Here is a 118,033-nt window from a genome sequence, read left to right as displayed (position 1 = left end):
GTAAAAGTCCATTCCTAAAAGCAAAGCTGGAATGGAGGGGAATTCTTCTTAAAATTAATCTAACTTCTTGTCAAGCCAGTGTGTGAGCTCCAGCAGCTCTATATAGTCTATATATAGGACTGGCTCCAGGCATCTCTGATCCCATCTCATTTCTCCCGTAAGCACGCAGCAAAGAATGCACAGATTGTTCCCTCCTTTGTGCTGTGGTTTGGGCCACTCCTAGTGAAAACTCAGTGCCCCCGTTGCCTTAAATTACCAGGTTTTCAGGAGTGTTAGCCTAAAGCTGAGTGGAATAAACCCGCTCAGCCAAAGAGGGATGTCGCTGATCGGGTATTTGAAACTCATCTTTGGAAGCATTTATTTAATGTAATTTCTGCCTCTCCTAAAGTTTGGGAGTGAGAGTTCTGGGGACTGAAGGGGTTGTTTGGCTCCTTCCTTCTGTGCAGTGGGTGGTCAGCTAGTGAACAGTGACATGTAGGAAATGAAGTCTGCAGCGAGGGCTCATTCCTCTTAATGTTTTAACATGAACGCAACGCTTTCCATGCTCGCTGTCAGAGTTGTGGACCCAGGACTGTTACAGGCTGGGCTGTTGGTTCAGCACCCCAGAAGCTCCTTGGGATATGGGTCCTCAATGTGTAACTGAGAAACTACCTGTAAAGTCATCTGTCCTCAACACACATGGCTGGCTGCAGCTAGCTTGAGGACAACTGTTTTCACCATGAGCAGGGGCTGCATCTTCTTTCCCTGGGGTCAGAGTCAGTGAAGTACCATAGGAGGTATGCATGTGGCTTCCCATTTGGTACCATACCCACCCTGGAGAAGGCTTTAGAATTAGCAAATGCTGTGATACGTCATTGATGCTGTGATATCAGGTTGCTAGTGCAGAGCTTACCGTAGGGGAGTGTGGTAAGATTGTTTGTCTAAAGGTGATGGAAACACGTGAAAGTTTATTCTTTAAATGAATAATGGGTCGTCTCTTCTGCAGAAGTGAGTCAGTGAAGCCATTGAATCACTGCAGGTGAGTGAACCAGTCCTGGACTCTCGTCTTCAAATCTCATTCCTAGGAAAATCACTCTTCTAGGCAAATTAGTTTGCAAAATACTGCTGTGTCCTGAGCTCAGTAACCTGCTACTGATCCTGCGTCACCTCCTTCCCGTCTGACTTTTTGATTACTCCAGATAAAAGGTTCCTTTCAAGTGATACCTGAGGATGAGACAGTTCAAGATTCTGTGCCTCCCAGGTGCCTTTTGGCTTCTTGCTGAGCTGGGGTGTGGAGGAAAGGACAGCGTGAGCTTTGAACTGCTGCCGCCTTTGCTTTGTGTCACAGCCTTAAAACTCTGGTCATGTTTGTCATTTAATGTGGTGATGTTGCAACGTCGAGGCTGTTGCTGTGGGTCCGATTTTCAGCTTCCACTCTGGTGTAAAGGAGGCTTCCTCCTTCCCTCCCCATCTGGAGTATGGGCATCGCGTATTTCAGGCTGAGGATCCCTCCGTGCTCACTGTGTGTGTGTTGTAAATGCTTTCCTAGTTTTTCCCCTGTGCTCCCTTGTGGATCGTCGTCGTGGCATGGCCCCCAGCTTGAGATCGCTCGTCATCCCCCCGCGCGATGCTTGCTCACGAGGTAGTAGCATCCCTGCACGTAGGAGTCCTTCCAAATAATCTGCGGACGGTTTTGTCGTTCTGAGTAACTGCATCCATGGAACTCGGTGTTTGTCAGTTGCATTTACAATGAGAGTTCAAACTTAAGCTCGGAAAGGGTTCAAAATCCCTGGTTTGTTTTCCCTTCTACTTTCAACTCTGCAGAATAGGAGCTGAGGCTCCGCGGTGCTGCTCAGTGGAGTCCCTGTGTGTTGTGCCCCTGTGCAAGGAAACTTGGAGCGTTTTGTTGTCTTCCCCAGCACTTCTTGCATTTACGAGGAAAAGCAAACAGGTTACACATGTGCTACCCCTGCCTGACCTTGCTGAAGAGGCGAAAGAAAAGCCTTTTCCCTGCTCTCTCTTTGGAGGCCAGACCCAACATCTTTGTACCCACTGGTGGCTCCATCAGTTCATCAAATGATGCTCTGGTTCGGAACATTCGTGCCATGTTTATAAATCAGTTTTTGTATATTTTTGTACTGAAAGCAATTGGAGCACTTTAGGAAAGTTCAGTTCAAATCCCATTTCTCTCTGTACCTGGAAGGGAATCGCTCATGTAAGCAGATCCTGTCGGCGTAACTGCATCTCACTCGGAGCTGTGAACTCTTGATGCTCTTTCGTCTTAGGTCTGGTTTCTAGGCCCACCTTGCACTGTAGAGATGTACTAACTGATCATGGTCCGTGGTTAAATTGACCCTTTTGTTGGGGAAGCGTTTGGTTTTGGGTTTTTTGGTAGGGTGTAAACAGTGTAAATTCCTTTCCTGTTGATACTGCAGCAGCCCCATCTTTGTAGTCTTTATTTCATTTGTAAAGTCGATGGTTCAGTGTTACCGTTCTGTTGAATTGTGCACTCCTGATGAATTGTTAACTTGATCTTAGCACACCAAATGATGATTTTTACAACGATCGCAATGTTTCTCCACTGAAGGATTTCAGAGCTGCAATAGGACTGAAACCAACTTCTAGCAATAAAAAAAGAACATTGAAAACTGACTGCCTCTCTCTGTCTATATTTGTCATCATTCCCTTTGGACCGAAGATCAGAGCAGCAGCCACCTCTCACGTGCTTCTCATTTCCTGCCCTGCACAGAAATAAGGTGCCAGATGAACAGAGCTCCTGATGCTTTTCCAGAGGAGAGGAGGGAGCGCAGGAGGTGCTAAGGGGAGGATATGAATAGCTGTGGCCCTTGCCAGCGAAGTAAGCTCCCTTGGGAAAAATCAGCTGGTCCCAGAATGCCTGAACTCAGCATAAGAGTGAATGAACCCAACACGCTGCTTATATTAGCATGTAGGTGCTTTGCATGGTGCCAGGCTGAGACGTGCCTGGCTCTGTCCCAGCCGCTATCGGCTCCCGTTTGGAGCAAGGCAAACAGAAATAGAAACTTTCTCCCTCGTGCTCGTGCCAGTTTGGCAGCGCTGGCTCCCAGCCCCATCCCATCGCCTCCGGCTGGCGCAGCGCTTCCCAGCCCCACAGTCGGCAAGTTCTGTTTCCTGCTCCGATCCCCACGCAGGAACCTCAGCCTAGAGCTTGACCAGAGGCAACCCTGGGGGGGGGAGATGGGGAGAGCTGCGACTTGGAGCAGTGCTCTCCAAGGAAGAGGTGGGATTCTGATCAGCAGAATCCTGCTCCATAGCACTAGGGAAAACCCTGAGCTGGTTTTGGTGCCAGTGGTGCAGCGTGCCAGGCTCTTGGCACGGCGCTGCATCTTTGTGTCTATCCGAGCATCCTTGGGGGCCCTGTGTTCTTTGTGTGCCGGAGGCAGTTGGATGCAGCCTGCGTTTTCAGTCTCCAGAGTATGGGTGACATCTGGGCTGCAGCATAAACCGGAGCTCACTTGGGAAGACACGAGTTTTTCCCACTTTTCCCACTTACAGGAAGTAACAGGCTGATGTGAGCGCAGGTTTGATGTGTTTGTGTCAGCTTTTGCTTGCAATTCCTTTAAGAGTGGATTTCTTCCACCTGGTTCTGCCCTGCTCCATTCCGCAGGAGCAGAGCAGCCACTGGAGGTCCCCATCTCTGTGCCTTGGCAATCTGCGAGGCGAGCAGCTTCGTGTCCTCATCTAAACGTTTGTCAGCAGCCAGCAATGGAATCCAAGTGACTCCCTTTGGGACAGCTGAGAGGGACAGTCCGGGACTGAAGCTCTCCCAGAGCAGTGAGTTCGATATTCTAATTGCACTGGGTCCTCCTGCAGCCCTTATCGTGTGTCAAAGCAGTAGGAATCATCTCCAGAAAGTCACAAGAGCCAGGATCTGGGAGATCCCTGAGACCTCCGGTATGAAGACGGGCTGAGAAAGTTGGGGCTGTTCAGCCTGGAGAAGAGAAGCTGCATGGAGACCTCATAGCAGCTTCCAGTGTCTGAAGGGGGCCTATAGGGATGCTGGAGAGGGGCTCTTCATTAGGGACTGCAGTGACAGGACAAGGGGTGATGGGTTAAAACTGAAACAGGGGAAGTTTAGACTGGATATAAGGAAGAAATTCTTTACTGTGAGGGTGATGAGGCACTGGAATGGGTTGCCCAGGGAGGTTGTGAATGCTCCATCCCTGGTGGTGTTCAAGGGCAGGTTGGACAGAGCCTTGGGTGCCATGGTTTAGTGTGAGGTGTCCCTGCCCATGGCAGGGGTTGGAACTGGATGATCTTGAGGTCCTTTCCAACCCAAACCGTTCCGTGATTCTATGCTCCAGGGTTAATGTGGCCACAGGGCATCCCTGCAGCACAGATTCCCAACGGGAGCTGCCCAGAGCTCAGCAGGGGCAAGTTGAAACCTCGGGGGCAGGATTTGCATCTCTTAGCGGTTGGGTGCTGCTGCAGCCGCGGGTGTTCAAAGGCCTGTGGGTGTTCCTGTGTTAGCTTTGGGTTCCTTGGGTGCCTGCAAACGCCTCCCCTGTCACTGATAACGCTGTTGCTGCCTGAGAGACGCGTTCTTTGGTGTTCACAAGCAGGGCGTGCGAACAGGACGGTGCCTTCAGAGCCCCTGACTTGCTCCTACCGGTATCCCCGCAGCTCCGCCCTGCCTTGTCTGGCTTTAGGATCTGGAGCTAATTAACCTGAAACCCAAAGCACTTTCTTTCTACGTGGCTGACTCATTCTGAGGCCATGGGCAATGCCCAGCTTTCTGCTAAACCTCCCTCTTTCATGTGGGTGAGACGAGGCTGATGGTTCCCATCCGTGCAGCTGAGATTCATTGGCAAGGCAGATGCTGGAGGACAACCGTGCACAAAGGATATCGGCTCTGGAGCGCGCTCTGACAGTGGGAATGTGCTGGTTTCTGCCTTTCCCTTTCCTCAGCCCTCTGATTCAAATCCGGTTTGTGTCATCCCAGCGATGGGGCCAGCCCAAGGCTCAATAGATGAGGGATGTGGGGCCTGTCGTTGTGCGGTGCCTTCATTGTTCGCTGCTTTTGGGGCCCTGGGATCTGGCAGGGGATAAAAGCCAGGGTCTGGCTCAGAGCTGGCAGCGTGTGACACACGGTCCCTGGTGCTGGGCCACTGCTGCACACAGAGGAGGCTCAAACAGGGCAGGGATTGCTTTGTTCTGGGGCCCCACGTACACAGGAGCAGCACAACGTGGACGTGCCTCTTCCCCTGCCCGAGCGGTGGCTGGTGCCTCTCCGCTGCGTGGGGCACAGCACGGTGCTCAACCTGGAGCTCTCCCGGACGGCTGCACGTCACACACAGACCTTTCAGGGGGGTTCGGGCAGGTGGATGTGTAATGTCCCTTTTACCCCCGCCACAGCATCCACAGTCATGGCCAAAGGCACACCGTGTGTAGTTTGTGCTTTGCTTTTCCTTGTGCTTCGCCATGGGTTGTCATTGCAGCAGCAGCACATCCTCCGGTGCCTTGCTAGCTGCGTTGGTGGGTGCAGTGCAGAACGTCGGAATGACCCACACCAACGTGAGCCAGAAAAGGGAATTTCTCAGTTATTCCTGTGCTGGTTTGGGGGTTAACATCCCTGTGTATCCACAGTGGAGAAGGGAGAAAGGCTCTGTGATGCCTTGGCACTCCGGCAGCAGGGGATGCTCAGCAGAGAGCACCCACCAATGCAAGAAGCAGTATAGCTCTCTCCAAGTCAATGCATACATGAGACGTTGTGGCCAGGAGGGAGGTGGGTCAGCCTGATGGTCTATTTCCCTGGCTTTGGGGGCCTGTAGGCTTTGTGTGAGGAGAGGAATATCCCATGGGACAGCAATGTCACGCTTGGAGCCTCCCAGTGCCCACGTGTGTTGCCTCTCCCAGCTGTGGTTGTGGGCTGGGGTCTAGCTCCTGCAGCTGGAGGGATGAGGCCACAAAGTGGGGTTCTGGGCTAGGAGGAGAGGCCTGTGTTGAGGCTCTAAAGGAATTCTATTCATTCTGCCCCAGTAACCAAAGGAACCCCCTACACCAAACTCACCTGCACCCCCCTTGGCCTAAACCCTCCGGCCCCAGCGCCGAAGCAGCGAGCGGCTCAATGCAGGGAAACATCGAACTGGGGAAACAGGTCTGTTGGGATGACTTCAAGCACGCAGAAGGTGTCGAGATTGCCCCAGGGGTGCTCCCTGCTGTGCCGAGAGCTGGTTCCTGCAGGAGGAGCTGGGGCTGGAGGGACACCATGGGGGCTCTCTGCCAGATGAAGGAGGATGAAAGGGATGAAAAGCAGCTCTGCCTTTGTTGCCAAGCAGTTGGGAGCCACTGTGGAGCAGCCCAGCCCAGGTGTGCTTGAAGTGCTGGTTTTCCAGGGCTTGAAGTGAGGAAACAAACCAGAGACGCTCCCAAAGGCCCAGGACTCAGCTCACAGGGCTGCAGATGCCAGGAGGGTGGCAACAGGAGGCAGATGGACCTAGAAGCGCCTTTGTCCCTGGTGCAAAAGGTGGACGTGGCTGGGAGCCAGCGTTTATTGCTTGGCAGCACAACTGAACCAGCTGCTGCTCAAACGGCTGCGGATGAAACCTCCGCTCCCCTGCCTTGCCCAGCAGTGTTGGACTTTGCCCAATGCTCAGGATTAGCTGTAGGGATAACAAAGGTGAAGCAGCTCCAGGCTCTCCAGCAGTGATGGAGATGCTGCCCTGCTGGCTTCTAGTCCTGCGCTGTGACTTTCCTCTGGGCTGCAAGCTTGCTTGTGTACGAGGCATGGCCAAGCTGGGAGCTGCCTCATGCTCCAACTGCTGGGTCATAGAATCCCAGCCTGGTTTGGGTTGGAAGGGACCTTAAAGCTCCTCCACCTCCAACCCCTGCCATGGCAGGGACCCCTTCCACTGGAGCAGCTTGCTCCAACCTGGCCTTGAACACTGCCAGGGATGGGGCAGCCACAGCTTCTCTGGGCACCCTGTGCCAGCGCCTCAGCACCCTCCCAGGGAAGAGCTTCTGCCTAAGAGCTCATCTCAGACTACCCTCGGGCAGGTTCAACCATCCCCCTTGGCCTGGCCCTACAGGCCCTTGTCAAAAAGTCTCTCTCCACATCTAAGAGGTCTTTTCCAACCTAAATGATTCCATTCTGCTGCCTGCGGTGCTCCAGGCTGGGTCTGCAGGGCAGGCTGTGGGCTCCTCTCCCCTGCAGCCTCCCGTTGGCCTCTGCACTGATGGCGAGGTGATGCAGTGAGGGCAGATGAAAAAGGCCCAGCCTGGGGCTGAAAGTGCCTGGGGCATCAGGAACCAGCACGGAGATGAAGTCAGTGCCTCCGCTTCAGCTGCCCGCAGCAGGGCAGCTCTTCCTGCCTTTCCCCAGTGCCACTGATGTATTGAGCTCTGGAAGCAAAGAATGGATCGCACCCAACCCCTGCTGCTGCGGTGAGGCAGTCGCACCTTCCCTCTGACCATGCTCATTCTTGTCTCCTGCCTCCCACCCCTAACAGAGCCTTCCCATCCCAGCCACTGCTGCCATTGCCCGGAGCACACAGCCCTCGGGGCGGGAGCAGCAGCGCTTCCCCGCATTCCTTTTGGCAGCGAGGAAACCCAGCTCTGCAGAGGATGCTGCCCGGTAAGGGCAGAGAACAGCTCAATCTTTGGAGCTTTAAAGAGACCTGTGTGCCCTTCAGAGCTAGAAGGCAGCACTGGAGCCTTCCCAAGTCCCATACGACAAAGATAAGAGGAAGATCTGAGCCTGTGATGGCTGATGGAGATTCGGACTCAAGCAGGGAATACTTTGCACTCTTTCCCTCGAGTGTGGCTGGGAAACCTTGCTGCTGAAGTAGAAAGACAAGGGACACCGTGGGGTTTAGTCACGTTTAATTGAAGCAGCTCCAGGCTGAGCAATGAACACACACAACTGCTCTAGATTCACACAGAAAGCACAGAACCAGCCCATGGGCAAAGCACTGTCACGTGTTAAGGCATCTGCAGGCAGCAGCGCAGTCCAGAGCCTGCTGCCAGTGACTTAGGAGCTTCCCGAGTCCGTCCCAGTACCACTTAACCCAGACCATTCCTCTGGTTCCTCCTCTGAGCTCACGCGGGTGAGGAGAAAGCTTGGAAACCTTTTGCTGTTCCCCTTCCCCACTGGGAACGAAGGGCATTTACAGAAGCAGCTCAAGCCAAAGCCCTGAGCCCTGCTGATGCCAAGGGGATCCACGCAAGGGTCAGACTCACTGGGTACGAGGAGGCTCCTGCTGCCTGGGTCCTCAGGCAAAATGAGCTGTGAAGCCTGTAGTGCAGAAGGGAGGATGGGGAGAGCAGTGTGTCAAAGAGAACGCTACTGCAGCGGTGTGATGGCTGCTTACTGCCCTCCGCACCCCGGACTTTTCTATAGCTATCACGGGGTATTTGGGCACGTTAAGGAAGCTCATTTGGGTAACACACCTCTTGCAAGGGGGAAAGAAAAGCCCTGTGATTCTCTGGCACCTTTTCTGCCTTTAGAAAGGCTTCATTCCAGCTGCAAACTTTTAAAGAGTTAATGGCTGTGTTGCAGGAAAGCGATGGCATGAAAGGGACACCGGGGAATAATTAGAAGCAGAGAAACCCTGTGTTTATATGCAGACAGGGCTTGTCTTACAAACGCAATTACCGACCCTTCTGGGACCAAACCCCAGCTATAATCTTGTCCTGGCACCAGCTCACAGCCCTCACGACCCGCAAGACATTTGGGTGCCACCAGCAGCTTAACCATGGCACCAGGAGGAGGAGGAGGCTGTGCTAAAAGCAGCCTCCCATGGCACCACTGGGTCTCCTGCAGGCAGCTCGCCTCTCGCCCAGCGACTGAGGAGCTTCCTGCACCCAGTGACACCCAATCCTCCTCACAGACAGCATTCCCCAGAAGCTTTGCATAGGCCAAGACCCAGTGGAAGGGCTGGGATGCCAGGTTAAGTGTCTGTTATTAATACTAATCTTCTCCCCGCAGCGTTTCAGCACCTAAAGAGACGTTTGGTCTCGCTCCTGCAGAGCTTTACATCAAACCACCAGCCCGGAAGCACCTTTCTGGTGCTGATGCTCCGTTCCCTGCAACGACTCCAGTCCCAGTCCGGTTCCACACGCACCTGCCCCTCAGGGTTCACCCCTTGCGCAGCACAGATTGGAGCTCTGGGTTGATGCACACCTATTTACCCCCCAGGTCCTTCGCCACGCCGCGCCTCAGGCGGACAGGTACTTCCAGGTGCTGATGAAGGCGGTGGGGATGAGGGAGTAAGGCACCGTCGTGACGCTGCTCCACGTGTCGGAGGCTGGGTCGTAACAGTCCAGCGTCTTGCAGCGCTGAGCCCCGCAGTACCCCCCCACCACGTACAGCCTGTTCCCCGAGGCCACGGCGCGGCAGCTGATGCGCTTCGCGGTGACGTCCCCAAACTTGGACCACTGGAAGGTGTCGCTGTGGAAGCGGTACGCGGAGCTGGCCGAGAACTCCGTGTCGCCGCCGATGACGATGACGTGGCTGCCCACCACGGCGGCGGCCGTGTACCGCCAGGGCTGCGGGCAGCTGGCGGGCACCGACCAGCGGTTCTGGCAGGGGTCGAAGCACTGCACCTTGGGCAGCTTCTCCTGGTTGGCGCTGGTGCCACCGAAGACAAACAGCTTCATCTTGGCTCCCACCACGGCGGCGTTGCTGACGCCTTCGCGCAGAGGAGCCACCAAGGACCACTTGTCCAGCTGCGGGTCGTAGTGTTCCACTTGCTTGAGGGAGACGGAGGGGGAGGCCGGGAAGGCGCCGCTGCCTGCTGTGTGCCCCCCCACCACGTACAGGCAGTGGTCCAGCTCCGCGGAGCCGTGGCCAAACCGCGCCACCAGCATGGGAGCAGCTTTTGCCCACTCGTCGTGGAGGGTGTCGTAAACCCAGACGTCTTTGGAAGCGCCGTTCTCGGAGCCTTTGCCGCCGGTGATGTACACCTTGCAGCCGATAGCGCAGGCGCTGCACTCCTTCCGAGGGCTCGGGATGTCCGCACGGGGAATGATCTCGCTGGTTTTGTGATCCAGCACGTAAATCTTGTCGCACATGAAGGTCTGGCCCCCCAGCAGCAGCAGGGCCTGGCTGACCTTGCGGGGTCGGGCACAGCAGCCCGTCACCAGGCCGTCGTTTTGCAGGATCTTCATCTTGCACCGGACGGCGTCAGCCACGATCTCCTCTCCCAGCTTGTGGCTGGTCACCAGCTTCTCGCAGGCCACTTGCTTGCGCAGGTAGGACTCGGGCAGCAGGGCCAGGCGGACAGAGCGCAGCAGCTCGGGCAGAACTTCGTGACGCCGGGGCAAGTCGTAGCGGATCCAGCCTATAACAGCTTCATAGACCAACGTCTCGTCCTCTACCTCCAGCTCTTCGCTCTCCACCAGCTCCAGCAGCTTGTCCTTGGGCAGTCGCAGGAAGTCTTCAGTCTTGCAGAGCGAGGTGAAGTTGGCCAACGCCATCCTCCAGGAGAGCTCCAGCAGCCGCTCGCAGCAGTGGGCATCGGACAGCAGCAGCATGTTCAGGCAATTCCCGGGGTAGAGATTCTTCTCCAGAAAGTCAGCCGAAGCCTCCCGAATATCCTGGAACTGCAGCATGTCCCCGGCTTCCAGCAAGGACTCGGCGTTCTCCTCGTTAATCAGCACCCGCGCCGAGTAGGCATAGTCCAGCAGCAGCTCCAGCACCTCGGGGTGGAGGGAGTCGTGGAAGTTCACTTCAGCGTCTCTGCTCTCCTTCAGGCCGCCGCTGAACATAGCCTCGAAGTAGCGGCTGCAGGAGGCCAGGACAGCCCGGTGGCAGTGGAAGGTCTGGTTCCCCGCACGCAGCACCACGTCGGTGAAGAGGTGCCGCTTGCGGAGCAGGTTGAGGTGCGTGAGGAGGCTGTCGGCGTGGCCCGGTTTGTGGAAGAGGTGGATGTTCATGGAGCCGGAGCTCGAGCGGGATTTCCGGTTCTCGTGGCTGCTCACGGACATGGTGCCGAGGCCGCCCCGCCAAGGGAAAACCGGAGTCAGCGCAGGAAGCACCGGGACCGGCGCGGGTGTAGCCGGGACCGCGGTAAGCGCACACCGGAGGGGAGGGGGGGGGGGGGGGGGGGCTCGCACCGCGCAGCCAGAAGCGGGCACCGGGCGGTCCCGGACCAAAGGCGGTTGCAGGGCACGGCACCGGCGGGACCCGGCAGTGCCCGCTCCCGGTGCCGCCCGTCCCGCACCTCGCTCCGCTCCCGCCGCTCAGCTCCGCCGCCGCCGCACCCCGCCGCGTGGCCGCCCCGCCGCAGGCCCCGCCCCCGGACGATGGAACAGCCAATCAGCGGCCGCAAGCGCTCAGCGCTCGCTCATTTATGAATGGGAGCCGGGGACTGGCGTGCGCATGCGCCGCCCCTTAACCCCTGCGTGCCCGGCGGCAGCGTGTCCGGATGTGCCACCCCCCCCGAGCCCCGTTGTCCGCCCCGCAGCAGCGGCGGGGGCCGGGACCCTCCTCAAGCCTTCTGCAGCCCCGGTGATGCCGTAACTGACCCCCAGCTCTGCTGCCAACGGCCCTCGGATCTCGGCTGCTTGCTTGGTCCCTCCCAGACCCCACCATCATCCATCCATCCATCCATGCATCCATCCATCCATCCATCCATCTATCCATCCACCCACCCATCCATCCACCATCCATCCATCCCATCCATCCATCCCATCCATCCACCCACCCATCCACCCAATCCACCCATCCATCCATCCATCATCCACCCACCCATCCAAACCATCCATCCAATTCATCCATTCATCCATCCATCCATCCACCTATCCATCCATCCATCCATCCACCATCCATCCATCCACCCATCCATACCATCCATCCTTCCATCCATCCACCATCCATCCATCCCATCCATCCACCCACCCATCCATACCATCCATCCTTCCATCCATCCACCCATCCAATCCATCCATCCACCCATCCAATCCATCCATCCACCCATCCAATCCATCCATCCACCCATCCAATCCATCCATCCACCCATCCATCCACCCATCCACCCATCCAATCCATCCATCCACCCATCCATCCACCCATCCACCCACCCATCCAATCCACCCATCCACCATCCATCCATCCCCCCACCCATCCACCATCCATCCATCCATCCATCCATCCAATCCACCCATCCATTCACCCACCCACCCATCCACACTTAGGAAGTGTTTTCCTGAGTGCAGCAAAGCAGGAGCCGGGTTGGGCTGATGGCTGCAGCAGAAAAGAGGAAAAATCACCCAAAAAAAGCAGTTTTGGGGAGGATGGGGTCCGTGTGTGCAAGCGCTGCCAGCGCTGCCCTGGGGAGGTGGCTGCAGACACCACAGGGGCTTGAGTGCTGTGTGCCAGTGCTGCTGCTCCACAGAAACACACAGCTTTTGGAATGACCACGTTTTGCTTTACCTTTGCTTTCTCCTGCACTTCCGAATGGCTCAACATGGAAGCGGGTGAACCAAATGCACTCGGAGCAGTGGAGAGGGGCCCTTCTCTGTGGTAAAATTGAAAGCGTGGTATAGAGTTTTATCATTTTGGTATCAGAGATGTATTTGGGGTCTTTTCAATCTCTGTAGATCCCACACTGAGCGGGAGAGGGTATCCAGGAGGAGTAGCTTCATGAGGTTAAGGATCTGAAAAGAGAGAATCTGATTTCTTATTAAACCCCATGAAACTGCAGCAGGAGCCACTGCAGGGTGACAGGAGCAGGCATCAGCTGCAGCTGTCCCTGAGCAGGACCCAGGCACAAGATCTGTAAGAAAAAAAAACAAGTTTCTTCCTGTTTGTTCTGCCTCCCCCAGCCCCAAAAGCTGGGGATCTGACAGCAAACCGGGAGCAGAGTCAGGCAGGCATCCTTGGGGTGCACTGCAGGGCGAAAGTGCAGATAAAGAGCAAGGACAGGGCGAAGGATAAGGAGTATCGAGTCCTCACTCTGCCCTTTGGACACAGGCAGGAGATAGTTTCACATGTCTGTTCCAAAAGCAACACCACAAAAGAGGAGGTCAGAGCTCCTGGCTGCAGGAGCACGAGCTCCACACACACTCAAGCACAACCTTTTTCCAAGGCTGCATTTTCCTGCTGCTCCCTCAGGTGCTCCCAATTCTTTTGGTAAGCTCCCACAGCGCAAACGTTTCCTGACGCCCAGGCACCACTTGGAGCTTTCTAGAACCAGGTAAAAGCACATTTGCCGGGTTATCAGGAAGGAAGGTTCACTCAAGGCCGACTTTGAAGCATTCATCTCGTTTATTATTGGCACCACCTAGAAATGTAACTGTAAACCTCATCTTTGCACGGGTTTGATTGGTTCTTTGAACGGGAATTAATACATTCGCTGCTACCGCAGCCTGGTGGAAGAGCTCCACCCGGCGGCAGCCCAGCAAGGCACGGCTGGAGGCTCGGCGCAGCTTCTCCTTCAGGAGCAACACGGACTCGAAGAAAGCCCCAACACGGCTCCCAGTGGTTATTTCCTTCCCCTCTGGCCTCCACAGAAACACAACCAACACAAAATAACAGCTGGCTCCTGTTTCTGCTGGGGGCAGCACTTCTGGGCTCAAACACTGGAACATCCGATGGAGAAACTCCCATGATCCAGGTCGCCTCCCAAGGCACCAGGCTCAGGCTCACAGGATCCAGCTCTCGGAAGTTTTGTGTTACAGAACCGTGGCTGGTTTCCCTCCTAATGGTGACTTTGTGCGCTTTTAAGTGACAGCGAAGACTGGAGGGTTGTGTTTGTCTTTTGAGGATGGAAGGATGGAAGTTGTTTTCCCTGTTTTCCCTATCCCTATTTTATCAATCATAGATTTTTTGATTTGTCAGAGGATTCACCTGAAAGATTTCTCAATAGAGCAGTAACAATCATTAGCTGCAAACAACCCCCTCTGTAATAGACATCTTGATTACAGTCCCACTTACAGGATGGATGAAATCAATCACTGCCTCCCAGGAGAGTTAAAGTGCACCCTGCCTCACTAAAGGCATCTTCACCAGGTAAAAATTGGGCTCCTGAAGCTTAATGATGGTTTAGGCAGCTTCAGAATTCCCTCCTCTAGAGGCTTGGTAGATACCTATCAGGGAAGATACAGTCCCCAGGAGACCAACTAACCATGGAGGAAACCTTCCAGCCCACAGAAATCCTGGAGGCAGCCAATGGATTGCGTTGGAGAGATCTGCCCCTTGTGCAAGGATGCTCAGAACTTCAGCCTTCACTTGGGCTTTCGCTTCCTTCCGACTCTGAGGCGAAGGTGTCCTGCTGGAAGCAAAAGTAACATGAGGATCGATAGCTCATCATGTATTAACAATTAGCGACAGCTCACAAATGAGAACAGGCAGAGCTGTGTTAAATGAGCTGGATGTCCAAGAAGGGCAATCTTACCCCTTGTGCTGCCTCAGCTTTCTTAACTGGCACAAGATTCTGAGGGATCTGAAAACAAGAGAAGAGAGTTATCTCCCCTATAGCAAAGGGGGGGGGGTTGTTCTCAACATGAACTGTATCTGTGAGGAAGAGCACCCTTCTACTGCTTGGAGGGCCATTCATTTTATCCTGATTAATCAGAGAATCATAGAACAGCAGCTTGGAAGGGAATTCAGGGATCATCTGGTCCAACCTGTCTAGGCAAAGCATGACCCCAACTAGATGGCCCATCACCAAGCCAAATCTTAACAGTGCCCAGCACTGGTCAATCCCCCACTTCTGGGGGAGATCACTCCAATGGCCGATTGCTCTCATGATAAAAATCTTTCCTCTTGTGTCCAGCCAGGGTCTTCCTAAGAGTAACTCGTACCTGTTACCCCTTTTGCTTTCCATGTGACTCCTTGTAAAAAGGGAGTCTCCATTGTCTTTGTAGGCACTCTAACTACAGGAACACAGTGATAAGGTCTTCCCTGATCCTTCTTTTCCCAGGGCTAAACAGACTCACCTCTCTCAGTCTTTCAGCACACGGCTGCCCTGTCCTTGGATCATCGCTGTGGCCCTTCTCCAGCCCATCCACATCTTTCTCTGGTATAGCAGGGACCAAACCTGAGCCCAGTATTCCAGGAGCAGCCTGACATGCGTTGAGTAGAGCGGGACACGCTCCATACCCTGCCCATCTCCTTCCCCCCCCCCCCGCATCCCACCTTACCGCAGGATACCAAGGAGCAGGGACAATGCCCAGAGCCCCATGCTCAGGGTCCACCACTTCTGAGCATGGGCACGGATGATGCCGGCGTTGGCGGCCCACGCGACGTGCTCGCAGGGGTAGTACAGCTGGTTGGCCACGTTGCAGAGCACCGACAGCGCCCGCACCAGCCCGTCCTCGTCCTGTGGGGAGCACGGGGGGGCGGGGGGGACACGCACTGGTTCCTGCGGTGGGGCCTGGGGGGAAAGGGAGCTGCCGGTCCCCCCCGCGCTCACCTTGGGGCCCAGCCCGTAGCCGCAGCTGTAGCGGAGCATGGCGAGGTCATCGAAGAGGCGCAGCACCGTGCGGCAGGCGCTCAGCTCGGCGGACACGGCCAACAGGCTCCCGGGCAGGCCGGACGGGGAGGCCTGCGGCCCGGCCAGCGCCCCGCCCGCCAGCTGACAGCCATAGCAGAGAGCACGGACCTGCGGCGAAGTCGGGGGGGGAGCAGAACCCGGTGAGGGGCGGAGAACCCGGTGAGGGGCGGAGAACCCGGTGAGGGCCCAGCCGCTCCCGGCTCTCCCTCACTCACCGCCCGGTCGCGGCCCCGGTGGGTCTCCAACGCAGCGACCAGGCCGCTGAGGGCGCTGGGCGCCATAGCAACGCTTCCGGAATGTGACGTCACGGCGCGCTGGTGCACGCCGGGAAGCCGTCGCTATGGAGACGCGGCCTAGCCTCCGGAGCGAGGCATTGGCGCCATGGCGGCCTGCGCGGTGCCGCTGATCCCCGCGCCCCTCACGGGCCCTGCCTTCCTGAAGGCGACCCATGCCCGGCTGGGGGATGAGCGCTGGGCGTTGGGCAGCGCCTGGAAGTCGCTGTCTCACACCCACTTCCCCCCGCGCTGGGGGGTTCACAGGAGGTCTCCGGTCCCGCTGCCCCCCAGCGGGCGGGTGCTGAGCTCGGCCTGGGGCGGCGGGGACCCCCGCTCGGAGACTCAGCGGGCGTTTCCCGAGCGGCCCCTGCGGGCCGCGGCCCCGGTCGTGCCCCCGGAGCCGATGATTCGCATGCACACGGACCCCCGCGTCTGCGTCCGCACCTCGGAGACCAGGGAGCGCTTCTGTCCCCAGCCCGCCGCGAGGAGAGCCGCCGTGCCCACGGGCAGGGCGCGGGAGGACAACGTTCCCTGCGGAGACAGGGAGAAAATCGGGCTCCTTCCGTCCATCTACACCACCTCGTACCCAGCGCATGAGGTCCAGCCTGCTGCCAGGCCGTGGCACTCGCACAGGAGTAAGCTGCTGTACCCCGGTGCTGCATAGGCTTCCTGGGGGTCTGGTGCCTTGGTTCAGGGCTACACCATATTGGGCTGCTTTGCTTTCTCTTTTAATGGATGAGTAAATCACTCTGATGCTCGTAGCACAGGGTGGCAGCACTCACTAGAGCCCCTCGCCAGCCAAGCTTTGGCTTCAGAGCCCTTCTTCTATGCTCGCTGCATCCTCTCATGCTGCAGGATTCACACCAGAGCTGCATCACTTCTGAGGTTCCACATCCATGTGCTGCAGTGTTGTGGCTCACCTTATTGCAGCCTGGCGTCAGTTACTTTGCCGTTTCGTTATAAGAAATAAATTCAGTAGTACTAAAATGCCGTAAGAGCAGCTGCCTCAAGGCTGCAGTTTCAATAGCATTAATACTTCCCATATAAAATAACACCATTTCCCCTTCTGTCTGTTTGGCAGGATGTGATCCCATTAAAGGGGATGGACAGTCCTATTACCACACTTCTTATCAAGCACAGTTTAAGGGTGAATGGAGTCCACCTGCAAAGCCAAGTGAAAAGGTAACAGCACGATTTTGGGGAGGACCAAGACATAGTTAAAGGACAGCAAGTTCTCACATTGAATTCTGTCCTGAAAGGGGTGGGATCTGTGCAAGTGGAAACCAGATGGATGGAAAGACAGGAAGGAAGGGGAAGGGGAAGTTCAACAAGGCCAAGTGCAAAGTTCTGTATCTCTCTTGGGTTCCCTTCAGCGCACGTCTATTAAATTTGGGGATCCCAGAATCAGTGGATCTATGAGTGAGCAGAAACATGCCTACAGTGCCCCAGACAAAAGGACGCACAGGTATCAGATGGAGAACCTAGTGGGCATCCTCAGGAACTGGTCCTTCTGGTGGACACTGCGGTTTAAGCACCTCCTATCTGATCTCTTGCAGAGCCTACGACAAGGAACATGCTGCCTCCCAGATCCAGCACGTAAACGTGCAGCTGGGGGATGGTTGTACCAGATTCTCCACCTCAACATCCGAGCAGTTCCCAGCATACAACGTAGGTAAGGCAGGTCTGTGACACAGAGTCAGCTGTCAGTTGTTCAGAGCCTGGATTGCTCCGACACCCTTCACTCTTGCTTTTACCAGAGCCTGTAACTACGGTCCACCCAAACCGGTATGCCTCATCCATCCCCAGAGGTGATGAAGACCCTGAAAGAAACCGAGCATTGGCAAGCACTACTACTACACGGCTCTCCTACCCAGAGGTCTGTTCCCAGCTTTGCTGTGAGGGTGTTTCTCTGTTGAAGACCCTCTCTTCTTTTATGTACACTACTCTGGCACCTAAAGCCAATGCTGTTGTTCCTTCTCCCTTCCCTGCACAGCCTGTTTCTGTTAAAGCAGCTCTTGTGTTCCCAGACTGCCTGCCGGAACCTCCCCGCCAAGCCTGACCTGCTGCTTCACAAGCACCCAACCAAGCTCTGCCTGGGAGATGAGCATCCAAGCCCCCATTTGTTCAGCACAACGCAGCAGTCGGACTATCAGCCACCCCAGCAGAGCGAGAGAGTGATGGCAGACAGCAGGAGCCACCGAGAGAGCCACATCCCCTTCAACTACCACGGTAAGGCTACATTGCTCAGGCTGTTGTGGTGCCAGGTGAAGCTTGCTGAGGTTCTCCTCGCTCTGTGCAAGGGATGGCAATGCTCTGGGAAGGGAGGCAGCTCAGATATCTTGAATTGGAGGCGGCAGGAAGGCACTGGTGCAGCAACATGCCTTTAGTAAAACGAGAGTGTTACCCCCACACCAGGCAGACCCTTTCTACACGTGTTTTTAGAAGTTGTTTTGTGTTCGTATGTGGGAGGAAGGAGGGGGTTTCTGTGTTTATGCAACCTCAGGAGGGGAGGTGGGTAGAGCTCGTCATGGTCATTATGAAAATCCTCTGACTTTGCCTCCTCTTTCTCACGGCCAGTACTCTGCAGCAGAGAGGTCCCTTCATGCCAGCTATCTGGGTTTAAGTCCTTTGTTTTACTAAATGTGGAATGGATCACAGTTGAATTGATCTTTTCCTTGGCCCCAAGCTTCTGGAGCAGCTCCACAACTAGTGTGGAGTGCTATGGAATGATATTCCTGTAACTGCCATCTGAATTTCTTCACTTACCTCCTCACCTTGAGGATTGTTTTCTGCCTGGCCAAAGGTTTTCAGCCAAGTGCTGAGAGCAGAGCCTGTTTTTTCCTCTCATTAATGAGATATATGCAGGTCTGTGACTGCAAGTCAAACTGCAAAGCTTTTCTGATACTGCCTCCTAACTTACTGGCCTGAACTTAATTTTCAATTCAATTCCATCTGTTAGCAGATGAATGTTCTGTCACAACCATGAAGGCCACACTGGTTCCACACAGACAGCAGAAACAACGACCCTCTGAAGAGATGCTACAGCAGGTACAGCCTTAATAGCCTTGGATTTACCATGGGGTGGCTTGGGGAAGCAGGTCTAGACCAAGCAAAGCTATTGCCTCCCCACTAACATAGAATCATAGAATAGTTAGGGTTGGAAAGGAACTTAAGATCATCGAGTTCCAACCCCCCTGCCATGCACGGGCAGGGACACCTCACACTAAACCATGTCACCAGTTTCTATGTGTGCTCTTGAGCTACTTGAGCTAGGACAGCCATGCATCGAATCCTGTCTGCCTCCAGCCTCAAGTAAAAGCTCTGTGGGGAGCAGAGTTGCAGATAAGTCTCTGAAGGGAGAGGAAGGACAGGCAGCCAAACTCCTAAGCCAGGGCATGTTGGAGGAAGGGGAAGGTGATTCTGGTCCCCCACAGAGGATCAGAGGAGGAAAATTGGCGTAGCTAGAGGTGTCCAACCAGGGTAAATATCTCTTTGCACTACTAGCAGAGAACACTGTGCCTCTGCAGAGAGAGGATGCAGGTAGGCCCAGACTGCAGCTGCCCAGGGGAGTGACCCTTCAGGTACCAATATGGGGCTCAGATGTTGGGGCTGCCAAGTTCTGTGTGACCACCTGCCTCTTCCCCAACCCCATCCCCCCTGTGCTGAAAGCTCTTTCCTCTCCTCAGATCAAATACTCACACCTGGGGCTACCCTGGAGGGCACAGGACCTCTTCAGGACTGAGCAGAAAGATCAGTTCACACCCAAGTTCAGACGTCCAGCAGACATCCAAAAGGCAAACTTCCAAGTGAGCTGCGTCCCCCTGGGGACCCTGAAAAGATACTGTCCCCAGAGAAAAGTGCACTTCGCTCTGTGATGTTCTCCCTTCTTCAGTGACCACCCAGAACATGCTGCTCTGTGGACTGCCTACACATCGTGTAATCTCTTAGCCATCCTGGTACTCCTCTCTTGGCCCATCTGTGTGTTCTTACAAGGAGCTTTTATTTCTCAAACTGAATGAGGACACAAGAAGGTGTTGTGACAGCAAGAATAAACACTTGGAGATTAGCCCAAAGACATGCGTGACATCTCTCTGCATTGCAAGACCCACCAAATGCCTCTAGGTAGGTGGGGTGATGGGAAGCTCAGAGAAAGGGCAAGAGATCAGCAGCAGAGTAAGAGGCACTGTCAGGGCTGTGTGTGTGCTGGAATATTCCCTTAGGAGCTGTTTGGATTTTGGTGTCAAGGCTGAAACCAAAGGTCAGTGAACAGCAGGGCAGAGAGACAGCTCTCCCCAGCTTATGATGAGCTGTTTTTCTGCAGGCGAGCCATGTATTTTTGATGACTTACTAACTCATGTAGGTTTCTTGAATGCTGAGCTTGCACTAACTCTGTCTGGGACACGGTATTATAAAAAGGGATGTGTGTGGGGTGGCCAGCCCCATCCCTTGGGGGGCCAAGGAGCAGGGTCAGCTGCCGCCTTGTCACAGCTGCCACTTCTCAAGCTCTCCTCAGCTTTTTAGTGCAGGTGGGATTGATTCGCACACGCTGTGAGCCAGCACCAAAGCCTTTGAGCACGGGTGTCCAAACCATTTCCAGTTGCTGCAGTTTGTGTGTGAGCAGTGGCTGGGCACAACAGCCCGCATGCTTTCCTCTTGGGATTTGACTCTGTCTCTCATGAAAAGGATAGGCTTTGCTCCACGTACTCAAATCTTGCAAACGCACACAGGCACCTCGCTCAGGATCTTGTGCCCCGTGCATTGCAAACACCTTGCTTCAAACACCTAGGCTGGATGCTTGGTGTAGTAACAGGGACTGGCATCTGCTACAAGCCTGCCCTGTTACTTCTATGTGACCCTGAGATGTCGTTGCCACCTGTGCTACTGCAGAAACAGCCACGGTTCACAGGACATAGATAGTGAACACCACCCCTTGGTGGAACCCGCTGGCTGGGAGGGCCCTGTGGTTATTCACTTCCTTGTTCACACTGATTCTGATAGACCTTCAGAGACAGAAAGTAAACCTGGCTTTTGGGGGAAGGGCTGTTTGCTTTCTCCCACCCTTTCCAGCAACTTCCCAGGAATGCCTGAACTGGGAAGGCCAAACATTTCTTGATCTCCAGTCTTTGATTCCTCCAGCTGCATGAAACCTGCCAGCATGGCTGGTAGTGCTTGACCCTCCTCCCTGCTGACGGAGCCACCAGCACGTTCCAGTTGCACGTCGGCAGTGTCTGTGACTCAGAGATAAGATGAAGTCACGTCACTTCTCCATCAGTTTAAAACCACATCACTTGTCTCTGCAGCCCCATCCTCAGCACAGCACCAGCCTCAAGGCACACGAGGTCACCGCTAAAGCATCACAGCAAAACAGGGGCTCAGTCCCACCCTGGTGAAGATTAGGCCTGCACGGTGGAGGCCAGTTAGGGGCAGGATAAATTAGGGGGTCTCAGTGCAGCCTGTGCTCTTTCCTCCCTTCCCTAGGGAGCTGCACAGCTGCCTGTCCCAGGCAGGGCCCGGCCTCCTGGAGCTGCCAGCTAAGCGTGGCCAGCAGCGATGCAGCCCCTGGGGTGCTTGCAGAGCCTGGTGCTGGAGCTGGAAGATGGACGAGCATGGGGAGCCCACAGCAGCGGGGATCTGCTGCACGGGCGGGTGCAGCTGCGGCTCCGCCACACACTGCGGCTGCGGGCGCTCGAGGTGTTCGCCCGTGGCCGAGCCTTAACGCACTGGTTCGAGAGCCGCAGCGTGGGGCTCAACGTTGTCTACCGTGACTACACAGCCTGCCAGACCTTCCTGCACCGCCGCTGCCAGCTCATCCCCGGTAAGGCTGCACTACCGGGGTGCTTCTCTGCACCAGGGCGTTGGGTTAGGGCATCACGCTTGGGCTGCAGGCATCACCCCTGCTAGGTGCTTCCCAACCCAAGCATGGTTGCCCGTCTTGGACACCCTCTTCTCACCTTTGCTAAGGGTTTTTTCGCTGCTGCTGGTTTCTAGGAGGCTGCCTGCAAACTTGGGGCTGGGGAGCACCAAAGAGCTGTGGCTTTTGTTCTGTTTGCACAGGGAAGTGCAAATAGAAGGGTCTGTTCACAAGTGTGGAAAGAGCACTTAGGAGTTCAATAAATATTTGTTTGCAGTTTTCTGAGGCTGGGACTGGATGCCCAGCTAGCACGTTGCTTAGATCTACTGCAGCTTGAATTCTTTGTGTGGTTGGGATGAAATGATCCAGAACTAAGGGATATGGGGCATCTCAGCTGGCCATACGCTCATTAACTCTGTCTTTTCTTGGGGAAGTGCATGCCTTTCATCCTCCCCTCCAATGACAGTGTTAGTCATGGCTCTGTGGCTTTTTCTCCCCCTTTTCCTGCTTCTGCTGGCCTCATGATTGCCTGTGGCACAGTGCTGTGTGCCGTAGGACTTAACTCATGCTGAAGGCATTTAATTGTGTCAGTGGCCGTGGTGCAAGCCAGAAAGCGGTGCCAGCTCTAGCTGGCAAATGTGGAGTTGCAAGAAGAGACTGGAGTGATGGAAGGAGGACATGAGCTGTCTTCCTGGAGCTGTTCTTCTCTCTGGACTGCCCTGGGGGGTCATATTCTCTATTTCTGGATGACTGTACCTTGCCATCTGCTCCAATACCTGCATTACTCTGGAGTTTCTGCCTTTTGGCAGTGGTTTTTCCATGCTGTGCCTAAGGATGGCCCCTTTGCTAAGTGTTCCAATTGCAGTTAAGGACATGGGAGAGGCCCTTGTCCTGAACTCCAGCAGGAAAGGTCTGAGCATGTGGTTGCTGCAGTGCTTGGAAGGTGTCTGCTTTAGCTGTAGGGTTACAGAGTAAGTTTTATTCGCCATTATCCCTGCAGTGAATGTCTGTAGGGAAGCCACAAGCTGCTGTGAGCACGTTTAGGTTTATGCTGCTGGGACTGTGTGTGGTAGAAGCCCCTGGAGCCATGCGAAGAAGGGCACTTGGCCAGGGGCTGGAGGAGCTGCATGAGCTGCTCTGCCTCACCAGCACTCTGCACTCCTGTAGCTTGGAGCTGATGTTTTCTGGCCCTTGCTTCCTGCCTGGGGAGAGCTGAACTGGGCTGTGTGGGGAGCAGGGAGCCTCGCCACAACTCGTGGGCTAGGATTTTATTGTCTCTGTCCACCCACAGGTTCCTTCTCTGCTTTGTGAGAGGGACACGGGCATGTGATCACAGGAATGTGTTTTAAGGCAGCAAAGGCTGTGGGCTCTGGAGAAGTGTCATTCTACAGCCAAAATCACTTCCTTTGGCTCCTGCTGGGCTCTGCCAGCTGCCCAGTGGCAGCGTGAGGACCTTCCTGATGTCAGCCGGCACAAAGCTGCTGCAAGCGTGCCATGATCCACAAGTCCCTGTGACTGCTCCTTCTTGCTTCTCGATGAGCTCAACTGTGTGTGCGTGGTGTTTCAAAACTGCAGTTTTGTCATGGTAACAAGGCAGTGCAGAGGAGGGAAGCCAGGTGGAGATGAGCCCTCCCTTCTGCTCGCCCCGGAGCTCTGAGTTTATCTGCAGTTTCTTGGCAGAGTGGTGAGCGCTGGCACTGGGGTGCTGTGACATTAAGACAAGAAAAAGGGTGGAAGAAGGATGTTCAGGCTGTGGGCAGGGCCATTAAATGTCTATTGTGTAATCAGCTTAGGGAGCAGGAAGAGAGGAAAAACTAGGGGTTTAAGGGGCAAGGGCAACACAAGGAAAGCCCTGGACCCTTCTGCACGAGGTGATGCGAGGGAGCCCATCAGTGGTACTCATGCAGTGATCTTTTCTGTCTGACAACCCTGCAGCACTTCCCAGAGCTGAGCTCCTGCTCCGGTGAGAGACAAGCATCCAGAAGCCATTTTCTTTTCATGGAGACATCCGGGACAGTTACAGCACGTGAGCTAAGAGCGCATCAGGGCTCTTGCTCTGTTGTGGGGTGGCCTTGATCGGCACCTTAATCCTTGCAACACCCGGAGCAGGAGCTTACTCTTCAAGCTGGGAGTGGGAGTTTGTGCAAGGCTCTGCGTTGCCCTGTCTTGTCCCGATGCTGGGTCAGGGTAGAGCTGCTGACTCGACTTTTTACCTCCTGCATTCCCTAATCTGTGGCTCTCCAGGGTCCCTTGTGCGGCTCCAGGGTCAATGGGGAAAAGCCACCAGGTCCCAGCAGCCGGTCGGGGAAGGAAGAAGCCGCTTCAGAGCCGGGTGCTAGCTCCTGTTTAAACCAGCTTAAGCCTGGCCAGACTCTAGATGGGGCTCAAGAGTTTGCGATCTTTCCTGCACGGATCCTGGCCTGGGTTTCAGTTGGGTTGGGGCACTCCGGAGCATTGTTGAATGGAAAGGCCATGGCTGTGCTCCCACAGTCCCTGCAACTGGTGCTCCCTGGGGAGACAAGAGACCCTCTCCCAGCACCGGGGTGTCAAAGGGGTCAGAGAGGGGCTTCCCACCACCCGTGGGGGCAGCGAGGGGAGGCTGTGGTGCAGGGAGGATGCTTGCAGGGCTGAGTCATGGGCTGCAGGGTGTGTGTTGGCAGGGAGAGGAGGAAGGTGCCGAGCGCAGGACGGAGCTCCAGCCCCTCTCAAGAGCCCCATCACCTCGAATGTCACCATGCATCCCCCCAGGAGCCTTCCCAGAGCTGCTGTCACCAGTTGTGCCTTCCTTCCTTCTTTCCCTGTCCCTTTACTGTGTGTTTGCTACGATTCATGTTTGCTCGTGGCAGCAACCGGTTGTGCACATAACGCAAAACACGGTCTCTTCCCCTGGGGAGGGAGACAGACATTCCAGGCAGACTTTGGAGACAGTTAAAGCTTTGCAAGGCTTGAGCCCCACTCGTTTTCAGTGTGTTCAGCACAGCAGGTCCTGCCCAGCATGGCTGGGAGCAACTCAAAAAATCCTCCCAACTTTGGTGGCCAAAAGCCCAGTAACATTTTTAATGCCTGTTTTGCCTTAGCCCCAGCCTGTGCCCGGGGTGGGGAGCTCTGGCACTCTGCAAATGTGACAAGCACGGTTAAAGCAGAAGTTTCTGAAGCTGCATTAACCCCTTGGGGAAGGCACAGACCCCTTTCTCCTTTCTTTTACAACATCTCATGGTGAGGTCACCCTTTGAGCACCGGCAGCAGCAGATGCTGTTGCTAGAGCGAGTCCCCCTGCCGTGCCTGGCCATGCCGGTGTGTTTTGTCGCTGGGTTTTGGAGCAGCACCACCCAAAGCCCAGCACGAGCTGGTAGGAAAGCAGCACTCGCCTGGTTAACAGGCGCAGGGAGGATGTGCTTGCTGCTCGCTGCAATTGCACAAGCTGAACCCCAGCCAGTTCTTCAGTTCTGAGAAGAAAAACAAAGCCATGTCCCAGACCAGTTTTCCCTTCATCGCCAGTTGGCCAGAAGGAGCCCAGATCCAGTTGCAGCCTGTTCTGACCCCTGGGAATGGTTCTTGGGAAAGGAAGGACGTGGATCTGTGTGCGGCGGACCCCTAGCTGGTGGGAAGTGGAATGCAAGGGGCTGCTGCCTGGGAACGCAGATTCCGGCTGGTGGAAGAAAGGATGAGGATGGAGTGGGAACGTGGGGTGGGAGCTGGAGGGAGGCTTGCGAGGCACACAGGACGTTATCCCAGGCAGCGTTGAGCGCCGTGAACCATCCTGCTCCGGGACACGTTCCCGTGGGCTGCTGCGGTCCAAGCATCCATCGGGATGCCTCGGTCCGATGCCAGGACGCGCCGGAACGGGGTCACCCGGCCCCATAGGAGCCCCACGGCTCCCAGCAGCGCGGGGCCAGGCCCGCACATGCTCCCTGCCTTGTTTTGCAGGGCTCGGCGAGGCCGCCCCGTCCCGCCCCACCGGGGCCGCCCCCGGGCCGCGCCGGGCTCTTAAGGCGGCGGAGGCGGTGCCGGGGCCGGGCTGCGCCGAGGGACGGGTTCTCGCCATGCTCTTCGATCGCCTCAAGCGCTTCTCGGTCGTGCTGGAGGGCGCGGAGGGGGACGCCGCGGTCGCGTTCAGCCCCGGGCAGGCGGTGTCGGGCCGCGTGGTGCTGGAGCTGGCGGCGGCGGCGCGGCTCGGCGCCCTGCGGCTACGGGCGATGGGCGCTGCCCGCGTTCACTGGACCGAGTCCCGCAGCGCCGGCTCCAGCACCGCCTACACGCAGAGCTACAGCGATCAGGTGGAGTTCCTCAGCCACCGCGACACGCTGCTGGCACCCCCAGGTACGGCACCCACCACCCAACCCCTGCAGTGCTCCATCACCTAGAAGCAGGGTGTGGGTGTACCGGGGACCCCAGGGGCCGGAATAATGGGTGCATGGGGCAGGCTGGGACGTGCTGCAGACACCCCAGTCAGCTGAAATACGGGTGCATGGGGTGCGATAGGGTCTTGGTGCTCGGGGGACTGGGTGCGTAGGTCCCCTGAAGACACCTCAAATGCTGAGAGCACCCTGGGATGCTGAGGTGTGTGGTTGGACCCTGCTGTTGGACCCCAGTTAGGGGCTGGCCCCACACAAGACTCCCCCTTTCCTTGGTAGGGAAGCGGTGCTGGAAGACTCCTGCAGAGGTTCTGGAGCTTGCTTTGATAGCGAATTGGACTGGGTGATCCCAAGAGGGATCCAACCCCAGCTTCTCTGTGTGGTGCACGCAGGACAGGGCTGTCACCCCTGGGGGACATGGAGGGGTGGCTGACCCCCCCAGTCCCAGAGCTGTTTCTGCCTTGGCCAGGTACCCCTGGGCTCTCACTCCCAAGCTACAGAGCAGGGTGGGTGCAGGATGAAGCAGAGCCCCCCCAGTGCTCTCCAAGAAGGTGCCCCTGGGTTGTGCATGCCTGACACGCGTGTGCGGAGCAGACAGTGCCCATCGCCCATGGGACGTGCTCCGTGCTCCTGTCGCCGCTGCTGCCCTTGAACCCTGGCAGAAATGTCCCTGTGCCATCGTGCTGCTCCTCTGCTGCGTCCTGCACATCTCTGCCTCTGCTTTGGCCAGGGAGGAAGTTCTGCAGGAGGGAGATAATCATCTTCAATCTGTTTTGCCCACAGACAATGGTGAAGCCACCGTCCTGCAGGCAGGAAGGCACGAGTTTCCCTTCACCTTCCAGCTCCCCGAGTAAGTCCACTTGGTTTTTGTTGCCTTCATGCGAAGGGGGAGAGAAATCTCTTGATGCAGGACACAGGTCCTGGGAGGGGGCACAGGGCACCTCAGAAAGGAGGTTCTTTTAGCAGAGCCCTTCTAAAAGGCTCCTTGCTTGTCCGCAGGACCCTGGCTACCTCCTTCGAGGGGAAGCACGGCAGCGTGCGCTACTGGGTGAAAGCCAAGCTGCACAGACCCTGGTCAACAGTGAAGAAGGTGAAGAAGGAGTTCACTGTGATTGAACCCATCGACATCAACACTCCCGTGCTGCTGGTGAGCTCCCCCTGCGCCTCTTTGGGGCAGCAGCATCTCTGGGAAGCCCATGGGGAAGGTGGCTGCTTCCCCTCCAAAATGGACAATCCAGGCCTGATTTCCAAAGGGAATGTGTTTCCCCCCCTTGTAACTCATGCCCTCCAGTGTTACCTGGGCTGGGCTGTGTCTCAGGTTTTGGAAGCTTTAATGGGTTGCAATAGCATCTTGCATCAGATACCCAAGAGGCTGCTGGTGCTCTCTGACAGGTTCTCAGTGCCGGGGAGGTGCTTGCTTTGAGTTTCATCCTGTCTTACTAAATAGCTTCCGCAATCCCCATTTCTCCAGGCTCCCCAGGCAGGTGCTAAGGAGAAACTTGCTCGTGCCTGGTACTGCAATCGTGGCCAGGTTTCTGTGACTGCCAAGATTGACCGCAAAGGCTACACCCCAGGTGAGATGATGTGCTGGGGCCTTTGAACCTCTGTGGGCCCTGCTGGGGGGGGATTTGGGGGCAGTGTGAGCTGGGCATGGGATTTGGTGAGAGAGCTTTAGAGTGTGCTCCTGATGTGGGCATCCTCCTCAGGACACGCTCCTGCTGGATTAAACCTTGTGCCTGCAGTGCTGGATTGCGTGTCCAGCCCTTGGTGATCCTGTACAGGAATCCCTTGAGGCAGGGACCGGGCTCTGTCTCCCTCCTTCCAACATGCGTGTCTGGTTTGGTAGGTGAGGTCATCCCTATCTTTGCTGAGATTGACAACTGCACAAACCGGGTGGTGGTGCCCAAGGCGGCCATCATCCAGACTCAGACCTTCATCGCCCGGGGCACCAAGAAGCAGAAGAAGTCGGTGGTGACCAGCATCGTCGGGGACTCCATTGCAGCGGGGAAGCGGGAAGTCTGGCACGGGCGGGCACTGAAGATCCCACCGGTGGGGCCGTCCATCCTCCAGTGCCGCATCATCCAGGTGGAATACTCCCTGAAGGTGAGGAGCACTGTGGGAGGCTCAGCTCGGTGCTGAGTGTTCTCCTTCTCGCCAGAGCTGGGCTCCTGGTGTCCAGTTTGGGCTGCTGTAGAGGTTTTGGGGCTGGTGATTTGTGTGAGCTCTTGGGTTCTCCCTGTTGGCCCACGGGCTCGTGCAGGAGCAATCGCATCTCCCTTTGCATCCCACTGCAAGAATTCCCTCCTAGCCAGCTCAAGCCAGTGCTCTGGGGAGATACCTGCCCCTTCAGGCTGGGAGAACCCCAGCAGCTGAGCTTCCCTGCTGCCTCCTGTCTCTGCAGGTTTGTGTGGATATTCCTGGGACGTCCAAGCTGCTCCTTGAGCTGCCACTTGTCATCGGAACCATCCCACTGCATCCATTTGGGAGCCGCACGTCCAGTGTCAGCAGCCAGTACAGCGTCAGCCTGGACTGGCTGAGCACCATCCCGGAGCAGCCGGAGGGTGAGCATCTCCCCCTGCCCAGGATCTGCCTGGGTGCTGTCAAACCGCTCTGGATGGTGAGATCAGAGCAAGTTCTCAGCGTGGCTCTTGCTCCAGGACCAGCTTTTGCAGGTTTTGGTTGTGCTGCTGCATCTTCTGGGTTCCTTCCCCAGGGAACTGGGAGGTTTTGGGAAGCAGGGGATTTGAAGGCCTTTTACCTGTGTGTTTCCTGTTTAATGGAGAGCGGTTCCTGTTCCCTGATGTTCTTTTCTCTCTCCAGCTCCTCCCGAATACTCGGCAGTGGTGTCCAGCCCCGAGGCCGAGCAGAGCCTGGCTCCCCCGTGCCGCAGTGAGCTTGGTGGCATGCTGGAAGGTCCCTTCTTTGCCTACATCCAGGAGTTCCGCTTCCGACCACCTCCACTGTATTCAGAGGTAACGAATCCCTCTGGGCTGGGAGGGCTGGTGGAGACAGCCACAGTGTGCCCACTGCTGAGGTTTTTGACTCTACGCTTGGCTTTGCAGATTGATCCAAACCCCTCCTCAGACAACATCCGCCCGCGCTGCATGACCTGTTGAGAGAAGCGCATCGGATGCAGTTGACAGCGTAGTGATCCCTTGGGATGAAAGCTTCCACCCTCACAGCACTTGGGTCTGGAAATGGAGACACGGTGGCTGTGAGCCCAGAGCTCCTGCAGTGCCAGGAGACCCCGGCTCCACTGCTGCCCTCAACTCTCTTGTTGGGACTGTCCTGCAGACCAACACCAAGCGTGGTGGCGTGGGCTCGTGCCTGGTAGGAGAACACGGGAGACTCCGGTGTGGAGCAGGGGCCTGTTTCCTTGGGCAGGACACGGAGGGTTAATGACTGCCCCAGGATTTGGGGGCTAAAATGGGATGTTCAGCATGAGCCAGGATTGCTCTCCCCTTGCCTGCAGTGGCCATGCTCTGGCAACTCCTGTCATGGAACGCAGGAGCTTGGAGGTGTTTCTCAGGATCACTAGAGAATGTTTTACTGGGGCTTGGGTTTGTCCCGTGCTGGTGCAGGTGAAGCCCCGCTCCTGCAGTAGCTCACCAGGACTGCAGTTCCCTAAGGAAGTAGAAGGCCTCTTTCTGGCCAAATGAAGCATCATCTGCTGCTGCTGATCTTTGCCATGAGCCTGGTGGTGCCTGCGGGGGGATTGGTTTTGGAGAACCCCCTGAAATTGGAAAGGCTTCCACGGGCTGTTACCAGCGCAGAGGACTTGAGGGACACATTTATGATCTATGGCAGCGTTTTGGTTCTGTTTGCCAAGAACAGGAAAGCTGGTTCCTGTGTGTCAGCACCAAACCTGCACGACGAACGTGCTGAGGCCTGCTCTGTGATGGGGCTGAAACCAAGCAAGCCCCAAATTGCGGTACCACCACGGGGGTGGCATCTCCCTGGTGGCCAGAGAGAAGGAAGCCAGGTCTGAGGCTGGTGGCAGCCACAGATGCTGATGGAGATGTGGAGTTGAAACGAGTCCTTCAGGACCAGGAGTCCTTCTCAGGATGGGCTTGATCCTGCACCCAGAGAGGGGGTCAATGGCCCCGGTGCGGTGATGCCACAGCAGCACCCAGCGCTCGCTGGTGTGGGAACCAGGGAGCTGGGTGTTGTAACAGCAGGACCTGAGCAGAGTTTTGGGTGCTGAGGACCTTTGCATTCCCTCACTGAGCCAATCCTGCCCGCGGGGCCGCTCGTTTCCTGCACACAACCAAAGCCCCGTGCTGGGGCCGTGCTCTGCGCCCCGGGATTGCTCAGCTCTTTTCTACCTGTGAACACTTTTGTAATGAGCACTCTCATCTCCTTTTTGTACCACTTTTTGTCGGGGGGGGGGGGTGTCTCTTGGTAATAATAAATCCTTTACACCCAGATGGGGCCTGCAGAACTTTGTCTCTTGCTCTCTCCATGCTTCCCATTGCGCTGGCAGCGCTCCTGCTCCCATGTCCCTCCCTGGAGTTCATTGTCCTGTGGGTACCCAGCTCCACCCTGTAAGTGCCACTCTGCACTGGGATTAACTGGGTTGTTTGACCAATGCTGCTCCCCATCAGGATTGGTCCCTTGTGCTCAGAGCCCTCCTGCTCTGTCTGGATAGCAGAGGATAGATGCTCTCCTCCATCCCAAGAGCTTGGCACAGAGCCATTGGGTCCAGCTGGGACACAGCTGCACTGTCTCTGCCATTCCCAAGGAGGGTTGGGGCCAGCCCCATGTTGTGCCAGCTGGGAATGGCTGCGGCCATGCAGGAAGAGCAGGGAGGCATCATGGAGTTGGGATTTGGTTTTTAACAGCATTTCTGTGCTCCACGTCTCTATTGAGCACAGCAGCCCCTGGTCCATGCAGAGCCGGGCTTGAGCCAAGGCTTTGGTTCTATCCTCCACAGCCTGTGCTGCTTAAACCTATTGCCACTGGAATGTGATTTCCCTTCCCTTGATCCTTCTTTCCTGGTGCTGGTGTTCACTGAGCGGTGCTGGAGCGCGAGCTCCCGCAGTGGGCAAGGCACTCAGCCCCGGGTTTGCCCGCAGGAGCCTGGTGCTCATGCAGCCTTCATTCAAACCTGGGCTTTACTTGGCGTTCCCAGCTCCGCACCGAGTTATCTTCCTTGGGAGAGGATGAAGCGGCCTCGCAGGGCGTTCGCCTGCATCCCTGTCTGTGGTCCATGCGATGCTGCGCCGCCTCGTGCCTCTTCTGCAGGACATCAAAGAGGGACAGGAACCGCAGCGCTGCAGCCCCCCCAGGGGGAGAAACGGCCTCCAAGGGGCCCCTGTGACCGGCTCCCAGCTCCAACCTGCGCCCGGCACAACGGAGCCTTTCTGTGCCGAGCCGCAGCAGTGCCAGGGGCTGTGTCAGACCCTGATCACCCGCCCCGGCCGCACAAGGGGATCCTTAATCCCAAGGGCTGGAGCGGGAGCACCTTTCTGGGCAACGCGCGTCATGCCAGGGCCGGCCCAGGGAACCCAATGCCAATGGGCACCGCTCCCGGGCCCCAGGGCAGTGGAATCTTCCCAGCAGGACCGCTTGCAAATGCTTGCAGGGTTTTCTGGTCAGGGCAGGCAGCAGGCGGGGGGGCACAGACTGTCTGGGTCCCCTGCCAGCAAAGGGCCGTGTTCCTGAATCCCAGAGGGACTAAAAATACCTCGTCTGGATGCTGGGAGGTGGGATAAGGCACAGACCCCCCTGGGCCATGCTTTCCCAACCAGTGCCACCGGAGCTCCCTCCAACCTCTGCTGTTTGTCTTCCCCGGCTCCAAAGTCCCTATTGATCAGCGCCGCTTTTATTCCTGTTCACTGGCACAGGGTTTGGGGCTCGCCGGGGTTTGCTGAGCCGGGACGGCCCCGTGCCATGGGCAGCGCTGCTGGGCAGGAGCTGCATTAAGCAAGTACAGTGCAGGAGTATTTATAGCTCTTGGCCTCGAGCATCGGAAAATGCTTCCCAGACCACCCAGCAAAACCTGCTCCTAGCGAGGGGCATGGAAACATCATCCCCCCCCCCCCCCGCTCCTCCCTCTTTTCCTCTTTGCCCTTGGGTAAGTGGGACCCCTCCGCTGTGGGAACTGGGGTGCTGGGACACCTCTTGTTGCCCCCCATGGCTCTGCAGGGTGCTGGGAGCTTCACCCCACCGGGCACTGGGAGCTTCACCCCACAGCTCCCGGCTCTGCAGCCCCTTCCTGCAGCATCCTGGGGGGGGGGGGGGGGGGGGGGGGTTGCTCCTTCCCCCCTCAGCTCTCCCCATCCTGGAGGATGCTTGGTCCCCACACGGTGGCCACGGCCTCTGCTCAAGGCTCTTGTCCCCCGGTGCGGGGTCAGGGCCGGGGGCCAGCAGCGGGGAGGGTGACACGTGAAGCTGGGAAGCTCGTGGCCGGCGCGGCAGGGACAGAATGTGCCGGCGCCAGCGCAGCCTTGCAAGGACCGGGGATTAGGTGTGAGGCTGCTGCCTCCTGGCCCAGGCACCCATCCAGCTCCCAAAACAAGCTCTGCCTTCCCCCATCCCAGCTGGGACGAGCGCTGCAGGGTGCAGCACACCCCAAAACCTGCCTGGGGACCAGCAGGGGCTGGTCTGTTTGCAGGGGGGGTGCTTGGTGATGAATCCCCTTGGATTTTGACACAAGGAGATGCCCCAGTGCTGGGGATGTGGTCGATGCAGTGCCCAAATTCATCACCTCTGCAGCCGGTGGGACGCTGGGTTCACACTGCTGGCACCCCAGGGAGCAGCAGGTTGGTGCTGGTGGGTGCTCAGGAGCATGGAGACCTCCTCGTCCCCTCATTATGGGTCTCTGAGCACCATAAGGGGACACACACAGAGCCCTGGCAGCACCAGGCCTTGCTTTGGGTTTGGTTCAACCTCCAGAAGCCCCGGGGTTGTGACCAGCACATCCTGGCCCTGGCAGCATCTCCGGGGGCTCTCTTCACGTGGCAGCAGCAGAGCTGTGCCGGGCGCCAGCAGCAGCCGCGCACCCCGACGTGCCGGGGTGGCACCGCAGCATCCTCCTCCCGTGACTCAGCTCTGAGCGTGCCGGGGCTGCTCCCACCCATGGAAACCGCAGGCAAAGGCCTGCATCCCTGCGCCAGCTCCACAGGAATCACGGCTTCCCCCGGAGTGTTGGCCAGGCCGAGAGCCCGTCCGGATGCAGGGAAAACCACAGAGAAAGCGGGGTGGGTTTATGGCAAAAGCGAGATCCGGAGCAGCCGGATGGGTACCGCCTGGGCCACATGTCCCCTACCTGGAAAGCATCGTGTCAGTGCGAGCGGGATCGTGGTGCTCACCAAGACACCCCACAAGCCGCACTGGTGACACCAGTGCCAGGTTTGCTGCAGGCTGCCGGGAGCAAACCACCCCTTTTATTCCTTATTCTTTATTCGTTCACCAAAGAAGTAGCAAATGCCCCATCCCTGGCAGTGTTCAAGGCCAGGTTGGACACAGGGGCCTGGAGCAAGCTGCTCTAGTGGAAGGGGTCCCTGCCCGTGGCAGGGGTTGGAACTGGGTGAGCTTTAAGGTCCTTTCCAACCCGAACCAGGCCGGGATTCTGGGATTCCCCGAACCAAACCCAAGCCCTTGTTTTTCTGGGGCTGATGTCCCCATTCCTGCTCCGTCACCGCTCCCTCTGGCAATGGAAAATTTTGATGGCTTTCCGACTTTGTTTGGGAGCAAGGAAGGGGCCCAGCGCCAGGCACAAACATGTCTATGGATAAGCAGCAAGGACTGGGGTGGGGATGGACCCACCGGCGCCGGGGGCCAGCAGTGACCCTGCCCATGGAGCTGGGTGCCGGGACCCCAGCGCAGTGGGGACACAAATATTTTGGCTTTGTATGAAAACAATAACACTAAAAGGAAAATCCCAGCCCCCGTCCGGAATCAGCTGCCGGCAGCACGTGATGTGTTGGCACAAACAGCCCATGGGATGGATGGCCCTTGTCCAGCCGGGGTCCCGGCACGGCTCCCACACCAACACACAGCCACAGGCTGGGATGTGCCGGTGACACGGCCGTGCCTGGGATGTGGCACTGCAAGGACTTTGCTCCCAGCGCCATTCCCCACCCAGGCTGGGTTTGCCGTCACTCCCTGCTTCACAAGTCCTGTGGAAACCCCCGGTTGGAGCAGCGTCTCCTCTCGAGGGATGCACCCCATATCCTGGCCCCCACATCTCCCTGCAGCTGGAACCTTGCTGCTCCGGGTGCCGCTGGAGATGCAGCAGTCCCCTGTGAGAGGTTTGGAGCAGGGGGCATCACCCCGCTGCTCCCCGTCCCCTTGGGCAGCTCCTGCGATGGGGTGAACCCCATGGCTCTGCTCCCCGCTCCCATTCCCCAGTCTCCCAGGCTAACTGCGCTGCTCCCTGTCCCCTTGGGCAGCTCCCGCGATGGGGTGAACCCCATGGCTCTGGTCCCTGCTCCCATTCCCCAGTCTCCCAGGCTAACTGCGCTGCTCCCTTTTCCTTTCCCTTCCCCACACCCTGCCCTGGAAGAAGCAGAACGTTTGAGCTGCTTGCAACAAAAAACCCTCAGGCCAGTTTGGGGAGAAGGTGGCTCCGAGCCAGCCTGCAGGGATGGCGATTATCCCCTCTCCCCATTTACCATCCCCATTAGCCCGCCTGCACCCAACCACAGGTTTATGTGGAGCAGGGAGAAGGCTTTTCCTGCTGAGCAGCTGTGTAAATGCCACCATATCCCGACCCAGCGATGAAGGCAGCGATAGCGCAGCTGGTTGGAGGTGGCTGCGGCGCAGCCGGATGATCCGAGGGGAGCCTGAGCTGGTTTGCTCCACTTCCCAACCGTTTCGCGTGTGAGGGAAGAGTCAATGTGCCTGCAGAAGGCTGGTAAACACGGGAAGAGCGGAGCTGGGAGCGGAGGGGGGGGGGATTGCTCTTGGTCCGGCATTTATTGCTCCAAAGCTCAGCTGAGCGCTTGCTCCAGGCTCAGCCCTTTCCCTGCACGCACAGATGCGGCTTTGCTGGGAACAGTGGGAGTTGTTTTGGGGCTATCCTCAGCTCAACTCGGAGCTTGAGCAAAATATGTTTACGCTGCAAACCCCTGGCTGGCTCCGCTGCCAAGTGTGTGCCGATAAGGGCGCTGCGTCCTTCCCGTCCCCATCACCCGATAGCCAGGGAAGCGCAGGGAGGTGGAGCCCGGCCCCCCGCGCTTGTCGTTGCTTGTATTGTTGTTATTATCATGATCGTTCTTCTTATTTTTATTAATTTATTGGGGCTGTTGTTAAGCTTCACTTGGAAACCAAATCCACGGAACGGCTGCAGCTCTGCTGCCCCAGGCTGCTGCCAAAGCCTGGAAAGCATCAGCCGTGCCAGGGGCTGCGCTGCCCCGGGAGCAGCCACCCGCTAGCGCTGAAGCTGCAGAAAGGAAACGTTTCCTGCTGCCACACGGGCGTTTCTTGCGTGGCAGAACGAGAAGGGGGCTTCCCACGCAGTGTCCCGGTGGGGTTTCGCATCCAGGGCGGCTCTGCAGGGGATGGGGCAGCTCCGAGCCCCTCTCAATGCGGGCAGAAAGCCCATTAAGTCCTCCGAGTTGACGCTGCTCGGAGTCATTTTCCGTGCCTGGGTTTGGAACCGGGTGAAGCTGTCGCAAGCAGCCGACAGGAGCAGGAAGGAGCCGGGGTGAGGGGCGGCCGCGGGCTGTTTGTGAAGTCAAACCGCGGTTGTTGTTGTTGTTGTGACACCGCAGGGTTGCAAAACCGGCGCTGAAATACCCGTGACTCACAAGGCAAGACGAGCCCGGCCGTGGCCGGTGGCCGCCTGTCCCCCCACGGTCCCTGCAGCCCCTTCCCCACGGCATGGGCACCACGGGGATGCCGGTGCCGGCGATGCTTGGGGGTCTTTTGGAGGGGGAAGCACCCCAAAAAGCTTTTCTTAGGGAGGAAAAGCAAAGCTTCCCCATCTGCACAGGGTTTTCTACCGTGAGGATCTGCCCCTGCGTGAGATGCAGACCTTGAATGCCACATAAAGAATTTAGTGTGTATATATGTATATATCCTAGGGATAGTTTGCTTTCTTAGGGGTTTAAGGTTTATTTGCTTAGAGATCAAATCAAAGCAGCTCCTGAATCGTGCCCCCCACCCCCTGGGAGCAGGTGGCATTGTGTGGATGGTGGCAGTGGTGGCTTTTTGCCCTGTGTCCCTGCCATGGATGGGCAGGGTTCAAACACCTCCCTGGCATTAGCTCTCCTCCAGGATAGGGCTCGGAGTGGGAGGAAGGGGCTGTGATAAGGATGGATGGATGAGGGAAGGGGTTGAGGTTGCAATCTCCATCATTGCCTATGCCCAAACCAGGCTGCTGCTCTGCAGGGCTGGTTCCCCAGGCTGGGAAACAGGTTAAACTCCTCCATCTGGGAGCAAATATCGGCCCAGACCTGCATGGACAGACCTCACCTTCCCTGGGGGCTCAGCCCCCAAAGGAGCTGATGTTTCTGGGGCTGGAGCAAACCCCTCTGGCTGTTTTATGCTTTACTTCTGGTGCTCTCCGAGCTCGCATCTGCCAAAATCAGGGAGCCCCAGGCAAATCCCCAGGCTCCCAGCATCTTCCTGCCTGCCCCATGTGCTTTCTTAGCAGCATGGGATAAATCCACCCGTGTTGTGTCGGCAGTGCCCTTTGCTTTTGAGGATGTGGCACCGGGCCCCTGTGGGAACAGGGAACGAATAGGGGGAGGTTTTTCCCCTTTAGGGCAGGGATGCTCAGCACTCTTCTTGGCAACCAGCACCTTCCCCCGTGGTGTTCAGGCAGCGCTGGCACAGGCAGGTGTAAACAGCCATACAGAAATAGTCGGGGTATCAGGCAATATCAAGAGGTGTTGCTGGGCATCATCAGATGTCCTCCTCTAAAAATAAAAGGCAGTGGGTATTAAATCAGCTGCTTGTAAAGGTGTCAGGGTGGGGATGGCTGGGGCTGCTCAGCTCTGCTCACCCAGGAAGAGCCCCAAGCTTGGGGGGACCCCAAAGCTTGGGGTCCCTTTGGGATTGGTGCTGATCCAGCTGCATTCCTGCCATCCCTCCATGCTGGGTTGAGCTTTATTTTCCTCATTGCAATGGCTTTTTGCTGCTTACATCACAGCTGTCTTAGGAGTCACCCACTGGGTGTAAGAGTTGCCCATTCTCAGGCTGTGGGTGGTAGCAGCTCCCACCAGGCAAAACCAATGCCCTGCAGGGTCGGATCCGGATGGAGGAGCAGGGAAGGTCACATCCTGGCTGTGAAAGCTGGCCCCGTGGCTGTCAAAGCTGGCCCGGTGGCTGTCCTCTGATCATTGGAGTCAGAGCAGCTCCCGGGGACTCATTTAACCTAATGAGAGAGTCCTGAGCCACTCGTTGGCACTAATTGCCAAGGCTGCGTTAATTCGGCTTCCCCAGCACCGGCCAACTCGGGACCCGTGTGGGAAAGGATGCAGGGAGCTGTCGATGGGGATGGGGCTGTCCCCGACGGCATCAGGGGGGATGAGAGTGGCACCATGGGTGGGATGGATCCCCGGAGGGTGACCCCATGGAGGGAATGGGGGGGTTCTCCAGCCCCCCCTCCCTCCCTGGGGTGTTTTCAATGCAGCAGTCGGGACTGGCTGTCCTGGCATGGGTTCATTCCATCACAGCAATGATTAACTGATGGTGGCGCTGGCCCAGAGCTGGGCAATGTATTTACTGCTGCCACCCAACTGTGACCTCGGTGCCACTTCCTTCACCTCTTTGCCTCCCAAAAATGGGCTGTAAACAGGGGCCACAGCTGAAACCCAAGTACGTGCTCAGACCAAGCTGGCACCTGAATACTTCCTCCACGTGGCTGGCCTGATGGAGAGCCTGGCATTGCCCAAATCCCAGTAAAATCCCCAAGTCTGATCTCTCCCATCGGGGTTTTGGGGCCGGGGGGGATGCTGGATCCCCGGCCCCCAGCCAGTTCCCAGGGCTTTGGAGTGCTGTGGAACAGGGATAGAAGCTGCCAGCCATAGGGGCCCATGGGGTGCTGCGTGGTGGGAAGGGAAAGGGAAAGGGAAAGGAAAGGGAAAGGGAAAGGGAAAGGAAAGGGAAAGGGAAAGGAAAGGGAAAGGGAAAGGGAGAGGGAAAGGGAAAGGGAAAGGGAAAGGGAAAGGGAAAGGAAAGGGGAAAGGAAAGGGGAAAGGAAAGGGTAAAGGAAAGGGGAAAGGGGAAAGGAGAAAGGAAGGGAAAGGGGAAAGGAGAAAGGAAGGGAAAGGGGAAAGGAGAAAGGAAGGGAAAGGGAAAGGGAAAGGGAAAGGGAAAGGGAAAGGGAATGGGAAAGGGAAAGGGAAAGGGAAAGGAAAGGAAAGGAAAGGAAAGGAAAGGAAAGGAAAGGAAAGGAAAGGAAAGGAAAGGAAAGGAAAGGAAAGGAAAGGAAAGGAAAGGAAAGGAAAGGAAAGGAAAGGAAAGGAAAGGGGATTTGCTCTGCTCTGCCGGGACGCGGGGCTGGTGCCACCTCGTGGCTCCACCAGCAGCTGAGAGACCCTGGCCGCGTGGTGGGAATCCCACGCGGCTGCAGCTGCTCAGCCCCGCAGCCGCAGGAGCGATGCCCTAAATCCCAGCCCGCCCCGGCAGCAAGGCGGACCGCAGCCGGGTGCCGCCTGCCCCTGCTGCCTCCTGCGTTAGCTCCCGTGTGCCGGGGCTGGGAGCGTGATGGGGGGAACCCCTCTCCAAACCCGCCTGCAGCAGCGAGGCTGCGGCGGGCACCGGCGCTGCCTGGTCCCGGACTTCCCCCTGCTAACCCCATTGCGTTCTTCTCGTCAGGTTTTTGCACTCTCAGCAGGTAAAGAGACGCCTCCAGCCCTTGTGGCAGGGCAGATACAACCACAAACCGCTCTTCACCTTCAGCAGCATCTCCTGTTCGGTTCCACATGAGGCCCACGGCAGCAGCGTGGCCCCATATGAGGGTATAAGAGGTCCTGCCTGTCCCCAGTCACTCCTAGTCTCATCCTGGCTGCATCCTTGCAGCTCTGTGGACTGCTCTTGACTAAATGCATGCTGTAAACTTCGTGGGTCAGGCCAGGGGAGCCACAGGAGCCCTGCTGCTTTGTGCATATCTTTTATTTATGTTATTTTCCCATTTCTTTCTTACAGGTTTTAGTTCTTGCAAGTCTAGAGTCATAGAACAGAAGTAGATGGTGTTCAGTGCTGGGGCTGTTTGAGCCCCATTCTGCTGCGGTGATGCTGGTCCTGGCTGTGGCAGGAGGGCAGGAGGAAGTTCTGCCTCTTCTCCTGATCCTGACAAAGAAACACCCTCATCCCAGGCTGGGCTTTGCATCCACTTCCCTCCTTTATCACCAATGACAGGTTGAGGCTGGGAGGTGCATGGCCAGACCCTGGCCCCATGCAGTGCTGCATCTGGAGGCGTCACCTTCATGTCCTGAAAACCAGACCCCCCCCGCCCAAAAGTGATGCTGTGACCATGAACCCATGGGGTGGGTGCTAAGCATCCCATGGGAAACCCCTCTGCCATCCATCCCTGGTGATGGTTATGGCACCGCCTTCGCCGGTGATGGGTCCCTGACGATGATGGGTTTGTCGGAGATGAGCAGGGCAATGGGGACCAGAGCCCGGCCGAGCTCCCCACTTCCCTCCTCTTCCTTCTCCTCCTCCTCCTCGGATGGGTGGCCGGTGTAGCTGGTGCTGCCGGGCGCTGGGAATCCTGCCGGGCTCAGCACCTCCCGCCTGCGGTAGGCAGAGGGCAGCTCCTTCTCGCAGCCCAGCGGGCACACGACCACCGGTTCCTCGGCCACGGGGCCAGGCTGTGGCTCACTGGGCTCTGTGCTGCCATCAGGGCCCTCCTTGCTGGGGTTCAGCTCTGTCAGCAGCAGCTCAGCCGGGCTGAACCTCTCCGAGGGCTCCACAAAGCCTGGCCAGGGCTGGCCCTAAGGGTGGGATATGTTTGGAGTGGGAACGTGGCACACCAGGAGCCTGCTGGGGTGCAGGATCCGGGCTCTCCTGCACCTTGCATCTCACCTGGCTTGTTTCACTGGTGCAGAACTGGATGGCTTTGCTGCCCGCAGGCTTGGGCAGGGGTGGGAAGAGGAGGCGCCGAGCCCTGGGGAGGGGAGGGTGGGTGATGGGGTGGGTAATGGGGGAGATGGGCAGGCGGGTGACCTGAGCGGGGTGGGGGTGAGGGTGCCGCTGTCACCTCTTCTTGTTCAGCTGGTAGATGGCAGCCACGGCGGGGACACTGAGCGAGATGCCCAAGTACTTCAGGTTGGATTTCCACGCTGCTCTCTGGGGACCTGGAGGTGAGGACAGCGGGGTGGTGGCATTTCTGTCCCCATCACCCTGCATGGGACACGGGAGCTGTTTCAGGATGAGGGTGAGCACCCCACAGGGACTGGGGAGGGGAAAGGGCCTCCAGTCATTACCCAGTGCCTTGGTCTGGAAGTGCCACCAAACACCACAGGTCCCTTTGCTCTCTGCTGTCACCTCCTGAACGCTCACCCTGTAGGCTGTGCCGGGCTGTAGGTGCCGGAGGGTGTAGTGTGATGCTGTGACGTCTGCTTCGCCGTCTGAATGAGCGATGGTGAGCGGGGAGTAAGTGTGCAGGGTGCAAGCAGAGCCCCCTCCAGCCCCATGGGTCTGGGGGGGGGGGGTCCCACTCACAGGTCACGTTGTCCCCCTCAGCCGCATGGCAGATGAGGTACTTGGCCAACACCCCAGGACACATGGCACGGGGGGACGGGCTCCAGCGGAGGGTGATGGCAGCATCCTCGGCGCTGGCGTTGATGCGGATGGGCACGGCCAGCGAGGCTGCACACAATGGTGGGAAGGGGGGGTGCAAATAAATGGGGGAGCACTTTGGGACCCCCCATCGTTACGGATGCTCTGTGTTCCCATACGTACTGTTGCTGGGATAGTGGTGCTGCAGGGCGAAGGTGGCCCAGCCCCGTGCCGGGGCCCAGCCATGCACAGCGAGGCGGTGACAGGTCTGCACTTCCAGTGCTCCTGGGGCAGGAATCGGGAATGCCGGTTAAACCCTCACCAGGATCCAGCCCCGGGCAGTGGGGATGGGTGTGGGGGGGCGCTTGGGGCACTCCCTTGCCTCTCTCCACGTGGATGCTTTTGGCAGGAAAATCCCGTTTGATGCAGATGCCCGGTTTGGGGGCTCCTGGCAGCGGCTGCTGCTCGAAGCAGTAGAAAGAGCCGGGGCTCGGTGCTTCCCACCGCGCGGTCATGGTGCCACCGGTCACGCTGACATCCTTGAAGCCAAGATCTGGGATGCAACGCAGGGTGTGAGGGAAAATCACTCCCTGGATGCTGCCGGGAGCTGGGTCCCTGTGTGGGGCCGGTACCTGGCCGCTGCTCTGCGGGCACACAGAGCTGCCGTGCTGGCCCTGGCCCGGCTGCGTTGGCTGCGGTCAGCAGGATTTCATACTCAGCCCCGGACAGGGTGAGGTTGTGCCTTGTCACATCCCTCCCAAGGACCACAGCATCCTCCTCGGGCAGCCTGGCGCAGCGGCACGCCAGCATGTGGGCACGCACAGTGTAGGTGACGTCCCCTTGCTCCTCTGGGGCTCGCTGCGGGAAGGAGAAGTGATGAAACGGTGTGGGGACAGGCAGGGGGGACCGCAGGGGACGTCACCGTACCTGCCAGCTCAGCCTCAGCACCCGCTGCCCGTCTCTTCCCAGGTTTCCCAGCTGGTAGCTCAGCACCGGGCTCTCCAGGATTTCTGCAAGAGGAACCAGCCTGGTTGGGTTTGGGAGCCATCGGGATCCCACCTGCCTCCTCTGCCCTTCCTCACCTGCGGGAACGAAGATGGAGCTGCTCCAGTCGCTCCAGTAGCTGCTCCAGTGGGGGAGCTTGTGCCGGAGCTGGACCTCGAAGGCGCCGTCCCCCCCAAGGGTGCAGGTCACTGGAGTGGGATAACAGGGTCAAGGTGGGGGTGACCCCCTTCTCCTACCCGCCCCCCCCCCCCACCCCCCAGTTTGGCCATTGTGGGGTGCTGGGGGGCTGCAGGCAGAGCACAGGGCAGGTGCTTGTCTCTGCTAAACCGACCTGAGTCATCCTCGTCTGTCCCTGTCTCACACATCACCTGCAGAGAGAGCCAGGAATGGAGGCACCCAGCAAAACCAGGATGGTTCTGGGATGTGAAATCAGGGCTGCCCTGTGTCCCCTGAACATCCCAGGGGCTGGGAGAGCCAAACGGGATGCAGAGGATGTGGTGATCAAGGAGGGTCCCCTCAGCCAGGGCACCAGGCCTTCATCCCTATGACCCTCCCAACAGCAATCAACAAGGGCAGGGGATCCTCAGAGGGGGTTCCCTGGGGACAAGTGTCCAGATTTCATCTGTCGTCATCATTGCTATAATCTGGGGTTTTGCTGTGTAATCCCCCACGGATCGCAGCCTGATCCTGTTACAGCAGCAGGATCCTGTGGCCGGGAGGATGGGGCAGAGCTGATAACGCAGCGAAACAGATGGGACATGGCCAGGTTTCGGGGAGGGGGGGGACGACACAACACAACAGTGGCGTGACCAAGCCCCCACGCTCCCTGGGCTGCCTGAGCTGCTGCAATGCTCTGGTTGTCCCATCGGTCACCACCGGCTCTGGCAATCACAGTTTTACCTGCGTCCAGCCACGGGCTCCCACCCTCCGGAATCGAGCCTCGCGCTGCGGCGGCCGGCTCCCGCTGTGGCACAGTGGCCGCGGCACCCGCAGCCGGAGCCGGTTGCTGGTTTTGGTGAAGGGCATCCCAGTGGAGGGCGGATCTGGTTTGACTGCAAAGATGAGGTGGGCTCGTGGGCACCGGCACTGGCACCGGCCACCCAGCCCAGCCCCGCGGGTGCTTACCAGCCTCGTTGAAGTACAGCGTGCGGTTGGGGGTCCTGTGGATGTGGTCCCCCCAGTGCGCCTCCACCCAGGCTGTGGTGTTGGTGAGGACGTAGACGTGGTGATGCTTCAGGGTGTGCGTTGTCTTTGTGCCAGCCTGGAACCGCTGGCACCGCCGGGGCATTGTGTAGCTGGCGATGGAGTGGGCGCAAGGTTGAGTGTGGATGGGTTTGGGACGTGGATGGCACACGTCCCCACGTGTCACTGTCAGGACACATCCTGTGGGCCCCCCAGCATGCGGTGGCCGCTCACCAGAGTGTCAGGACATAGGAGGTGTTGCCGGCAGGGCCGAGGGGTGGCCAGGAGCAGAGGAACCAGCGGAAGCCACATCGCTTCCAGCAGGAGAGGCCGGGGACCGCAGTGGTGCCTGCGGGAGAGGGCAGAGGCTGGAGGCTCCTGGATGCCAGCGGGTCGGGCAAGGCTGGGATGGAGCAGCAGTGTGGTCATTGCCTGAGCACCACATTGCTCACCCAGCGATGATTCCCACCCCCAAAACCCCATTTCCACCCTCCCGCGGCCCTTATCACCCCTGAATCATTCATTGAAAGTCTTCTGCAGTTATCTCCCATCTCCCACCTCCCACAGCAGCACTTACCGCCCGCCACCAGTGCCACCAGCAGCCACCCTAGCATCGGCCACCTCAGTATCAGCCGCCTGGGCTGTCCCACGCCGGATCCGGGGCTCTGAAGCCCTTCCTGGCTCCCTGCTCCCCTGGCACCCAGTGGGTGCTCCCCACGGCTCAGCGCGCACCCGGTGTTTCCTCTTCTGGTAGCGGCTTTGCCAGAGGGCTGCTGTTCGCATGCAGGGCAGAGCGCGAGGCACGGCTGCAGGTCTCACTTTGACCAAAAGCAAAAGAGAAAGCACCCGAAATATCCCCCTTTTCTGCCGGCAGGACTCAGCCCAACCCTGCCCCGGCTGCACCGCGTGCCCTCGGCACGCCACGTGCCCCAGCCTGTGAGAACCGCAAGGTAAGCAAAGATGTCTTGGGGTTTTGGGGGGGGTGTGCTTTATTCTTTGCCATGTTTTTGATCCCCTGCCCGAGTGGGTCTCGAGTGGCTGCTCCAAGGTTGGGGTGTGGGGTTCGCAGCAGTGTGAGTGCGCACCCACGCCAGCACCGGGCTCCTGTGCCCATCCCCGGCACAACTTGTCCCCTGCAGGCACAAACAAAAGCCCCAGTGAGGAACGTGTTGTCACTGGGACAGCGCTGGCAGCCGCGTGATGGGACGGGTGACCCCGCGATGCTGGAGCCGGGTGGCACCGAGGGCCGCGCACAGAGTCCCCTTGTTCCCACAGAGAGTGTCCCCTTGTGTGGCTTTCGCTCGGGGCAGCCACGGCCGGAACATCCCTGCACCGGGACAGTGCTGCTGGGACCCCTCCATCGCACTGCACGGCCGGGGTGAGGGTACAGGAGGTCCCCTGGCACCTCCTGTGTGCCCAGGTGGGGGTACAGCCAAGCTGTGCCATGCCAAACCAAGCCATGCCAGCCTGTGCCATGCTGCAACACACAGCAGGGCTGGGCTGGGCTGGCTGGGCCATAGCACGCTGTATGTAGCATGCCGTGCCAGGCTGGGCCATGCAGGACCATGCCATGCCAAGCAGGGCTGCGCTGGGCACTGCTAGGCTGTAAGGACTGCGCTGTGCCATACCAGCCATAGCACAGACCAGGGCTGGACCGCACCGAGCCAGGGTGGCTCTTCTTGTGTCAGTCCCAGGCAGTGCCATGCCGCACTGAGCCAGGCAGCCTGCGCCAGCCCCGTGCTGTGCCACGCTGTGCCGTGCCAGCCCCGTGCTGGGCTGGACCCATCCAACAGGGCTGTGCCAGCCCCATCCGCGCTGTCCTGCGCGGGGCCACGGCAGCCTCCGCCGCGCTGTGCCAGCCCCGGGCTCGGTGCTGATGCGCGTCCGGTGACGCGGCGGGGCCGCTGGGCGGCGCCCCGGGCGGAGCGGGCGCTGCGGGAGGCGGCGGCGGCGGGATGGACGAGCCCAGCATCCTGCGGCGCCGGGGCCTCCAGGTGAGCACCGGGGAGCGGGGAGGAGCCTCCCGGCAGCGGGCACGGGCAGCGGGTCCGGGGGGAGCGCAGCTGCGGTGAGGTGGGTGCCGCGGGTGCGAGGTGGGTGCCGCGGGTGCGTGTGAGAAGGGTGCTGCGGGTGCAAGAGGTGGGTGCTGGGGGTGAGGGATGGGTGCTCCGCTTGTGTGTGAGAAGTGGGTGATGCGAGTGGGAGTTGGGTGCCCTGCGGGTGTGCGTGTGCTAGAATTGGGTGCTGTGTGTAGGAGTGGGGTGCTCTGGGTTGGGTGCCCCTGAGAGGTGGGTGCCGTGTGTGAGCAGCGTGTGATGGGGGCACAGGAGCTGAGCACCCAGTGGCAAGAGCAGGGCAGGGTATGAGCCCCAGCCACACTCTGTGGGGTGCTGGAGTGGCTGCACCCACTTGTGCAGGGGCTGGGGGCTCCCATGAGCGCACCATGGTCCCTCCAGCCCAGCGCACGATGCTGGTCTGTGCCAAACTGCTGTGCCAGCACTGATTTACCCCTCCAAAGAGCTTCCCCTTCCATCACCCCGTGTTCTGGCAGGCCAAGGGTATCGTCTTCGCCTACCCTGTGCTTAGAGGGGTGACAACCACAGCCCCCCCCCCCCAGCACACAGAGCCCAATTTTCTGGGTGGCCTCACGCCTCCAGCCCCATCTGCGGAGCAGAGCCGCAGTAACGGGGGCCTGGCCTGAGCTGCCTGGGCGGTTGGAGGATGCACGGTGCTGCCTTCATCCAAGCTGGCAGTTCCACGGGGCAGGCGCGCTCCGCTGCACGCTCAGCCCGGGAAGGAGCTGCGTGGGAGCTGTGGATGCAGGCATGACCATGGGCTCCGGGGCTCTTGGCTGTGGGTGTTGTTCCTGGCATTCCCCATTGAGAACAGAGCCGTGGGCCCCAGCCGCATGCCCACATCCCCATGAGGGCTGACAAGGGGCTCCCACCAGGGAGCTGATCCCAAAGCACTGAGCAGTGACACCGTCCCCAGTGCTATCCCCGCAGGGATCAGCTGATGCTTAATCCTGGCTCCCTCCGGGACGTGCTGATGGGAGCTGTGCTGTGCTGGATGAGCACATCAGGCACATCGTGGGTGCTGGCCCTGTGGTGCTGCCCCTCAAGGATCCTTCCCAGGGCTCTCGGGTGATGCTCTGCCTGTCCCTGAGCATGCAGCATGGCCAGAGAGCCCACGGCAGTGATGGGTGTTGGGTGCCACAGGACCACTCTGCACTCCTGCACCCATAGATGAATGGGGAGGCAGTGTTGTGGAGTGTGGGGGACAAGGGTGTCTGTCCTCAGTGCCACTGTCCCATCTGCACATGGCTGAGCAGTAAATACCTCAGTGGGACCCTTCTCTGCCCCGGGTCTGGTGGCCCCGGGTGTGGGTGAGGATCAGGGTGGGTGACAGCAGAGCTGGGTGAGGGTGCTGGGGTGGGGGGGGGCTTGCTCCATGCAGGGACCCTGCACCCCCTTCCCCAGCCCAGCTCTGGGGTCACCCAGTGCTGCTGGGTGCACTGAGACGCAGGCACCCACTTCCTGCACTCACCCCTGCCTCCAGCACCCGCCCCCAGCACCTACCCCCAGCACCCACCCTCGCCATCCCGGGGCACACAGACACCCGTGGGCTCGGGGAATGCGGAGTCCCTGTGCACCCAGGCATGATGTCACCGGTTGCCATGGCGATGCTGCTGCATCACTGCGTTGCAGCGCTCCCCAATCCCGGGATTTCCGCAGGGGCTGCGTGGCGTGGGCACTGGGATGGGGCACGGGTGCTCAGGGGCAGTGTGGGTGCTGCCGTCTGTCCCCATATGAGGAGCTCTTGCCCGTGTCAGGAATGTGTCTAAGCTGCTTAGGGGTGCCGGGCAGGTGGGCACCGGCGGTGGGTGCGGGATCAGGGTGATGATGGGGTATTAACCACCACATGCACCCACCCCATGTGCCAGCATCCTGCGGCATGCCAGGGCACAACCGGCCCCTCACACTGTGCCCGTGGGGTCTGTGCCACTCTGTATGGCACACAGGTGGGCACTGGGTCTGTGCCACAGCCAGCCAGTGTCTGCCACACCGAGAGGATGCTGTGGGATGGAATTCCTGCTTGCACAGCTGCCCTTTGCCCTGTGCCTGCAAGCAAACAGCCCTTGCAAGAAATATTCCCAGTGGCTGGAAAAATAAACAGCGTGGGGACACCCAGCTGCTCCCCACACCCAGGGCTGGGGGGACAGGGTGGGGGACAGGGCACAGCCATCACGCCGATACCACAATGCAGCCACGCAGTTGGGTGCTGCAGCCTCTCCACCACCCTTGTGCCCTCAGTCCCAGGCCTGGCTATGGGACCACCAGCCCCGGGGCCTTTGGAAGGAGGTTTCCCCTTGTGTTAATGCTGGGCAGAGTGGTTTGTAACCCTCACCCAGCACAGCAGAGCTGGGGCACAGGGAATGGGGCCCGATCCTGCAGTGCCAGGCAGTGGGGATGCTGCCAGGGGGTTGGCAGGAGGTGGGGGTCCCAGGTGTGGGCACCATGGGGCCATGCTCTCACCCTGCTTCTCCCTGTTCTCGTTGCAGAAGGAGCTGAGCCTGCCGCGCCGAGGAAGAGCGTAAGTCCCCGAGCTCAGCTGCCCGGGATGGGGGTCACTTGAGGGGGGGGGGGGGGCATGGAACAAGGCACCAGCACCATGAGGGGCAGCGGGGATGGGTCTCACATGCTTCTTGTGCCCAAATCCGGGGTGGCATCACCGTGTTCTCTGATACTGGATGGGCCCAGCTGTGTGTGCGCTGCGGTGCACTGGGATGTACTGGTGCTCCGCTGCAGGGGTGCTGGGCTGTGGTAGGAGGCAGTTGTGAAGCTGTACTGGGGTGGGCTGTTGGCGTGTGTTTGGGGGTACTGGGGCTGTTCCAGGGTGGTTTTGGGGTGTTGCGGAGGAAAGGCAGGAGGGGTTCTTGGCACTGGGCTGGTGTTGTCAGGGGTTACAGGGCTGCGTGCTGGGGGACATGCTTGGGAGGGCGCCAGAGGGATGCTAGGGACATGCTGGGGCTGCATTAGGGGTTCACTGGAGCCATACTGGGGCAATACTGGAAACTGTGCTGGGGCTGCACTAGGGGATCACTGGAGCAATACTGGGGCTCTGTGGGATGCACTGGGGCTGCATTAGGGGTTCACTGAAACCATACTGGGGCTCTGTGGGATGCACTGGGGCTGCATTAGGGGTTCACTGGAGCCATACTGGGGCCCTGTGGGATGCACTGGGGCTGCATTAGGGGCTCACTGAAGCTATACTGGGGCTCTGTGGGATGCACTGGGGCTGCATTAGGGGTTCACTGGAGCAATACTGGGGCTCTGTGGGATGCACTGGGGCTGCATTAGGGGTTCACTGGAGCCATACTGGGGCTCTGTGGGATGCACTGGGGCTGCATTAGGGGTTCACTGGAGCCATACTGGGGCCCTGTGGGATGCACTGGGGCTGCATTAGGGGCTCACTGAAGCTATACTGGGGCTCTGTGGGATGCACTGGGGCTGCATTAGGGGTTCACTGGAGCCATACTGGGGCCCTGTGGGATGCACTGGGGCTGCATTAGGGGCTCACTGGAGCCATGCTGGGGCCCTGTGGGATGCACTGGGGCTGCATTAGGGGTTCACTGGAGCCATGCTGGGGCCCTGTGGGATGCACTGGGGCTGCATTAGGGGTTCACTGGAGCCATACTGGGGCCCTATGGGATGCACTGGGGCTGCACTAGGGGTTCTCTGAAGCCGTACTGGGGCCCTGTGGGATGCACTGGGGCTGCATTAGGGGTTCACTGGAGCCATACTGGGGCTCTGTGGGATGCACTGGGGCTGCATTAGGGGTTCACTGGAGCCATACTGGGGCCCTGTGGGATGCACTGGGGCTGCATTAGGGGTTCACTGGAGCCATACTGGGGCCCTATGGGATGCACTGGGGCTGCACTAGGGGTTCACTGAAGCCGTACTGGGGCTCTGTGGGATGCACTGGGGCTGCATTAGGGGTTCACTGAAGCCGTACTGGGGCTCTGTGGGATGCACTGGGGCTGCATTAGGGGTTCACTGGAGCCATGCTGGGGCCCTGTGGGATGCACTGGGGCTGTACTGGAAGCTGTGCTGAGGATGCGGTGTCTGAGCACCAGCAGCGCATCCCGGGCACGGTACGGACCTGATCGTGTGCGCCGCGGGTGTGGGGGCTGCCGAGCCGAGCCGAGCCGCAGGGGCGGGCCCGGGCCCGTCGGGCCGAGCAGGGATCCCCGCCGGGGCCGCCGCCGCCGCCGCCCGCCCTCGGGAGCCGCCCAGCGCGGGGGCAGCCGGGGCGGCGGGAGCGGAGCGGGGCGGCGGCGGCGGCGTCATGAAGTCGCGGCGGGACAGGTTGAAGATCCCCTCGCTGACCTTGGAGTGAGTCGGAGCCGGGGCGGGGCTCGCCGGTACCGGGAGCGGGCTACGGGCGGCAGCGCCCCGGGGCATCCCCGTCCTGTTGCATCCCCCGACCCGGAGCACCCCCATCTCGGAGCATCCTCATCCCGGTCCATCCCGCTGTACCCGCACCCCCGCGCCGCTGGGCCCAGCCCTTCCTCCTGCATCCACAGCCCCGGACCCCACCGGGAGCATCCTCCGTGCCCCGGCAGGACCAGACCACCCGCTGTCTCTCCAGCAGCCTTAGATCCCGCAGCGTCCACGCAGTCCCCTGTGCTCCCCGCCCTCCTCCCCACCCTGCCTGGGCCCCCCAGCCCTGGTCCCCCCCTCCAGCCCTTGTCCCCTCTACTCTTTGCCCCTGGCCCCATCGTCCCCCACCCCAGCCCTCCCGAGGGGGCTCTGACTGTGCCACCGGGGTGCCCACGGCACCCGCTGACACCGCACCGGCACGTCTTGCCTTGCAGCTTGTCACCGAGCAGCCAGAGCCCGACGCTGCTGAGCCCCTGCAGCCCCTGCAGCCCCTGCAGCCCCTTATTAACCCTGCACCCCTGGAGGTAAGACCCCCCCCAAACCCTCCCTGGACACCGCAGCTGCCAGCTCTGGGGAACAGAGTAGGTAGAGGTGGAGTTGGGGGCTGCAAGGTGGGTCCCCCCCCCACCTGCCGTGCCCTGAGGGTCCTCAGAAGTGGTGCTGTCTTCTGCAGGGCACTTGGGGCAACATGGCTATGGTCTGTCCCCAGCCCTGTGCACCCCAAAAGTGTTCTGGCCATGCTGGTGGGCCCCATCTCTGCAGCCAGCTCCCGCTTTGGGGAACCCCACTGGGAACACCATCACTGTAGCACAAGCTTTGGCACTGAGCATCCTTGTTTTGAGGAGGGATCACCTCGAAATAGGATCAGGGATGGGCACTGTGATGGGAGCAGGGTGAGAGCGGGGGATTGTACCTTCACCCCTGGGAAACCTCCATCGCCACCTTTTCTGCTCCCCCATGGGGGAAGAGGAGGGGGGGCTGTTCTGTGGGATGGGTGTTCTCCCCCCCAAATGGCACCAGCCCCTTGCAGTGCCCTGATGGGTGCTGCTGTCACAGAGGCGGGTGGCTGGACCCTGCTGCGTGTGCTGGCTGTGCTATGCCTTGGGGACAAGGTGCAGCGGGTGTGCTGGCACCCCACAGTCACACCCTGGCCCTGTGCTCCGTGGCACCTGTGGGGCAGAGCTGTGGCCTGCCCAGCACCCATGGGTGCTGCTGGGTGCCTCCATCCATCTGCTGGGCGATGGGGCACCATCGGGGAGCTCTGCTGCTGCTCAGCAACAGGCAGAGCCATTGGCTGCGGGCAGACAAGAGGCAGGGTGCTGCCTGCACCCTGCCTGCACATGGGGGTCCATCCCTGCCACCACTAGCCCTGACTGGCCACCCCTTGCCCACAGTGGCTGTGGCATGTGCGGAAACATGTGTGGCCATGCGGTTGCTCAGCTGAGGCCTCGGGAGAGGGGGCGTTTTGGGGATGCTTGGGGTGGGGACATGATGGGAACGAGGATGAGGATGAGGATAATGGCAGACATTCTGGCAGCATCCCTGGCTGCCTCCACGTGCTGGCATCTCGAAGCTGCCCGGCACAAGGCAAAGGGAAGCGTGGTGCTGCCGTGTTCGGTGCTGTCCTTTTGCCTTGCTGAAACCCTGCCCAAGCCCATGAGCATCAGGGTTCCTGGCTGTGGCACTGGCCGGTGAGCATGGCAGTGCCACCCTATGTGGCTCGGGATGGGGACAGTGCTGCCACACAGGGTGTTGTCACTGGCACTAAGGAGGATGGATGGCTCTGGGTCTTTGCTCAGGATATCCCCCGTTAAATGCAAAAGCTGGAGTGGGACAGTGACTGCGGGATGCTGCTGGGTCTGAGCATGGTGTCCCATGGGTGGCAGGGTGCTGTTAGGGGGGTACTCCCCCCTGCCGAGGGAGCCCCAGGCTTTGGGCCACCTCTGATGACTTGGAGGGGGGGGATTCATGCCCCTTGAATGCATCAGCATCGGATGCTGTATCTCCATGGTAACCTGACCCCATTTGGGGATGCTGCCCTGTCTCTATGGTAACCTCAAGCCTCATTTTGGGGTGATGCCCCATCTCCGTAGTAATTCTGACCTTATTTTGGGGTGCTGCCCCACCCTCTGAACCCCTTTTTGGGTGATGCCTTGTCTCCATGTTAACCCTGCCCCCATTTTGGGGTGCTGCCCCTCCTATGTGGCAACCCTGAGCTCATTTTGGGGTGATGCTCCATCTCTGCGTTAGCCCCGACCCCAATTTTGGGGTGATGCCCCACATCTGTGGCAACCCTGAGCCCATTTTTGGGGTGGTGCTCCATCTCCATGGTAACCCCGACCCCATTTCGGGGTGCAGCCACGTCTCTACACTAACCCCGACCCCATACTGGGGCGCTGCCTCGTTTCCATGGAAACCCCCCCTTCCATTTCCCCTCCTTTTGGGGGTGCTACCCCTGTCTCCATGGAAATCCCGGCCCCGTTTGGGGGCGCTGCCCGTCTCCATGGTAACGGGAAGGGGCGGGCGGCAGCGGGCGGTGGCGACGGCGGGAGCCCGGCCCCGGTCGCGGTCCCAGCCCCGGTCCCAGCCCCAGGCGCGGTCCCGGCCCCGCGCGTCCCCGGCGGCGCCGCTCGGCCCTGCCGGTGGATGCGGCCGGGCCCCGGCGGGACCGAGCCACCCGCGATGTCGGACCCGAGCTGCTGGGGAGCGGCTCGGCCCGGTTACCGGAGCCAGCGGGCGGCCGGAGCCCTGCTCCAGCGCTCCAAGAGGTACCGGGCGGCGGTGGGGCCCTGCACCGGGGGTGCACCGGGTTTTGGGGGGGGGGCCCGACACCGTGCATGGGCGGGTGGGTACCGGAGTGAATGGGGGGGGGAGGCTGTGTACTGGGGTGTGGGGGTTGTGGGGGGTCTTTGCATTGTGGGGTGCACACTGCAGTGTGTGGTTTGGGGGGCTGTGCACTGGTGTGTATTGGCTGGGGGGGGTCTTTGCATTGTGGGGTGCACACTGCAGTGTGTGGTTTGGGGGGCTGTGCACTGGTGTGTATTGGTTGGGGGGCTCTTTGCACTGGGGGGTGCACATTAAGGTGTGTGGTGGGGGAGCTGTGCACTGGTGTGTGTGGGTTTGGGGGGGGTCTTTGCATTGTGGGGTGCACATTAAGGTGAGGGGGGCTGTGCACTGGTGTGTGTGGGTTGGGGGGGGTCTTTGCATTGTGGGGTGCACATTAAGGTGAGGGGGGCTGTGCACTGGTGTGTGTGGGTTTGGGGGGGTCTTTGCATTGTGGGGTGCACATTAAGGTAAGGGGGGCTGTGCACTGGTGTGTGTGGGTTGGGGGGGGTCTTTGCACTGTGGGGTGCACATTAAGGTAAGGGGGGCTGTGCACCGATGTGTGTGGGTTGGGGGGGGGTCTTTGCATTGTGGGGTGCACACTAAGGTGTGCAGTGGGGGCTGTGCACTGGTGTGTGTGGGTTGTGGGGGTCCTTTTACTAGGGGGGGTGCACAGTAAGGTGTGTGGTTGGGGGGGGGCTGTGCACCTTTTTTTGGGGGGGTGCAGTGCACTGTGGATGTATCAGAGGGTGCTTTGGTTGGGAGCCCAGTGCTGTGGGGGTGCAGAGTTGAGGGTCCCAGGGCATCGGGTGACACACGTTTTGGGGTGCTATGTGCCAGACCTAAGGCTGGGGGGGGGGGTCGGTTGGGGTTCGTTGCATGTCTGGGGAGGGCATTGCATGCACAAGGGGGGAAATACCCCTGTGAGCCCCTGTGCTGAAGTGGGCACTGCACTGATTGCACATGTCCCATGCCAGGGTGGGGGTCCCCGGGGTGCCCAGGGGTGGGAATAGGCCAGTCCCTTGCAGCCAGCCATGGGCAGGGCTGGGGGGGGGCAAAGGTCTCACATACCCTTCATCAGTGGGGCTGGGGTAGTGTCAGGGGCTGCTGCCTAAATAGGGTGCTTGAGGGGCTCCCCCAGCTCTCCAGCTGCAACACAAGGCTTGACCTAAGCGCGTAGATGGGATTTGTCCCCAAGGAAGGGGGCAGGCAGCGCTGCCAGCCCTGGCAAAGGTGCAAGGAGCACCCCCAGAGCCCCAGGGGTGCGGGTTGGGAAAGCTGGCACCTCCATCCAGCAGGTTTGGGGTGCTGGAGCCAGCCCAGGCATAAAACCCTCTCCCAGCTCCACAGAAATCAGGTGTTTAAGACAGCGCGGAGGCAGAGGGGAGAGATTCCCATTGTGAATGTCTTTTAATATGACTGTGGGCTGCACAAAGCACCGTGGTTGCTTAGCAAATGGATCCAGGCAGCGCCGCTCCCAGCCCGGCTTCACCTGAGCTCTAGGAATTGCTGCTGCCAACGGGTGAAGATGGGCCTGGGGACCCTTAATGAATAAGAAAAGGCCTTGGATGAGGCTTTCCAAGCTGGGGTGGGGGGGTCTGGGAGGGATGTGTAATGGGAGAGATGATCTAGGCAGTCATCTGTGTCCAGCTGAGCATGATGAGGTTGTAATTCTCATAAAGGGCAGAGGATTTGCTCGTCTTTGGTATTCCTAGAATCCACAGCGAGAAGCAGCCTGGCCTATTTTACAGTGGGCAGGAAACGTATGATGTGATTTAGTGGGATTAAGAGGTCTGAGGGATCCTAATTTCCCCACGGAGGGATGCAGGGATGGCCAGTGCGGGGCAGGACAAACAGTGCTTCGACGGCTGATGGGGCTCTTCTGCATGGATGCTGCCCCCACCATAGAAAACCATGCCAGGGGAAGTGATAGGTACCATTTCCCATCCGCTAACAGGGACCTGTGCCACAGGGACGTGCAGGGATGCACCCCGGCCTGCAGGGCAGTTTCTTTAGGTTGTTTTCCTGCAATGCAAAGAAATAAAGGCTCTTCCCAACTTGTCACCCCGCGATTCCCTGCGGGCCTTTGGGATTTGGCTCTTGGAAGGTGCCTGGCGCGGTGCTCTGGGGGGGGGTTCATCAGTGTAACCGCAGTGCCAGGCTGGGGGGGGGGGGGGTGAGGGAGCAGAGCAGCTCTGCAGAGCGATGCCGGGTGCTCGGGGGGAGCTCGTGCCAACGCAGCGTGTTGCATTTCACCATGCAGAGCCTGGATCCCAGCATCCCCCATCCCAGCCTCCATCCCTGGAGGCAGCCGAGTTCATCGCCGTGTCACAAGCCACAGAGCAGAAATGTCATGGAGAAACTGAGGATGTAGTGCTGGGTTCGATGGGTTTCGATGTTAAACTTCTCCCAGTGGGAACCGACTTTTCCAGGACGTGGTGATCCATGGCACTTCCCCAAATCTGCCGGTGTGTGAGCGCCAGGCAGCCAGTTTTAGGGGGGAGAAGTTGTCTACAGCCATGTACAGAGGGAGCTGGGAATGCCAGCTCGTGCTCCTGATCACGCAGCCGGGAGTGGATGCCCTTTGAGACTGCGCCTGCTCCCTTATCAGCCTGACCCTGCCCATGCTGCTCCCACCACCGTGCACCAACTTCACCCCAAACACCCGGATTCTGCCTGGGGTTCACCCGTGCTGGCATCTGCCACACGGTGCTCTGGGAGGTTGCAGGGGTTCGGATCCTGCGGGATGCTGCACTCCCTCCGTGCACCTCCCAGAGCTGACTCCCAGCTGGATCCTGGCAGAGCCATTTGCCAGTTAGAGACAGCAGCGCTGTGCTGTGCAGCCGGATCCTGCCCTTCCCACAGCTCCGAGGAGGCAGCCTGCAGGAAGCTGCCGCGTTTTCCCCTGTCTCCTGCCTGTGGACACGTGCAGTGCCGAGGCTGGGTGCTGCTGTGGGTGCTGGCAGGGTGGTGGGAGATGCCGGTTGCTCCTCGCAGGCAGGTGCCGCGGCTGCTCTGCTCCAGGCTTCGGGGTTGTGCCGGCTGCCACACGCTTCCCACATCCTTTGACATCAGTGCAGGGTGGCAACGGCAGCGCCGAGGCCGAGGCAGCCTCAGCGTTGAGCAGGAGATGCTGACAGCGATTTTCCACTCCATGTTTGGTACCAAAAACGCAAGTAGGTGATGGAGGCAGAGGGCAGCAGCCCAGGCTCCTGCCTCCGGGGCTCAGCAGCTCTCCTCCGGCCCCGAGGCTTGTTTCTAGCCCGTGGTTGCTGCGTGCTGAGGGATGGGAACCAGCTGGAGCTGCTGCATCAGGCAGAGGGGGGGTTAAAGTGGCGCAAGCCGGTTGTGGAGCCGAGGGTGGAGCGCACGGAAACAGGAAACGTCGCCTCGCTCCGTGTCACCATTACTGCCCCTTGCTCCGGTCAAGGTTTGTTTTCGCTCCCAAAATGAAAGCAAGCGAGGAGGAGCAAGCCCCTCATCCCTCGGGATGCTCCCGCACACACGCACGGGTACCTACCCCCTGCTCCCTGCAGCAGGGGCATGGGGAAGCGGAGCCAAAGCTGGGTGCTCGCGGTGCACAGAGCTCTGCTGGGGCGGTGGAGCGGGTTCTCTTGCCGTGCCTCGATTTCCCACCCAGCACAGCAGAGGCTGTGGTTTGCTCTTGCTCCGTGCTGGGCTGTGGGTTTGCAGCTGTAGGAGCCTGCGTTGAAGCAAGAAAAGCAAACGGAGGGGGCCGGGCAGGGGTGGGATGGGGTGGATGGGTGGCGGAGGAAGGGTTCTGCCAGCCTGTGCCCAGGCAGCCAGGAAGCCACCAGCATCCTGGCCTGTACCAGCACCAGTGCAGCAGCAGGGCCAGTGCACTGAGCACTGGTGAGGCTGCACCTCGAATCCTGTGTTCAGCTCTGGTCCCCTCACTGCAAGAGAGACCTTGAGGTGCTGGAGCGGGGCCAGAGAAGGGCGATGGAGCTGGTGCAGGGCCTGGAGCACAAGGGTGATGGGGAAGGGCTGAGGGACCTGGGGGGGATCAGTCTGGAGAAGAGAAGGCTCAGGGGGGACCTGATTGCTCCCTACAACTGCTTGACAGGAGGGGCTGGGCTCTGTCCCCAAAGAACAACGGATAGGACAAGAGGGAGGTGAAGGGGTGCTGTGTGTCATGTGTGGCTGTGCATCCGTTCCATGTGCATCCATCTGGAGGGGCAATGGGTTGCAAAGCACTGTCCTTTGCACCCCAGATACCACATCTGGGTTTGGGATATGAGGAGAATCCCTTTACTCCGGGTTCATCCTCTTGATTTTGTGGGTATGTCTCCTGTGGTGTGAAGTTAAACCATGTCCTCCAATGAGCAGCATCCACCTGTGTTCGCATTCCCAGCCTGGGGAGGAAATTCAGCCCTGTCTTTGCAGTCTCATGGGGTTGGGGACCAACTGACCTCTCTGCTATGACATGGGGACCACCGAGTGTAAAGGGGTTATAGGAACTGCGGGGGGGGGTATGTGCATTTTCCACATGATGGAGCAGGTCAGGCTGTGGCCTCTTGGCATTTCCATCACTTCCTCCTTTTACATCCCTTTTTCTGTTCCTGCACACGGGGCTGCCAGCCTCTGAACCTCCCCACAAGCCCAAAGCACACGTGGCACCTCCACAACACGCTCTGTTGTTAAAAATAACCCCTTAGCCCATCCCTGGGGATGGATCTTCCCTGCGGCAGGAGATCCATAATCGACAGGGTGATGGCAGCCGTGTCCCTTGGCACAAGCATCACGTACAAGCTCCTACATGTCCGAGCCCATCCAGTCCTGCCCGTCCTTTCCTTCCCCAGATTAATCCCCTGTTTCTTCCCTAGTTGCCGAAGCAGCAATAGGAAAAGCCTGGTGGTGGGCACCCCCTCTCCGACCCTCTCACGGCCCCTCTCCCCGCTCTCTGTGCCAACAGGTAAGGAATGTCCCAGGGGATGGGTTGAGCATCTCCTAAACTTACCTGACTCTTTTGGAGGATAACACTGCTGCTTCTGCAGCACCTTGGCAGCAGCAGCAGGAGTTACCAGCTCCTGCCCATGGGTGCCTTTGCCAGGAGGGAATAACATGGGAAGCGACTTACCCACTCATTCCTCTGACGGGGCACCCTTGGCATGCTGGGCATCACATCGGGGGGGGACCGGGGTGACTTTTCCCCCTTTCTCCCCATAGCTGGGAGCAGCCCCTTGGACAGTCCACGCAACTTCTCTGCCAGCACCTCCATCAACTTCCCCTTCGCTCGCAGGTGAGCTCCTGCCCCGCTCCCAGACCTCTATTCTTCACTGTTAATGATAACCCCCCAGCTGAGGCTGTTCTGCTCATCTCAAGTGATTTGGTCTGATTCTTTGTCCCCTTTTTCCTCCCTGGTTTTTGGTCTGCTGCTGTTTGCTCTGCCCTGACACCGGTGCCTCCGACCACTCCAGCCATGCTCCTCGGACTGACAGGTACCAGGGATAGGCTGGAGCTCCATTCCGGGGTTGTATCTGCCCCACATCGCACAGCCCTTCTTTGTGTGCATCCCTGGGCAGGATATTTTGCTCTGAGACCAGGCTCCCTGCAGCTCTGGGAGCAGAAATATCCCTGCTCCCACCATAGTGACCCCAGCCATGAGCTCAGACCTGCTTTGAGCACTCCCAATGGATGCTCATCCGTGCTCCCATGGATGCTCAGGTTCCCTTAGAGGCAAATCTTCCTGTGTCCCCTCCCCACCCTGCACTGCTGCAGAGGCAGATGCCGAAATCCTGTTTAACTAATGAATTAATTGCACCATGGGAGGGGGGGAACAGCTGACTTAACCCATCGATCCTCACATGGAAAAAGGCCGGAGGCTCCCAGATGGTTTTCACACCAAATACATGGTGGTGCCAGTGCTGGACCCAGCACCCTGCCTGCTCCCGCTGTCCTTGGCCCCACACGGGAAGCAGCAGCAGGAGGTGAAGGGCCTCATCTTGACCTGGCCATTACCCCGTCCATTAGAACCATCTCCAAGAGGAAGCATTCGCCTGCGTAGGAGCAGTTCCCTTCCTGTTTATAACCGGGCTCCGCTCCACGGTGCCTGTTGTCTCAGGATGGGTCCTGAGGAATGCTGATGTCTCATAGAACAATGTCCCACAGGGTGGATTTTGCTCTAAATCAGATCCTTGCCGCTTGTTGGAGTCTTTTTCTCCATCTGAAACAGCCACCCCAGCACTGTCCCTCCACGAGAACCCTGCTCACTCTCACTGCTGGGGTTGCAGAGCATCCCCCCTTACCTCCAAACCCCTCTAATTTCACCCTATTTCAGGCCATTCCGAAAAGAGGTTTCGGGGCTTTATTATTCAAGCCAAACCTGCACCCTCTTCCCCATCCTTATCACTCTGACATTGTTTATTTGCATTTAGAGGTTGTTGGTTTTTCCTGTATGTGACTGGCACGTTTGCACTCACAGGGCTGATGGCAGAAGGTGGTCACTGGCTTCGCTACCCTCCTCTGGCTATGGGACCAACACCCCCAGCTCCACTGTCTCGGTAACATTTGCTTTCTCATGGTAGAGGCAAGAAGAACCCAAAACTCTTGATTTTTGGTGAAATGCCTCTCAAGCCTGTTGGTTCCTAGGCAGCCCCTGTGTTTTCTAGAGGACCATGTGCTTTAGCTGCAGCTTGCTTCCCAAATCGGCTTTAAAGAAAGCTGTAGAGCTTGGCTAACAGCTTACAGCATCCCTAAGCACTAGAGCATCCCTGGGCTTTACAGCATCCCTGGACATTGTAGCATCCCTGGGTGTTACAGCATCACTGGGCATTGCAGCATCCCTGAGCACTAGAGCATCCCTGGGCATTGCAGCATCCCTGGGTGTTTCAGCATTGCTGGGCATTTCAGCATCCCTGAGCAGTAGAGCATCCCTGGCATCACAGCATCCCTGGGCATTACAGCATCCCTGGATATTGCAGCATCCCTGGTTGTTACAGCATCGCTGGGCATTTCAGCATCCCTGGTTGTTACAACATCGCTGGGCATTTCAGAATCCCTGAGCACTAGAGCATCCCTGGGCATTGCAGCATCCCTGGACATTGCAGCATCTCTGGGTGTTACAGCATCCCTAAGTAGCACAGGTCAAGAGCACACAGGGCACATCCCAACTGCGCAGGGATATGGCAGGACAGGAGCTATCCGGGATGCTGCAGATACAAGGGATGGGGCTCAGTGGAGCCAGACTGGGAGAGCTGGGGGGTTTGGGATGGGAGCGGGCAGTGCAGATCTCCCTGGGCTGGCCTTGCCATCTGTATTTCACATCACCAAGCACAGAGCTTGTTGCCTGGCAGCATTTCCAGCCTCCTAAGAGGCTCCAAGGGGTATTTTCCTGCCAGACTTGCTGGTTTCCACCCCCTGACAGGAAGCGAGGCTGCGTTTCCTGATCCCCACCATCTCTTCCCTCTTTCCAGTCATCTTCGTCCTCCCAGGAGCGCCTGCACCAGCTGCCGTACCAGCCCACCCCCGACGAGCTGCATTTCCTCTCTAAGCACTTCCGCAGCACGGAGAGCGTCATGGACGAGGAAGGGCGGCACTCGCCTTGCCTGCGCCCTCGGTCCAGGAGCCTGAGGTACAGCACCCACCACGAGGAGCACCCACGGTGATGGCAGGGGGATGGCGCAGCCAAAGCATCCTCTGCCCTCCTGTGACCTGTTCCTGACGGGTCCCAGTCCTGCTAAACCCATCCCAAGGTTTTTGCCTTGCTGGGGTAGTGGGGAAGATGGGGCTTGAGGGTGTAGATGCCCCGTCCCTGGGTGTGTTCATGGTCCGGTTGGACGGGGTTCTGAGCAGCCTGATGCAGTTGAAGATATCCCTGCTTATTGCATGGGGTTTGGCCCAGATGGCCTTCAAAGGTCCCTTCTAAACCAAACCATTCCACGAGCATCTATGGTTCTGTGATCCTAAGCGCTGTGAGTTTGGGCATTAGGGTCTGGTTCTCAGCATCCTCTCGGCTGTTGGGATGTGCCATTTCTCTCCTGGCAGCAGACAACACCTGAGAGCGAGGTTTCCTGGGGCTGAAGCTGGAGAAAGTGGGGTTTGTTCCAAAAGAGTTGGTTTGCAGCTTCTCGCTCAGTAGAGCCTGGGAGAGGCAATGTCGGGTGAGGGTAAGAGAGAAGCTGTGTTTAATGAAGGTCCCTGCATCCACCACGGGTTGGTTGGGGTTTATTTTGCTGGTGAGCTGCAAAAAGGGCAACGGTGGCAAGAAACGGTGGGATCCAGAGGAAGGGAAGGAGGAACTCATTCTTCAAAGCCAAGTGACTGATGCACCAGCTTCTCAGCTCTGGATTTGCAAGTGACTTGAGTTTGGAGACCTGGGTTTGTGGGCGGTTCACCTTCCCTGGACCAGATCCATGCAGGATGGGAGGGATGCTGCTGGAAGTGGTGGCTGCACTCAGATGAGCTTTAACAACTTGGGATAGGTGTTAGAAGGAAGGAACAAATTACTCTTCAGGGGTAGTAGCTATTTGCATAGGTGTAAATGATTTGGACCTCATAACACAACTGGTTTCCTCCCCCTGCAGCCCTGGACGGACGAGTGGAATGTTTGATAATGAGGTGGTGATGATGAACCATGTCTACAAGGAGAGGTTCCCCAAGGTAACCGCTCGGAGTGCGCGCATGGGGACACGTGTTCCCAGGCAGCACCATCCAGATGATCCTTGAGGCCCCTTCCCACCTGGCATTGCCTGATTCTGCCTTGCAGGCCACGGCCCAGATGGAAGAGCGTCTGCAGGACACCATCACCAACTTCTCTCCCAGCAGCACGCTGCCGCTGGCAGACGGGGTGCTGGGCTTCATCCACCACCAAATCATCGAGCTGGCCCGTGACTGCTTGGCAAAGTCCCAGGGAGCTCTCATCACCTCCCGCTACTTCATGGAGCTGCAGGAGAAGCTCGAGAAGATGCTCCGGGATGTGAGTACGGGGCAGTTCCCTGTCCCATGTCCTCCTGAGGCCACCGAGCGATGCCTGACTTGGGTCTCCTCCCTGGCAGGCTCAGGAGCGTTCAGAGAGCGAGGAGGTGAAGTTCATCGACCAACTGGTGAGGAAGCTGCTGATCATTATCTCCCGTCCTGCGCGCCTCCTGGAGTGCCTGGTGAGACATGGCAGGTCCTGGTGTCGTGGAATCAGAGAATAGTCGGGGTTGGAAAGGACCTTAAGATCATCCAGTTCCAACCCCTGCCATGGGCAGGGACACCTCACACTAAGCCATGGCACCCAAGGCTCTGTCCAACCTGCTCTTGAACACCGCCAGGGATGGAGCATTCACAACCTCCCTGGGCAACCCATTCCAGTGCCTCACCACCCTGACAGTGAAGAACTCCCTCCTTATATCCAATCTAAACTTCCCCCGTTTAAGTTTGAACCCATCACCCCTTGTCCTATCACTGCAGTCCCTAATGAAGAGCCCCTCTCCAGCATCCTTGTAGCCTCCTTCAGACACTGGAAGCTGCTCTGAGGTCTCCATGCAGCCTTCTCTTCTCCAGGCTGAACAGCCCCTGTGTTCTCAGCCTCTCTCCATACAGGAGGTGCTCGAGTCCCCTGATCATCCTCCACCCAGAGAGGAGGCTTGCCATGAAGCACAAGGCATCTTCTCACCACCCTGCCTGGTCCACGATGGGAACTGCTCCTCATCATCCAGGCCAGGCTGTAGCAAGGAGCTAAGACCAGCCCTAGCATTCCAGCTGTGTCTGACAGAGGAGAAGCTGGTTTTCCCTAGTGGAGCAGGGAGGAGTGAACTTGGAAAGTTTTATCATCCATTCCAAGGGGGTTTCTTTGGCTGTTGCACCTCACCTTTGTGTTGTGGTTCCTGCAGCTGGAGGAAGGAGCCATGGCAAAGCGTGCTCCTGGTGTGGTCTCCTTGGGTTCCCCTCCAAGGCCAACCCGTGGGGCTACGTTTTTTTGCCATCAACTCTTTCCACGGGGAATGATGGGGGAATGATGCTAGAAACAGGAGCAGTGCTCAGCCTTCTCCTGCACGCATCCAGAGCCTGTCCCCAGTTACAGGTGGCCCCCCACAAGGCTTCAAGGAAAGGTTTAACTTTGCAAAGCCTCTCTGCTAAACCGTGTGCGGTTTTCCCCATCCAGGAGTTTGACCCGGAGGAGTTCTACCACCTCCTGGAAGCTGCAGAAGGACACGCCAAAGTTGGCCAGGGAATAAAGACCGATATCCCCCGATACATCATCAGTCAATTGGGGCTCGTCAAGGACCCACTGGAGGGTAGGGAAGTGCTTAGGTTGGTCGCCCCAAGGTCTGCAGTGGGGTGTGGGTCCCAGTTTGGGCCATTGGTGAGCGTGAATCAGCACTGGGAGGTGGCAGAGGGACCAGCAGAGCTGCGCTGGTGTCGTAGGATGGGTCCCAGCAGGACCAGGGTGACGGTGTCCAAGACTCCTGGCCAGCCCCACATCCCTCATTATTGCTCCCAGTGCGTTCAGCAAAGCAGATTAAGCTCAAGAACACTTAATCCATAGGAAGCCACGGCCTTGTGGGGAGAACCATAATCCCTGAGGGACACGGGAATGACCAGGACAAAACAAATTCTCTCAATGTTTGACCTCGTATCCAGCCTCTTAACGCCATCACCCGAATTCCTCCAGCTCGGGCAAAGCACATGGCTAAATCCCTGTGGGATCCCTGAGTTTGGAGAGCGAGTGGTTGGTGGGGGGGTTATTTTGGTGAGGGTTGAGCATGAAGGAGGTGAAAACCATCCCTGTCTTCTGCAGAGATGGTGCAGCTGGATCACTTCGACAGCGGGAACACCATCACGCCAGAGAACGATGATGCCTGTGAGGTGAGCACGGTCCTACCTGCATGTCCCATGTGCTGCCCCCGGCTTCGTCCTGCCTCACCCCACGCCAAGGCTCCTTGCAGCAGCTCCTCTGCTATCTAGGGCTGGGAGATGTTAGTTTGGGCTGTCCCCAAGGGTGGCTGCTGTGTTCAGGTGTAAGACCTCACAGTCCCTCCTCTGGCTTCTTGAGTGGACTCTTGACATGCAGAGCATCTCGGTCTTCTGGCTTGGGGTTTATAGCTGGAGAGGGCTCAGGGAGGGATGCCCGCTGGCAGCAAGGAGCTGATGGTGCTCAGATGAGTGCCAGCGTGCTGGGATACGTTAGAAACCTCCTGTGTCTTCTTCAGAGCCAGCCTTCAGCCACCGCTCCTCGGAGGAAGCCCTGCGAGGGTGACTTTGAGACCATCAAACTGATCAGCAACGGCGCTTATGGGTGAGTTGGGAAGTTCCTAATGCTTGTCTCCATCTGCAAACCCCTACCAAGTCCTCCCTCGCTGCACCCTGTGCTGATGGTGGTGAACAGATGGAGAGCACATGTTGAGGGCAAGCGTTTTGCTGTCTCCTAGGGCCGTGTACCTGGTGAGGCACAGGGAGACGCGGCAGCGCTTCGCCTTGAAGAAGATCAACAAGCAGAACCTCATCCTGAGGAACCAGATCCAGCAGGTGTTTGTGGAAAGGGACATCCTCACCTTCGCAGAGAACCCCTTTGTGGTCAGCATGTTCTGCTCCTTCGAGACGAAGCGGCACCTCTGCATGGTGATGGAGTATGTGGAAGGTGAGGGAGGACGGGATTCCGGGCTGGCTGGTGCAGGGAGCATCAGTGTCCGAGCATCAAGGCCACCACCTGGGCTTTGCTCTAGGGAGCAGATTGGAAAGCACGAGCAGATGCTTCTGTGATCCTGAATGGGAGCCTGCTTGGCAGGAGAGGCTTCATAGCCCTGCCTGATGATCTCCCTGCCTCCTCTGAGCCCCTGTGTGTGTCCCCACAGGGGGGGATTGTGCCACGTTGCTGAAGAACATGGGCCCGCTGCCCGTTGACATGGCCAAGATGTACTTTGCCGAGACGGTTCTCGCTCTGGAGTATCTGCACAACTACGGCATCGTCCACCGGGACCTCAAACCTGACAAGTGAGGATGTGTGTCAGGTCTGAGCAAGGATGGGGTTGGGTTTGGATGGGGAAGGGAAAGGCACTGATCCAAGCCAAGGGGATAGGGCAGAATGAGGTTTTGGTGCCCAAATACTTGCTTCTGTGCTGTTGCACCAGGACCAGGAGTCCTGGGGTCTGGCTGGCCCTGCTCAGGTCCCAGAAGCAAACAGCATCATTGTGGGGCATCCGTCTTCTCTTGCAGCTTGCTCATCACCTCTATGGGCCACATAAAGCTGACAGACTTCGGTCTGTCGAAGATCGGCTTGATGAACATGACCACGAACCTCTATGAAGGGCATATGGAGAAGGACACTCGGGAGTTCATGGACAAGCAGGTACGAGGTTCTGCCCCACTTGGCCACTCTGCTGTCGCTAAGGACCGGGATAGCCTTGAGACCTGCTCTAGAGGTCACTGGAGAGGTGTCAGCCACTGCTTCCCATGCAGGTGTGTGGCACTCCGGAGTACATTGCCCCAGAAGTCATCCTCATCCAGGGCTACGGGAAGCCCGTTGACTGGTGGGCCATGGGCATCATCCTCTACGAGTTCCTGGTGGGCTGCGTCCCCTTCTTTGGAGACACCCCCGAGGAGCTCTTTGGGCAGGTCATCAGTGGTGAGTGTTGGTGATTCCCACTTCCCAGCTGCCATGGCTCGTCCTTAGCTCATAGAGAGCTTCAGTCCTTCATTCATACCCAGCTGAACAGCAAAGAGGCTCCTCAAGCTTTGCTTTCCTGCTTTGGGAGCAGGATTTCATGTGCTGCAGCTCCCGGGGGACTTTCCTCTTGCCTGGAAGCAGCTTCTCCTGCAACCTCACATCATCGCAACCCACAAACTCTTCCGGCCACTCCAAACTCCTTTTCCTTTTTCCTTGCAGATGAAATCATGTGGCCAGAAGGGGATGAGGCTCTTCCTGCGGATGCCCAGGACCTGATCACCCGCTTGCTGAGACAGTGTCCCCTCGAACGCTTGGGCACTGGTACGCATGGCAATGCCTGGGTAGGACTTGAGGGGTGACCGGGCACCCCAATTTAGATCAAGCTGGGGTTGTGCTGAAACCAAAGCCATGTTGAGGATGCTCAGAGGAGGTCTGCTGCTCGGGGTTCACCCCAAGAAGGCTGCACAGGGCTCCGGTCCCTCCTGGCTTAAGCCATTTGCTGTGCATGGAGGAGAGACGGTGCCATTTGGGATGGGAGTGGGAACATCCCAGATCCTGCCCTCTCCCCCTGACGTGGGTTTCTCTGCCTGGCAGGGGGTGCACATGAGGTGAAGCACCATTCCTTCTTCCTCCACCTGGACTGGAACGGGCTGCTGCGGCAGAAGGCCGAGTTCATCCCCCAGCTGGAGTCGGAGGATGACACCAGCTACTTTGACAGTGAGGCCAAATCCATCCCTTTTTCCCTCTGCTCTGTCAATCCGTTATCCCAGTTCAGATGCTCCTGTGGGATGGAGGAGGTGGAAAACTCCTGGGTGAAGCTGGTCCCCTCACAACTGAAGTCACAAACCAGATGCAATCCTGTTTGCAGGCTGCTCAGTCTTACCAAAAACCTTCTCACCCCAAAACTCCCCAGAGAGCTGGGACTGGGCTGTCAGCCTCAGTACAGCTCCCCATGGTTGTAGGTCCCAGCAGGGTCAGGCAGGACGCGGTGTGCTGCGGGCAGCGTGCCAGCTCTGCCCGCTCTGGCTCTTGTTTTCAGCTCGCTCTGAGAGGTACCAGCACTTGGATTCAGAGGATGAAGAAACCAACGATGAGGAATCATCCGTGGAGATCGGGCAGTTCTCCTCCTGCTCCCATCGCTTCAGCAAGGTGCTCCAAATCCTCCTCCGGCATCCGCAGGGAGAGGCTTTGGCACTGCAGCCGGCACAGCTGTGCTGAGCATCGGTGTCTTGGCTGATGCCGGGGAGCCTGGATTCCCAAATCTGCTCCTTGCTGACGGCTCGTCTCCTCCTCAGGTGTACAGCAGCTCCGAATTCCTGGCGGTTAACTCCAGCCTCAGCGTCTCATCCTCCGACCGGAGCCACAACGAGGACAAGGAGGACAGGCACTCGGGAGATGAGGACAAGAGCCGGCTGGCGGGCACTGAACCCCGGTGCGTGGTGAATTGAGGGATGCAGCATTGATACGGGCTTGTACCGGTGCCAGGGGCTTGTGCCGGCACCGAGGGTTTGTGCTGGCACCAAGGGCTTGTGGAGGTGTTGGTGATGGTGGCCCCCTCACCCGTCTCTGGTTGTCCCAAGCCCTCCTGCTGTCCCCATGCAGGCTCCGCTCCTGGACATCCTGCAGCTCCACACCGTACACCTCCCGGCAGGAGCGGAGCCGCAGCCCCACTGCGCTGCCCAGCACCGTCAGCCTGGACACCATGCCCAAGTTTGCCTTCTCCTCGGAGGATGAAAGTCCTTGCGTGGCATCCTCCAAGCCGGAGAGACCCAAGTTTGTGCTGGGAGACCCTGACGCAGGGACTGGTGGTGTGGTGAAGCCGTCAGTGTTATCTGGTGTGTGGGCGATGCCAGTGTGGAATGCTCCGGGACCTACCGAGGTGCCCACGTGGCTTGGGGTGGCTTTTCCACACCCCCACATTCTCCCTCCTCCCTTCTCCACAGCCGACCTCGTCAGCCTGAACCACATCCGCCTCCGAAGCAACAGCACCGGCACCAAAACCCCAGCTCCACGGGGCCTGGAGCCGGGTGGGAGCCGCCGGCTGAGCAGCCAGAAGGATGTGCCGGACAGACAGAGAGCCTCGCCGGGCAGCCGCGTCCCCAAATCCGCCTCTGTCTCAGCCCTGTCCCTCATCATCACATCAGGTCCGTGCCCTGCATGCTCTATCCTGCCGGGTGCCCGTTGCCAAGTGCTTTTCAGATGCTGAGCCGGCTTCTCCTGCTTGCAGATGACTTCGGTGGAGGTGCCCTGATGAGCCCCATCTCCCCCCACTCCCTCTCATCCAACCCTTCTTCCCGTGATTCCTCCCCGAGCCGAGATTCATCCCTGGCCATCGCCAGCCTGCGGCCCCCCATCATCATCCACAGCTCGGGCAAGAAGTACGGCTTCACCCTGCGCGCCATCCGCGTCTACATGGGTGACAGCGACGTCTACACCGTGCACCACATGGTCTGGGTATGTGGGGAGGGACCGGTAGCGCCAGGCACCAGGTTTCCCAATGGGAAAACCCTGGGAGGAAACTCAGGCTTTGCATCCGAATGAAACCTTGGTCTTTTGCTTGCAGAGCGTGGAAGAGGGGAGCCCGGCGCAGGAAGCGGGGCTGAGAGCGGGTGACCTCATCACACATGTGAATGGCGAGTCAGTGCTCGGTTTAGTCCATCGGGACGTCGTGGAGCTGCTGCTGAAGGTAGGTGACCAGAGCCACGCTGCTTGCCCAGGACCAGTGCATCCATCCAGCAGCTCTCCGGCGTTGCCTCCACCAGCAGCCAAGGCAGGAGCTGGTTTGGATCCGGTGCTTGGATCCAGCGCGCTGCAGTGATTCGTTCCCCATCCCTCAGAGTGGGAATAAAGTGGCCCTGAGGACCACGGCCCTGGAGAACACCTCCATCAAAATCGGCCCCGCGCGGAAAAACAGCTCCAAGACCAGGATGGCGCGGAGGAGTAAGAAGAGCAGGAAAAGGGACGGCCAGGAGAGGTGGGTGGAATTGGGCTGGGATAAAACGGCCTTTGTCCTGGTGTGTGCCGTACCGAGGGGGTTTGCTCTGGCTCTGCCATACTGTGGCGTCCAGCTTGGCAGACTCAGGGCCACCAGCTTTCTTCCTTTCCCCACAACCCCTTTGTGTGTGTCCCCTCCCCAGGAGAAAATCCCTTTTCAAGAAGATCTCCAAGCAGTCGTCGGTCCTGCACACCAGCCGCAGCTACTCCTCGGGCCTCCATCACTCGCTGTCCTCCAGCGAGAGCCTTCCGGAGTCCCCCACACACAGCGTGTCCCCCGGTCCCCCCACTCCCTGCCGCAGCCCCGCTCCCGACCTGCCCTCAGGTACCCCAACCTCATCCAAGACGGGATATCTGCTCTGGGGCAGCGCGGTGTGGGTGCCGTGTGCCCCCCATCGCCGTCCCTCACGCTGACCTGTTTCTCTTTGTCCTGCAGATGCTGTGTCCCCACAGAGCACCTCTCCCTCCTCCAGCACCCCAACGTCACCCGCCGGCCACGTGCGCCCCAGCTCTCTGCACGGGCTGGCACCCAAACTGGGTGGGCAACGCTACAAAGTGGGACGTCGCAAATCCACCAGCAGCATCCCCCCCTCGCCCCTCGCCTGTACCCCTTCCTCCGTCCAGCGCCCACCTTCTCCCCAACGTTCCCCATCTCCACTCCCTGGGTACCCCAAAACCCCTCATTCCTTCCAGGGGAAGACCCTGTCCCCCCCCACCATCGTCCGGCAGAGCTCCCGGCCCCGCAGTGCTGATTGCCCCCGCTCCCCGCTCCTCAAACGTGTCCAGTCAGCTGAGATCGTCACCATCCTGGTGGAGAAGAAGACCGGCAGTGGCCGCAAGCTGGGGCTGGAGATGCCCACCATGGATGGGGAGGCCATCGGGGAGGGTGAAGCCCCGGGGTACCCCGGGGAGCACGGTTATCACCCCGCTGCCAGCTCCCGGCTGGCCGAGAGGCACGACCGGGACCAGGAGGTGGTGGTCATGCGACGCTTGAACCTCTCGGAGCGCCGGGACTCCTTCAAGAAGCAAGAAGCGGTTCAAGAAGTGAGTTTTGATGAGTCGGATGCGGTGTCGGCAAGTGAAGACGGTGGCAAGGGCGAAGCTGGGCAAGGGGTGGGTACCGAGAAGCCAAAGCCCAGCTCGGTCCCACAGATCGCGGTGCAGGGCTCCGAGAGCGACGAGCAGGAGCTGGCGGTGGCCGAGTGGGAATGCCAGGGCTCCTACCCCATCCGCAATGCTGAGGAGCCCAACAGCAGCATCACCTTGCGGTGGCGGGATGGATGCGAGCATCCGGACCATGGCTCCCAGCAGCACTGGAACTGCAGAGAGGGAGCAACCGGCCCCCGGCAACCCCTGCGGGGCCAGGGGCCATTGGGTGCTCAGCACCCAGCACCCCGGAGCAGCGCGTGGAGCGGGACCAAGCACCCTTGAGCCCCCACGCCAGGAGGGTTCAGGACCCCTGCAGCATCCCACCGCCTCCCGAAAATCCCCATCCCCTGTGGTGTATCCATGGCGAACATCCCTGGAGCCATCGCGGACGGGCTGTGGCTGTGCCCTGGCACTTGGGCTCCCCCGAAGGCTTTTTGTACCCCTCGAGAGATGCTCTTATTTTTCTAGAGACGCGGGAGCTTTGCTGGCCCCGACCTTTGTGTACAGCAAAGACTCGATGCAAAGAGTCCTCAATTAATTTATTACTTTTTATAAGCTAAACGGGCAGTGCAGGACCGGCGCAGGGTCCCACACGGCCCCGGGGAGGGCGAGGGGGGGGGATGTGTGTGTCCCAGGCTTTTCCATGCAGTTCCCATCCTGACCACATGCTGTTTTCTAACCCGCTCGCTTTTCCCCACTTTTTAACTTCAGTTTCAGCTGGAAAGACCCCAGTTGGGGGGGGGGGTGGGGGGGTGGGGTGGGAGAATTGTAGGAGTTTAAATGAAAAAGCCCAAGCCAACCCCACAGCGACATTCCCCAGTAGTCGCAGTCCCAGCTGGGATGCAGAGGGGTGATTTTATTTGCATAGGGTTCATCATGCAGTGATGCAGATGGTTTATTCATCAGAGGAGAGCGGATGTAAAGGTTTTAATTGGTTTATTCAGAGCCTTTTGGAGCCCCCCAGCTCCATCAGCCCTTCCAGGTGGGAAAAGCAGAGACCTCCCCTTGGGGGGCAGCAACCGGGTGCAAATCTCAATGGGGTTTTTAGGGTTGGCTTTGCTCTTTGCATCTCTTCCACCACCACGTTCCGTGGTGGCCATCGCTCAGTGCATACAGATATCCATAAAAAGCCAGTATTCCTGGCAGCGCCTGTTCTGCTGCTTCATTTGGCATCTGGAATTCCCCCCCCCCCTTCCCTCCTGTCGCTTTTTATCCAACAAAACTACGGCTCAACCCGGCCTTTCCCTCCCATTTCTACTGTTTTCTATGATATAAACGTTCCCATTTGATAGTGCATGTTCCAGCTTCCCCCCCCTCCGTGCTGCCGTTTGCTGCCCTGGTGCTGGTGCTGGGCATCGGGCATCCCTGTGCCGCCACCAACGGGCACATTCCCTACCCTGGAGCAGCGCGTTGGATTATGTTGTGTGCCTGTGGTTGGTGCCAGGTCCCGTCTCCTGTTTCTCCCGTTTAAACCGGTGCCCTTTAACGCCAACAAATGAGCAGCCAGAGCGGCTCGGTCTTTCCTTTGCTTCTTCCTCTATTGTCTGTACAAAGGTCTGGGAAGGCAGCGGGGATGTGGGGAGACATCAGGCACCCCCTGCACACCAGCACTGTGGGAAGGGGGCTTGGCTGTGCACCAGTGGCATGGATATAGTGGGAAAAGGAATTCCTGAATGGAAACTGTCTCGAAAGCCGAGGGGACCGTGTGTTCTGCACAGCGCCCAGCTCTGCTCTTACCTTCAACAAGGTTTATGTTGTATTAAAATTGTTTCTTGCAATGAGCCCTGACGTCGTGTCTGCAGCCTAGGGGCGCGGGTTTGGTGTTGCCGGCACCAGACGATGGGTACCAGTGCTGGGTATAGTGCCCAGTGCCCACCTCAGAGCCAAATGCAGTGCCTTGTGTCCGTGGCAATGCTGCCCAGTATGCCCCATGCCCGGAGCAGTCCTGGTGCCCACTGCACTGCTCGTGCCTACTGCAGTTCCAGTGCCCAGCACCGTGTGCCATGCCCAGCATCTGGTGCAGTCCCAATGCACAGTGCCGTGTCCTATGTCCAGTGCTATGCCTGGTGCAGTCCTGGTGCTGTGCCCATGCCCCGTGCAGTCTTGGTGCCCGCTGCCGTGGCCCGTGCCCGGTGCAGTCCTGGTGCCCGGTGCAGTGCCCCAAGCCCTGTGCAGTCCCAATGCCCAGTGCCATGCCCAGTGCCGTGCACCATGGCCAGTGCAGTGCCCCATGCCCGGTGCAGTCCCAATAGCCAGTGCCATGCCTGGTGCCATTCACCATGGCCTGTGCAGTCTTGGTGCCGGTGCTGTGCCTGGTGCAGTCTCAGTGCCCGGTGCAGTGCCCCATGCTGGGTGCAGTCCCAATGCCCGGTGCCATGCCCTATGTCCAGTGCTATGCCCGATGCAGTCCTGGTTCCATGCCCCATGCCTGGTGCAGTCTCGGTGCCCTCTGCCATGCCCCAAGCCCAGTGCAGTCCCAATGCCCAGTGCTGTGCCCACTGCCGTGCACCATGGCTGGTGCAGTCTCGGTGCCCGGTGCAGTGCCCCGTGCCCGATGCAGTCCCAATGCCCAGTGCCATGCCCTATGTGCAGTGCTATGCCTGGTGCAGTCCCAATGCCGTGCCTCACGCCCAGTGCCAAGCCCGGTGCAGTCCCAGTGCCGTGCCTCACGCCCAGTGCCAAGCCAGGTGCAGTCCCGGTGCCATGCCCCATGCCCGGTGCAGTCTCGGTGCCCGGTGCTGTGCCCCAAGCCCAGTGCAGTCCCAATGCCCGGTGCCGTGCCCAGTGCCATTCACCATGGCCTGTGCAGTCTCGGTGCCAGTGCTGTGCCCGGTGCAGTCTCGGTGCCCGGTGCAGTGCCCCATGCCCGGTGCAGTCCCAATGCCCAGTGACATGCCGTATGTGCAGTGCTATGCCCGATGCAGTCCCGGTGCCGTGCCCCGTGCCCGGTGCAGTCCCGGTGCCCAGTGACATGCCCTATGTGCAGTGCTATGCCCGGTGCAGTCCCGGTGCAGTGCCCCGTGCCCGGTGCAGTCTCGGTGCCCGGTGCCGTGCCCCGTGCCCGGTGCAGTCCCGGTGCCCAGTGACATGCCCTATGTGCAGTGCTATGCCCGATGCAGTCCCGGTGCCGTGCCCCGTGCCCGGTGCAGTCCCGGTGCCCAGTGCCATGCCCTATGTGCAGTGCTATGCCTGGTGCAGTCCCAGTGCCGTGCCTCATGCCCAGTGCCAAGCCCGGTGCAGTCCCAGTGCCGTGCCTCACGCCCAGTGCCAAGCCCGGTGCAGTCCCGGTGCCATGCCCCATGCCCGGTGCAGTCCCAATGCCCAGTGCCATGTCCTATGTGCAGTGCTATGCCCGATGCAGTCCCGGTGCCGTGCCCCGTGCCCGGTGCAGTCCCGGTGCCCAGTGCCATGTCCTATGTGCAGTGCTATGCCCGGTGCAGTCCCGGTGCCGTGCCCCGTGCCCGGTGCAGTCCCGGTGCCCAGTGCCATGCCCTATGTGCAGTGCTATGCCCGGCGCAGTCCCGGTGCAGTGCCCCGTGCCCGGTGCAATCCCGGTGCCGGGCCCGATCCGTGCTCCCAACCCTTCGCTAGGGGGCGCCGCCGCGCTCTCCCTCAGCGCCCAAAGCCGGTTGGTGCCGGCTCCCGCTCGGCTCCTTCCGGAGCAGCTCGGGCGAGGGGCGTGGTCCCGATCGCGTTCGGCAGCCGGGGGAAGGGGCGGGGCCGCCTCGGCTTCGGGCAGGTTCGTTCCCCTCCAGCTCCTCTCGGCTTTTTCCGGGGCGGGTTCGGGCCGTTCCGGCGGCGTTCGGGTCCTTTCCCAGGCTGCCGCTGGGCTGTGAGGCAGGAGCGGGCTGGAGCCGGGCGGCGGCGGCGGATGGGGCCGGCGGAGAGGTGGGACGGGACCGGGGGGACCGCGACCGGAGGAGGGAGGGAAGGCGCGATGGGAACCGGCGCGGGGTGCGCGGCCCCTCATCGGGAGGCGGCCCTCGCAGAGCCCCCGGCGGTGCCAGCGCAGGGTGCCCGCTACCGGGGCACTGCCACCCCCCGGGGCCTGCCCCCCCCGCCCCGAGGCGCCGGGGCTGGGCCTGTCCCCTCCTTGGGTGTCCCCCCCTCCGGCTGCCTCCATCCCCATCGCGGGGACCTCGGTGCCGTTCCCCCGTGCAGCCCCCATTGCTGCGGGCAGCGCTGCCTGTCGGGGCTGCAGGGATCCAGGCTGGGCCGGGGGCTTGGATGTGGCCTCATCCCACCGTGGTTCTGCCCAGGTCGGGTGGTGCAGGGATGCTCCCGCTCGGCTGGAATCCAGCCTGGCGTGGCTGTGGCTTTGCCGTCTCTGGGCACAGTTGCCCCCGATCCCTGGCTGTAGGATGGTGGCCAGCCCACCGTTTTCCAGTGCGGTTTGTGAGCTGTGTTTCTTGGGATGCTGTGGATGGTTCTGAGCCCCTTGAAGAGGAAGGTTCCCGTGGTCCCGTACTTCCCAAACTGAGGTATTCCCAATGGGAAGTAAACCCGGGAGGAGGGGGAACCTGTCTGGAATGAGCTCTGCAAGAGCTGGAGTGGCCCCAGCATTGTGCCTGTGGGCACCCGAGCCCAGCGCAGCGCAGGAATGGCCGCGTCTCCTCCCCATTCATGCACGGCCTTTATTTCCTGAGCAGCTCTTGGAGCCACTGGGGAACTGGCCCTGTGACTTTGTCTGTGAGAGCAGGGAATGGAGACAGCTGAGTAAATATAGCCTAAATCACTGCTTTCCTGGCCATTCCCCCGCCCTTCCCTACCGTGCGAAGGGCTGGTGTGTCCCCGAGGCTGGGTTGGCCTCTGCTGGAGTCATCGACTCTTCCATGTTGTGGGAAAGTCCAAACCATGGGTTGGTTCCTTTGGTGACTCTCTTTGACGTGGGCACATCAGGCTCAGGCTGTGCGGTTTGCAGCAAGGCTTTGGTGCTCCTTCGCTGCCCCAAACCCCTTGGGTTTTCACTTGCTAGAACAAGGTTTTAAGCACATAGAAAAACCATTTCTACCCGCAGTTGGGTCTCGCTGGACAAAAGCTCTGGGTTTGGAAGGGAAAGCTCAGCTGGAATGTGGCAAGGAGCAGAGTGGTTTCTGGAACCGGTTTGGAGCCGTGTCGGAGCGCCAGCGGTTCGCTCCGAGTGCTGCGCCGTGTTTACAATGAGAAAGAGTATTTATAATATCGAGGGCTCTTTTAATTCCTCTGGGGATAGCTGGAGCCGCAGCTTGGAGCTAAAGGAACTGAGTAATGGAAGAGAAAAAGCAGAGACAGGGGCAGTGGCTTTCTCAAGCTGGAAGGTCTCCCCTCTCAACTAGGACCCGAATGATGCTGACCCGCTAACGTGGGTGCTCCTCGCCTTGTTGCTTACTTCATGGGATTGCTGCGTTGTGCAGAGCTGCTCATAAATCATCATGGTGATTCCAAATCCCCGGGGGAGGGTGATTTTGAGCAGATAACGCAGCAAGAGCACTCGGGGGGTTGCTTTTTACCATGTCCTCAGCTGGATTCTTGAGGGAAGTGGCCAAAATGCAGCTTCTGGGTTTATTTCTGTCCAACATCCCTAACCCCAGCCCCGGGAATGCTCTTAAAATGGGAGTCTTGTGTTCTTGCTGCTTGGATGCTGGTGGAAAGGGAGCCTGGAGTGAAGTGTGGGGTTGGTGTTCTGGTCCTTCCCCCTTCAGTGCCAGCCTGGAAAAGGCTCTTGCAGGGAGGAAGAGAAGGTTTGAGGTGGGGAGCACAGGACAAGCTTCAACTGAAAGAGGAAAATCCTGTGTCAGGAGGAGCCTCTGGACAGAGTGAGAAGTCTTGGTTTGCCTGAGGTGCTCTCGGACTGTCCAGCCTTGGAGGAGAAGAGGTTGCTGAGACCTCTCTGCTCTCTGTCTGTGGCAAAGGGCTGCTGGTGGCCATGGCCAGGACCCTGCTAAACCTCAGGCTCTGCTGCCAGGTGCATGAGAAGCATTTCTTGGGGAGAAAAGAGGAGAAAAAGGTGACAGTGGCCTCAGCTGCCCCATGCCTCTGCTGCGGTGCAGTCACTGTCAGGGCAGCAGCCCTGGCTTGGGCACAGCTCCCGATGGAACTCGCTTTCCCTGCCACTATTCCCCATTTAGGAGCTGGATGGCAGTGCCATGGCAACCACCAGTGCTCCCAGCACGGCCCTGCCTCTTCCCTGCCATTGCTACCACCAGCACAGCCTCGCTTGCAGCTCCAGCCTCGTGAGGCTCCCAGGCAGGGAGCTGGCCTGGGAAGCTGCCCGGGAGCACAGGAATTGCTGTGCTGTTTGTCCCCCGGTCTAAACCAGGCTTTGCCAGGCTCCTGCTCGCTGCTTCGGCTGCATGCGGGTGCAGCGTGACCCACGGCGTGCTCCTGCCACTGCCAGGGCATGGGGCCAGCAGAGCTGCCTGGCTGTGTGGGTCAGAAGGACTCAGTGCGGCAGCAGTTGTCACCATAGGGCAGCACATGGCAGGCGGGCCCGTGTCGTTTCTATTCCCATCCCTCGTTGCATACATCCCATTTTCTGGCTTTTCTTAAAGGAAAGCTTTGTTCTCACTGTTTGCAACCCGTTAACGTGGAGGGGTTTGCAGTTCAAGGCTTACTTTGGGGGGCGGTTTTGTGCTCGCTGAGGCCGTGCTGGAGCTTGAAAAGCTTTGAGCTGGGTAGATTGGTGTAAGCATAATTTTCCTTTAAGTATTTGTATGCATTCTTTTGCCTCACTGGAGGGAAAGGAACGCTCAGCATCGCTTTGAGTCAAGCTGCACTTTGAACTGCGTTTGGAACTGGCTTTAAAAGCCCAGGAACCACATTTAAAACGTTAAGATGCTTTTATTTCTGCGCTAGGCACACACAAAAAAAGACTCGTAATGTGGTTTTTGTTTCAACCCCATGCATTCAACAAAGACAGTATTGACAGCAGGGAATGAATCGAGGGCTTGTTTCTGGGTGCTGACAGAGATTTACCAAAGGTATGTGCTTGGCTGGTGCCTGGGATTGCCAGAGCAGCCCAAGCAAGTGCTCACCACACCAGCGCGGACACACGAGGCTCCTCTCCGAGAGCTGAGCGAACCTGGAGCTGGGCCCAGCTGGAATCTCTTGGCAGGCTCGGAGGTGTGCTTCCAGCCGACAGGCTCGTGCGTGTCCCGGGCTCTCGGCGCTGCCTTCCCTCCTGAGAGCTGTTACAGGGCTTTGCTGAGCTTCCCTGCAGAGGTCGGTGCCAGCGTGAACCGTGTGGATTTGGGTTTCTAGGGGGGTTCCTCACCTGCATTCACAGGCACTTGATCCCCCTGAGGAAGGCAGGTGAGGCTGCTCCAGGACCAGGCTGGCTCGAAGTCATCTGTGCCCAGTGACCCACTGGGCTGTGAAGAGCAGGGTGGCACAGAGCTGTGTCTCTGCCTTCCCAGCACAGAGAAGGTTGGAAGGATTTAGGGTAGACACAGGAAATATCCTTCCCTGTGAGGGTGCTGAGGCGCTGGCACAGGGTGCCCAGAGAAGCTGTGGCTGCCCCATCCCTGGCAGTGTTCAAGGCCAGGTTGGAGCAAGCTGCTCCAGTGGAAGGGGTCCCCATGGCAGGGGTTGGAGCTGGAGGAGCTTTAAGGTCCCTTCCAACCCAAACCAGTCCCTGATTCTATGAGCTGTTGGAGCCACACGGTGCGGCAGAAGGTGCGGGAACCTGCTCTTTGGAGAGACTTGGTGCTCGGGAGCAGCTTCCCAGCCCTCCGCACGGATCCGCTTTGAAAAGCCACGGAACAAGTTCACCAGGGCTGAAGGTTTTGTCCTTCCTTCAGCTGCACTGGCTTGTCTGAGGCGCCTGGAGCCGGCCCCGGGCTGCACGGGTGGAATCCGGGGAGGTGCCTGCCAGGGAGCCCTGACCCCACGGGCTTTGGGTTCTGCTGCCTCTGGGTGCATCGCGGGGTCTGGGAGCTGCCGGAGTCTTTCCCAGCAGCCGCTCGGGCCCTTGGCAGGCAGGCAGTGCCCATCGGCTCTGTGGGACCTTGACAGGCAGCGCTCAGATGGGCGAGGGGCGGGCAGGCAGCCCGCTCATAAATCTCTCTTTATGCTCTGGATCATGAAGTAATATTTTCCTGGCTGGGAAAATGGGATCGGGGGAATGTGGGCTCTGCAGCGAGCTCTCCGCAGCCGCCAGCCCCGAACGGTGGGAGCTCGCATGGTGCAGGGATGTGCAGGGATGTGCTGCCGCTGCCAACACCAGGAACCTCCCCGGGGTCTCTCCATGAGTTCTGCAAGCCTGGTGTTGCTCCAGGGAAGCTCTCGAGCAACCAGGATCAGGCTCAGTCCTGTTCCCCAGCCACCAGAGCCTGGCCACGAGTGTCTTCCCTTGCCAGGGGCAGCGCCTGCTCAGTCGTGGCACAGCCGGGACACTTGCCCAAGCACAGGCAACCGGTGCAGGCCCTGGCTGCTGCACAGGCTTCATGTGCCACGGCCTCTTTGTGCCTTTCTTTGGCAAGGGAAGGAACCCACAGATCCTGGCTGTGGGGACATGGAGCTGGCTCCTCTCGGAGGGCTCGTACTGGTCTCAGATTCGTGCAGGAGAGGGGTTTGTAGCTGATGTGAGCTGGAACATGTTGCGGGTCCAAGAAGGGTTATTTTGGAGGACTGCAGGTTACCAGTGCCGGTGCATCTCGCATAGTCCAGCCTTGGCTCTGTGCCATGCTTGGTTGTGCGTTGATCCTGCTGGGACGAGTGTCCCCCCTCCCTTTGCTCCTCACCTCCCTCCACAGAGGCTGTCACAGCCCTGAGCAGCACCTTCCTGCTCACTAACAGCTTTCAGAGGAGACTGGAGTTTGAGCTGGGTTTGGTGGTTTCTGGGCCAAAACAGCTCCAAGCCATTACCAGGACCTGCAGTGTTTCAGCAGGCCTTGGGTGTCCCTGAGCAGGCTGGTCCCTGGCTGCCCCAGCTCCTTGTAGGTCCTGTCCTGGGCTGCATGCCATCCTATGGGAACCCGGAATGCTGGGATTTGCCTGGGGGAGGTGGAAAACTGGCCTGTGCGGCCGGGAGGGGATGGGAAAAAGAGGACGTGCCTGGCTGCTGGGAATGCCCCAGCTCACCCATCTCTTCCACAACATGTTGGAACCCAGGTTCCTGCCTTTCGGAGGATTTCTGGGCAGGGCAGGCAGCAGATTCTTCCATTTCTGAATAGCTGAAAGGCAGAGGAGCAGCTCGAAGCAGGCTTGAAGGCTCCTCAAGATGATTTTAAGGCCATCTCTGCAGAAGGAATCCGTGCCTGCACTTGATGCTGCTGCTTTGCTCAGAGCAAAGCTTTGAAGTGCTGCTCTGTGGGAATGGCAAAGCCTTTCACTGAAGGCTTGGTTAAGCTCCATCTGTGGGCAGCTACCTTCAGCAGACTGCCTCGGGGGGGATTGCATGGGGAGATGTAAAGGTGAGCTGTGAAATGGAATCGGTTGAACCAGGGAAGGTTGAATCTGTTTGTTCAGAGCCTCCCAACTGGGGCTTGCAGGGTGACTCTTTTCTGCATGCAAGTTCCTGCATAAGGGCTGGTTTGTCCCACTTGCTGTCTTCATGTTTGCATAAGTGCTATGAGGAGGGTAAGCTGCAGAAGCAGGAGTGAACCTCCTTAAGATGCAGAGCTGGTGCCTGACTGTGGCAGAGAGGAGGTGGCATTCCTGCTTGCAGCTGCTGGCTCCAATCCTGCTTTTGGGAGTCTAAACTGGTATTAGCATGTCCCAGTTGGATCCAGGGCTCAGCATCAGCTGGTAGGGAGGAAAGAAACGAGTCCTGCCTCTCTCAGGTGCTCAGATGAACCCCTCATTTGAATGGTGGTGTCTCAGGAAGGTGAGAGGTGTCTGGCTTTGCATTAACAAGTTGTCTTCTCTTTGCAGGCCCTGGGAAGGCAGACGTAGCGCCCTACGCTGTTCTGGGCTGGAAGCCCACTGTGCTTTTGCCCCTGGGACTCCAAGAAACCTGCTTCTTTTTTGGTGAAGCAGACCCTGATCTCCTGTTTCTTTGCTGCATGCCCGCTCGCGACTGCTGGATTATGTTTGTCTCCTTCTCCCTTTGCTCCATCATTTGGTTGAATCGTGGCTTCAAGCTAAGGAAAAGGGGCTGCACTTAAGCACACTGGGACACCCGGACCACGCTCCTGGGGTGCTGGTTCATGCAAAGACATTAAGAGTGCTGATGGGGGAGACCTGCCTTTGAAATCCCTCCTCTGCCACCAGAAACCTGCTGCCTCACCGTCTGGAGCCCTTCTCCCCGCAGCAGAGAGAATGGGCAGCACCGATGGGTTCCAGTACCGTGCGCTCTACCCCTACCGCAAGGAGCGCGAGGAGGACATTGATCTGCTGCCTGGGGACATCCTGGTGGTGAGCAAGGGGGCCCTGCAAGCCTTGGGCTTCAAAGACGGCGATGAGCAGACCCCCAATCAGATCGGATGGATCCTGGGTGTCAACGAGCGGACCAAGCAGAAGGGCGACTTCCCGGGCACGTACGTGGAGTATGTGGGGCCGGTGAAGATCTCGGTGCCCTCGCACCGGCCCCGAGTGCAGAGGCCTCTGCCCGCCACGCCGGGCGCCAGCGGCTGCCGCCTCCCCGAAGCTCTGGAGCAAGGTAAGCCCTGCTGCGTGCTCCCACCCTCCTCTGCTCCTGGCACGTGGTGGCTGAGGGGCTGCGAGAGGCTCTGCTGGGCAGCACTGGGTTGATTGCCCCATCGTGGTGGCTGCGGTTGTGGTTTAACTCCAGCCAGCAACTAAGTGCCACGGAGCCACTCGCTCCTTCCCTGATCCCAGTGGGATGGGGAGGAGAAGTGGGGGGGGGGAAATGGTAAAATCCGTGGGTTGAGATAAGAACAGTTTAATAATTGAAATCAAGTCAAATATAATAATAATGGAAAGGGAGATAACAAAAAGAGAGGAATAACTTAAGGAAAACAAGTGATGCGCACTACAGTTGCTCACCACTCCACTGACAGATGGCCAGCTTGTCCCCAGGCAATGATTGGCCCCTTCCAACCAACTTCCCCCAGTTTCTATACTGGGCATACTGGTTATGGAATATCCCTTTGGCTAGTTCAGGTCAGGTGTCTTGCCTGTGCTTTTTCCCAGCTTCTTGTTCCCCTCCTCACTAGCAGAGTATGAGAAACTGAAAAGTCCTTGACTTAGGATAAGCACTACTTAACAACTGAAATACCAGTGTGTTATCACCGTTATTGTCAGCCTAAAGCCACAGCACAGCACCGCACCAGCTACTAGGAGGAAAATTGACTCTACCCCAGATGAAGCCAGGACAGGGCTCACATTCAGACCTGGCCAAGAGAAGAGCACATTGTTCCTCCAGCTTATCAATCTGCTCAGCAGAACTTCTTGGGTTGAGCCTTGTCCCACTCCTGCCTCTCCAAGATCTTTCTCCCTCTCTGGCATGCAGCTTAGCCAGGATCCCTGGGGTCCTTGGTCCCTCCCCCTGCTCTGCTGAGGGTTTTACCCCTCTCCCTCTCTTTAGGAATAAGCCCTGACCTCTTCCCAGCGACCTCTCAGCCTCTGGAGCACCATTGCTCCCTGCTAAGAGCCGCTCAGCCCTGCTGAGACACACAATTGCTTGTCTCTGGGCAAGAGGAGAAAAGTCAGGGTCTAAAAGAGTCCTTCCGAGAACTGGAGCTAATGGCTTGTCTGCCTGGCACCCATCCCTCCCTGAGGATGCAGAGCTCTCCCTGGGGCCAGGCAGCCACCCTCGGGCAGGACGTGGGCCATCCTGCAGCTGCTTCCCAGCCGGCGCTGGGCTTGGCATGGACCTGGTCCGGGAGCTGGGAATGCTGCCATAGCCCGGCACTGCCTGTGGAGCTCCAGCAGCTGCCTGCCCGCTGCCTATTGAACATAAACCCTGTGGCAGGGGCTCTGAGGTGGCCCAGAGGGGTGACAGCCACCCTTTGCCTCCCCGTGCCTTGCAGAAGACCTTGCGTGATGCACTCAGGAGGACTAGGGGCAGCAGGAGCTGGTGGGCATCAGAGCACACTCCTGGCTGGCAGTCCTATGTCCTTCCCATCCTCTGTCCAAAAGCCATGGTTAATCCCATCAGCTGCTTCTAGCTGTGGGAAATACCCCTGGGGTCTTAAGGAATGGAAAGAAGCCCCCATCCCATAAACCAGGGTGGCGGGGCTGGTGCAGCTCCCCACAGCTGCCTCCCGTGCTCCTGCTCCTGGAGCCAGAGGGGTGGAAACAGCTCCGTGGGCTGGGAATGTGGTCAGGCAGTGCCTTTGGGCTGGCAGCGAGAGCTGCTGACCTGAGTCACCCCGCAGAAAGCTGCTCCTCTTGGGAGCCTGGGATGTGCTCTGCAGGGGATGCGTTGGCCTTGTCTGCATCCAGCCCTGTGCTCCCTCGGGGGCTGGATTTAAGCCTTTGTGGACTCCCTCTCCTCCTCCTCCTCCTCGAGCAAGGCTTGGCAGAGGTGTGTCTGGATGGTCAGAGCTGCTGACCCGTGCAGGGCTGTGAAAGAAGGTGCGTTCCAAAGCTCCTGACACACAGAAAAGATGCAGTTAGGAAAGAAACCCAAAGTCAGCCAGTCTGCATCCTGCCTGGGGATGGAGCACAGTGAGGGTCAGGTACAAGGGTTCATGAGGAGGGTGCCAGCACCTGTGGGTGCATCCCCCTCCCCAGCCAGCCTCCATTTGGGGCACAGCAGGGACCTGCAGAGTGGCAATTCAAACACCCAAGGGCTATTTTCCAGTGCAGGCTGCTACGATGCTGCTGGGGAGATGTGTTTTTGCAACTGAGAAACTGCATTGGAGCCAAACCCGTGTTACTTCCTTGCGGGCTGCGCTTTGGGAGGTGCAGGGATGCCCCACAAAGCTCAGAGCTGCTGGGGTTTCTGCCCTGTTCCCCTCAGCCTGGCTGACAGGAATCCCTTACCCCCCTCCCAGTGTCACACGTGGAGCAGGGCCAGCACCACCTCCGTCCCCCCCCCCCCCCGCCTGGGGGTACAAGGAGCCCCGGCGTGTTCCAGCGGTGGATTTACGAGCTGCCGCTGTTTGCCTTCCATGAGGAGGAGCCGAGCGGAACATGCGGCTCGCTGCTATTTCCGCAGCTGCCCCGGCCCTGCTCTGAGCAGCCTTGTGCAGGGCAGCGCGGCCCCGCGGGCTCGGGAGCTGCTGCTGGGCAGAGCAGGAGCAGGCAAAGGCAAAGGCAAGCTGCTGCCTGCTGAAGCAGCACATTCCCGGCCGGGCCACGTGGGCAGCCCCACTGTTTACTCTCCCTTCAGCCCTTCCCAAGGGTCAGGCTCGGAGCTGCCAGCCTGGAAGCTTGCCTGGGTCTTCAGCACCACGCTGGGCCCCTTCCCATGGCCAGGGGCTCCTTCCCGTTGGGGTTTGCTCCCCCCCCTGCTCCAACAGCACAGGCTTAGACAGAACTGGGTGCTCCCCTTTCTGTGGCTGCTTTGTCTCGCTGTGAGGCTGTGGGTGCAGGAGGCTCGGGCCAGTGTGGGGTTTCAGCTCGCTGTGCCTCATGGTAAGACCACACCGGGCGAGTTCAGGTCAGATCCATGACAACAGAGCTGTGTTTCGCAACGGGGAGCAGCCTTTTGGCTCTGCATCCCCAGAATGGAGCGTGTCCGGTGTCTGCACTGACCGTGGGGGTCCCGGAGGAGCCTCCCGCACCGGCTGGTGCTCAGCTGGATGCAAGACAGGGCCTGGCACCGCTCGTCCTTCAGCAGGGATCCTACTGGCAGCTGCCTGGCCGGGCCTGCGTGCTCTTGCCCCGGCATGCATCACCCTCCAGCACTGGGGAGCCCAGAGCTGGGACCTTCGGCTCCTCTGGAGCGAAATGCCACCCGCTGCAGGGCTGTAAATCCTCCCTCTGGGAGCAGAGGAACCCCAGTGCCGTGCCGTGTCCTGTTGCAGCTTGCTGGAGGCTGTGGGCTCCCGGGCAGAGGGAGGCCGAGGGCTGGTTTCCATGTTAAACGAGCAGTCAAGAGCAGGAATTTGCTGACATGGAGTTCTGTCTGAATCGCTGGATTAAGCACAGCTCAGCCCCAGGAGCCAGCTCCCTGGCCCTGCTCCTCTGCCAGCCCTGTGCTGGGCAGGCACCGACCCCAGCCTGGGCTCCAGGAGCTCTGCTACCCCCAGGCTCTGCCTCCTGTGCTCTGCAGGAGCGAGAGGGATCCCCTGTGCACACCCCATTAGGGGCTTGGAGCAAGGCCAGGCTTGTTGTGAGCCAGCTCCCAGGCTCCCCCAGCCCCTGTGCAGTGTTTGCAGGGGCTGCAGCCCTGCTGCAGGGGCCACGGCTTTCCTCACTCTTGGATTCAGCTGTTAAGGGTGAGGTGGTTGTGCCCTGGCCGGGCTCTGCTGGGGGCTGAGCTGGGGCTGACCCCTTTCTCCCTCTCTCTTCGCAGGGTCTCCTCTCCTGGAATTGCAGGAGCAGTTCAGCCCTCCCGAGCTCGCACCCCCACTGCTGGTGAAGCTGGTGGAAGCTATTGAGAAGAAAGGTAAGGGGGGATGTTGGTACCCCTGAGCCCCGCAGGGAGGGCAGAACGGGGGGCGGTTGTCTTTAAAAGCCCCATGGGATGTGCAGGGCTCAGCTGCCTGCAGAAGGGGAGGTTCCCTAGAGCCAAGCTTGATCCCACTGCGCCCTCCTGCATAGGGGCCTGGGGTGCGGGTGCTGGGTCTGCATGCCCTGGATGGGTGCTGGGGTTTGGGAATCACTTCCAGCCTGTGTCTATGCCACGGGGGGGGGAGAAACAAGGACACTGAATGGGGAGTCCTGGGGGCCAAGGGGGCTGCAGGAGGTTGGCCTGGACCCCCTCCAGGCCTGGTTCAGGCGGTGCTGGCAGCTGAGCGCCGTGTCCCCGCTTCCACAGGGATAGACAGCGAGATGCTGTACAGGACATCTGGCTCCGAACTGAGGCAAGCGCTGAGAACCGGTAAGAACCAGCTCGGCGCGGGGAGGAGGCGAAGGCGCTCAGATGGAGGAGATTAGTGCCTGAGCCAGCGCCAGCAGTAATGCAAGCCAGGCCAGGCAGTTCCTGACTCCCAGCATGCTGCCGGGGGGGCTGGCCCCACACATCCCCAGGGGAAGGGGGGGACAGGACATTCCTGGAGCAAAGGGGGGACGTGGTGCTGGTGAACCCTTGTGCTTGTATCCTGCTCTCTTCAGGCGCCCTGCTCTGTTGATGGGCTGCCGGAGACTGCTCTGCCTCTGTCACAGCACTCAGAAGCGGGGAGGGGGGGACTTTGAGCTCAGTTTGGGGGCTGGAGCCGTGGCTCCGCTCTGCCGGCAGCCGATGGCTGTACCGGGGAGCCTCCGGAGCTGTCTGCCGCTTGGCTGAGCTTGGGCCTCATCCAGCACTGTGCTGGCTTGTCCCCTTCCACAGACGTTCTTGCAAACCCCAGCTGCATGGTGCCGGCAGCTCTGGCTGTGCTGCTTTTGGGACAGGCTTTGTTGCCGTCCCGACATGGGATGGCTCGGTTTGAGGGAGCTGTTTTCCCCACTGGGGTCAGTGTGGGGCTGGTCAGGCGGTGCTGGCCTCGACCAGCAGCAGCGAACAAAGCTCCTAACCCTAACCCACCTGGTGCCCAGGATTACTGCAGCATGGCTGAGGGCAAAGAGGGTGGGCACCCAAAATGAGCTCTACCCCATCCTGGGGGGGGAGAACCTGCCTGGGTTCCCAGAGGCAGGTTGGTTTTGGGGTGCAGGTATCACTTCCAGGCATCCTCCTCCTGTTGGCTGCCCTGTCCTGTGATAGGTGCTTGGATGGGGTGCGATGGTGTCCAGGGTGGGGGCCGGGAGCTGCACCCATCACCATGGCACTTCTGTACCCTGGCAGATTGGACCCTGGGCGACCTGGAGCCCTTGGACGTGCACTCCTTGTGTGAGGCGGTGCGGAGGTACCTGCAGGACCTGCCCTCCCCCGTGGTGCCAGTGGCCGTGCACGGAGACATCCTGCGCATCCTGCAGGGTAAGGGCCTCCCCTGGCTGCATTTGGAATGGGTGGCTGTGTGGGGTGGATTGCTTGGGAATGGGGGGCTCTGTGGGGTGGATCACTCGGGAATGGATGCCTGTGTGGGGTGGATCACTGGGGAGTGGGTGATTGTGTGGGGTGGATCGCTTGGGAATGGGGGGCTGTGTGGGATGGATCACTTGGCAGTGGGTGGCTGTGTGGGATGGATCGCTTGGGAATGGGTGGCTGTGTGGGATGGATCGCTTGGGAATGGGTGGCTGTGTGGGATGGATCACTTGGGAATGGGTGGCTGTGTGGGGTGGATATCTGGGGAATGGGTGGCTGTGTGGGATGGATCACTCGGGAATGGGTGGCTGTGTGGGGTGGATATCTGGGGAATGGGTGGCTGTGTGGGATGGATCACTCGGGAAAGGGTGCCTGTGTGGGGTGGATCGCTTGGGAATGGGTGGCTGTGTGGGATGGTTCACTCGGGAATGGGTGGCTGTGTGGGATGGATCACTCAGGAATGGGTGGCTGTGTGGGGTGGATCACTCGGGAATGGGTGGCTGTGTGGGGTGGATCACTCGGGAATGGGTGGCTGTGTGGGGTGGATCACTCGGGAATGGGTGCCTGTGTGGGGTGGATCACTCGGGAATGGGTGGCTGTGTAGGATGGATCACTCGGGAATGGGTGGCTGTGTGGGGTGGATCACTGGGGAATGGGTGGCTGTGTGGGATGGATCACTTGGGAATGGGTGGCTGTGTGGGGTGGCTCACTGGGGAATGGGTGGCCGTGTGGGGTGGCTCACTGGGGAATGGGTGGCTGTGTAGGATGGATCACTGGGGAATGGGTGGCTGTGTAGGATGGATCACTGGGGAATGGGTGGCTGTGTGGGATGGATCACTCGGGAATGGGTGCCTGTGTGGGGTGGATGTGTTTGGGGTATTAAAGCAAGTCCTGTCCCTATGGGACATGACCCCTGCTGCTGACGGCACTCCCGCAGTGCCGCAGCTGGAGCGCGGAGCGGTGCTGCCTGTCCCCACTCTTCCATCGGGTCTGGTTCTCTTCCCCAGAGGTTCCCCAGCCGGAGAATTGCCGGAAGCAGCTGCTGCTGGCCCTGGAGTCGCCTGCGGTCCCGCTCCAGAACACGCTCACCCTGCAGTTCCTGCTCCGGCATCTGGGGAAGGTATCGCAGCAGGCCGAGAGCAACAGCCTCCACCCTCGGGCCCTGGGAGAGATCTTCGGCCCCCTTCTCCTCCGGCTGCCTGGGGCCAGGTACGTGAGGCTTTTGGGTTCCAGCCTCTGTGCCTGGCAGGACCCGGAGTCCAGGCTGGGAGAGGAGGTCTGCCCGCAGCCCCTGCCTCGCTGCACGGGGGATTAAACTCCTGGCAGCACACAGAGGTGGGACTCAAAGCCAGGGCAGAGCCTTGCCTCTGTGTCAGCCTGGGGTCTGGCAGCTGGGATGAACCGCCTGCCCCTTTGCCCAGGGAGCACGGGAGCAGTGCCAGGTTTCCCCCCACCCCAGAACTGCTCCTCCTACTTGGCTCCTCTCTCCCTGCAGCCCAGAGCTGAGCCCTGACTTCTCCGTCCTGTTTTTGGAGATGCTTCTGCCGACGAAGGAGCTGGAGCCAGAACAGTTGCCTCCAGGTACTGAGATGCCCATTCCTCGGGGCCTAAAGCGCTGGGGTTTGTGCTCTGGGGATGTGGAGTCTCTGCCCCCCGTGAGCGGGTTGCTGAGGGCATTTCTGGAGCCCACCTCGAGGCATTCATCTGCTGCTGTGGATGTGCCTGGAGCAGCTCCCCGCAGTGTGGTGGCCAAGGGGGCTTCCCAGGATAGTCACAGCAGGGAGGCAGACTCAGTGCTCCAAGGGATTGCCTGTGGGCAGCTGGAACTTGGGCTCGCCCCGCTTCCCTCCTCCTTCTCTTACAGCCTTGCCTCCAAAACCCCCTAAGCCAAAGCCCAGCGCAGCCAGCTTGGCCAACGGGAACAGCGTGTCTTTGCAGGACGCCGAGTGGTACTGGGGTGACATCTCACGGTAAGGGGATGGCTGGCAGCCCACATCCCGGGTGCCCTGTCCATGGCATTCTCTAGGGGAGCTCTGGTTGCATCTCACAGGCTGTAACAATCGCATTCCTTGCAGGGAGGAGGTGAACGAGAAGCTACGGGACACACCGGATGGTACCTTCTTGGTGCGCGACGCCTCCAGCAAGATCCAGGGGGAATACACCCTCACACTCAGGTAGGGCACCGGGGGGTCCCTGTGCTGACAGCAGCCTGGATGAGAAGCTGTCAGGCTGGAAGGTGGTGCTGAGTGTCCTCTCCTCTCCCGTCACTGCAGGAAGGGAGGCAATAACAAGCTGATCAAGATCTTCCACCGGGAAGGGAAGTACGGCTTCTCGGAGCCCCTCACCTTCGGCTCGGTGGTGGAGCTCATCACCCATTACCGGCACGAGTCACTGGCCCAGTACAACGCCAAGCTGGACACCAGGCTGCTCTACCCCATCTCCAAGTACCAGCAGGTGAGGCCTGTGCAGTGCTGGCCAGGGGCATTTGCTCGTCCATCCCCAGTCCTTTGGTAAAGGTCGATGTCCCACCTCTTCCCCATGCTGGGATGTTGCTGTGTGGGGTGACAGCCAGCCTGCAGGACTGGTGGGGTTTTGTGGGACCAGCTGCCTCGCAGAGGGGCTGCTGTAGGGCAGGAGCAGGCCCTGAGGGAGGCTCTGTGTATGGCAGGACCAAGTGGTGAAGGAGGACAGCGTGGAAGCCGTCGGGGAGCAGCTGAAGGTCTATCACCAGCAGTACCAGGACAAGAGCTGGGAGTACGACCTGCTGTATGAGGAGTACACGCGCACGTCCCAGGTACACAGGCACTGCCTTCCCCCTGGGCTGCCCTGACATCTTGATGGCCACTGCTGGGCACGGAGGGGAGCAGGGGTTGGGCATCCCCTGCCTCACTTTGCTGCTGGACTTGAGAGTGGGCTTTGAAGAGGGAGATACTTTGGCTGCAGCGAGGACAGTGCTTCTTTGGGGAGGGGGAAAGAGAGGATGCGAACGGGCAGAACATGCCCCAGTGCTCCCCTGTCCTCAGCTCTCCCCTCCCTTCTCCTCAGGAGCTGCAGATGAAGAGGACTGCAATTGAGGCCTTCAACGAGACAATCAAGATCTTTGAGGAGCAGTGTCAGACGCAGGAGAAATGCAGCAAGGAGTACATCGAGCGCTTCCGGCGGGAGGGCAATGAGAAGGAGGTGCAACGGTGAGGACAGGGGGTGCTGCTGCCCTGCCTGGGGAAGGGCTCTGCAGGGCTGGAAGCTCCTCCTGGCCCAGCACAGAGCTGAGGCACGCAGAGCCCTTGTCTCTCCAGCAGTGTGCTGTGTGCTGGAGCTGGCAGGCTGCCTCCTCCGCCTCCCCCACCCTGGCTCACAGCCTCCTTCCCCCCTCCTCTTTCTCCCAGGATCCTCATGAACTCGGAGAAACTCAAGTCCCGCATCACGGAAATCCATGACAGCAAGATGAAGCTGGAGCAGGACCTGAAGAAACAAGCCTCGGAGAACCGGGAGATCGACAAGCGCATGAACAGCCTCAAGCCAGACCTCATGCAGCTGCGCAAACTGCGGGACCAGTATTTGGTGTACGTAGCTCCTGCCCCCGTGGAGGGCTGGGAGTGGGGCCCTGCTCCCCCCCCAGCCATCTGGCTGCCTCCTTGAGGGCTTTGGGGCTTGTCAGACCAGCTTGTGGGCTGCTGCGTGCAGGAATGAACCCTGCAGCGGCGGCCTCGGGCACGGCTGCTGCCCTCTGGTGATGGCTGCTCCAGTGGCGTCTGGCCTGGGCACGCTGAGCTCTGCCTCTCCTTCCCCAGGTGGCTGACGCAGAAGGGTGCCCGGCAGAAGAAAATCAACGAGTGGCTGGGTATCAAGAACGAGACGGAGGAGTGAGTGTTCCTGTGCGCCTTGTGCTGGGATCAGCAGCCCTGGGGGTGTTGCAGAGAACGTGTAGATGAGGCCCTCAGTGGCAGGGTTTAGTGGTGGATTTGGCAGTGCTGGGGTAAAGGTTGGACTTGATGATCTTGAAGGTCTTTTCCAGCCTGGTTGATCCTATGATTCTGTATGGGGGGGGTGGGGGGGTGTGTGTATGCTGGGGCTGATCCCATCTCCCTACCTGGGAGCTGAGAGCATCTTTCCTGCCGGAAGGGGTGCTGGCATCTAGCAGTGGGAGGGGAGCTGTGGGGGCCACGTGCCCAAACTGAGGGGGTCTGCCCCTCCCTGTGCTCAACTGCAGCCAGTACTCCATGATGGATGATGAGGAGGAGCTGCCCCACCACGAGGAGCGAACGTGGTACGTGGGGAAGATCAACCGTTTGCAGGCAGAAGAGATGCTTTGTGGCAAGCGGGACGGCACCTTCCTGATCCGCGAGAGCAGCCAGAAGGGATGCTACGCCTGCTCCGTGGTGTGAGTATCTCCATGTGCTGGGATGGGGCTGGCGTGGGCTCTGCTCCCGCATTCCAGCTCGACAGATGCTGGAGCTGGTGGAAGCATCAAGCTGGGCTCCCGAGGTGGCCCAGATGTGTCATTGGGCTGCTCTGGTGATGCCTGCTTGTGCTCTGCTGTCCCTGTCCCACTGCTGACCCGTGTCCTTTCCGTCCCTGGCAGGGTGGACGGTGACACCAAACACTGTGTGATCTACAAAACAGCCACAGGCTACGGGTTCGCTGAACCCTACAACCTCTACGCCTCCCTCAAGGACCTGGTCTTGCACTACAAGCACACGTCCCTGGTGCAGCACAATGACTCCCTGAATGTCACGCTGGCTCACCCTGTCCTTTCCCAGCCACCAGCCAGATGAGCAGCCCATGCACAACGTAACAGCTGCCTTCAGCTTCTCCCCAGGGCGCTGCTTTCTGGCTCTGGACTCTTTGCACCCTGTATAGTTGAGTCTCTGTGCTCCTGCCCCTCCAGAGCCTCTGAGATGTCTGTGACTGTTCCTGGTGTCCCTTTTGGTCAGTAGCTGAAACCCGTGTTGGCTGGTGGGACAAAACGGCTGGGCTGTTGATTCCCAGTGGACTCCAGCCTTTAGGAAGCAGGATCCAGTCGTGATTGAATTGCTGGGGTGAGCACAGTCCTCTCTCCTTCCCCAATAAGCAGGTCAGATCCCCTCTTGCTGGCAGGTCGCCCCACTATGCATCACTGTAGAGGTAGATCCCCAGTTCCAAGGGGCTCCCTGCTGCTTGGATGCTGGAGGAGGCAGAGGAGGAGGAGGCTCCGCTGAGCATGTGCATCCTCCACTCTCCCTTCCCTTGGTGACTTGCAGGCTGTGGCAGTGTCTGGTACGAGAGGTGCTGCTCTTCCATGCAGAGACTCATTTAGAAAGGAGAAACCCTGTCCTCTGGAGGGCTTTTCAACCCAGGTTTCTGCTCCACACCATGCCCCACCTGCCCATCTTGTTCTCTCATTCCATAATCACCTCTGGAGTGTTGCTGTCCGGGGAGGGAGGATCCAGTTAGTGAGGAATCTCTCGCCTTAGTTGTGCCAGCTAAGCTGTGAAATCCGTGTGGGTGCCGTGTGTTTGCCCCGGGCAGAACCTCTGGATGCACAGCTCCTTGTTTCTGGCTGTCTTGGGTGATCCTTCCCCTTGACGCTCACTGTAGCTCTGTAAATACGGTTCCTTTTGTAATCAGCTGCTTTCCTAGTGCTGGTGTTTGCTGAAGTCTCACTACCCAGCAGCTGCCCAGGCTGCTGCAGACCCGGGTCCTGCCAGCTTGAAGCAGGAGGGGGCCGGAGGCCGACGCACACTACGAGCCCTGTACAAAATGAAGGAGCTCCCTGCTGCAGGAGGACGGTATCTGCTGGGCCGAGGGCCTTGGCACGTACAAACGTATATGCATGATGTGGAACTCTGTATGCAAAGCACTTAGAATCATGAGTACTGTATGGGGGTGAAGGAACTGGCTGTTGCTGTTGTGCTGCCCCTCGGAGCTGGCTGGTGCAGGCAGGGATTTGTTGGGTCTGAGCTCAGAGGGCTCAAGGGCCACAGAGGTGGCTCTGCTGGACCTGGGCTGAGAGTTGAGGCCACGGTGGCATTTGCTTCACTGGGTTATCCTGCCTGCCTGCCTTGAAGGAAGCATTAATTGTCCTCTTGATTTGCTGGAGAGGCTCTTTCCCTGCCAGAGCTGCATCCTTGGGCTGGATGCTGTGGGCTTCGCCGCTTCTGTTGCTGTCGGACCTGCGAGGTGCTGCCTGCTCGTGCTCTGCATCCTGCCCTTGATGCGCCATCTGTGTCGGGTACCTCCTCCCCCAGCTCTGCTTTGCCCTGATCCTTTTGGATCTGGGGTTGCTGGAGCAAACATCCCATCCCCATTGCTTGTGGCAGCTTCTGTGCTCGGCTGTACAGCCCCCATTCCCTGCATGCCCTCTGCAGGCCCTGGGCTGTGGTTTTGGGGCTGGTTCCTCACCGTTTGGTGCTCTCAGGCCACGGTGCAGCAGTGCCAGCCCTGACCCATCACAGCTCAGGGTGCCCAAGTGCCATGGAAGGGGCAGGCACCAGCCCCGGGGAGCTGTGGGGTGCAGAGCCCGGAGGAGGCCGTGTGTGGCTTCAGGCATCACTTGGGAAAAGCCACCAGGGATAATGAAGGGAATAGTGAGCGATGAGAACGTGTGGGAATGGGGAAGGCAGGCTTTGGTGCTCATAGCCCTTTCTGCAGAGGCCTCTGGGGGGGGGGGGTGCCATGCCAGCACCCCAAAGCTTCTGGCCAGGCTCCCACCCCATTCCCAGCAGTGTATTTCCTTCTCTCACCACGTTCTTTGCTCCTCCTGGCTCAATTCCTGCTCTTCTCCCCATGCAGCCCCCTTCTCGCTGGAGCCTTTTCCTCCCCAGGAGCTTGGGCAGCTCCCTGTGATAATGGGGGGGTCACAGTCACCCCCTTGCGCCCTGCAGCACCCATCACCCGTGCAGGGCTCCGCTCGCTGTGTACAAGGAGGAGGACAAAGCCCTTCCCCAGGGCTGCCTTTCCCTGATGGTGCTTGACTTGGCTCCCTGCAGCTCAGCCCTTCCCTGCACCCCCCCCCCCCGGGGGGGGGAACCCCAAGCCCTGAGCTCCCCCACAATGAAGCTGGTTGTGATTTGTCCCGCGCTGCTTTGCTGGTGCTGTTGGTGCTGCTGGATGCCGCCGCTCGCGATGTGTCCCCAGGCCCTGGGCTGTGCTTTGCTGCTTGTGACCCCCCCCAAAAACTCCCTGTTATCCCCCCCAAACCGTGCTGCTCGCCCCCATCCCATGGGTGCAACGTGGCCGTTCTGCTCCCCGGGGCACAGCTCTGGTCTTGTCCCTCTCTATCCCAGCTTGGGATGCTCCACGCTCCCCCATCACCCCACTGAGGGCTTGGGGTGGGGTTTGTGCTCGGGGAGGATGTGGCGGCTGCATGAGCACAGCTGAGGTTTAGTTCTAGGTATATGCAATAATCCCTCGCCACTTCAGCTGCCCCGTTACCAGCAGTTGCGCTCTCTCTCTCTCTGCTCTTTCTGTCGATGTTTACTAATGTCAGCCCCATTATTTGTTACTGTAAAAGGATTTTTGTACGGTACTTCCAAAAAAAAAAACCCCACAAAACAACCACCCCCACCCCTCCCCCTAAGAAAAAACAAAAAGGAAATAAACAGAATTCATGGAACTGCTGCAGGGAATTCTGTGGGAACAGGGACGGGATTGGGACCCAGCTCGTTGTGCCCCATCCCGTGCCGGGTGGCAGCAGAGCCCAAAGGGGGGAAGCACAAAGTTCCTCCATTCCCAGCACTAGGAATGACCCCAGGGCAGAGCTGCCCCGGGCTGCTGGGGTTCGGCTTCACCCCGGCCCTGCCAGCGGCGCTGGGGCAAAGGCCCGGACCCCAGCGCTGCTGCGGGACCGAAGGGGGCCGGAGCCGGGCGGCCCGAGTGAGTCAGCGCCGGCGTCACCGGAGGGGCCGGTTGAGCGGGGCAGGAAGGGCGGGCGCAGCTCTGGCAGCGCTCATCGGGACAGCGCTCCCATGGCCCCCGCGGCGTTGCTGCCGCTGCTGGCGCTGCTGGCCCCGGGGCTCGGAGCGGCTCCTGCCGCCTGCCACCGTGACCCTGCGCGGCTCTGGTGCCGCTCGCCGGACGTCGCCGCCGCCTGCCAGGTCAGAGCCGCCGGGGCCACCCGCGGCACACGGGACAACGGCTCCTATGGGGCTGGGTGAGCGGGGCCGGGGCCGGGGCCGGCAGCGCTGCGGGGCATCCCTGAGCATCCCTGCGGCTCGGGCTGGCAATGCCACAGGGGTGCTCAGAGCCCCTGTGCCGCGCTGGCACCGCAGCGGTGCCCGGCACCCCCCGGCCCCGACCCTTCCCTCTGGGCACTTGTGGCTGCAGCCACCCCTCGGCGGTGGGTGCTGGGCTCCGCTCATGGGGAAGTTGCTCTGGAAAGCCCCGGCGCTGCAGGGCTTTCACTTCCCTTCCCATACCCTCACCCCCCCCTCCCAGCCCCCTTCCCAGGCGCTTTCCCCCATCCCTGTGAATGCGGGGAGCAGGGAACCGCAGCCGATCCCCCCCTCCGGCGCACCCCGACCCCTTCCCGCACACAGGCTCCGGGCCCCGGCGCCCACCCCTCGCACCCGGCGGCTGCCCCCGTGGAGCTGAGCCTGTTCTACGAGAGCCTGTGCCCCGCGTGCCGCAGGTTCCTGGTGCAGCAGCTCTTCACCGCCTGGCTGCTGCTGCCCCCCGAGGCCCTGAGCATCACCCTGGTACCCTACGGTAACGCCCAGGTAGGAGCCGGAGCCACCTTGGTGCCCGTGGTCGGGCGGGGGGGGGCTCGTCCCGGTGCTGCCGGCCCCACTCAGAGCGCTTGGTCCTGCAGGAGAGGAACGAGAGCGGGAAGTGGGAATTTAAGTGCCAGCACGGCCCCGAGGAGTGCTTGGGCAACATGATTGAGGTGAGGGGGGTGCTCTCTGCCCCGTGGTGGTGGCGTGGGGGGGAGCTGGTGGTAAATGAATCACAGAATCCCAGCCTGGTGTGGGTTGGAAGGGACCTTAAAGCTCATCCAGCGCCACGGGCAGGGGACACCTTCCACTGGAGCAGCTTGCTCCAAGCCCCTGTGTCCAACCTGGGAAAGACTCCGGGAGCTCCCGGACCCCGCGATGCACCCAGAGGCAGCAGAACCCAAAGCCCGTGGGGTCAGGGCTCCCTGGCAGGCACCTCCCCGGATTCCACCCGTGCAGCCCGGGGCCGGCTCCAGGCGCCTCAGACAAGCCAGTGCAGCTGAAGGAAGGACAAAACCTTCAGCCCTGGTGAACTTGTTCCGTGGCTTTTCAAAGCGGATCCGTGCGGAGGGCTGGGAAGCTGCTCCCGAGCACCAAGTCTCTCCAAAGAGCAGGTTCCTGCACCTTCTGCCGCACCGTGTGGCTCCAACAGCTCATAGAATCAGGGACTGGTTTGGGTTGGAAGGGACCTTAAAGCTCCTCCAGCTCAAACCCCTGCCATGGGGACCCCTTCCACTGGAGCAGCTTGCTCCAACCTGGCCTTGAACACTGCCAGGGATGGGGCAGCCACAGCTTCTCTGGGCACCCTGTGCCAGCGCCTCAGCACCCTCACAGGGAAGAGCTTCTGCCTAAGAGCTCATCTCAGTCTCCCCTCGGGCAGGTTCAACCATCCACCCTGTCCCGTCCCTGCATCCCTCACCCAAAGCCCCTCTCCCTGTCCCCGCAGACCTGCCTGATGCACGAGGCCAAGAACTTCAGCACCTACTTCCCGGTCATCTTCTGCCTGGAGTCGGGCAGCTCCGTCACCCAGACCCTGGAAGCCGTACGTGTGTCCCCCCTCGGGCCCCGCTCCGGGCCCGCTCCGCGCTGACGGCCGCTCCGTCCCGCAGTGCCTCCAGGTCTATGCCCCGCAGCTGGACGGGACCCGCATCGCCGCCTGCGTGCGGGGGGACACCGGGGCCGCCCTCATGCACCGCAACGCGCAGCGCACGGAGGCGCTGGACCCCCCGCACCAATACGTGCCCTGGGTCGTGGTTAACGGGGTACGGCCGGGAGCGGATGGGGGGTGAGCCAGGGCCGGGGGGGGGGGAGCGCCCCTGACCGGCCCCGTGTCCCCACACGCAGAAGCACACGGACGAGCTGCAGGAAGAGGCCGAGGCGTCGCTGCTGGGGCTCATCTGCCGCCTCTACCAGGTGGGATCCCGGTGGGAACCGGGACCGGGACCCGTCCCCATTGGGCTCTACCGGTCACTCTCTGCCAGGGGGAGAAGCCCGAAGCCTGTGGGAGCTCAAGGACACCGGAGGCCCGGCCCCGCTGCCGGAGCTGAGGGAAGGTCTGGGAGCACCGGGGAGAGAGCAATAAAGAGGTTAATGAAGGGTTCGGTCAGAAACAGCAGGCTCCGGATGGGGCGATGGGAGCGGCGCGGCGGGGCGGGGGCGGACCGGGACCAGCGCCCCCCGGGCCGCCTCGGTACGTGTCATGGCGGCCGCCTGTGCCTCGGTACGTGTCATGGCGGCTGCCTGTGCCTCGGTACGTGTCATGGCGGCTGCCTGTGCCTCGGTACGTGTCATGGCGGCCGCCTGTGCCTCGGTACATGTCATGGCGGCTGCCTTGCGTGTATAGATGCCATGGCGGCTGCCTCTGTAGGTGTCATGGCGGCCGCCTGTGCCTCGGTACGTGTCATGGCGGCCGCCGGAAGCGGAAGAGGTTGCGTCACAGGCTGCGCCCTCTCTTCCGCGTGGCGGTGGTGGTGAGCGGGGGCAGGTCCGGGGTAACGGGGGGGGGGGGGGAAGTGTAGCGCCGGTATCGGGGGACACGGCACGGGTAAGGGGGGCACGGTACCGGTGCCATGGCGCAGGTCACGGGGACCGGGTACTGGGGGCAAGGCGCTGGTACAAGGGCGCACCGGTACCGGGAGCATGGCACCGATAGCGGCGGCATGGCACGGGTACCGGGAGCATGGCACGGGTACCGGGAGCATGGCACAGTACCTGTACAATGGCACCGCTACCGGGAGCATGGCACGGGTACCGGAGTACGGCACTGTATCTGTACAATGGCACGGGTACCGGGAGCATGGCACAGATACTGGGGGCAAGGCATGGCTACCGGGAGCATGGCACGGGTACAGGGAGCATGGCACGGGTATCGGGAGCATGGCACAGTACTTGTACAATGGCACGGGTACCGGGAGCATGGCACGGATATGGGGGACATGGCACGGATACCGGGGACAAGGCGCTGGTACAGGGGTGCACCGGTACTGGAAGGATGGCACGGGTACCGGGGGCAAGGCGTGGGTACCGGGAGCATGGCACAGATACGGGGCACATGGGACGGGTACCGGCAGCAAGGCACGGGTACCGGGAGCATGGCATGATACCGGTACCATGGCGCGCGTACCGGGGTACAGCATCAGTACCGGGGGCACGGCGGGGGTAATGGGGTCTCAGGGGTGCTAGATCAGTGGGTCCCGGGGTGCTATGGGGGTGTCTCCATCCCCGCTGACCCCCCCGGCAGGGGCCCGCAGGATGCTGGCGCGGGGCTGGCGGCGGCTCTTCACGGGGCGGCTGCTGCTGCTGACCAACACGGCGAGCTGCGGAGCCATGCTGGCCACCGGGGACGTGCTGCAGCAGGCCTGGCACTGCCGGCGGCACCCGGGCACCGACCTGCAGCCGGCGCGCACAGGTGACAGCGGCGGGAGCGGTACCCACGGCGGTGCTGAGGCCGAGCTCCGTGGGGCGGGGACACAACGGGTGGGGAAGGGATCGATCCGGAGGGACCTGGATGCGCTGGAGGGGTGGCCAAGGGCAAGCTCATGGAGCTCAGCAAAGCCAAGGGCAAGGTCCTGCACGTGGGTCGGGGCAATCCCAGGCGCAGCCACAGGCGGCGGGGAGAAGAGGTTCAGAGCAGCCTGAGGAGAAGGACTCGGGGGTGCTGGTTGGTGAGACAATGAACGTGAGCCGGCTTCAGTGTGCGCTCACAGCCCCGAAACCACCCGTATCCTGGGCTGCATCAACAGGAGCGTGAGCAGCAACTCGTGCTCCTGAAAACCTCTCTGCAAACCCCCAGGAGCTGATGTGGTCAGCCTGGAGAAGAGAAGCTGCAGTGAGCCCTCAGAGCAGCTTCCAGTGTCTGAAGTGGGCTACAAGGATGCTGGAGAGGGATCTGCATCAGGGACTGCAGTGATAGGACAAGGGGTGATGGGTTCAGACTGGAACAGGGGAAGTTCAGGTTAGATCTAAGGAAGAAGCTCTTCCCTGTGAGGGTGCTGAGAGAAGCCCAGAGAAGCTGTGGCTGCCCCATCCCTGGCAGTGTTCAAGGCCAGGTTGGACACAGGGGCTTGGAGCAAGCTGCTCCAGCGGAAGGGGTCCCTGCCCGTGGCAGGGGTTGGAGCTGGATGAGCTTTAAAGGTCCCTTCCACCCCAACCCATTCTGAAGTCTATGATTTATGCCTCTGAACTCATCCTCATTCCGATGGAGCAGGAATTAGGCTCCAGCTCCCCGGCACCACACGAAGCCTTTGTGCTCCCCCCAGCACCAGACCCGCCGCCGGGGCCGTGGGGCAGCCACATGAATAATGCACGGGTGCCCGGTGTTGTGTTGCAGGGCGGATGTTCGCCATCGGCTGCAGCATGGGCCCGCTCATGCATTACTGGTACCTGTGGCTCGACGCTGCCTTCCCGGCGCGGGGCGTGAGGGGGCTCAGAACCATCCTCAAGAAAGTCTTCATGGACCAGCTGGTGGCATCGCCCGCCCTGGGCGCCTGGTACTTCCTGGGTAGGTGCCAGCACCCTCCTTGTGCCCGTGGTGCTGAGCTCCGGAGCACCGCCATGCACTGATGCTGTGTCCCGCAGGCATGGGCACGCTGGAGGGGCAGGCTCTGAGGGAGAGCTGGGAGGAGCTGAAGGACAAATTCTGGGAGTTTTACAAGGTAAAGCCACCCCTCCTGCCCTCGGGTTTCATCGGAGGCCCCTCTGCTCTGTGAGACCCCCCCCCTGCAGCACTGTGTGTGGTGCTGGTGGCCTCAGTGCAAGGACTTGGAGCTGTTGGGGTGAGTCCAGAGGAGGCCGCGAGGATGAACAGGGGCTGGAGCAGCTCCTGTGTGGAGCCAGGCTGAGAACATTGGGGCTGTTGAGCCTGGAGAGGAGAAGCTGCGTGGAGACCTCAGAGCAGCTTCCAGTGTGTGAAGGGGGCTACAAGGATGCTGGAGAGGGGCTCTGCGTCAGGGACTGGAGCGATAGGACAAGGGGTGATGGGTTCAAACTGAAATAGGGGAAGTTCAGGTTGGAGATAAGGCAGGAGCACCCTAACCCTGACCCTGTGAGGGTGCTGAGGCGCTGGCACAGGGTGCCCAGAGAAGCAGTGGCTGCCCCATCCCTGGCAGTGTTCAAGGCCAGGTTGGAGCAAGCTGCTCCAGTGGAAGGGGTCCCAGTGGCAGGGCTTGGAGCTGGATGAGCTTTAAGGTCCCTATAACCCAAGCCAGGCTGTGACTGTGGTTCCTTGCTCTCCACAGGCTGACTGGTGCGTCTGGCCCGGGGCTCAGCTCATCAACTTCCTCTTCGTGCCCCCCAAGTACCGGGTGATTTATGTCAACGTGGTCACGCTGGGCTGGGACACGTACCTCTCCTACCTCAAACACAGGGTGAGCCCCAGCACCGGGGGTGCATCCCCATCGCCGGGCTCACCCCACACACAGCACCTCTCCTGTTTTCCAGCCCGGCACCCCCCCGAGCACGGAGCACAGCCAGCGCAGGGCCGGGATGTGAAGGAGCTGCTCTCATGGCAGCGTTTCCAGAGGCTTCTCCCCATGGTGAGATGTTTTCTGGGCATCTCCGTGCCTCAATCCCCCCCCACAAGCAATGGCTGGCGACCATCACCGCCACCTCAGTGCTTGCTGCTTAACTCCTCTGTTGGCCGCAGCACTGCGTTGGGGTTGTGTTTGGAGCCCATCGCTGCCCCAGGGTGGGCTGTAGAGCGGTTTCTGTCTCTCTCCATCCACAGAGCCCCTGGCGTGGGGAGGAGCTGCTGCAGCTCCGCTTTGCCCCCTCCGGACAGGTTGATTTGCCCTTCTCCAGGGCAAGCCTGGCCCCTTGCTCCGCTCCAGCGCCTTCCTCTGCTCCTCTTCTGGCTGCTTGGCAAAGAGGACGCTGCCCCTTTGGAACCTCAGCCCGTTCCCTGCTGCTGCTGCTGCCGCTGCTCTGTCCTCAGAGCTGGAGTCGCTGAGCTCCTCCTCACCCCCCCTCTCCCCATCCCCATGCGTGGGCTCCTGCAGCCACCCGGTGCCTATAAATAAGAGCGGTGTGAGCGCAGCCGCCTGCTCGCTGCCACGGCTGAACCCATGCGGAGGCAGCTGGGTGCTTCTAAGGCAACGGTTGGGCAGGGTCTGGCCCCTCACCGGGACCTTCCCTTGTTTCCAGCATCAACGGGAGCTGCCTCAATGTTGGCTTTCCTAAAGCTTAACCCAGTGCCTTGGAGCTGTCTTCATCCCTCCTGTGGTCCCCCCCCGCACCAAGGGGCCACCCGAGCTGCCAGGAGCCCTTTGGAGGATGCTCATGAAGACACCAGAGCAGTTTTGGCTCCTCTTTGGAGACGAGGTCGGCAGCGGGGCCGCGGGTACGGACACGGGGCACCCCCCCCCCCGCCCTGCCCTGCGCCCGCAGTGACCCCCAGAGGCCAGTGATCAGCAGTGATTTATTACTTCACACCATTTCTGGAATACAGTGATTTTTAGGAAATTTGTCCTTTTTTTTTTCTTTTTTTTTTTTTTGTTTGTTTTTTTTTGACACTTTTGACATTTGTACAGTACAGAGTTAACTCTTCCATAAGTAAACTTCACCAAAAAAATAGGAAAGGGGAAGGGGAAGGGAGGTGGGATTTGCAGTCAGGGAAAAAGGGGGGGGGGGGGAACCTGGAAATTAAAAACACAGAACTCCAAGAAAAATAAATAAGAGGGAAGCAAGACCTCCAGGTCCAGGTTTGCTACAGGAACATCCACGTGGGCACAGTCTCCACAGAAGCACGGTACTACAGGAACACAGGAGGAGCCGAACGCCCCGTAGCAAATCAGCAACACAATGGTCCCCATGGAGGCAAAGCCGGGGTTGTACCAAGGTCCCCATCCCCAAAGCAGGGCTAACTTGCTGCAGGCTGCTCGGCCGAGCTCTCGGGGATGCATCTGGGTGGGTTTTGGGGGTACCTTTAAAGAAGATTTCTCTTGCAAAGATATTCACAAGCAAGGTTACCACAGAGAGAAAGAAAACCTGGATGCACCAACACGGCCACAGCACAGCAGGTCACGCACAGCGTCACTTCTACACCTATTTACAAGGGGTTCTTCTTTATGTACAAGGAGGAAGACGGCGGGAGCATAAATTAGCATCTATTTATACAAATAAACAAGAGATAGGAAGTATCCATCCATTTTGGGGGGGGGAAGAGCCGGGCACAAAGAGACCCCCCCCCCAAGGAGCTCTTTGGGCAGGCCAGGCTGGGGATGGGGACATGGGGAGGCCCAGCGGGGATCTGAGGTTTGGGGGGGGGGGTCCCACTGCAGCTCCCCACAAGGGCAGGGGGTGCATCCCTGCTCCCAAGGGAGGGATGGGATGGGGGGTGAGCAGAGAAAATAGTATTCCTCAGGGAAAAGGGGGGTTTGGAGTGATTAAAAGCAGAACAAGGCGGGGGGGTGTCTACCAGCCCAGGCTTAAAAATAAATTAAGGGGATTGGAGGGGGCAGAGCCTAACTGAAGGGGGGGCTCCTAGAGGGGCTGCAGCCCTTTCGGAGGTATCAGCAGCAAAAGCCCCCGTGGGACCCCCCCCAAGAAGAGGGGCTCAGGGGGAGGAGAGGGGTGCACTGACCAGTATTGAAGGGTGTTGGGGGGGGGGGGGGGGGGGGGGGGGGGGGGGGGGGGGGGGGGGGGGGGGGGGGGGGGCTTGGGCCTAGCAGGCACAGTCCTGGTGCGGGGGGGCCTGCTGGTCCGTGAGCTGGGGGCCCTGCTTGGCGCCGGTGACCGCCGGGTCGGCCGTGTCCAGCGACTCCGACATCTTCTCGCAGATGATGTCCACCAGGCGCTCGAAGGTCTGCTTCACGTTGATGTTGTCCTTGGCGCTGGCCTCGAAGAACTCAAAGCCTGGAGGATGCAGGCAGAGGAAGGGGACACACACAAACACACACACACACATGGATATAGATCAGGGCTGTGCCCAGCAGAACCCTCCCCGGCTCCTCCTCCCATCATTAACCAGTGAAGGGATGCGTGCGCTGCACACACCTGGACCACCCGGCTCCATCCTTGCCCCTGCAGCCACCCAGCTCCATCCCCTCGGCAGGTTTCTGGTGCTGCAATGGGAAGCAGCATCACCCCCCCATCCCTTTCCCCGGTGATGCCTTATTCCTTATGCACTGAGGGACAAGTCACTGCCGCTCTCAAAGCAGAATGACAGGGAGGGAATCCAGCCCTGAATTCAATGACATGGGGGTGGGGGGGCAGATGGGTGTCCCCCCCACCCCGGCTCACCCAAGTGCTCGGCGAGCTGGCGGCCCTTCTCCGAGGAGACGACGCGCTCGTCCTCCATGTCACATTTATTCCCCACCAGCAGGACCTGGGCGTTGTCCCACGAGTAGGTTTTGATCTGGGTGGACCTTAGGGGAAGGGAAAAAGGGACCGGATGATGGGGGGGCAGAGAAGGGTGATGGGGATGCCTGGGAAAGGTATTTGGGGGGGGAATGGACCCCCCAGAACCCTGCCTGAGTGCTCACCAGTCCTGCACGGCGTTGAAGGACTCCTCGTTGGTGATGTCGTACATCAGGATGAAGCCCATGGCACCGCGGTAGTAGGCGGTGGTGATGGTGCGGTACCGCTCCTGGCCGGCTGTGTCCTGGGGTGAGAGCAGCACATCAGCACCGTGCCACCCGGCCGGGGACAGCAGCACCAGCATCACCCCACACACACCACCACCACCACCACCACCACCCCTGCGAAGCAAACAGCCCCACAGCAAGCACCCAGTGCCGGGGTCTCACCCAGATCTGCAGCTTGATGCGCTTGTCGTTCCGGTAGATGGTCTTGACCTTGAAGTCGATGCCGACGGTGCTGACGAAGGCCGGTGTGAAGGAGTCGTCAGCGTACCGGAAGAGGAAGGAGGTTTTCCCCACGCTGCTGTTGCCGATGATGAGGATTTTGAACATGTAATCGAAGTTCTGGTCCGAGGATTCCTTCTGCCCATAGCGGGAGTCGGTAGCGGACGCCATCTGCAAGGCAGGGACACAGGAGAGGCCATGACAGGGATGGCAAACGCACCCGATGCCAGGCCCCGGTGCCACCGGTTTCCCACTGGGGCAGGCACGGTTTGATCCTATTTGGATTGGGAGCTGCCATCAACACGGGTGATTGGGCCCAAAGGACTCTGCAGGGCCAGGACCCATCACCCCCAATGCAGCCACCCCAAGAAGGTGCCTGCATCAAAGATGGGGTGCAGAGAACCCAGCAAAGGGGGGACCACAACCCTGGCAAAAGAGGGGGCAACACAACCCTGGCAAAAGGGGGACCATGACCCCAAGCAAAAGGGGGGGGAACACAACCATGGCAAAAGGGGGTACACACGACCCTGGCAAAGGGGGGGGGACGACACCATAACCCTGGCAAAGGGGGTAGACACGACCCTGGCAAAGGGATGGACATGATCCTGGCAAAGAGGGACACCACGACCATGGCAAAGGGGGGGGGGGGGTGTACCACGACCCCAGCAACGGGACTGCGGCTGCATTGAGGGCGCTGCAGCCTCTCCCGCATCTCCCCTGCAAAATGGCACCTGCAGCAGTGCCCGCACACGCCGCGCTCGGTGCTGCGGGAGCCGCCATGGGAGGTGCGGGGTGGTGGGGGGGGAGATGATGCTGGGATGCAGGGGATGGGTGGATGCGGGGATGCACGGCCCCCCCCCCCCAAATGCATCTTTCCCCCCCCCCAACACCGTTGCAGTCATCTTCTCGCTGCTCCGTGCGGTCCGGCGGCGCCTCGGCTGGGCCGCGGGGGGAACCATTCGCTGGGGGAGCGGGGGTGCAGGGCTTTCACAGCCTCCCCTGTCGCGATATGACGCCCTATCGCCACAGCTCCAACCCCCCCCCCCCCCCCCCCACTTCAGGCCTGCAGCTTCATCCCCATCCCCAGACAGGGGTACCTGGCCGTGTACGCCAATGTCCTGCCCGAGCCTCGAGGGGATTAGAGGGAGGCAACATATGGCTGCTCCTCAGGGATGCGTCGAGGATGTCACAGCCTGTGCAAGGATGGAGCTGGACACCCTCAGGCTCTGCCTGGAGCCCACTGGGTGCAGGGACATGGCCCTGAGCCTCCTCAGCATCACGGCACGGCCGGGAGGCAGGGATGCATCCAGCCGCACTGCACCTCCCCCGGGCATGGGCTCCACCGCCCTCCTTGGTGCCTGGGTGATGCCGCCCCTCAGCCAAGCAAGGGGTGAAAAGGGTTTTTCCATCAGCTCCCGGCCCGCTCCCTGCCCCTGGGGCTGGATCTGGAGCTCTGGGAGCCTGGTTCCCATCAACCTGCCGGCGCCCAGCTCCGCTTCATCCGGAGACGGGAGGGGGGGAGATGCCGAGCACCCGCCTGCGAGACGGCGCTGGCACCGCTCCACCCGCCGGCTCCTGCGGCACCCAGCGCTGGGATCCAGCAGGGATGCGAGAGGAGCACACGGGAGCCGGGGCCCCGGTGGGGCAGTGCCACGGGTGGGGACGTGTTTGCAGCCGTAAATCACCGTTGGGAGCGATGCGGAAGAGCGAGGGGAAGGGCTCAGCGCCGCGCCAAGCCGGCGGTTCAATATTTACCTTAACCCGTTGCGTTTGGCAGGGAGGAGCAAGCTTTTGTTCAAACACGGAGCGGGGGGGGGCCCCCACACCCCTCCCTCGGTGCCTGGCAGGAAACGGGGCCACCAACCACGCTGGGCATTGGCACTCCCAAGGCTCGTGTTCGGAAGGGAACAAACCAGGTTTAATCTCTGGGAAGTGAAGGAAGACCAAAAGGAACCTCAGGGGATGCCCCGGCCCCTGTGGAGACACAGAGGGGGGGGGGGTCACAGCACCCGCTGGGGCCCCAAGTGCAAAGTCCAAAGGCAGCGTTTCGAGTGCTGATGGCAGAGCGGGACCGTGTCCTGACGTGAGTGCACCCGGGGAGGGGGGGCTTGTATGGAAACGTGAGCTACAAAAGGCTTGGAACGGTGAACCCGGCCCTGAATAAATAAACCACGGGCACCGGCACTCGGCCGTGCTGAGGATGCTGGCACCAGCACCCTTCATCCCCCTCGCCGGCCCTCCGTGGGGCTGTGTTGGGCCAGGGGCCGCCTAGAGAGAGGTCAAAACGCCTTTGGCCCCATGGAGGACCTCGTCCCCGGAGCCCTGTGAGCCTCCACGTCCCCACGGTGGGATGGGGCTGGGGCACAGTGTTCCCAAGCCCTGTCTGAAGAGCACAGGGGCCTTTTCAGCAGAGTCCTTGTGCCCATCAGGACCCCCCCAAATGGGGACAAACTTTGGGTCCCTCCGTGTCCCTGCCGTGCTGATGCTCTCACCGGGGCAGCGCCCAGTCCCACATCCCTGCGGCAGCGAGGGGGACCCACGGCCGGTGCCGCTACGTGCCCAGGGGCAGGAATGTGACGTTGCCCTCCGTGTCCAGGCACAGCCCCGCAGGCCCCGGCTCTGAGCACCCACTGCCACCGCTGTCCTTTGGCATCATCCCCTCCAGTGCCTGCCGGTTGTCCACATCCCTGGGGCAGGTGACGGGTGAGTCCGAGTCCCCAGGGCCGGGTGACAGGCACTTGATGTCAGCCGACCCCGAGTCGTCTGTGGCTGGTGTCTTGGAGCCACTGTTGTCCTCCTCCAAGGGGCTCTCTGCGCCCTCCGGCTCCGTGTCCAGCTCCCCCTCCTCTTCCTCCTCCTCCTCCTCCAGCGTCAGCTCGAACTGGAACCTGTCGGTGCTGGCAGGGGATGCTCCGTGCCCCGCGGGAGGGGGGGACGGGCTGCGCGGGATCATGCTGTGGTACCATTCCCGGTTGTCCTCCAGCGTGTCCAGGAGCTCCTGCGCGTCCGGGTGCACCAGGTCAGCCCACGTCTCCCACAGCGGGTGCGCAATGAAGTCAATGAAGCCCACCTGAAAGAAGGCAAAGCTGAGCCCTCAGCCCTAAGCCCTGTGGAGCCCCCTCTGACCCCCCCCATGATGCTGCCCTTACTTGGGACTTCTCCACAGAGGCCGTGTGCTTGTCGCACATGGGGCTGATCTCCATGCCCTTCTCCCGCTCCTGGTCGCCTTGGTGGAAGAACTCCACCATGACGCGGTCGGTCCATTGGCGGTACAGCTCCAGCGGCTTGGTGGGGTTGCTGAGGTCGGCGCAATGCACCATGTTCTGCAGGACCTGGGGAAACAGGGGCACAGACCTGAGAACATCGGCGCTGCTCAGCCTCGAGGGGAGAAGCTGCGTGGAGACCTCAGAGCAGCTTCCAGCGTGTGTGAAAGGGGCTACAAGGATGCTGGAGAAGGGCTCTTCATCAGGGACTGCAGCGATAGGACAAGGGGTGATGGGTTCAGACTGAAACAGGGGAAGTTCAGGTTGGAGATAAGGCAGAAGCTCTTCCCTGTGAGGGTGCTGAGGCGCTGGCACAGGGTGCCCAGGGAAGCTGTGGCTGCCCCATCCCTGGCAGTGCTCAAGGCCAGGTTGGACACAGGGGCTTGGAGCAAGCTGCTCTAGTGGAAGGGGTCCCTGCCCGCGGTTGGAGCTGGAGGAGCTTTAAGGTCCCTTCCAACCCAACCCATTCCCTGATTCTATGACACAGCCACGGCATCACTTCAGAGTCCTCTGTCCCCCAGGGCCAACCCCCTATGCCAGGAACCCTGTTGGCCATGGCCGATGGTGTTGGGAGATGGAGTGGCACCAAACAGGACGTCCCAGCAGTCCTGTCCAGAGACAGGACCAGTGCCTGCAATGCCAGGAAGGGTTCCCTGCATCCCTGCACTCACCTGGATCCGGTCGGAGTAGTTGTCCAGCAGCAGCACCCCGAGGCTCGTCACCTTCTTGGTCTCCACCATTGTCTTCAGATCCGCCAGCAGATTCATGTGCTTGGACATGTCCGTGGCCAGCACCTGGATAAGACAAGTTGGGAACAGGGCTCAGCCTGACCCCCCCACAACCCCCCCCAGCCCAGGGAGGGGGGGGTCAGGGTTCCCCATACCATGTCGATGACCATTTTGCGCAGCGACTGCCTCTGCTTCTTGCTCAGGTTCTGGAAGATGTCGCAGTTCTCCTCCTGGAGAAGCTTGAAGCCCACGGCCAGGTGATGGTTCTCCAGCACGGAGGCGTCGTTGTACATCAGCGCCAGCTCCGAGTCTGCAGGATGGCACCGGTCACCCCGGGGCAGCTGCTGGAAGCCAAGGTCCCCCTGTTCCCCCCCCCCCCCATCATCTCCATCCCTGTGCCCCAGCTCACTGGTGTTGATGAGGAACTGGTTGGAGACACCAGGGTGGTCAACATCATGGATGGCGCTGGCAAAGATAGCGGCCATGATCTCCAGGTCCGTAAAGACAGCCTAGGGATAGGGGGAAAAGGTGTTTCTGATGGGCTACGGCCCTGCCAGACACAGACAGTGGCTTTGGGTGAGCAGGGCTCACCTCCAGAGCAGGCGTGGAGAGGAGGACATGGGTGGACTGAGCTACATCGGCGGCGTGGATGTTGTTGTGATAAGCCACGTCAGCGTGGTAATGGTCCTCCAGCGTCAGCATGTAGGTGATGAAGGTGTCAACGGGGATGCGGAAGGTCTTCATCAGGTCACGCTCCTGCAGGGAGGGCCAGGGGTTGGCTCATCCCCATCCGGGCACAGGGATGGGGCCATCCCGCTGGGATGCTCACCTGGAAGATGCTGTACATGAGGACCGTCAGCGGGCGGTTGCCTGAGTACTCGGCGACTTTGAACACGTTGAGCCCCCACTTGTTGGTGTCCTCCAGCTCCTGAGGAGCAGAGGGACAGGGGTCCATGTGGGGCCAGTGCCAGGCACCCCAGGGCCGCCTGGGTCACCCACCTTAGCCAGCAGCCCCTCCTGGTCCGTGCGCACCCCGAAGCGAGGGATGCCGGCAGCGGCCAGGCTGGAGCCGTGCGTGAGCTTCCTGACGCCGCTGATCTGGGACATGGGGCGCTTCCGACGCTCCTTCTCCTTGTCCTTGGCCAGCGCCGACGGGATCTCCACCTCGTGCTGCTTGTCTGGGCCGGCACAGGGGACCGTGAGCAAGACCGGGTTGGGGGGGAACCCAACGCCAGGACCCTGCTGCCGGCAGAGGTGGCACCGAGGTGGGGGGGGACCTCACCCAGGAAGGTGCTGGAGATGTACTCGGAGACCTGGTTCCCGGAGCGGCTGGTCTCCGAGAGCTGCGTCAGCTCCCGGCTCAGCATCCTCTTGAACTGGGGGCAGCGGGCAGGGCTTAGCAGGCAGTCAGGACCCTGCTCCCCCCCCCAGGGGCTCTGTGGATGCTCACCTTGTTGGAGGCCATCTCGCCGACCGAGTGCCGCGTCTGCAGCGTCTCCAGCTGGTCCAGGCACCAATCCAGCTCCTCCAGGGTCTCCCGGGAGAGCTTCTGGTGGGCATCTTCTGCTGGGGACACCCATCAGCTTGGCACGGGGACCCGCCATGGGGACACACACAGGCTACTGGCCACGGCATGTCCCTTGCCAAGACAGTGGATGGGAGCACACAGGGGGATGCAGGGAAGCAGCCAGGACCAGGGGCTAAGCTCAAGCATCCCTGGGTATGGGGCTCAGCCTCATCACACCACCCCCATCACACACAGCCTGCCCCACTGGCCCCATGGGGTGAGAGCCAAGCCTGGGGCTCCCACGGGGCCCTGCTCATGCTGGGTTTTATTAATGGAAGGTTTGACGTCAACCGGAGCCTTCCCACCATGGGAGGAGCTGCCGAAAACCAGGCATGGATCCCAAAGGACAAAGCCACGGTGCAGGAGGGGCCTTGCTGCACCCCCAAGGGCCCAGCAGGACCCATCCACAGGGATACAGGGCCAGAGAGGTCACCACAGGAGCAGCATCCCCCCCTTCCCCGCCGGCACTCACCGGTGAGGCTGGCCTTGCTCCCGGAGGGCAGGCTGCTGCTCGATCCTCGCCTGTGGAACATGGTGGGGGGGCTCAGCAGACGGGACCCCCATGGCGGTCCCCCCTTTGCCATGGGTCAGAGTCTGTCCCCGTCCCCCCCCCCCAGGCAAGACCCTCACCCTCCCCATCCTGTGGCCAACTCACTTGATGCCAGCGTGGTCCTGCAGGTGGGTCAGGTTGCTTCGGACCGTGCGGAGACTGGCCAGGACCTGGGGGGGGGGGGGGGGGGGAGGGAGCTGGGGCAGGGCAGGACCCTCCCCGGGACCCCAACCCCAGTGCTGGGCACAAGGGCCCCGTCCCCTCTTCAGGAGGGCACGGGGACAGCACCCACCTGTGCGAAGGGAGTGACAATCATGTCTTCTCCATGCCTGCGGGAGCAAAGGGAGCGTGAGCAGCAGGGAGGGCACTGGGGGGGTCCCGGGGACCGGGGCGGGGGGGACGGGACACTCACAGGTCGCTGGCGATGGAGGAGTTGCGGGACATGGCTTTTGGGGACAGGTCGTAGTCGCTGTCGGAGCGGTACAGGAAGGACTCGCGGCGCTGGCCATGGCAGAAGGTGCCTTGGAGGACCAGCCCCGCACCAGGGCTGGCCTGGGGGTCCAGCACGGCCCGGCCGGGGGGGCCATTCTCCAGGTCAAAGCTGCAGGGGGAGAGGGGATGAGGCTGGAGTGGAACGGGTGGCCCAGGGACCTCAGCCCATGGGCACAGCTCGGCAGATGCCACCCGGTCCCCATCCTCTTCGTGGTGCCTCCTGCGGTGACACCAGTCACTGCCCAGCCTGGCCCTGCCGGCTCCTTCACCCCAATGCTGAGAATGGCCACAGCTCAGTGCATGTGGAGCCCCACATCCCCAGTGCGGGCTTAGCAAAGGCAGGGTTGTCCCATGGCACCCAGGTCGTGATGCCCCTGGCTCCAGAGACCCTGGGAAGAGCCAGCTCCTGCCTGTCCCCAGCACCATGGGTCCCGATTGTCCCAAGTCCTTGAAAGCCCTAAAGCCTCCATCCAGCCTGGCTCAGGGCGCCGCGTCCCATGGGGGGGACAGAGTCCAAACCACGGCACGGAGCCAAAGGATGTCAAACGACAGCAACCGCTGGGGAAACCAAGCCCTGGCCCTTGGGGACACCCCAACCAGAGCCACCAGGCAGCCACGCGGGTCTGGGGGGGGGTACAAGGGACATGGGGACAGGCACAGTGGCCCCGCCATGGTGGCTGTGGCTGCTTCACCCCCCTCCTCCTGCTCCATCAGCACTGGGGTCATGGGAAAGGCTGCAGGAGGGACACAGTCTTCCCCCCCCCCCCCGCCATCACCATGGGGACAGGGACATGGGACCCCACCAGAGCACTGGGTGAACTGGGGGAGCTCATGGGGCCACCCCGTCCCCCCCGCACCGCCGGGTGCCCAGCACCTACCCGATGCAGGAGTGCCTGCGGGATGGGCACCGGCTGCCCGGCTGCATCGCCCCGGTGCCCGCGGCGCGGCCGTCCCCGGCACTGGCAGCACCGGGCAGGCACCGGCTGTGCCACCCCGCAGCCCCTTGTTTTCCTGCCTCGGCCTCGCGTCCCCGATGGTACCGGGGACACAAAGCCGCATTGTGGCTCCGACGGGTGATGCCTGTGTCTGGGTCCAGCCCGGTGACAGCCCCCGGGGTGGGCGGGGGGGGACACGAGTCCCCACACCGGGGCTGATGCCGAGTGGAACTCCCTTGTTTCAGTGACAGGATGAATACCGGCCGTGCGGGGCCGGGGGCTGCTATAAATAGGTGCTATTGCTGCTGAGGAGGGATCGGCTGATCCCCACAGCGCCCACACAAGTGGGGCTGGCACCCACCAGCACCTCAGGGTGCGGGCAGAGGGGCACCCCAAAACCAACCCTATGTAGCTCCATGGTGGGGAGGGCAGCGAGATGCCCGCTTGTGCCGTGGGGGCTGCATTGGTGCTTTGCTGTGCAGGATAAAGCCGCTTTTCTCTCCCGATTACGCCCCCCCCCGTGCCATGGAGCAGACGCCTGTCACCCGCAGGGTCCCTGCGTGCCCATCACTGCAATGAGTGTGCCCGTGCTCAGCCACTCTCCACCAATGGCGCCCCCCCCCCCCCCCCCGGCTCAGCCACAGGGACCCCCCCCGCTGTCCCCTGCTTGTGCCCCACATCCCTGCGGCTCCACAGCCTTGGGACTTGCCAAAGCATTGGGGGGAGGTCCAACATTGACCCCATCCCAGCAAGTACAACCCTGGAGCTTCCCCCTGCCCTTTGCTGGGGACCCACCAGCGTTTCCCCCCCCGCCCCGTCCTTACCAGAGGGGATGCGCCACGGTGAAGCGCCGCTGCAGGCGGATGCTCTGGTTCATGCGGAGCTTCCTCCAGAGCACGGGGGAGTTGAGGGGGGGGGACGCGGCGGGCGAAGCCCCCGGTGAGCGGGGCGGGGGGGGCAGCATGGCCCGGCACAGGGACCCCTCGGGGCGGCGCCGGTGCGGAGCAGGAAGCGCGCGGCCGCCCCAGCCCCGGCCCCGGGAAAGTTTCCATTCCCCCCCCCCCCCGGGAAATCAAACAAGCGCCTGGCTCCGGAGAGAGCAGCGCGATCCCCCCTCACCCCCGGTGTCTGGTCCCCGGTGCGCGGGCACGTGGCCCCTCGCTGGCCCCGGGCCACCCCCGTGTCCCGAAAGGGCAGCGGTGCTGTGCCCGCGCACCGGGGACAGCGGAGCCCCCCCACACCCCGAGCGAGCCAAGGGACAGACCCAGCGGTGCCAACCAGGGACGGGGCTGAGGCCGGAGCATCCCCGGACACGCGGTGGGGCTGTGCCACTGTGGGAGCCAGGAGCGCCTCGATGCCTGCTGAGCCCCGTTCTGAGACAGGGAGCAGCAGGATGAGGCCGGCCCCGCTGGATGGATCCCGGCTGTTCCCGATGGACACAAAAATATCCAGCAGCTGGCAGGGACTCAGGAGGGACAGCAACGCCCCCCCCCACCCCTTCCTCCCCTGATAACAGCACGGCAGGGACCCCGAAAACCACGGGATAGGGGTGGAAGGGTCCCCAGAGATCATGGGGACATCAGGGCAGGGGGCCGGGGGCAGAGCTGCCCTCCCAGCCCCTGGCACATCAGGACAACCAGTGCCCGTCCCCAGGACACCCAGTCCCTGTCCCCTCCGGGCTCGGCTGTCCCCATCGCACACGTGTCTGCGGCGAGTGACACCGGAGCCCCGTCCGCCGGCTGTGCCAGCCCCGTGCTGTCCCCACAAGCCGGGCTGGGACGGGCACGGAGGAGGGGAACGGCCCAAAAATAACCCTGCAGCGGGGCCGGAGCCACAGCGGGAGGGGAGGGACCAAGGTCACCCCCGGGCAGGCTGGCAGCCGGCTGGGACACGGGATGGGAACAGGGAAGGGGGGAACGGAGAGAGGGGTTGAGGACAGGGATGGGGACAGGGATGGGTGATGGAGACAGCTGGGATGGGGATGGAGGGGACTGTAACAGACAGGGATGGAAAGCACTAGGACAGGGGAGGAGGGTAGGGATGGGTGGTGGGGTAAAGGGGATGGGGCAGACGGAGACGGAGGGGATGGGAACGGGGACAGGGATGGAGGCGATCGGGACAGATCGGGGCCGGAGCAGCAGGGACGGCAATGGCAGGGTCTGTCCTACGCCGGCAGCTGGCACCGGGCTCTCTGCCGGTGCCGGTGTCCCGGTGCCGCTGTCCGCCCGCCGGTGCTGAAACCGGGAGCGGCACCGACGGCAGCGCCCTGCCCGGTAACCCCATCCCGGTGCCACCGGGGCAAGCAAACACCTCCCCCCCCCCCCCGCCCCGTTCCGCTCTTACCGGGGGGGTTCGGACTCGTCGCCGCTGCTGGGGCCGCTCTCCTCGATGGTGAAAACCACCCGGGAGCCCTCGGGCTGGGGGCCGCGGGCCCCCTCCGCCAAGCGGCAGCCCAACGGCGGCAGCAACGGGCTCCCGGAGAACCGCCGGCGGACGGCGCCCAGCGCCGCTCCCGCTCCCGACGGGGCGGCATCGGAGGCGTCGCGGCAGCGCTGTGGAGAAGCAGGGCAGCGGTGAGGGGCGCGGGTCCCGGTACCCGCTGTCCGTGTGTCCCCCCCCTCCGCGGAACGGGGGTCCCTGCCCCGTGGCCTCCCTCCACGCCGCCGTTACCGGGCGCCGGTAGCACGCGGGTGCCCCCTGCCGGGCACGGTGCCGCGCTGCACCCCGCGGTTACCGGGGGTGGGGGCACTGCCGGTGCACCGGCAGCGATGCCCGCAGTGCACGGAGCCGCAGAGACATTTCCCCCCCCCCCCCCCCCGCCACTGTCGCCAATGGAGGGGACCACCCCCCCCCCCCAATGAGACCCCGCCTGAAACCCCCCCGGAGCCGGCACGCAGTTACGGAGGTGAATAATAATTAACCGCCCATTAAGGGGATAATTAACTCCGCTGAGCGCCGCCGGCCCGGTTATTGCTCCCCGGGGGCCCGGCGCTGGGACGCTCGTACCGGGGACACCCCCTTCCCCCCGGTCCCGGTTTCGGTCCCGGTCTCACCTCCGCGCCGAGGAAGGGCAGCGCCGTCCGGCTCCGTCGCATCGCGGTCCCTGAGGAGGGGGGAGCTCAGGGAGCGGCCGCCGCCGGTGGGGCGGGGGGGGGGGGGTGTCGGCGGCGGGACCCGGACCCGGCCGGGACCGGGACCCGCGGGTTCCTCCCGCCCGTGATTTGTGGGCACCGGGGCTCGGCCGCTGCCCGAGCTCGGGCCCCGCTTGGGGTTTCAGGTGCCCCCAAGGACCGTCGGGGGCCGTCGGGCCGAGGCCAGGGGGTGGCCTCCGTTCTGCGGCACCCACGGAAGCCATGGACCCGCTGGTGCCTCGTTAACAATCAGCCACGGGCACCCGTTACCCGCTGTCTGTGCGGAACCGGGGCGCACCGGGGGTGACTAATGGACACCGCCCCCCCTTGTAGTACTGAGCCCCCCAAGCCCTGACCAGCACCCGCAGCACCCTCAGCCCAAACCCAGGTGATGCCGGGTCCCGGTGTGAGGGTCCCCCCCTGCCGCCTGCCCCCAGCCCCTCGCCCGCAGCCCCTTACCGGCGCCCGGTCCTCGCCGCGGCCCCGCCGAGTGCAGCGGAGCAGAAGGAAGGCGATGTGCGTGCCTGGCCGCGCGCTCCCTCCCATCCCATCCCACCGCGCCGGGGGGGGGGGCTGCGTGGCCCCCAGCACCCAGAGCAGCACCGCACCCACCCCGTGGGCTTCAGCGGGGGGGGGGGGGGGGGGAACCCCAAAAGCGGTCGAGGCCTCCCCCCGGGACCGGGCTTTGTCCCTGGGGATGGAGCAGAGCAGAGGGGAAACCAGAGCCAAGGCAGCAGCTTCTTTATTGAGCAGCGGGGGGGTCACCTGGGTTGCTCTAGGAAAGAGAGACAAAGAGCGGGGTGAGTGCCCGTAGCACGGCCCCCATTGCTCCCCCCCCCCCCGGTCACTGCCAGTTGCCCCCCCCGCCGCCCCCCCCCGGTCCCTCCCGCACCATGGGCACCTCGTCCAAGTGTTGGAATCGGGGGGTCCTGCTCCGGGACAGCCGCACCAGCAGCACCGCTGCGCCCCCCACCAGCAGGCAGATGAAGAGGCAGATGATGGTGACCACGGCAGGGCTGGGTTTGGTGGGGGGCTGCGCTGTGGGGTGGAAATGGGCACCCAGTTACCCCCCATAGCATTGCCAAGCCTTGTGCCCAAGCACCACAGGGGGTCTTGGGGCGAGAGGAGCTCAGAACTGGCTCCAGCTCCCACTACCAGCACTGGTCCCACCCCTCACAGCCCCAGAACCCGGCTCCCACATCACCTCCAGGGCTAGGGCTAGGGTCCGAGGAGGATGGGGCAGCCCAGGGGGGCTCTGGGCTCCCCCAGGGACCAGCACCCCTGAGCCCCTCTGCCCCATTGTGAGCAGGGAGTTTAGGGGGTCCCAGGGCTGCTGCTGCGCCCATGGGCACAGGTTTGGGGTTTCCCTGCCTGCAAGGTGCCCCCCCAGCCTGGCTCTCACCGGAGCTGCCAACCACGGCGCTGGTGCCCATGGCTGGTGCCATTCTGGTGCTGGTGGGACTGGGGCTCACTGTGGGTGAGCTGGGAGCAGGAGGGGGCTTGGAGGACCCGGGTGAGGATGGGGCTGGTGCTGCCGTGGAGCTGGGGGGATGTCCTGTGGCCGCAGAGCTGGGCACGGCTGGGGGGGATGGAGACGGTGCCGTGGTCACACTCGATGGAGATGTTGCTTCCACCGAGCCCGGTGTCCTGGATGGAGACGGTGCCATGGCCGTGCTGGATCGAGACATTGCTTCCACCGAGCCCGGTGTCCTGGATGGAGATGGTGCCATGGCCGTGCTGGATCGAGACGTTGCTTCCACCAAGCCCGGTGTCCTGGATGGAGACGGTGCTGTGGTTGTGTTGGATGGGTTTGTCAGAGCTCCTGGTGATCCCGTTATCCCAGAGGGAGACGATGCTGTGGCTGGGTGGGATGAAGATGTTGGTGCTGCTGGCTCTGACGTTGCAGCTGTGTCGGAAAAAGGTGCCTTAAGCACCATTGAGGCCGGTGTGCTGGATGGGGACACTGTGGTGCCTGGGTTGGGAGGAGGTGGTGTAGACGCTGCTGCTTTGCTGGTTGGAGACACATCGGCCGTCCCCGTGTCAGAGCCAGATGGAGACACATCGGGTGTCCCCCGGCTGGTGGCTGTGACTGAACTGGATGGGGACGGTGACACTCCTGTCTCTGAACCGGTACCGTGGCCATGGGCTGTATCTAGAGCATGGAGGAGAGACCTGGTCAGCAAGGACACAGAGGGGACCAGAAAACCGGGATTTGGCCAATAGCAGATCCCAGAAACCCCGGGTAAGGAAGAGCCTTGTCCCAAGCCATCCTGGCACAGGCACAGCGCCATGGGGGACAAACCTGTGGCAGTGGTAGGCATGTGCCATGGCACAGGGACATGTGCCAGCCGGGCCCCTGTGGCACACACTGGAGACATCGGAGCTGTGGCCACGTGGGACATGGCAGCGTTTGCTGGGCAGTGCCTTTATCTGCCTTACCCTGTTTGCACAAGGGGAGGAGCAGGGCCAGCCTGGCCCCACGGCACAGCCAGCACCCAGCGTGCCCGGTGCTGGGGGTCCCCACAGCCACCAGACCCACCCGGATGGGCCATTCCCATGTGCTGCAATGGCAGCAAACGCCATCGCCAAGCGCTCAGCATTGGGGGGGGGCAGCTTCTGAGCTGGGATAAGTGCAAAGAGGCACCTCAGGGTACAGCGGGGATGCTGGGGGTCCAGGCTGGAAACAGGGGCCCACAGCAGCACAGGCACCAGAGCCCCCAGGGTGGTACTGGAGCATCCCCACCCCCGTGAGCCGGTTTGGCAGCACCGGAGCCGCATCCTGCCCTGGGTGCTGCCAGCCACAGGTGACCAGTCCCCAAAAGGGGCTCCTGGGACCCCCGGGGTGTGCGTGCAACGCCCCCCCCCCCCCCCGTGCCCCCTGTGCCATGGGGCTGCGGACACCTCCGCAGGGCTGGATGCGGCCCCACCGAGCAGGGCAGGACCCCCCAGTAACCCCATTCTTGTCCCTCCCCAGTGCTGCAGGAACACGGAGCCCCCGCCCCCGGTGCCACCGGCGCACACAGCCCCCACCGGGACCCCCATCCCCGGTACCTGCGGCCAGCAGGGCAGCGGCGCAGCAGAGCAGCAGGCGCAGCGCGCTCCGGGCCATGCCGCTGCACCGGGCACCACCGGCACCGCGCCGCCGCCTTTATCCGCCCCGCCCGTGGCGCCTCCTGCTGGCAGCGGAGCGCAGCGCAGCGACTTCCCCCCCCGCCCCCCGCCGCCCCGGACCGGGAGCGCATCCCGAGCACCGGGAGCGCATCCCGAGCACCGGGAGCCAGCGCTGCCTGCAACGGCCCGGGAGGGGGGGATATGGGAGATGTGGGGACAAAGGGACCCGGGCACACGGGGACAAAGGGATGTGGGGACACGGAGTGCAGGAACATGGGCATGTTGGGACATGGGGACCTGGGCACGCAGGGATCTGAGGTGCGAGGGATGTGGTGAGCTGGGGACGCGGCCATGTGAGGACACGGGGACATCAAACCCGGTGCTGGAGGCAGCCGCGGGGCTGCACCGAGCCTGCGGCCGCGCCGTCCATCCCCACACATCCGGGGCGCAGCGCAGCCATGTTCCGCGTGGCGGGGAAGCAGCTTCCTCCGGGAGGCCAAACCCGGCCGCCACCACCCCGAGCAGGGGCCCGGTGCCCCAAGGACCGCGGCGATCCCGGTGTGGGCACGGCCCAGCCAGGGCCCAACGTCCCCACATCCCTGGGTGCTGCCCCATGGGATGGAGCCGGGACCAGGCCCCACAGGTGGGGGACGAGAGGAGGAGCGATGGAGGTGCCAGGAAGCCAAGGCGGTTGCCAAAGCCCAGGGAGGAGTCGCTGAGGCTCAACCCCAGTGGGGCCCAGGCGGGTGCTGTGGGGTGACCCCGGGGTGCCAGGGCAAGGGGGTCGGACCCCCCCATGGAGGCACCAGCAGCCCCAAGGGGTCCCTCAGCTGGGGCAGCCACAGCAGCCAGGCTCCCCTCACCTCCCCTTCCATAGGGACTAACCCAGAACACCCCCAAGTGAGCCCAAACAACCCCAGAACACCCCCAAAGGAGCCCCCTCTCACACCCAAGTGAGTCCCAGACCCCCCCCAGCCCAAGGCTCCCCCGAACACCCAAACCCTCCCCAATAACCCGATGAGTCCCCTTCTTCCCAACACCCCCTTACCCCCCCAAAGGGCCCTCAGAACCCCCTTCCCAGCCCCGGGGGCAGCCCCACTCCCCTCACAGACACCCCCAATCCCTTCCCAACACCCCGAACCCCCCCTTCATTCTCTTCCGCCCCCCCCCGCCCCAAGATGGCAGCCGGCCGCGCCGCTTCCTGCCCGCGCCGCCCCATCCGCTCCCTCCGCCCGACGCAGCAGAGAGCCAGGAGTCGGGCTCCGTGTCCTGGGGTTTTACTGGGGCCTCACTGGAATGTGCTGGGCGCGGGGGGGGGCCGGGCTCCCCCTCAGTCCGTTCGCGGGGCGGCCCCCCCGGGAACGCTGTGTCCATCTCCCCCCATCGAGGCCCCACAAGTCCACGCCCGGGCCCCTTCAGTCCGTGCCCGGGGAGCAAAGAGGGGAGAGGGGGGGGGGGTGTGCAGGGGCCGTCCCCCCGGGTCCGTCGAGGGTCAGTACGCGGGGACCTGGTGCTGGTGCTGCGGCAGGAGCTGGCAGCCGCTGTTGACGTGGCTGAGGACCTTCTGCTTGAGCTGGGCGACCTGCTCCCGGAGCAGGCTGGCGGTGGAGGCCAGCTCCGTGTTCTGGCTCTTGAGGCTCTTCACCTTCTCCTCCAGGCGGGAGATCCGCTCCAGCTTCCTCTTGCGGCACTTGGAAGCGGCGATGCGATTCCTCAGCCGCTTCCGTTCCGCCTTGATCCGCTCCTGCGTGTCCATGTCGATGGGGGAGAGCGGGGGGCTCTCCCCGAAGCTCGGCACCTCCGGCACGATCTGAGGCTCGTCCTTTAACGGAGGAGGAGGAGGAGGCGGCGGCGGCGGCAGCCGCGGAGGGGGCGCCGCGAAGGGGCCGGGGTCGGCGGCGTAGCTCACGGCCGGGTAACTGCTGAGGTTGGCGTACACCGGCGGCTCCGGGGCCAGCCCGGCGGAGGGCAGCTCGCCCGCGCCGCTGCCGCCCGCCCCGCCGGTTCCTCCTGCCGCCGCCGCCGCTGCCCCGCCGCTCCCCGCCGCGCCGCCGCCCAACTGGTTCTGCTTGTGCAAGTCCTCCAGCGCCTTCACGAAGCCCTCGGCGAACTCCTGCTCCTCGGAAGCGGCCGCTTTGGGGTAGAGGAACTGGCCGGTGGTCGGCGTGGTTGTGACCAGCCCGTTGGACTGGATGATGAGGCGCTCCAGCTCGGGGGACGCCAGCTTCAGCAACCCCAGCTCGGCCGAGCCCAGCAGCCCCGCCGCCTCGCCGCTGGACGCACCCGGTGCTTTCAAAGCCGCCGCGACTTGTTCCGGTAAAGCCATCCCGAGAGCGTCCTTCTTCATCATGCTGCCGCCGGGGAAAGGCAGGAGGAGCCCGGTGCTACCGGAGGACGGGGCGAAGCCGGTGCCGAGCCCGCTCAACACATCATCATGGTAGAAGGGTGTTTCCATCCTCCTCCCCCGCCCGGCTGCGGGGGAAC

The 118,033-nt window shown here is 60.7% G+C and overlaps 13 protein-coding genes across 19 annotated transcripts; 6 read left to right on the top strand and 7 right to left on the bottom strand.

Annotated features, from left to right (window-relative positions):
* Positions 1 to 8,437: 8,437 nt before the first annotated feature.
* Positions 8,438 to 10,997, bottom strand: LOC130594428 (ectoderm-neural cortex protein 1-like). The gene has a single exon (XM_057400300.1). It carries the CDS (start codon positions 10,942 to 10,944, stop codon positions 9,175 to 9,177), a length of 1,770 nt encoding a protein of 589 aa, XP_057256283.1. The 5' UTR covers positions 10,945 to 10,997; the 3' UTR covers positions 8,438 to 9,174.
* Positions 10,998 to 13,763: 2,766 nt separating this feature from the next.
* Positions 13,764 to 15,762, bottom strand: PEX11G (peroxisomal biogenesis factor 11 gamma). Its single transcript, XM_057400296.1, has 5 exons — positions 15,671 to 15,762; positions 15,375 to 15,563; positions 15,103 to 15,281; positions 14,355 to 14,402; positions 13,764 to 14,228 (listed from the first exon to the last, which is right to left on the bottom strand). Exons 1-5 carry the CDS (start codon positions 15,734 to 15,736, stop codon positions 14,003 to 14,005), a joined length of 708 nt encoding a protein of 235 aa, XP_057256279.1. The 5' UTR covers positions 15,737 to 15,762; the 3' UTR covers positions 13,764 to 14,002.
* Positions 15,763 to 15,836: 74 nt separating this feature from the next.
* Positions 15,837 to 19,803, top strand: SAXO5 (stabilizer of axonemal microtubules 5). The gene is made up of 8 exons (XM_057400298.1): positions 15,837 to 16,365; positions 16,812 to 16,912; positions 17,104 to 17,195; positions 17,287 to 17,402; positions 17,488 to 17,606; positions 17,758 to 17,959; positions 18,693 to 18,778; positions 19,417 to 19,803. The coding sequence occupies exons 1-8, from the start codon at positions 15,837 to 15,839 to the stop codon at positions 19,603 to 19,605; spliced, it is 1,434 nt and encodes a 477-aa protein (XP_057256281.1). The 3' UTR covers positions 19,606 to 19,803.
* Positions 19,804 to 20,988: 1,185 nt separating this feature from the next.
* Positions 20,989 to 29,602, top strand: ARRDC2 (arrestin domain containing 2). 3 transcript variants are annotated; one of them, XM_057400293.1, is made up of 9 exons: positions 20,989 to 21,116; positions 21,209 to 21,545; positions 26,720 to 26,786; positions 26,936 to 27,083; positions 27,408 to 27,510; positions 27,783 to 28,039; positions 28,338 to 28,497; positions 28,757 to 28,908; positions 28,999 to 29,602. In XM_057400293.1, exons 2-9 carry the CDS (start codon positions 21,281 to 21,283, stop codon positions 29,050 to 29,052), a joined length of 1,206 nt encoding a protein of 401 aa, XP_057256276.1. In that variant the 5' UTR covers positions 20,989 to 21,116; positions 21,209 to 21,280; the 3' UTR covers positions 29,053 to 29,602. The 3 variants fall into 3 exon arrangements, with proteins under 3 accessions (XP_057256276.1, XP_057256275.1, XP_057256274.1); XM_057400292.1 differs by having other exon boundaries at positions 21,013 to 21,545; XM_057400291.1 differs by lacking the exons at positions 20,989 to 21,116; positions 21,209 to 21,545 and adding an exon at positions 25,502 to 25,901.
* Positions 29,603 to 39,053: 9,451 nt separating this feature from the next.
* IL12RB1 (interleukin 12 receptor subunit beta 1) lies at positions 39,054 to 43,231 on the bottom strand. Its single transcript, XM_057400299.1, is given in 15 exon segments — positions 39,054 to 39,828; positions 39,920 to 40,001; positions 40,095 to 40,191; positions 40,321 to 40,464; positions 40,559 to 40,705; positions 40,799 to 40,900; positions 40,998 to 41,168; positions 41,248 to 41,473; positions 41,543 to 41,625; positions 41,698 to 41,808; positions 41,952 to 41,988; positions 42,521 to 42,672; positions 42,746 to 42,915; positions 43,037 to 43,171; positions 43,173 to 43,231. Coding segments are annotated over 15 exon segments (2,112 nt in total). The 3' UTR covers positions 39,054 to 39,432.
* A 1,447-nt stretch (positions 43,232 to 44,678) lies between these two features.
* MAST3 (microtubule associated serine/threonine kinase 3) lies at positions 44,679 to 69,113 on the top strand. Of its 3 annotated transcripts, none has more exons than XM_057400289.1 (28): positions 44,679 to 44,796; positions 47,364 to 47,395; positions 56,916 to 57,004; positions 57,259 to 57,331; positions 57,510 to 57,530; positions 58,514 to 58,592; positions 59,505 to 59,662; positions 60,615 to 60,690; positions 60,797 to 61,006; positions 61,086 to 61,187; positions 62,180 to 62,312; positions 62,816 to 62,883; positions 63,228 to 63,313; positions 63,447 to 63,655; positions 63,870 to 64,008; positions 64,231 to 64,363; positions 64,474 to 64,639; positions 64,901 to 65,002; positions 65,276 to 65,398; positions 65,721 to 65,830; positions 65,977 to 66,113; positions 66,284 to 66,516; positions 66,625 to 66,825; positions 66,909 to 67,135; positions 67,245 to 67,367; positions 67,519 to 67,655; positions 67,819 to 68,000; positions 68,112 to 69,113. In XM_057400289.1, the coding sequence occupies exons 1-28, from the start codon at positions 44,758 to 44,760 to the stop codon at positions 69,104 to 69,106; spliced, it is 4,383 nt and encodes a 1,460-aa protein (XP_057256272.1). In that variant the 5' UTR covers positions 44,679 to 44,757; the 3' UTR covers positions 69,107 to 69,113. The 3 variants fall into 3 exon arrangements, with proteins under 3 accessions (XP_057256272.1, XP_057256271.1, XP_057256270.1); XM_057400288.1 differs by lacking the exons at positions 44,679 to 44,796; positions 47,364 to 47,395 and adding exons at positions 49,136 to 49,197; positions 49,680 to 49,769; XM_057400287.1 differs by lacking the exons at positions 44,679 to 44,796; positions 47,364 to 47,395 and adding an exon at positions 51,837 to 52,013.
* A 3,436-nt stretch (positions 69,114 to 72,549) lies between these two features.
* PIK3R2 (phosphoinositide-3-kinase regulatory subunit 2) lies at positions 72,550 to 89,669 on the top strand. The gene is made up of 16 exons (XM_057400290.1): positions 72,550 to 72,712; positions 78,677 to 79,403; positions 83,172 to 83,264; positions 83,637 to 83,699; positions 84,603 to 84,734; positions 85,790 to 85,991; positions 86,278 to 86,363; positions 86,647 to 86,752; positions 86,858 to 86,956; positions 87,056 to 87,236; positions 87,451 to 87,576; positions 87,828 to 87,970; positions 88,169 to 88,345; positions 88,574 to 88,645; positions 88,993 to 89,163; positions 89,365 to 89,669. The coding sequence occupies exons 2-16, from the start codon at positions 79,064 to 79,066 to the stop codon at positions 89,555 to 89,557; spliced, it is 2,184 nt and encodes a 727-aa protein (XP_057256273.1). The 5' UTR covers positions 72,550 to 72,712; positions 78,677 to 79,063; the 3' UTR covers positions 89,558 to 89,669.
* Positions 89,670 to 92,728: 3,059 nt separating this feature from the next.
* Positions 92,729 to 95,053, top strand: IFI30 (IFI30 lysosomal thiol reductase). Its single transcript, XM_057400294.1, has 7 exons — positions 92,729 to 92,857; positions 93,299 to 93,478; positions 93,571 to 93,645; positions 94,419 to 94,514; positions 94,582 to 94,734; positions 94,817 to 94,885; positions 94,954 to 95,053. The coding sequence occupies exons 1-7, from the start codon at positions 92,729 to 92,731 to the stop codon at positions 95,017 to 95,019; spliced, it is 768 nt and encodes a 255-aa protein (XP_057256277.1). The 3' UTR covers positions 95,020 to 95,053.
* A 1,161-nt stretch (positions 95,054 to 96,214) lies between these two features.
* Positions 96,215 to 98,511, top strand: MPV17L2 (MPV17 mitochondrial inner membrane protein like 2). Its single transcript, XM_057400297.1, has 5 exons — positions 96,215 to 96,380; positions 97,302 to 97,472; positions 97,550 to 97,626; positions 98,209 to 98,337; positions 98,411 to 98,511. The coding sequence occupies exons 1-5, from the start codon at positions 96,224 to 96,226 to the stop codon at positions 98,459 to 98,461; spliced, it is 585 nt and encodes a 194-aa protein (XP_057256280.1). The 5' UTR covers positions 96,215 to 96,223; the 3' UTR covers positions 98,462 to 98,511.
* A 2,092-nt stretch (positions 98,512 to 100,603) lies between these two features.
* On the bottom strand, positions 100,604 to 111,967 carry RAB3A (RAB3A, member RAS oncogene family). The gene is made up of 5 exons (XM_057400286.1): positions 111,963 to 111,967; positions 101,716 to 101,945; positions 101,452 to 101,570; positions 101,210 to 101,334; positions 100,604 to 100,822 (listed from the first exon to the last, which is right to left on the bottom strand). Exons 2-5 carry the CDS (start codon positions 101,941 to 101,943, stop codon positions 100,632 to 100,634), a joined length of 663 nt encoding a protein of 220 aa, XP_057256269.1. The 5' UTR covers positions 101,944 to 101,945; positions 111,963 to 111,967; the 3' UTR covers positions 100,604 to 100,631.
* On the bottom strand, positions 104,210 to 112,408 carry PDE4C (phosphodiesterase 4C). 3 transcript variants are annotated; one of them, XM_057400283.1, is made up of 16 exons: positions 112,361 to 112,408; positions 111,651 to 111,859; positions 108,293 to 108,481; positions 108,173 to 108,209; positions 107,986 to 108,050; positions 107,803 to 107,852; positions 107,214 to 107,326; positions 107,046 to 107,139; positions 106,763 to 106,941; positions 106,593 to 106,691; positions 106,355 to 106,519; positions 106,173 to 106,272; positions 105,919 to 106,073; positions 105,707 to 105,829; positions 104,922 to 105,104; positions 104,214 to 104,842 (listed from the first exon to the last, which is right to left on the bottom strand). In XM_057400283.1, the coding sequence occupies exons 1-16, from the start codon at positions 112,400 to 112,402 to the stop codon at positions 104,324 to 104,326; spliced, it is 2,322 nt and encodes a 773-aa protein (XP_057256266.1). In that variant the 5' UTR covers positions 112,403 to 112,408; the 3' UTR covers positions 104,214 to 104,323. The 3 variants fall into 3 exon arrangements, with proteins under 3 accessions (XP_057256268.1, XP_057256266.1, XP_057256267.1); XM_057400284.1 differs by having other exon boundaries at positions 107,214 to 107,323; XM_057400285.1 differs by lacking the exons at positions 111,651 to 111,859; positions 112,361 to 112,408 and adding an exon at positions 109,251 to 109,477 and having other exon boundaries at positions 104,210 to 104,842.
* A 710-nt stretch (positions 112,409 to 113,118) lies between these two features.
* On the bottom strand, positions 113,119 to 114,106 carry CIST1 (colon, intestine and stomach enriched 1). Its single transcript, XM_057400281.1, has 3 exons — positions 113,841 to 114,106; positions 113,340 to 113,476; positions 113,119 to 113,213 (listed from the first exon to the last, which is right to left on the bottom strand). Exons 1-3 carry the CDS (start codon positions 114,103 to 114,105, stop codon positions 113,181 to 113,183), a joined length of 435 nt encoding a protein of 144 aa, XP_057256264.1. The 5' UTR covers position 114,106; the 3' UTR covers positions 113,119 to 113,180.
* Positions 114,107 to 117,011: 2,905 nt separating this feature from the next.
* On the bottom strand, positions 117,012 to 118,027 carry JUND (JunD proto-oncogene, AP-1 transcription factor subunit). Its single transcript, XM_057400282.1, has one exon. It carries the CDS (start codon positions 118,002 to 118,004, stop codon positions 117,042 to 117,044), a length of 963 nt encoding a protein of 320 aa, XP_057256265.1. The 5' UTR covers positions 118,005 to 118,027; the 3' UTR covers positions 117,012 to 117,041.
* Between the last annotated feature and the right edge of the window lie 6 nt (positions 118,028 to 118,033).

Source organism: Pezoporus wallicus, unplaced genomic scaffold (genome assembly GCF_028554395.1).
Source record: "Pezoporus wallicus isolate ANWC-B61680 ecotype Strahan unplaced genomic scaffold, APGP_CSIRO_Pwel_v1 contig_10426, whole genome shotgun sequence".
In the NCBI taxonomy this organism is placed as follows: domain Eukaryota; kingdom Metazoa; phylum Chordata; class Aves; order Psittaciformes; family Psittacidae; genus Pezoporus; species Pezoporus wallicus.
Note: the sequence above shows the minus strand (reverse complement) of the source record. Positions and strands in the feature narration are given on the sequence as shown.

Excerpts from the sequence above, each read along its gene's own strand:
- PIK3R2 (XM_057400290.1), top strand. The coding sequence starts at position 79,064 with ATGGGCAGCACCGATGGGTTCCAGTACCGTGCGCTCTACCCCTACCGC. Across the intron at positions 79,404-83,171 it reads CCCCGAAGCTCTGGAGCAAG|GGTCTCCTCTCCTGGAATTG; the intron begins GTAAGCCCTGCT and ends CTCTCTTCGCAG. Across the intron at positions 86,957-87,055 it reads GAATACACCCTCACACTCAG|GAAGGGAGGCAATAACAAGC; the intron begins GTAGGGCACCGG and ends CCGTCACTGCAG.
- PEX11G (XM_057400296.1), bottom strand. The coding sequence starts at position 15,736 with ATGGCGCCCAGCGCCCTCAGCGGCCTGGTCGCTGCGTTGGAGACCCAC. Across the intron at positions 15,564-15,670 it reads ACCGGGGCCGCGACCGGGCG|GTCCGTGCTCTCTGCTATGG; the intron begins GTGAGTGAGGGA and ends ACTTCGCCGCAG. Across the intron at positions 14,229-14,354 it reads AAGCTGAGGCAGCACAAGGG|GACACCTTCGCCTCAGAGTC; the intron begins GTAAGATTGCCC and ends TGCTTCCAGCAG.
- JUND (XM_057400282.1), bottom strand. The coding sequence starts at position 118,004 with ATGGAAACACCCTTCTACCATGATGATGTGTTGAGCGGGCTCGGCACC.
- SAXO5 (XM_057400298.1), top strand. The coding sequence starts at position 15,837 with ATGGCGGCCTGCGCGGTGCCGCTGATCCCCGCGCCCCTCACGGGCCCT. Across the intron at positions 16,913-17,103 it reads CTGCAAAGCCAAGTGAAAAG|CGCACGTCTATTAAATTTGG; the intron begins GTAACAGCACGA and ends GGTTCCCTTCAG. Across the intron at positions 17,196-17,286 it reads CCAGACAAAAGGACGCACAG|AGCCTACGACAAGGAACATG; the intron begins GTATCAGATGGA and ends GATCTCTTGCAG.
- PDE4C (XM_057400283.1), bottom strand. The coding sequence starts at position 112,402 with ATGCGACGGAGCCGGACGGCGCTGCCCTTCCTCGGCGCGGAG. Across the intron at positions 108,482-111,650 it reads GACGAGTCCGAACCCCCCCG|CTTTGACCTGGAGAATGGCC; the intron begins GTAAGAGCGGAA and ends CTCCCCCTGCAG. Across the intron at positions 106,520-106,592 it reads TCATGTACAGCATCTTCCAG|GAGCGTGACCTGATGAAGAC; the intron begins GTGAGCATCCCA and ends CCCTCCCTGCAG.
- ARRDC2 (XM_057400291.1), top strand. The coding sequence starts at position 25,625 with ATGCTCTTCGATCGCCTCAAGCGCTTCTCGGTCGTGCTGGAGGGCGCG. Across the intron at positions 26,787-26,935 it reads TTCACCTTCCAGCTCCCCGA|GACCCTGGCTACCTCCTTCG; the intron begins GTAAGTCCACTT and ends GCTTGTCCGCAG. Across the intron at positions 27,084-27,407 it reads TCAACACTCCCGTGCTGCTG|GCTCCCCAGGCAGGTGCTAA; the intron begins GTGAGCTCCCCC and ends CCATTTCTCCAG.
- MPV17L2 (XM_057400297.1), top strand. The coding sequence starts at position 96,224 with ATGCTGGCGCGGGGCTGGCGGCGGCTCTTCACGGGGCGGCTGCTGCTG. Across the intron at positions 97,473-97,549 it reads GGGCGCCTGGTACTTCCTGG|GCATGGGCACGCTGGAGGGG; the intron begins GTAGGTGCCAGC and ends TGTGTCCCGCAG. Across the intron at positions 97,627-98,208 it reads AATTCTGGGAGTTTTACAAG|GCTGACTGGTGCGTCTGGCC; the intron begins GTAAAGCCACCC and ends TGCTCTCCACAG.
- IFI30 (XM_057400294.1), top strand. The coding sequence starts at position 92,729 with ATGGCCCCCGCGGCGTTGCTGCCGCTGCTGGCGCTGCTGGCCCCGGGG. Across the intron at positions 93,646-94,418 it reads GCTTGGGCAACATGATTGAG|ACCTGCCTGATGCACGAGGC; the intron begins GTGAGGGGGGTG and ends CTGTCCCCGCAG. Across the intron at positions 94,735-94,816 it reads CCTGGGTCGTGGTTAACGGG|AAGCACACGGACGAGCTGCA; the intron begins GTACGGCCGGGA and ends CCCCACACGCAG.
- CIST1 (XM_057400281.1), bottom strand. The coding sequence starts at position 114,105 with ATGGCACCGTCTCCATCCAGGACACCGGGCTCGGTGGAAGCAACATCT. Across the intron at positions 113,477-113,840 it reads CGCCGTGGTTGGCAGCTCCG|CGCAGCCCCCCACCAAACCC; the intron begins GTGAGAGCCAGG and ends TCCACCCCACAG. Across the intron at positions 113,214-113,339 it reads GATTCCAACACTTGGACGAG|AGCAACCCAGGTGACCCCCC; the intron begins GTGCCCATGGTG and ends TCTCTTTCCTAG.
- RAB3A (XM_057400286.1), bottom strand. The coding sequence starts at position 101,943 with ATGGCGTCCGCTACCGACTCCCGCTATGGGCAGAAGGAATCCTCGGAC. Across the intron at positions 101,571-101,715 it reads GCATCAAGCTGCAGATCTGG|GACACAGCCGGCCAGGAGCG; the intron begins GTGAGACCCCGG and ends CTCTCACCCCAG. Across the intron at positions 101,335-101,451 it reads TTCAACGCCGTGCAGGACTG|GTCCACCCAGATCAAAACCT; the intron begins GTGAGCACTCAG and ends CCTTCCCCTAAG.
- MAST3 (XM_057400288.1), top strand. The coding sequence starts at position 49,151 with ATGAAGTCGCGGCGGGACAGGTTGAAGATCCCCTCGCTGACCTTGGA. Across the intron at positions 65,003-65,275 it reads CCTCGAACGCTTGGGCACTG|GGGGTGCACATGAGGTGAAG; the intron begins GTACGCATGGCA and ends TCTGCCTGGCAG. Across the intron at positions 66,114-66,283 it reads CTGGCGGGCACTGAACCCCG|GCTCCGCTCCTGGACATCCT; the intron begins GTGCGTGGTGAA and ends GTCCCCATGCAG.
- LOC130594428 (XM_057400300.1), bottom strand. The coding sequence starts at position 10,944 with ATGTCCGTGAGCAGCCACGAGAACCGGAAATCCCGCTCGAGCTCCGGC.